The sequence below is a fragment of the Haemaphysalis longicornis genome, unplaced genomic scaffold, assembly GCF_048455015.1.
Source record: "Haemaphysalis longicornis isolate Haplotype H1 unplaced genomic scaffold, Haemaphysalis longicornis Haplotype H1 scaffold_7, whole genome shotgun sequence".
Lineage (NCBI taxonomy): Eukaryota > Metazoa > Arthropoda > Arachnida > Ixodida > Ixodidae > Haemaphysalis > Haemaphysalis longicornis.
The window spans coordinates 167,329,650-167,473,828 of record NW_027526422.1 but is presented as its reverse complement, the minus strand read 5'-3'; the positions used below and the strand labels follow the sequence as shown (position 1 = coordinate 167,473,828).

The 144,179-nt window shown below is 47.5% G+C and overlaps 1 protein-coding gene and 2 long non-coding RNA genes across 3 annotated transcripts; 1 reads left to right on the top strand and 2 right to left on the bottom strand.

The window, feature by feature from the left end:
• Nucleotides 1-45,179: 45,179 nt before the first annotated feature.
• Nucleotides 45,180-51,644, bottom strand: LOC144145452 (uncharacterized). The gene is made up of 3 exons (XR_013317500.1): nucleotides 51,575-51,644; nucleotides 47,773-47,932; nucleotides 45,180-45,307 (listed from the first exon to the last, which is right to left on the bottom strand). It is a non-coding gene; the product is annotated as an uncharacterized LOC144145452 (long non-coding RNA).
• A 441-nt stretch (nucleotides 51,645-52,085) lies between these two features.
• On the bottom strand, nucleotides 52,086-140,298 carry LOC144146649 (putative ATP-dependent DNA helicase HFM1). Its single transcript, XM_077678585.1, has 23 exons — nucleotides 140,116-140,298; nucleotides 137,335-137,489; nucleotides 135,032-135,100; nucleotides 130,518-130,646; nucleotides 119,363-119,400; nucleotides 117,917-118,064; nucleotides 116,566-116,692; nucleotides 115,133-115,380; nucleotides 113,596-113,643; nucleotides 107,747-107,936; nucleotides 98,826-98,873; nucleotides 92,695-92,778; nucleotides 89,182-89,273; nucleotides 86,174-86,280; nucleotides 84,931-84,978; nucleotides 82,908-83,005; nucleotides 80,120-80,257; nucleotides 68,022-68,107; nucleotides 61,588-61,671; nucleotides 58,320-58,486; nucleotides 54,878-54,975; nucleotides 54,008-54,129; nucleotides 52,086-52,187 (listed from the first exon to the last, which is right to left on the bottom strand). The coding sequence occupies exons 1-23, from the start codon at nucleotides 140,198-140,200 to the stop codon at nucleotides 52,086-52,088; spliced, it is 2,511 nt and encodes an 836-aa protein (XP_077534711.1). The 5' UTR covers nucleotides 140,201-140,298.
• On the top strand, nucleotides 71,344-78,028 carry LOC144147207 (uncharacterized). The gene is made up of 3 exons (XR_013317859.1): nucleotides 71,344-71,812; nucleotides 73,299-73,568; nucleotides 76,453-78,028. It is a non-coding gene; the product is annotated as an uncharacterized LOC144147207 (long non-coding RNA).
• Nucleotides 140,299-144,179: the final 3,881 nt, after the last annotated feature.

Here is a 144,179-nt window from a genome sequence, read left to right as displayed (position 1 = left end):
CGCATCGTTAACTCCTTTCTCGTATGCGCTCCCTGGTTTGGAACTTGAGTCCCATTTCGTGCAGCGGTAACAAGCTATCGCTCGAGCTACCTGCGCTGGCCTGCGCCACTTCGGGACCGTGGCCGCCGCCTGCGCAGCGGCCGTGCGGCTCGCTCAGTGCGTTTTTAGTCGTGTCCCCAGCGCGCTTTCGGGTCCAGTATAATAAAAAGCAATGATCGAATCGTTTGTTGCTCTAGAGCAGAAGCTCCAACCTGCGATAGCAACGGCTAGCCGGCGAGAAACGCCGTCAGTGTGGAAGCGGCCAGCACAAACTCGTGACGTGTTTGGATTTGTTTATTTACTCAACATCCAGGGAATGTCCATTACGTGAGGTCCTCCGCTAGCTGCCCGGTAGCGTTTTGCACACTTTAAAATAATTTTAAATATGTTCTAGGATGCATTTGCCGCTGATATTTTGCAGATTATGTATGTGTGTTCACACCAATCTACCTCCGACATTATCTCGCCTTCAAATTTTTGTGTCAGCACCCCTTTAATGGAAAGAAGTGGCATACATCGCAGGATAATATTTGTTGTCTTCACTCAGCCACCGGTTAGGAGCCTTTATTTCTGAGGCAAAATGCCTGTCTTTGTTCCGCCCAATCGAAGTATTCACTTCTCCGGAAAGTATGCCTCAGACGAGTATTACGGTGTATACAAACGAAAATGTAATCCGAAAACATCGCGCCAGCCACGGCTAGTTGCTTATGGGAAATAAAAAGAGCGAAGAGCGCCTTTTCCTGGAACGTTTTTACACATATATTACATTTTCGTTAATCGTACATCACTTTCCCTCTTTTACTTTCTGGGGTCCCTTAAGCCATGCTATTGGCCGAGTAGTACGCAAGCCATTTTGTACGCCCGCATTTGTGGCTGTGTAGAATCGATGCGTGAGCCACGTGTGAGAATGTCGCTGTTGCAAATTAGCATAATGTGGGAACAGAGGCCTACTCACCCGGCTACTGGTACCGAGGCGGACAAACAAGCGTAGGGTAATTAAAAATTTGCGCGAACTGTAAGCGCGAAGTGGGAACAATTGCTTCTGTTCATAAGTATGCGCCGCGCTTAAAATTACTCACGTTGTTCATCGATTTTATCTCGGATGAAAAACAGTGGCTTCATGGGGCACGCTCAATATGGTACAGGGCTCCCCCTGCCATCCGGACAACGACAAATTTTGGTTGCTCTACCTATTGTCTCCTCGCATGTGAAATATTGTTCTAAATGGCGCTAATGCCTTTCCAAACACGGCAGTCCTTTGTATGTAAAGCCCCCTCGGAAAAAAAGAAGGAACGAAAATACCATGTGTACGCTCTTTTAGTACCAAAGCGATTGAGCGTTAGGGATATTTACAAACCGGCTACGTGCGTCCACTTTCAAGTAAGCTCGCAATGTACGTAGGTGCGTTATTCGAAGCAACTAATTCGTGTGGGTTTTACGCTGTTCAAAGGTTTGCTCAAGAGTAATAATATTCGTAGGTTTTTCGCTCATATGCTTCGTTATCAGGCATTCATAGTGGTTTTTTTTTTTCTAGACGGAACTCTCAAAAAACGTGTCGATAGATTTCAGGCATGTATGCATTAGGGATGCGAAATGAAAGCATGCGAGTAAGATTCAACTATAAAAAATGATCATCTTGAATTAGTGAGCAAGGCCCGGGTGGAGGACAACCCAGCTCAAACAAGGAGATATGAATAGAGTTCAATTAGAAATGTAATGTGAATTTTTCAATACTGGTGGACATCATAGCACACAGAAATTTTAAGGAAAGATAAGGCTATGAGAAGGAAGATAACTGTGCGGTAGCATCAGATAAGAAATTCTGGTCTAACAGAGGCCATTCAGACAGCGCAAAATATGAGTAGTTGGAATTATTCTCGAGTGATACGTCCGGCATTGGATATACACGTGTTCATGATAATGCTAGGGAGGCTTGCGTAAAACAGAAATGGCAACGGGCTGCATGCGACGTTTTTCCAACACTTGTGAAGATAACGAATTATGTTATATTTGGATGTTGAATTTTGCCGCTCTAGAAAGACAACAGAAACTGTATTATAAAGGTGAGACAAACCGCGAAAACGTTTCGCGTATTGTCGTTTTTGTTTTTCAGATCTCCCCCACTCAAGACAAGGACAACCTTTGCACCTGCGAAGCGAATCTTGGAGAAAATAATCCGCAAGCCGAGGGTTTCAAGGTTGAAAACTATTTTTCATTATCGCATTCAGTCCGTTCTTTTGTTCGTTTATTGCCGACACTTTTCGGCTTGATCGGTAAAAATTGAACCGTGTCAGCAAAACCTATTCAGCCATAACTATGCTGCTCTTTAGCGTTGCATTTTGGTCCCACGTGATAATTGTTATACATGGCATTTATGGTTTTAATAACAATCATTCGGTATTTACTCATGGCCCCGTGCTCTGGCTGAAATCATGGAAGAGGCAGCACAGCGACCTCGTGTACATGAACTGCGGACATCGCTCGGAAAAGGCTGGGAATGAGCTCATGCGGAATTTTCCGTGGAAATATTCTCGCTTTACCCACCTAAACGACGCTTTCACTGGAGTAGTTTTGACCAACATCCATTTCAACACGAGAACAGTTCTAGTGGCGGGAACAGATGCTAACGTAAGCGATGAGTGTACTTCTGCGGTGTCGCAGGCCCGCCGTGGGTACCTCATCGATTCAGTTATTTTAAACTATGGAAACCACCACCAGTCCGGGCGAATTCAGAGTCTCGTTGCACATCGCGGAAATACTTCGGCTGGTACTGTAGTGTCATTTTCGCCGCAAATGGAGTCCGATTATCCAGAAGCTCCGACAATCGAGAGTGCACAAGGAGTCTCTGACAGATGCGCTTCCTTGGACATTGTACGCCCAGGAAAATGGAAGTCATCGCTCGGTGGCTCTAAAATACAGGTCGGCTGTATGTCCCGCATGAATTTTCAGGAACCCTCTTCAACCTGCCAACAAAAACAATATCAAGTCCTACTCAATGCACTGCACTCTTTCAACGCAACACTGACGTATAAAGTTTATTCTGATTACCGCTCTGTAGCAGACGATTTTAAAAATCGGCACATCGATATTCTAGTCGAGCGCACGGGGTTAGACGAGATAATTTTTCGCCAATACGCGTTCCCAACAGTAACCGCCTACAGACATGAAACTTTCTACACGTGGACGGGAGAGCAACAATACTCGTTTTTCTCCGCCGTCGGCCACTCTAAAGTTGTCATTGCATTCCTTCTCTCCGCCTTTGCGGTATCCTGGATGGTTTTATGCTTAGGAGAACTTTTAGAATTCGGTTGGAACTTTGATTTCAGCCTACTTATGGAGTTTGGGACAATCCTTGTTGGGTCGTTTTTGGCGACACCGGTAACCCTTTCACGCAACGTAGCTGGCAGTAAACGAAGTTGGATTAGAAAAACCCAACTGGCTGTGATAGTTGTTTGGCACTTGGGAATATTCCCACTGTCTTTTTATCTTCGCGGTGAACTGACCTCCCGACTGACGGTCAGAGTTCCTCCAAACCCCATTGACACTATTGAAGAACTTGAAGGGGCTTTGAATGCCGGTTCACTGACCACTTGCATGGTCAGAGGTAGCTCGCTTGAGTTTATTTTGAGCACCAGGCAGGAGTACCGCAACAAAACTCGCGGTCTTTACAGAAAACTTGCGATGACCTTACAGACTACAACCACCGGCGTTCCTTTTAAGCACTCTAATCCTCTGGAGTGCATTCGTTCTTGTGCTACCAAGTCAGGCTACGCTTGCATCACCTTGGCGTACCAAGACTGTCCCCAACACATTGCGACAGGCGGCTATGTTGAGTCCCGAGAAGCACTCAGACTGTTCCTTTCGTATCTCACAGTAAGAAAAGATTTTGCTCTGGCTAGAAGCTATGAAAGTCTAGAGGAAAGAATCTTCGAGACTGCGCTCAACCCCTACGCATTCAACAGCCGCAGACAATGCGACCGTGGTCTAATGGGCGGAAACATAGACATTAGAGGGCACCAAGATAGTTTGACACAAACTCCGCAGTTTTTGAGACTCTCTATGTTCTTCGCCATTTTCTCTGGTTCGCTTTTCTTTTCGAGCATTGTTTTCTCTGTAGAGGTTGCAATGGGATTCCGGCGTTAAACCGCAATGCATCCTTCAACGAACACATTTTTGCGGTAAGACAAAAGTATTATATTAAAAACTGCTGATTTAGAACAAAGCATTCCCAAAAATACAAGAATATTTGCTGCTCTCGTGTTTGAGTAGGCGTAAGAGCGCAACAGCCAGCGCCCAAAGTGGCACCAGCGTTGACGTCAGGGCTCTAGTCTAGGTACTTTACGTCGCAGACACAGTGAGCCGTCTACAGTCTAGAATGCTGAGTGTTTTTACGGTGTTGAGGTAATAATAATGTGGGCTGATATAGAGTACACAAACAGCAGTTTCCTCATTCAGCGTATCTATCTCAGTTCGGGGCATTTTTCTTGTCGAATGCGATTGATTGTGAAATCATGGCGGGCTTTGCAACTTCCCTGGTGGTTTCTTCGGGCCGCTTTTGTTTCGTAACCTCGGGGGCGTTGCTGTTTCTTCCCGCCATGGACACAAGTTAGAAAGGATGTCACATTGCGACTAGCACGCGGAAATGATTTGCCCGAGGGCATTGAGAAGGGCGATCGCAGGACAAACTTGCTTTAGCACAATGAATTCGGAAGCTACCTTGCCGTAAATAACCGCAAAAAAGACTAAGCGCACAGCTGCGTTCATTATGCGGAGTGGCCAAAATTATGTCATTCATGTGTGAGGCGACACCACGAAAGAAAGCCAAAATTAAAGCATTTGTTGTTGCCCGTTAACTCACTTAGTCCGGTACGTGCATGCATACAGTTTTTTTTTTTTTGTATACAGAGGAGAAACTCAACGATACATTGATTGAATTGCTTGAAAGCATGTTTGTTCGATTTTTTTGCGCTTGGGCGCTGCTATGTATAAGCGTTGGGTTGGTACGGGATTGGTAGGGAAGGGGAAAGTAAGAAAGGATAGTTGTGCCGTCATTTACTGCGTCAGCGACCAGGATGCGACGCTGTGGTCGCCTGGAGTCGTAGCCGTCGTAGTGTGTGGTGTCCTATGTGTCCTATGCGTCGCCACAAAGCTGATCACCAACGACTGGTGCTGCGGCGTCCACGAAAAAGCAGCAGAGCACGTCACAAGCTCGTAGCGTACCCAGCAGGAGCTTCAGGTGGCGGACAGGACCCGGACTGGAGAGATATGGGCCACGGTCCAACTCGCACGTTGTTGAGGGGATCACAGCATGTAGGTATCAGCGCATGTTAATACAGCAACCGATTCGGAAGTTTGCAGTCGCCGCCCCAAACCCATGCTTCAAATTTCACAGACGGCACATGCCTTACGGTTGATTTACTAGAAAAATATATTGAAATAACCTATTTTCGGATAGATGTGGAGTGCGTTCTGCAATATTAGCGGATTCACAAACCGCAGGTCGAAATTTGTGAAGGGGCATCATTCGGAACCTACCTTCGCCCACAATATTCTTTGCTCCCACCCTACCTCCTCCAGAGCACCCTACCTCCCTTTTGGTGGACTACAGGTCATTGAGGTTTTGCAACGCGAAGACAAACGAGGCCGCCCAACCTTAACACACTGTACGCCGAAGTCCCCCTCCTCACCTAGAGCAACTGCTCATCTCCCGTGATATCACCCACCCTCACAAGTTCTCACACAGCACCTTTTCACTTATTCACCCCCCCCCCTTATCCCCTCTAAAATACGCTGTCTGGAGAAAAATTCAGACAGACTCTCTCCTCAGTAGAGCTCCCTCGCCCACGTCTCACCACCTCTCTGTCCAACCCCGTTTGCTCACATTGTGTGGGCTACGGAAACACCTATCAGGCCATTTGGTACTGCTCCGCGCTGCTTCCACTTCCCCTACCCAACCCACCGACTACTGGCTGTCCACCCTTGCACTCGGACGCTCAGTCCAAGTGCGCCCTGGTCCACAGGGCAATATAGCAATCCTTAGCGTTTAAACCGTATCTACTAAGCCTGGCAAACAATAAAATGTTTTTCTCTCTTACATAACCTATTTCTGTTACATAACCGCACAAGCAGAAATTGCGGATATCCACCTTCAAACTGACCACAGAATGATTGTAAAGCGTACGGCGTATAGTAAGAATGATGGCTTGTTCACGTTATTGGTCGGCTCGTAAGGACTCCGGAGGCCTCTTCTATATTTCATGTATTCTAGGGAATAACCGAGAAGGCACCCCACCCTTTTCGTTTCGTTATACCTAAATTTCGCGTGTTGCGTGCCCCACTGTAGTTCTTACATAATTCGGCAAACTTATATCCTCACCACTTGACAGCTTTTCTACATGTTCCCGTTTCAACCTTTTTGGTTTTTTTTACTTGTTTTTCGTAGAATGTCTTGACTTACATCTTCGCCATGCCGCACCTGACTGTGATCACTCAACGTCTCTTCACTGTCGTTTCTGCGCTTCAAACTAGTTGCTGAGTGCCATATGATTGGCCGCTGAAGAATCCGCCAGTTGTGCTTGTATACTTGAAATGTGGGAGTAAAGATGGTCCTGTAGTTCGTTTCCCCGAAGTCCGGTGTCGATCAGGAACCCAATCGCCCGGGCTCCGGTTGATTTGGCAGGAGGCTGGCAGGAGGCTGGCAGGGCGATGGTGTTGAAGTTCTTGGAGATGGCGCTTGAATTGACGAACTCGAGGCGTTGGGGTTGATTAAGTGAAACGACGAGTTTTTATACAGCTATTTACAGTAGGAAAACTGGGTACATGAGTAGTGAAAAGAAAAACTTCAAACTTCAGCTAGACCCTAGCTCCGAGTGCGCACAAATCACTCGAGCTCCTCAACTTCGTCTAACTCTCCTATCCTCGGAGCGTACACAATCCGCTCGAGAAACGACGGCCGAGACTCTGTCTCGCCGCAAGATCCGTCTGTTTGCCCGGTACGGCGCTGCACCCTAAACCTCCGACGCGATCTTAACCTCTAACCTAGGGGCTCATAAGTCCCAACCTAGCTTCAACGGTCGAGACTCCTTGTCCCGCCGGGAACTGCCCAGCTCGGCGCTCAGACAAGAAAGATTTCCAATGGCCAAGTTCGGCCTTATAAAACCTCGAGATCACCCTCTCTCGGGAACACCCCTGTAGCGTTCGTACACGGGTAAGGGAGTGCCCAAATTCACGTAGACAGCTGTCACTCAGCACGCCACAGAATATGCAATGAGGTGCCGTCATCTTTGCGTCAACGGCACGCTCGCGACCCAGCGGTGCGACAGCGAAAGGCGGCGACAGTGCACAGTGCCGGCCGGGGCGCGTTAACAATGGTGTCTTGCGCGGCGCGCGCTTCGAGGCCGGTAATCCCACCACCTCCGCGCGTCACGCAGACGGTTCCCGGAATCGGGCGGCGCCGTCTGCTTTCTCAGTGGGGGATTATCCCTGTGGTATGCCGTGGGCCAGACAATCCGTCTCCCGTGCGCGCCGTGACGAATTGGCGACGTCTGCAGCGTAGAGTCTACAGTGCTGGGCCACCAGACAGAGTGGCGGGTTCTCACGCGCAGCCCGGGCGCCTGGCCGCTAATCTCATAAGTGGACCTTACAGTGGGGCTTTAACTTTTTCTATTACTTCATTTTGTCACTTTGTCCTTGTGTCATTTACAAGGTTTGAATATTGGCAGCCAAATTCACGATCAGTGATTGAGTTAGTAAAACCACATTTACAAAATCGCAATCATCCAACTATCATCCAAGGGTAGCATACCAGACGCGGGAAAATATATCACGTTCTTCAATCAAGCCACTTTCAAGCCGGAACAAATCCCGCATAACCGCATGGAAGGATTTTCCCTTCGACAGCTGTGCTACGCTGTATGGAACTTCACATCAAGTTCGGAATTGTTTTTTTCGTCCCTGCTAAGCGAATGTGTAGCGTTCTACGTGTGGCACATTCCACGAGCTTAGCTTTGCTTTCTTACCGCGCTAGCGGGAGCCAAAGCGTCCTTTAAAGCACTGCGAAGTATGTCGGCCGGAAAAAATATTGCATCCAAGTGCTACCTTTTGTTGCATCATTTTTGAACATTTCGCGTTGTGCGTGTTTATCGGTGTTCCCTCTTTACCCATGACGTTTTTGTGTACGCCGCTGGCACAAATGTTTAGATTATTTGTTGCTTCGATCCTGTCGACGTGTAGCTGCCTAACTCGGTGCAAAATAGGTTGGGTAAAGAATGTGCTCAGATGTGTGTAGTAACAAACATGTCACATCGATGGCTATAACGAGAGAGAAAAATGCTCGCAAATCCACCCTGTCAATGTGCTTGGAAAGCAAAGCTGTAAGGGGCACCCACAACGATTTGCTATGCGACGTCACTTAAATTCATTCGCGCGGCTCTACAAATCGTGAAACCAGAGACAAGTGAAACGCACTTAATCACACCCTTTATTACTTCAAAGAGATAATCTTTGCAAGGTTAAATCAATGCATGATTCATGAACGGTTTTTCGTTGAGTTGTATTGGGGAAAAAGCCCATGAGTGGAAACTTTTTTATACACTTAAACGGAGCTCAAAACCGGCGTTAGACGATCTCACTTCGTCGTCTCTGCCGCCACTGACAAAGGCGACGGAATCAGCTAGAGATGGAGGAGGAGAAGGAACAAATACTTTGATTCAGATTTCTGAACGGCCCAGAGGGCGGGCAAGGGGAGTGGTTCCTTCATCACTGGAGCCCATATGCATTCCGCGTGGCCTGTGTTCTGTCCATCAGCTGAAGCGGGGTAGGCAGAGAGAGCTGGACAGCAACATCTCCCATTGTTGTTTTTGGGTAGTTGACGGGAAGACAGGAGGGTGCTCAGGGCTAAAGTCTCGCACCCCCTCCTGTTATGTGGCGGAGTGTTTCTACATCTGACCAAAATTTACATTTAGCTTAGCAGCGATTCAGATGCATTGAGGGAAGACGCCTCAGATGGCACGAGCCGTAGGGTAGTTGTTCCGTGGCAAGTTCAGGATGACGCGGTGGTAGGTTCTTTCTCTTAAGGCGATAATGTTGGGTTATGTACCTGAATGGGACTAGCGGGTGACTGCCCTCGTGCAGCTCCATAGCATGGAGGGAGGAGCAAAAGCGCAGGCCTGTTGGTGGGCGCATTCGTTGCCCTCCATGAATAGGGAGTCTACATGCCGCCGTCTTTTAAACACGGCGGCATGTAGGCTCCCTATCCATGGAAGCGTGAGAAGGCGTCTAGATGAGCTTAAATGAGCCGGTTAGGCAGTGTTTTTTTAGCACACGCAGTGCAGCTCAGGACACCCACTCCGACTAGTAATTCTGCTAAGCTTGTTGGGAATCAGTGACTGTCTTCCGAGCCCATGGTTGAGTGAGAGCCAAGGCGATGGCTGCCACTTTTGCTGCCGTCATGTCTTGTGCGGCACATGCAAGGAGGTTGGTTCTGGTGGTAGCCACAATGATGGCGTACTGCTACCCTTGATGTTGTGAGGCGTCTGCGCAGATACCTGGATGATCCCTGCCGAGGGTGCTGCTGAGCGCTTGAGCCGTGCTTGTCGGCGACCCTCGGGGTGAGAGGGGTTCATATTTCTAGGTAAAGGGGGGAGCATCTTAGTTCTTGTCGCCAAGCGTCCGGGAGTACATCACGCGGAGTGACATTTCGTGCTGCCCGGCCAATCTGGTGAGGGATGCGGTGACCCAGTGCAGTTCTGCTCAATCGTAGCCTCTGGTTTGAAAGATGGCCCTCTATCAGCTTTGCCACCGCGTAGTGCAGCCTCTTCCTAAGCAACCTCTCCGTGGACGCAACCATGGGAAGATCAATTTTTCGCTTAACCGCCTTTATAATCATTATATAAAGCATCTTTATGTCCTCTGTGCAGAGAAGAAGATAGGGGATGATGTGAGTGATTCGCTAGAAGTCAAAAGCTAGCAATAATCGAAGGGTATTGGCTTCCTTGATACCTCGCTTCTTGGTGGCAACTCGCCTGATCATGTGTATGATTTGATTGATGCTGTGTTTGAGGCGCTTCAAGGATCGTCACTCTTAGTGTTGGAATGGAGATATAGGCCTTGGATTTTGATCATGGGGCTTTCAGTGATGGCCTGGCCATCAAGAAGTATTTGAGTGTCTTCCTTGGTGTGTCGTTTGGCGTGAGGGTGGATGACAAGGAGCTCTGATTTTCGAGGTGAACTCTGGAGGCCACAGGCTTTAGCATATTGGCTTACTAGAAGTGAGATTGCATGCGTTGGTGTGAGCTTTCTTTAATTTTCGTAAGTGCTAGCGCATGCTCAAGGTGCGCACACGGCCACTACACGTGCCTTGGGCGGAGCGCACAGCGGCGCGAGAGGTCGCGTGAAGCTAACACGTGGCATTCAACGATAACGCGGGGGTTAAACCCGCAGATGTTCTTGGTGAGTGGACCGCCTGGCTTCCACGTTTCCACGTGGGCTTGTAGCTTGGTCGGTAAGACAACGGGCTCACGTTCCGTTACTATATTAGTTCCAGGTTCGATTCCTTGTGGTACCTGTAACTTCTTTTATTTGCTAGCGGGAGTTTTCTGTTGACACCAACGGTCGCGAAAGAACCCTTGAGGGGTAGAGGCAAAAAACTTTGCTTTGAAACTCCTTCATTGTGAGAAGCATCATGCTACCAATCAAGTCGTCTTCAGAGCTCCCTTGTCAACCATGCTTTCGATGTGCGCATCATGAGCGGCTGCAGTGCACATTCCACACGCAATCTTCGCGTGACGCATCTGTTCTTGTCGGTATTACGTATCATTGAATCCACGTAGGATAGAAATAACGGTAATTTGGTCAACTTCCAGAATCAGAGTCTGCGCGAGACGGGATGCACATCTCACTTCTAATCTGGGGCTTTTTACAGCCAAGCTGTCTACCTTTACGGTATACCTTTACCTGTATACCCCTCAAACGGTTTCATCTCCGCGGGAAAAAAAACGCCAAGGCCAAAGACGCCGAGCGAATACGTCAGGACAATCAGGCATACAGCATAGGGCTCAGAGTTCGTTTGAGAAAACCACAAAACAAGCATCGAAACCGCATTATGGACTGTGATTGTGATTGTGTGGTTTAAAGCGCCGGCGCTTCACAGGCGATGAGGTGCGCCGTAGCGGAGGGCTCCGAATTAATTTTGACCACCTGGGGATCTGTAACGTGCGCCGATATCTCGAACACGCGGGCGTTTTTGCTTTTCGCCTTCACCAGAAAAGTGGCCGCGCCGGCCGGGAATTGAACCCGCGTCCCTGTGCTCAGCGCAGAACGCCCTAGCAACTGAGCCACCGCGGCGGGTGCACATTATGGATGATAAGGCGCCTGTGAACCATGGGACTCCCTCCACCCCCCATTTGTTCCTGGTAAAGATTATGTTTGCAGATTATCACTGAAGGCTAGGCAAGACTAGTGTCCCTAAATGAAGCAGTTCTTGCCCAAGACTCTGAGCGCATGCGTCAGGCTAGGCAGGATCCAGCATTTGCCGCCAGAGAAGCCGAGCGTAGTGACAGTAAATAAGATATTAGAGTACCGCCACTGAGGCATGCAACTTAGCAATGGCGGCCATTTCGGCGTTTATCCGTGTTATGAGATTACCGCACCTACGGGCCTCGCCGTTAACTTCAACCGGGTCTTTTGTTAACAACACTACCAAAGATGCAGCAAAACGCCATCTTTCGACACATTTATGCTGCTGAATTGCTGTTGCAGGAATTATATTTGATTCGCATCCGAAACGACGTCAGTCGCGCGCAGCCGCAGGGCAGGGGGGACGAGCTACGCCTATTAGAGTTGACCGAATAAAACGCATAACCAAAAAAATGGCGGCGCCCATGAACCGTCGCAGCGAAAATAACTGTCACGTAATTCGAACTACTGACCAGTGATGATGGCGGCGGCGCGGAAGAATAAGACAAGTGTGCCGATACTCTGTTTCTTTATCTAGTGACACTATAGCCGACCGCAAGCGAAGAGCCCGCCGAGACGACGAGAAACATTTCTTACCCTCCTCCATCACCATGTGTAGTGGTTTAGAGAAGCTTTGCTGGACATCCACTTTGGCAGGGCGGCATTGCGACCAGTTTTTTTTTCTTCGCACAGTCGACTGTCGATAGTTAGAAGTCGCTTAAGGGGTATTTTACGTCATTTGGAAGTGATGTTACGGTCGTGGCACTTTTCCATGCAATTCAATGGAAGAAATCGCTCTATTATACGAAGCTAAAACCACTGTTGTATGGAACGGCGTTCCAAGGAACGGCGTTCCTGTAACTAGTTCTTTTTTGGAGGAACGGAGGAATGCCACCGTTCAGATAAGGGTCGCTGGAACTGTAACGGTAACTCGTTAGGTTTTTGAAGGAATGGCAGGAACGGCGTTATTTCTGCGAACGTTACATCGCTATGAATTGGCTGTTTTTGATGCCAAGGCTCGAGTACAAAAATCCACAAGTCGTTACTGTGTTTCCCTGTCTATAAGCTGGCCAATTTGGCCGCCCTTCAGCGAAACAGTGCTTGCTCGAAGGTCAACGGCCGAAGAATAACCACGCAGCAGGCCTCTGCTCGTGCTTGCTCTCATGCCGGTTGAGCTTACCTCTTTGACGGGTGGATAGCACAGTTGTGAGAATGCCTTTCACCTTTCATCGCTTGTCCTAAGATGCCAGGATGCGTGTCTGGTCGATAGAATTGTTCCCTGCCGGGGAAAGGTCTCTAAGTCCGAGTGAAGGTGCAGGTACCTTGTGAAACCACCGTATATTGTCAGGGGTAATTACCGCATTTGTGCATGCGACTTGCGGGTGCGTTGTTGTCGAGGGAGTTGCTCTCACTCTGAGGTCATTCGAACGGTCACTGGGATTGCACGGTCACCGCGTCACCGGGAATATTTCGGGATGGCAGGTTTGGACCACTAAATGGAAAGCGCGAGCTCGTAGTCGCCGGTTTCTTAATCCCTAGGTTTAAGCTATCATGAATTCCAGACAGTTCTATACCAGGCAAGGGTACTAACGACATAAAAACAGAGCTGCCTGCGGTGACCGAACCACCCAACCCAGATTTAGCCACCTCGTCCGCGCCCGAGGATTTGTTTTCCTTTTGGGAGCAAGCCATTCCAGACGGGGCGCAGGATGAGCTGTCGCGGTACCTGCTCATACCAGTTGACTAGTGGCTGTCGCAGATGAACTACGAGGGACTGAACCAACTTTTCTTCAAGTACAACACGTCAGTGCCCTCAAGTTCTTCCGTGGAACGGCTCTTCAACATTGCCAACGAAGTGCTGACGAAAAAACGGGTTTGTCTGTGACTCCAACATAGAGATGCAACTCTTGCCGAGTTTAAACAAGGACTCCACCTTGGGGATTTCCCCTAAATCTGGTCGATTAAGGACTCTACAGCTGCGACGATGCATTCGGAAATTTTTTCCCACTAATTGTTTTTGTCGTTTTTCATTCATTCTACATTTTTTTCCTGTTCTGCCATATCCTGTAACTTTCTTATGTACTTAACTTTTTTCTGCGTGTAGAACCGAAGAATCTGTCGTTTCTGTACCACGGCACGTGATTTCTTGTTTTCCCATTACTTTTTTATTTATTTGTGGCTGTTTCTTCCACTTTATAGTGTCGCACTTTGCGTCCGACTATATTTTATAGTGTTTTTTGCGCCCGTGATTAGGCTCCGTGTTATGTCCTGTGCTTTTCCCTTATGCGTATTTATAACCACCGCAACTGATTCGTGCGTCGCGTCCGCATACCTGGCCATCTTTCGTTGTTTTCTTTATCTACTGCCCGGATTGTGTTCGGCATACTTTGTAATCCTTGTTCGTAGATTTCGTGTGTGACTACGCTGTCGGCTTTTATTTTTTCTTGTTATTGTCTTCCGACCTAAACTTAGATTGCCAACCTGGGGGTCATTACTCGTTCTGCTATGCTTTGTTACTCGCAAATTTGTGCTGTAGGATCCTCAAAGCTTCTGTTTTCTAACCCCCCTTACTATATTTCCTGCAAAGGTGCCTGTATGGTATTTTAAATAGGCTGTAATAATAAATCATCACTCATAAAAGACCTATGTATTGTTCTTTTCAATGCGGTTTCTAATGCAAGACATTAATTACGTTCCTGCATGAGTAACTGTATATTCACATATCTGAAGAGCAATAACCTTACTGCGGATTTATAAGACCCAAGTAGCAAGTGTCATATGTGTTGCACCTATCATAGACAAGCACCAAAATCTCAGTTAGACATGTCTGGAGTTTGTCCGGTGCTCCCTGAAAAAAGCGCTTACAACCGTTTCTTTGGATTATATTTGTCTCCAGATAAACTACTGCTGGCGGTGTTCATATTTCTATAATATACGCAGTTTGATTTGAGTTTTAAATTTCGCACTTTATTTCGCCTCAGGAGTCCGACACTACATTTTAATTTAAAAAATGATATGTAACGTAATGTTAACGACACGTTCCAATGTTCGAAGTGGAACTGGAACGCGTTCCTTTCGCAATAAAGGAACTTGTAAGAGGAACTCGTTTCAAAATTGGGAAGGAACGAGGAACGAGCTTCCGTTCCTGCTTCAGAGGAGCGTGTACAAAACTGGCTAAAACCCACCAAATCGATAATTAGAAATTGTTTCAAATAAAGAGCATTCAAGTTACCAGGTTTCGTCCTTCTTGTATCCGAAAAGCTGCCTGCGCTGCATGAAAAATGTGTTGCCACAAAATTTTTAACCTAACACCACTGCACGTTCTTTATCCGGTTGTGCAGGGTCGCCAGCTTTTTTTTTTCAAAGTTTCTTCAACTCGTGCTCGTTACAGAAAAGAATTGTGTAGAGCAGCGACGTCTGCGCATGTGTGTGTATGCAAAAACCGCTCTTTGGTGCCCGGTGTTTTCGGCACCTGTTGCAGAGTTGGCCACACACTTGATGGCCACATTGCTGATATATGATGAAGCTTCAGTATTCTTCAGTTGACGCGTTCTTCAGTGTCTAGCAGCAGGTCGTTTTAGGTAAAATGCCTGCCCGAAGCGCACCCGCATCTCCCCTCTTTATGCGCTGACATCTTGCGGCTGGAGACATTTCCATGGAGTCACATGACGCATCGCAACCAATGGCGACGTAAGGCCAGCGAATAACCACGTCCGCAGCGGAAAGAGTTTTTTCGCAGCGAACTTTGCTTTACGCCCCATGAACTACCTATACTTTCGCATAAAACTACTTCTATATGTGTAAGTCACTTCATTTTATTGATGCGTAATATTGCACGCACCGTGGAAGGGGCAAACTGACACCTCGGCTGAAAGACTAAAATGGGAAACATTTAGCGACTCTTAACATTTGTTGCGTGATATGTGCGAAAGCTCATGTGCTTGTGTATATCACAGTATGTGTGACGGCGCAGCCAATAGGTATTGAGGACGTGGTCTCGAGCTCTGGCCGGCCGCTGTCATCGTCATAGGCCACTCCTCTTGAGTGTGTATGTGGGAATTGGCGGTGGGTATGTAGACGTCCAAGCCTAATGACAACTAGTGAATCTGCCGTGACCTTAAGACGGCAGGTGTCATCGTGTCCGACTAATCTGCCTAAACGGGTATGTTGTTGCACCTACATTCAGCGCCAGTGTGAACTCCAACGATGAGCATAACGAAGCGCAAAACAACTTCACACGCGCTGCACGCGAAGCAGCGAGAACAGGTTGCCGGCGTTCAGCCTCTAAGCGCAAGTGGCCTGCAATGTCCTTGCATCGCGACCACGTATCATTGCGAATGAGGCTTAAAACCGTGTGCTGTTTTCTAGTTTTGGCATGTACATGTGTGCAGCGTATCCGCCTTTTTTGCGTACAACCAATTTCATCTGGATGGCGTTCGCCATCGTTATTTTTATGCCTGTGTAACTTTGTTGCTCTGAGTGCGTAGAATAATCTAGGCATGTTTGAAAGCTTTTTTTTCCTGAATGGTCTTCTCAGTGTTGGTGCTACTGCAAACTGTATAAGCAAGCTTCTTGTTGTTTTTAATGTTTCTCTTCTGGAAATAAACAATGGCGTGTTCATCGAGAATCCCTTCTGCTTCCTTGAAGTCTCCAACTGACTCCCAAATTACGTGTAAAACATTACCCATATTCACACAGCCGACGGTAGATAGGGTCCAAAGCAGCTGCCCTTGAGGAAAAGCTTTTAAAGGCAGCTATTTCGACATTATGTAGCTTTCGGTTATGTCATCTTTTGCGTCCGACGTATACCAATAGCCACATCGGCAGAAACTGCACTCGTGCGTGGGTCTCTATCGAAAGTTAAGACATTTATTGCGGCAATGTTTGCTACAATTGTGTAAATATTTTCGTCAGTTAGCATTCAATTGTCACTTTCAGAATACGTAAAGTTGTATTTGTCTCTCAGCAAAAACTCTTACGGTGTCATGTTACAACCGGCGGATCAAGAATGTTTGTAGTGAGTGCAGTAATGATGTAATTACGTGCGACCGCTGTGCGGTACGGCACGGTTCTGGACCTGGTGCACGCCCCCCATGGAACACTGTACCTGGGACCATGTGGCGTAAAGTGTACCCAGTCTGCCTGTCCCAGTAATTTGCATCCAAAGAGTTAGAAACTTAAGGAAAGGTAGCGACGCAGACAAGATGCCTCGGCAAAGAAGTCTCATAGGTGTCCTCAATATGCTTTCGCCTTCATAGCACCTAAGCGAACTTACGTCCACTGAGGAATTTGCGTGGTTTTAAAGACAACCGACTAAGTAAGGTACTATTGAAATGGAATATTTTCGCTAATATAGATTTTAGAGAAATTCGCTCAAGTGTTCTAAAGGCCTTGCAGTCCTTCCTCTGGCAACTTCAGTGCACCGTTTAGAAAATGGCGTCTTAACACGGTGGCTCCTGGTGCCCGTCGCTACAAGAAACATTTTCGGTTTGAAAAAGATCTTTGTTTGGTGTACGGGTTCAATGCTTAATTGCAATGTCCAGATGGCTTTACACGCTCTCGTAAATTGCTCTACTCACTAAAAAGACACGAGAACTCAGGAACTCCACGACCACTTCATTGTTTTGTTTTTGTCAAATTTACGCACACTACACGTGACTTCTCCGCCGTTATGTGGATACCGAGTCTGTCCATGGCCTTTAACTGCTCCACGCACTTCAGCAGCGTCGGTACCGGCTGAGAGGTAATGAGGTAAATATTTCAGGAGCTTTCGCAATATCTACACTGCATACTTGAAAATCTTTTTTGCTTGCCACATTACTAACAAACGAGGCTTGCAAAAAGAGAAGAGCTGTTGTTCCCACAAAGTGAGGTTATAAATATCCAACCTGGGAGCTGTCCATGGATACCGTCACATCTTGTGGAAGCTATTTGGGCTACCCAACTTATACCAGCAAAAGTTGTCTCGGCTATTAAAGACGATTGTCTTTCTTGGGCTACTTAAGCGCAAAAATTTTGGTCTGTCTGTCTGTCTGTCTGTCTGTCTGTCTGTCTGTCTGTCTGTCTGTCTGTCTGTCTGTCTGTCTGTCTGTCAGTCTGTAAGTATGTATGTATGTATGTATGTCGGTCTGTCTGTCTCTCAGTGGCTAAGGCGTTGCGCTGCTGAGCACGAGGTCGCGGGTTCGATTCCCGGCCGCGGCGACCGCTTTTCTGATGGAGGCGAAAAGCAAAAACGCCCGTGTGTACGAGATTTCGGCGCACGTTAAAGATCCCCAGGTGGTCAAAATTAATCCGGAGCCCTCGACTACGGCGCGCCTCATCGCCTGCGTTGCGTCGGCGCGTTAAACGCCACAATCAATCAATCAATCAATCTCTGTCTGTCTGTCTGTCTGTCTGTCTGTCTGTCTGTAACTCGATTCAGCCACCCAGCCAAAGCGAAACAATAGTTGTACAATAGATTTATATTGGCCGCGAGGCCCACCACTGGAGAGGCCGGCGCTGCGATCGTTTTGACGTCACTTGTAGGATCACCGTTCCTATCTTGCTGCGTAGTTGGCTTGCAGCGAGTGGCACTTCGCTTAGGACGCGCGTTCTAAAAGTATTTTCGTGTTAATTCCCATCGTTTGAAGTTAGTTTTCAGTGCGTCAAGCGCATGTCTCACCTGGTGGGGACTTTATAACCGTACCAACTGTGGTACATTACCCGCAAACAACTTCAGCGTAATGGTGTATGACGTATGCGACCGAAGCGTAAGCTGCGGCTTGTTTCCCCGAACAACAATGTGGACTACGACCATCGCGGAGTTAAGTTTCTAGGTTTCCCTTCTTTGCAATAAATGTATAAAACAGGAAATCATGAAGCGTTTACTGCTCGCAGAAACGCTCGGCACACGCGCCCGCCGTTCCTGCCCGCACGGCTGACGGAGCGGTTCGAACCGACGCAGGCCGCGGCAGCAACAACTCCTCGCCGCTTTTTAAAATCACGTAAGTCGTGGAAAAGAAGCTCCAGATTGGTGAAACTGGATGTTAATTAGGTGAAAAATTGTGCTAGTTAGTGTCATCTGCTGTGGTTTTCAAAGCAATGCTCAAATATGTGCCACGACTTGTCCCAACACCACCGGCCGGTTCACGCGCGGTGTGGCGAGTGGCCGAAGTGTGGCGATGCCTGCGCACAAGAATCGGCCCAAGGTCGTGGCAGGCGTCTTGATCATCGATCGCTTAAACGGCAATAACCGCGGATACAGAGTTCCACGGGGGAGAAGGGGGTGACAGTGCGGTGAAAAGTAGTGTTAGGGAGTGTCATTCGCAACTGTAGCAATAGCGGCGATGAAATATCTGCCGCGACGCTGAGCCTAAAGCTCCCAACATTCGATTACGTGCATCTTAAGCCGGCTGCGAGCTGTTGAAGAAGACCCTCTCGTCGCATGCGCGCGTGTTGCGTTTGCGTTTTCCTACCTTCTTGGGGGCCCCCAAGGCTGGGTCGCCTATTCAAACCCATTACCCCAAATCATTAACGACGTGTTTCGCCTCGTACACAGCCTCGCCTTCTGTGGGCAGTCGTGAGTTTCGAAATTGATAGTGGAGAAAGGCAGGCTCACTGTAAACAGACAAAATCCCTCGTTGCAATTATAAATTCCCATGCCGAGTTCCTAATGAAAACTAAATATGGTCATGTCCAAACCCGCTCCAAGGCATTGAAAACTCACGTTAATACCATTCATGCATTGCGGACAAGTTGTCGCGAGAAGTAAGCAAATCAGCCGTGCAGAGTACAGGCTACGGCAGTGTTCGTAAATCAAAGGCGGGCATTGTAGGGGAAATAGGCACTGCTTAAGCCAAAGTGTACGACATAGCGGCACGTTTAAGCATGTGCGGCGAAACAATCCAATCACCGTTCTCGCGTAATCATTCATTTACAAGGCAATGCGAGCAGTACGCGCGGTGAGATCACAAGTGAGCGACATGTTTCCGTCACTGTCACAAGGTGTTTCCGTGCACACAGTCTCGTACATGTCCCTTCACAAGTATTTCATAATGAATTTACAACGTACTTTTCACGGCATCAGTCGCATCATCCTTGGCGTTAGCTGGCTGCGTACGAGCTGTGGGTCGCGATGGTAGCAACTACCCCAACGCGGCGGCGTCGCAGGTAACAAGCGGAACCGCTGATTGCTTGCAGGGATTGTTCGGTCTGCAGACCACTTTTTGGGTAATTCGCATCAAATCCACAAGGAGCGGGCCAGACGGTGGCCACAACAAAAAAACACGCGGTCGCATACGCACAGGAAATGTGTTGTAGCAGACGACAACGCGACGCGGCGTCCTACAAATGACGTCACTTGTAGGTGGCGCCACGGTATGTCCTCGAGGCCAATACCCACAGCCAAATCTGAACGTGTAAGACCGGTGGTAATGTTCATACTTGTCAACATTGGTGAACAAGAACAAAACATTACGCAAATGTGAGGCAGAAAATCATTGAGTAAGTGTTACTAGCAGTGTTCGTTTATAAAATTTGTGGATGCATGATTTTTGCGATAGCAAATGAAATACTACATCAACTTTTAAAAAATTCACGGCGTCGCCTGCTGTCGCCCGCGCCACTATAGCTTCTGGCGGCATTTTAAGAAATCAAACAGTAACACTTACGACAGGTTCCACTGACAGGTTCCACGCTCCGCTTGGATCGCACGTGGAGAAGAACAACGTGGTTTTGTAAACGTTGAAGTAGGGCGCCTTGATTCGCGCGCAACTCCGCCGTACGGCAGCGCTGGAATCGAGGCACCCGGCCTGCAGCAGCGGAACACGGTAAATTCAAATTGACTTGAGCGAACCACCAGCGTGTTTACCTTGGGAGGAGCGTGACGGGAGAGGAGCAGCATAAGAGGTGAGCGGGAGAGCGAAAGGAGGCATTTACATGTTAAATTTCGACGAAAGACTATCACCTTTCTTCGATATTTGCAACAAAAGGAGCAGATAAGCCGCCAATTTTTGCGCTGGTTTTCGGACGTATCCGCGTGTACTCCATGGGGTACATGTTTACACGCACCCATGCTTGCTTATACGTAGTTGCCTGGGTGTGTTGTGTATGATGCCAGTGATCCCTGGTAGTGATAGCTCCCGGTTTTTCCTGTAATCGGCGCCTCCTAGACCAGCATCTTGCTGGCGCACAGGCAGATCAGGTGTCATGTCCCGGTTGCGTGTGTTGGTCATGTACGCCGGCAGACCAGGTTTATGGAGTAGTCTTGGGTGTACACTTTCTATGCACCGCTGAAGCTCACGCATCCACCATCTGCAGGGCTGCTGCCGCCGAGGCTATGTCGAGTGTAAACCCACCTCCTAAAGCCGGATGAAATGTTGTGACCGAGTGTAATCATGCAGTATCGGAAGCTGCCACAGTAACGTGAACTAGTGTGGACGTAAACTAACTTAAGGCAAGCAGCAGTTTTTTGCACTCTGCTTGTGGCCGCCACATCCAGCATGAAAAAATCAGCGTCACAGCTGCAACCCTGGCCAACACAAAAACACCACGGTATCGTGAGAAAGTGTTCAAAAAAATTACACCATCTTCCCGTTGGGAACCCTGATGAGGATGCGAAGCATCGTGGCGGTTCCGTGTGGTTCCATTGTGTTGCCGTTATGTTGAGTGATCTGGTTTTTACTAGCGCCAGGGGGAATTCCGCGTCCGGGTCCACACCGGTGGCAAAGGCACGCAAGTGCTGTTCTGTTACGGTGAGTAGGCGGTGATTCTCGAGGCGCCGAAACTCGTCCATCATGTTCTTGTCGATGTTGTCTCTGTGGTAGAATCGGTAGTCTCCGTCAGCTTTGGTGAGGTAAAGGTTGTTGACATTGGTGCACCGGCTGAGAGCAATGTACACGCCCTCCTCTTCGCAGCTTTGTTGTTGTTGTTGTTGTTGCGCCTTTTGGTATGTTGTTGATTGACCGATCCCCAATCAGGGGATCGGCCAATCAACAGAGGATGGTTAAAATGAATGGAATTCTTATCTAATCACGAGACGTTTAGGAAAGATAATTTAGACCGGTTTGAAAAATGTTTGGGAAAAAAGGAAAAAGAAAAAAAATCCTGAAAAATCAAAGCGAGGGTGACCAATCGCAATCATAAAGAGAATCGTTTTGAATTTTCAATGTAGCGCAGGAGGGCAGAGCATACATCCCGGCGGCAGAACCCAGTTTCGGATGCCCCGAACGATAGAATAGCCGGCACTATTAGGGATATCCCCAAACTGTAAAGCGGCACCTCCAGGGACTGACGTCTGAGTCGGGAAAAACGTCGGCATGTCAAAAGGTAGTGATCGACAGACTCGTCTTCGTTGCAATAGCTGCACAGAGCTGTTGGCGCCAGACGAGACCTGTGCAAATACCTATTTAACTTGGGTACTCGACAACGTAAGGCTGTAATAATCACCTCTAGGTTGCGTGAAGGGCACTATTCAGGTTTCCATGAGAATTTAAGATGATTAAAATCCCTTAATGATAATAAAACCGATTCTTGCTGTACTTGGAGTTTCAGCATCCTACGGTACCTAGCTGCTATTATTAAAGGTGTCGGCTCTACGACGTCTACTACAGGCCCAGAAAGTGCTACCCTTGCTAGAGAGTCGGCAGTCTCGTTGAATGTGATCCCTGCATGACCAGGAACCCAAAGAAGGTTTGTTTTCTCGTTCTTCTTCTTCAGCGGTTCCCCTACGGTAAGATGACGACGGTGGTTGAACGCGAACCTATCTCGTGATGGATTCTTTGGTTGGCCAATCCCTAGGGGCATCCTGCCACAATCAGCATCAGAGGCGCCGCGGAGGGAGCTGGTTGCGCTGCAAGGCACGTGGCGCTTCCCGCCACAGCTTTCCCACGGGATTCAGCATCCCCCTCTAAAGTTTTCAGTTCGTCGTTTCCGTTGACGTTCAGCTTCGCGTGCCTTCGTTGTATCAGTAGCTTCTTGACGTAGTTTGAATGAGTCAAGGACATAAGGCGCGTTCGTAGCACTTGCTCCTGTCTCGTATTTGTAGCGTAGTGGGAAGAGCACCGCGTACCTCCCGTTGCGACCAGAGAGTCGTGGGATCGAAACCGGGCTCCGCTAACTATTTCTTTTTTTATAGTGTAGTATCGCGGAGCTGTGGGTGTAAGGAGGAGAGTTCCGCATGCGCAGTGAGCGTGAGCGCAGTGAGCGCCGCCATCAACGACGCAGGACAGGGCGAGCCTAAGAAATGCTCCGCATTTAAAATCTGTCTGCACTTTTGGTACTTACACCACGCACTTTATTTAGGGTGCAACACTGGTTACCCTTTGCCGCATGCAAATAACTAGCCAGGGTATCTCGTTTCTAGGAACTCCCAACCTGCCGGGTCGTTTTAGCTGCGATTCTGCGAATAAATAGAACCTTCACTACCATGCCCGTGACATCCTAAGCATCACAAAAACCCAAAGAATAGACATTCGCGATAATTTTAATACAAGCTCGGTCACCGCCACAGACGCGTCAGTTCTGGGGTGAATATTTAAAATACGAAGAACAACTTTCGCGTTGATAAGTCATCGCCGTTTAAATTAACGACAATCTTTTAAACCATAAAAGCATCCTGCCGCAGAGAAGCAAGTCGCTGAGAAGTAAAAAGTTTGAGGGAGCCCTTCGATGTAAGGGCTTCAGAGATGCCAGTTTTCAGTAATTCGAGATGTCTTCGTCTTCTTCGCAGTTTGGTCGCTTCTAGACCCTCCCTTCGCTGAGTTTAATGTGGATCCTTTTTCAGACCCGCAAAATTAAGTGTTTTGAAACATCGAGCTCATTATGCTGTCTTCCACGTCGCGCCGTAACTCATTTTTACCCGGCCAAAAGCACTGCTGAGGAAAAGCGAGGAGCGTATGGTGGAAAATGTGATGCGCAACGGTAAACAGAAAGTGCAAAAACACGCGCCAGGTTTTGTGTGTGTGCGCGCGAAACCATCAAAGCATAGGTAGAATCGCGTTCCTAGGCATAGGAACGGGACACTTCCTTAATATTTTTCTAGGTGGGTAGTGTGGTAGTGGAGGTCCCAAGGAGCATGGTATCTGCGCAGCGTGCTTTTTGGTCCGCTGCATCGTTTTCTTCCGGGCCATCGTGTCCTGGTGTCCAAGTGATTCTTTTCACAACAGTGTTTTTTTTTAATGTGGGTTTATTGAGATACGATGCCGCCATTGGCATTGACTACGGAAATTTCAAGTTTCCAGTTCAAGATGACTGGGCTGGGAACTGATATGACGTCATAACCATATCTACATTGCGGTGGGTGTAATTTTTAAAATCCCACCCGCCCTTTCACAAGTTTGCCAAGTTTATGGGCATTCTTGTGGATAGTATCTTTTGCCAAGTTTTTCGAAATTCTTGTAGCTAACATGTGTAAGCAGGGAGAAATATAATTAGATGCCGACAACACGCGGTAACCTAAAAGACACGTAAAATAAGGCACAGGCGGATAAAAGTGGCGGCTAAGGGGTCTGCAGCCTTAGGCTCCAACTTGCACGAGCCCCATTTGGCCACATTAAAAAATTTATCATTTCTGCCTAAAGAAAATTGTAAGAAGCGCGAAAGCTAAAAGTGCGCCGAACCTTCGTTGAAACTTCATCTAATCGACCGTAAATCCTTCAAAGACTCAAATGGCAAACAAATAACGAACTTATGGGACGATTTTTCGCGCACTAAATAAACGTATCTACGTATGATCTAAACGTATACTGATACGTGGTTCATTAGATAAAGGTACAGTATTGTACTCTTTCTTCATGTTATGTGTTTTGTCTTATTGAGAACCATTCCTTCTTGGCGGTTTTTAAGTAACTGTTATGACACAATGGCAACCCGGTTCCGCGCACGTGCCGTGAGTCCAGAGATCTTATCCGAGCTTGTAGTTCGGAAATCTCTTATCTCTTTGTTGTTTCACAGAACGCCATCGGTCCCAATAAGAAGGCTTTTGCTTTAAAAATTTGTTGCGCGTGCTTGCTGCCCAAGTTGCCATCAAAAACCGGTGGCAGTGGCCTCAACGTCAACTTTTTGCATAAGTTCGAGCCCAAGGACATGGGTTCGATTCCCGGCAGGGCTTTTGCGATGAAAGCGAAAAACGAAAACACCTATGTGTTCGACATTTCGGTGCACGTAAAGATCCCCGGTTGGACAAAATTAATCCGGAACCACCAGCGACGGAGCGCCTCATCGCCTGTGTAGCGTCAGCCCGTTAAACCTCATAATTAGAGCCACTAGATGAGCGTAGCTTATTGAGTGGCTCTACTCATAATCAATCAACTTAACACAGAGGCTAACAGTGACGGGTGAGGACGAGCGCACAGCCCGCACATTGCGGTACGCTGGCGTTTCGCAACAAAAATACTTTGAGGCATACAAATATTTGACTGCTTTCTGGAGGACATTCTGAACTCTTTCCAAGAAACGTTCAATGTAAAACCTAAAGGGTTTGTAAAGACAAAATTCAAGTTTGGTTAATTAGGAAGACACTTGTGTCCCTGTATCGATGAAAGGCTACTTTGATCCTCTTACAATGGTACCAATTTTATTGCAAACTTTAAGAGAATAGTCGATTACCGGTGTATAGCCGACTAGCCCAAATGATGTATAGCCAACTAGCCCAAACCCAAGCCTTAATTAGATTCATTTCTTCTACACCGGGCACCGTTCCTCTGTTCGTTCTTCACAATCCTTTAATGTGCATCTGCCAGTTAGTTCGAGCGCTTGTACTGTCTTTTTTCCGTTCTTTCGTCCGCGTCCTTGCGCTGTTTGTTGAAATGATGCATAGCCAACTAGCCTTACCCAAGCCTTAATTCTAGTCGATAAAACATGCGAAGCGGTGCCCACTCCCCAGCCACTTTCGGGCTATTTCTCAATGACGTCATAATTTCTTTGTGCGATTGGCGGTGGCGGACCTACGCCACCACCAAAAACATTACTGCTACATTGTGGTTGGGTCTGTCGTTCTGTTTGATTGTATCACCGGAATGGTGACGGGTAGTTAACGCACTAATAACTATGTGTTTAGTATTGGTGCCCATTAGATCACTACTGTCTATACATCACTGTATCGTGAAATTTGAGCCTTTTTTAATCTTTCTTGCATCTTTGTTAAAGGACGTATTTCGTAGCTTAAATGTAGCCGAGTGAGTTACCAGAAGATCTTTTCAAAACTGAAAAAAAAATCTATTTTGTTTTCACGGCCTAGTAAGCAAAGTGTCATGCGGGATCCGATCTCTCTGTAGGTCAGTCCCTGCAAGAAATTTCAGTGTATAGAAGCTTCTCACTGAAGTTAATTGCAATGACAACCTTTTCAATAAAGATATTCGATCATTGGAAGCGTATTAGGGTTACCTCGAATTGACTGTTTTTGTTAAACTGGTCGATTTCTATCATTGGAGTTGCACTAGTTAGGAAAGAAGCGGGAGTCGCCAACAAATGGTTAGAGCAAAAAGATATTATACCGCATTTTCATATGCTTGCTTTCATTGATATTAAGTTATACTCAAATATTTATCCACCGAGCACTCCTTTTCAAAGCTGTTATTAAAATCTGCCTGCACTCCACTTTCGCAGAGACGAAGTTGGATTTTTAGGCCCGTTAATGACGAAAAAGGCGCGCTGAGAGCTTTTTTTTTTTCATGAAGCCATGTGTGAATTTGGCGGGTTTGAAAATCCGCAATATGCCGTTTCAAATGTTGTATATCTTCATTCTTTAGCTCAGTGCTATAGATTCTCCCATTGCTTGTGTTTGATCAATGTACACAAGGAAGTCTTCTTTGTTCCTATTTTGGCAAGAGTGATGAAACTTGAGTCAGGCTTTTCGGTATTGTATTGAGCGTAAAAATTGATTCAGAAGTGCCATCATTGTATGATTCGTATGGTTATATAAATGTTCAAGCGCTGCGACATTATATAAGGTATGTTGAATCTGATCAGTTTACAACTTCAAGTTTCATTGCTTAAAGGGGCCATGAAAACAAAACACAAGTTTGGTTTATTCAAAAGATTGCCTCGTTAGAATCATACTGACACCCCTTTTAACGCAAACTTCGCTTAAATAAGCTACATAATAAGAAAAAATGGAATGACCATGCGACCCACTAGCTCATTTCCCGCAACAGAACCTATGATATCATACCAACCAGCTCTGCGATTGGCGGAGGCCGGCAAAACCAAACGAAAATTGGGCACGGCTTATAATCGTGCAGCACAAGCTATTTAAGCTCAAATGTACCGCATATATCCATTTTAAAGAAATAAGAATGGTGGAGTAAACATCGAAGTTACGAAAATACACGTAAAGATAGAAGTACCAGAGAGCGATGTTGTTGGTACTGCCCCACGATCGGCCGTGGTACTGCGCACACTACGCTTGTTATAGCTGCACAGCAGTACGCTGCTTTCGGTTGTCTGACACGACACAGGCCGGTTGGCGCAAGCGACATCGTCTTACGTGATTCTTTTTGTCCCCATGTTTAACAAAAAGAGTGCTTTATACCGTAAAAAAAACAAGCCCGGTGCACATACGGTCAAAAACAAAGCAAAGACGCGCAAAGGCCAGTTACGGTATGGGGGCGCCATCTGGGAGGATTGACGGTAAACAAGGCTTTGTAGTCCTCTGAAAGCCTAGTACCGCATTCGGGTTCGCTTGAAGACTTTTTTTGTGACATAATCGCCAACGACCTCAAGAAACACATGATTTGGCGGGAGAATCAAACTGTTAACATCAATTGATTAATTCTTAGTGCTAAAGCATGGTTCGATGCCGGACAACCGTTAGGAGCACTATACAACACAAAATCTCACGAATAAAACAAACGTACTTTTTCTGCGTGGCCAATTTAAGAAAATGTTTGTTCTTCTCGATAAAAAAAAGTTACCATTCCTTTTTGAAGAAAGTTAAGAGAAGCGCAAAAGCTTTCTCACATCCAAAGTCCGTCACTGACCTTCGCTGAAAGGGCGTTCAAACAATCGTCAAACTTTCGAGGACTTAAAGCGCAAACGAAGAATGAACCGATGTGACGATTTCTCGCGCACCAATTAAACGGAGCTCGAACGATCTAAATGTGTGCCGATACGTGGTTTATGAGATAAATGCACTTTGGTATACTCCTTCATGATCGATGCGCGTACTCTCTGGTCGAGCACCGTTCCCTTTTCGCGATTTTTCAGTAACCGTTTTGGCACCATTGAAGCCCGGTTTCACACATGCGCAGTGTGTCCAGAGATCATATCGGAGCTTTTTGTGGCCATGTATTATTTTTTTCGACTGAACGTCATCGGTCCCACTAACAAAAGTTTCGCTTTAAAATGCTCTCTTCTGTTCTTTGGCCTGCGCTGCGCGTCGATGCGGCACACAAATTATTCATAAATTTCTGATGCACCGACGAATAACGCAGACCAACGTGTACGTCAGATAATAATCACTAAATTATATTAATATTGAAGCCAGCAAATTATTGTCTCGAAGGCAAAAAATTACGACTGAGCGCCAAGCATAAAATGTGAGCTCTGAAAACCCCAAGTCTTGAGCCAGTAATCATCATTAATATCACTGTCCTCGTCTTTAGGGCTCTAAGGACGCAGTTAGTTCAGGGCCCCTAAATTTCTTAATCCGGCACGAACTTTAGCTCTATCCTTCAGCATAACCTACCCGCATCGCCTACTTCCTCTACTGAGTAAGAACTTTTGAGCAAGCAGGTTATAAACAAATAAATATGCAAACCTTTGTCAAGTAAACGGTTTTCTCCATCCGCGATATCCTGCGAAGTATACGCGCATAGAGCTTTCGCACTAAATTTTGTAGCCATTGCTCTGCAACAGTTTTCTATAATTAATGCAACCTCTTCTTCCTCTAGGAAGTGATTATGGGAGAAACGACGCTACACTGGTTGCTTTCTTTACCTTTTTTGTAACATACCCATACGATCACCCCCTAGTTCTGAATTCCAGTAATAGCACTACCAGACTTCGAAAAAGAGATTTGTGCGATCTCCCAACAACTCCTCAACCAGGCTGTTATAGCCGACAAACCGCACAACAGAACTGCAGCAAGGCTGGAGTGACACAAAAAAACTCTTCTCCAGAATGGCACTAACTATTAGCAGCGGTAACATTCAAGTAGGATGGATAAAGCGCAAAAAATATCACCTTCATTCTCCTAGTGCGAAAAACGTTTCCATTAGGCTGTGTGAGCGAAGGCTGGCTTGGAAACAACCAGGAGCCGCTTCAAACCGGGCTGTCTGTCAATGCGCGATGTCGGGAAGGCGCTGTGTGAACGTCACAAAAAAAACGCTATTTTCTGGCAGGTATGAACTGCTCTTTCCGCGGTGCATTGCTTGCTCTTGAAGATAAGAAGAGCAGCGCGAATCCTCGAAGCCCATATGGACCGAGCTCGCGTTTTCAAAATGTCTTTAATTTGTACCCCGGCTACACGGGCGTTTTGATGGCCTTTGTACCGATTGTCATTTGACCCAAATGCCACCTTTAAACTGCTACACGGCATTGTTTTCAAAGGAAATTGCTTTAGATGCCACTGCAGTCACGGGTACACCAGCATTGCCTTTGAAGTAGCAGTAATGCAGTCCCTGACCAAGTCAAAAATTCGAAGACGTTTCATAAAACGCCGGGGTTAAGAAACATCGTCGTTTCTTTTTTACTTGGTCAATGACTGCATTACTGCTTCTTCATACAATACCTGATCAGGCGACTTTTCGTCGAAGCCTTGATTGCATCCACATTTGAGTTTCTCACAGGCCTTAGAAACGAGCACGTCCGTACTCTCGGGCGCAGTTTCTGCGCTCTGCATGTGCAAAAATAGTTAATTAAAGGTAAAAGTTGGCTTTCAAAACTATTTTTATTATTATTTCTAAACCTCCATTTAATAAAGAACTTTTTACTCACTACACCTGCGTAGAAAGAAAGAAGAAACCTATAAAAAACGCGGCCTACGGAAGCCATATTCCGCATTTCAAAGAGAAGCATTCGTTTCGAGTACCCCAACAGCCAGGACCTCGTAACACCTTGCATTTACACACAAATGCAGATATCCCGATAGTTACACCTGTAATAGTGATAATACCGTAATTGGAGATAATTGGAAGAACAGAATTATGAAGAAATAAAAAATAAGAGCATTGCAAAAAGTTACAAAAAATGACGAACCGTGTAGCGTCCTGCATTTACACAATAATGCAGATTCCGCGAAACTTCCACCTGCAATCGTTATAATAGCGTAAAATGGGATAACTAGGCACGAGACCATCTATGGAAAGCGTGTAGATGTCTCTTATACGGACGCTTGCACCTACCCCAACAAACAGCATCAAGTAGCTGTAGTCATCACCAAGACCACCCTCGTAGCTTCTGCAGCAATCGAGAAGTCGTCAACATGGATTGCCGAGGAGTTTGCCACCGCATTAGCCCTCATTCATACGAAGAACCCCTTCATCATTACAGATTCTCAAGTAGCATGCAGAAGCTTCCTAGCCGAAAGGGTAGCCCACTCAACTTTGAAACTACTGATCAGCATCAACCTGCCGGAAAGTCACCTTTATTTAGACTCCCGGGCATTCCTAATTGACGGGAAACAACTTTGCTCACCAGCAAGCCTGGGCCCTGTCCGTCCAGGCTACTGAGCTAGGATACCGCACCGTCCGTCCCTCTACTGAATTTTCAAGATATTACACAATATTACCGCTTCGAACGGCAGCACTTCCCTACTCCACATCCTAAACTCTCAAAAGAAAAAGAATCCCTACTTCGCCGACTGCAGAGAAATACATTCTTTCACCCAGTCCGCCCCCATCGTACGTTCCCAACTCAATTTCCGGCCGAATGCAAGTTCTGCTGACAACCCGGTACTCTTCCTCCCATCATATTAAAGTGTAAGCACAATCCCAACCTCCTACCTCTTCCATTCCCCCTTCCCACCCCTGGGGTGGGGCAAAACCTGATGAGTAGCAGCGATCTGGATGTCCAGACACTTTTGGCCTCCAGAGCAAAGGCTGCCTGCTCATCACATGGCTTCCTGGAATAGGGAACCACTCCCACTTTACCGGCTCAATAAAACGTTTTTAACTCATTCGCTCACTGGAACAAATTTTGAAGAGATAAAAAATAAGTAAAGTACAAAAAATTAGAGACAATGGCGAACCCTGTAAGAAGGTTCATTTCCGCAATAATTGAGATTTCCAGGAAGTCCCCCTGTAATCGTTGTAATAGCGTAAATGAAGATAATCGGGGGGACAAAAATTTGAAAAATAAAACACGAAAAATGTACAAAATTTGAAAAATGGCAAACCGTGTAACACCCTGCCTTTCCACAAAAATGCAGATATTGCGGAAGTTCTACCGATAATCGTTATAATACCGTGAATTGAGATAAATTGCCAAACAGTTTGTTTTGAACAACTAAAACCAAAAAAACGGACACTGGCGAACCATGTAACGCCCTGCATTGCCACAATGATGCATATTTCACGGTAGTTCCACTAGTAATCTTTATAGTAGCTATATGGGGATAACAAGTCGAACGAAATATTGAAAAACTAAAAACAAAAATAACGCAAAACTGCAAACCATGCGACACCCTGCATTTCCGGAGTAATGCATATTTCGCGGAGGTTCCACCGGTGATGATCCTAATAGCGTCATCATCATCATCGCCCTGTCTACGCCAACTGCAGGGAAAAAGCCTCTCCTATGGATCTCCGATCATCCCTGTCCTGTGCTACCTGCGACCAATTTATCCCCGCAAACTTCTTGATCTCATCTGCCCACCTAACTTTCGGCCGCCCCCTGCCACGATTGCCTTCTCTAGGGATCCACTCTGTTACCCTTAAAGGGACACTGAAGTGATATGTAAACATTGCGGGATTACTAGCGCAAATTGTAGTCCGGAGTCCCCAGGCCATGTTACGACCACTCTAGGCGCGTTTACGCGATTTTATTTAGTAGAAAAACTAATTCGAAAACGCTGTCCTCCTCTCTTCACGCTCGCCCATTTTCTGCGGCGTTTTCGTGTGACGTCAGGAGGGGATGAGCTGGCAATTGGCTGCGCCCCGGCTGCGCTACTGTACGGCTCCCCGGCCGACAGAGTCAGTCGGCCCAGCGTCTCGTCCGCCGGCCGCCGGCGGGTCGTCGCAATCAAGGAGGTTAAAAAAAAATAATTGCTTGGTCGCAATTCGTTCGCTTAGTTGAAACGAAGCCAGGACACGTTTGTGAATGGAAGAATGTGCCTTTCTTTACTTGGTTTGTTTGTACACTGTATCTAGCTCCAAGTCAAGGTCGCTTCACACAAGCGCTGCACATGCGACGCTTCGCTGACTGGTACGCCAGTAGGAAAATATAAGGCATCTTGAAGGCGGGAGAAGAGTCAGCGAAGTCAATATAGGTACTAAGGAAATAAAATCAACTGATATTTTTACCGTACAGCGTAAAACTAGGGCGCGGGAAGCACTTCTTTGCGCTGGGCGAACAAGCACAGCGGTCAGCAGCACGACTACGCATCTGCGAACGCTTTTCCGTCTACGAAATGCAATTGCTAGACGTGAGCTACTGTGGAAACTCAGGCGACGCTTACTGCACGATCGCAGTACAACAAATAGTCACCTAAGCGGCTTGAAATGCCAAAACTAAATAAAAGTGTAAACCGGTTGTACAATATATACCCTATATTAGCAAGGTATCCGCGTCGCGCTTCGTGGCCTAGCGGTTTGGGGCGCTAGGATTTCACAGCAAATGTTTTGCGAGTCACGAGTTCGAATCCCCGCGGGTACGTGCTTTTTTTTTTTTTTTTGTAAGTTAACTTTTTTGTTTTCCGCCCATGTTTTCTATATTGAGTTCACCTTTTTTGGGGCCGCAAGGTTCATGGCTACACGAACTAGTTCACAAAACGCGCGCAGGCTGGCACTGGCGCGCTAGCGAGTTCTCGTTGGCGTGCTGTTGCCATAAGCACCGACTGCTTGCAGGCAGTGGGCACAGGCCAGAATGAACAGACCCTTGGCCTGGTGCGAACACGCTTTTTACGATACAGGCATGAGGGAGGCAAGCTCCAAATATGGGGGAAAAGCGCATGACATTTGGGCGTCTGCGGGTACGCGGAGGGCGTTCATGCACTGCGTAGGTCTCGGCTTGAATGCTACGACTACAAGCCGTCCTGGGAGGCTTATCTTGTGCATTTTACAGCCGACAACATGGCAGAAGCGCGGTACGATGATTACTGAGATATTGAGAATGCCCATCCAACAAAGCCATTGGTTATGTTTTACAGAACCGAAACCGAAACCGAAACTTGTGTGATTGCTAACCTTGGGCATCGTCCAATCACGGCGCCCCTCCTCTCAACGTCACAGCCTTAGTTGGTGCGGCCGCCGCAAACCGCGCATGGTAGTTTTTCTTCTTTCGCGCTTTGTAAAATAATTACCGATTTGTCAACCGGACAAACGATGAAAAGTGTGCTAATTTGAGCCAGTCTACGCAGTGCAAGCAAAAACGGGAGCTTGATAAATTCACTTCAGTGTCCCTTTAATGACCAACGGTTATCTTGCCTTGGCATTACATATGCCCTGCCCACGTCCATTTCTTCTTCTTAATTTCCACTAATATGTCCTTCACACGCGTTTGTTCCCTGACCCACTCCGCTCTATTCTTGTCCCTTAATGTTACACCTATCATCTTCCGCTCCATTTCCCGCTGAGTCGTTCTCAATTTAAGTTGAACCTTCTTAGTGAGCCTCCAAGTTTCTGCCCCGTAGGTGAGTACCGGTAAGATGCAGCTGTCATGTACACTTTCCTTTTCAGGGACAATGATAGACTGCCATTCATTATCAGAGAATGCCAGCCCTAATGCACTCCACCCTATCCTCATCCTTCTAATTATCTCTCCCTCATTTTTAGAATCCGGGTCACTAGTTGGCCTAAGTAGACATATTCGCTTACCAGTTCCACTGCCTCGCCACCTATCTCAAACCGCTGTGCTTTCCCGAGGCTATTGGGCATTACTTTAGTTTTCGGCATATTATTTTGAGGCCCACGATTCTACTCTGCTTGTCTCAGTGTGGCAATCATGATTTGCAATTCGTCCCCGAGTTACTTACCAAGGCAACGTCATCAGATAATCTGAGGTTGCTGAGGTATTCTTCATTAACCCTTGCACCCACCTAATTCAATGTTCTGAATACGTCTTGTAAAAATGCTGTGAATAACATCGGAGAGATTGTGTCCCCTTGCCTGACGCCCTTCCATATAGGTATTGTACTGCTCTCCTCATGGAGGGCTTTAGTACCTGTGAACCCATTGTAGATATCCTGTAGTATTCTTGCGTCATGTTCGTCTACACCCTTATTCCGCAATGTCTGAATAAATGCCGGGATTTCGACCGAGTGAAATACTTTCTCATAATCTATGAAGGCTATATATATTTCGCTGTCTCCTGATTGATCGTGTGAATATGGTCTATTGTTGAATAGCCTTTACGAAACCCTGATTGTTCATAGAGTTGACTGTAATCTAAGGCGGCAGAAATTCTGTTGGTGACTACCTTGGTAAGTTCCTTGTAGACACCTGACAGTAAGCTGATCGGCGTGTAATTTTTTTAGTTCTTCATGTCACCTTATGGACAAGAATGATGTTCACGTTCTTCCAAGAGTCCGGTACACTCTTGGTCATTAGGCATTGCGTTTACAGGTTCGCCAGTTTTACTAGCACAATTTACCCGCCATCTTTCAAGGGGTCTGCTGTTATCTGATCTTCACCAGGTGCTTTGCCACCTTTCCTTTCTTTCAAAGCCTTCCTTACTTCTTCTGTCGTTACTGGTGGGATGTCTATCTCCTCTGAACTACTTCCTCGTTCGCTATTCTCCTGGATGTCGTGGCTACTGTACAGATCTCCATAGAACTCCTCGGCTACTATAACTATTATATCACTATTTGTGATGGAATTACCTTGCTTGCCTTTGAATGCATACACCTGATCTTTCCCCATGATCTTTCCCCTTCTGGCAGGTCACTGCTTTCCGGCTCCCTCCGTTTTTTATAGCATGCTCAATCCTCTCCATATTATACTTCCGTATGTCAGCTGTGTCGCACTTACTGATTAACTTCGAAAGCTCCGCTAGTTCTAGTCTGTCAGCTGTGGTGGGGACTGTCATGGTTTGCTGTTTCCTATAATAGCGCAAATGAATATCATTGGTCGAACATAATTTTGAAAAACCATAAAATAAGATAACATAAAAAATAGCGTAAATGACCAACTGTGTACCGCCCTTCATTTACAAAAAATGCAGATTTGGCGCGAGTAAAATCTGTGATCGCTGTAATAGCGTAAATTGAGATAATTGGTCCGACAGTATTTAGATAAAGCGAAAAATTTGACTGTAAAGAACTTACACTCAGCACAACCGGCGAAAGAATGCTGCGCATTAGTACATAATTCTCTGAATTTCTGCTGACTTTATGCATGTTGAGTGATGGTATGTTTGTTATATTCCAATTTATGATACACGAAGGTGTTTTGTGGCCCAGTTTGACTTTTAAATTAATATTTTTGTCAAACTACGAGAATGAAACTACATGCAGTAGTGGCGACGCCAAAGCATGGCGGATGAACGCAAAACATTGAACTGCCCCTGAGAATTGTGTACACCCGCAGTACTCCTTCGAATATCATAGGGTATTTGAAATTATGAAGGCCACTCATCTAAAGTGTCCTGTCAAACGCTCGTGTAGCATGTGTATAAAGACAATTTCGCTTACAAACGCTGTTTAAGTCTATTTCTAAGTCAGAATGACCACCATCAGGTCTACGTTGGCATCCTAATTCGTTCATTGCATTCATTCTAAAAAACGCGCCCTGTATAGCCCCGTATTTCGTGTGTATTCCGCGTTAGAGGCAACCACAACGGTAATCCCGTTAAAGAAAACAAAAAATCTTCCTTTTTCCCAATGTTTTTGGAATGGAAAGAGTACTAACCAAACTTTTCATCTTTGAAGCGCTCATGTGAGTGCCTTGGTGCTCCACAGAACATAGTGCTCCAGTAGTGGAATGCTGGTACCGCATAAAATGTAGCCCTGCTTTGATTATTGCTTGCCCCAGAAGTACCACGGAGGCGTATGCTCTACTCCTGGCATGCCAAACACCTGTTTCATTCAAGGCACGAAGCGGGTAAACAAAGAACGCAATAAAAGAAAGAAAATGAGCCTACTAATAAATCGAAGCTTTAGTGTTCTTACTGGTGGTGTCTGTAACGCGAATACGCCCTGCAGTAAAGCCAACTTTCTCTGACGATGATGATGATTGTAGGTGAAGTGTAGAAAAAAACTAAAGCAGTTCCACTCAACGTGAAAGCTGCCGGAAGTGCGGAGCGGTGTTTCGCCATAATGGGCAGCAGCGCCCTTGTCCGCTCACTGCTACCACCCAATGCGATTCAAATTTCCCGCCTTCGCAGTGCTCGCGCGCCCCCTGCCTGAAACAGCACCAGCGGGAGTTCTCTTCTTTTTGTCCTTGCTTTTCCTCCCGCACGTGCCGGCGTTGAACTGTCACTTTTTGCGCTTAGTAAGAACCACCACGACGGGCGTTCCGAACTAAATGAACGCGGGTGGTGCCGGTTAATTGCAATTGTTTTGTCTCAAATGTACCTGCAGTTTTCTTTGCGCTAAACAATGGTAAATGCATGGCAGTGAGGGTTGTCTACTACCCAACTCAGCCTCCTTTTTGTGTGTGTGTGTGTATATGTGTGTGTGTGTGTGTGTGCGTGTGCGTGCACGTGCGTGCGTGCGTGCGTATGGGTGGGGGGGGCCTAGTATACTTGGTGGTTGCGATGGTATCCAAGCCTGAAGCTGCAATTTCCTCGTGGGAACGAATATCTTCTCAAGAAAATTAGTACGGCACAATAAAACTTAGTGTTCGCTGCAAAAATTGTGGTTCATTCCTTTGTCAAAGAAATCGGCAAAACACGAAAGTGAAATGTGCAGCGAAACGTGCAGCTGAGCATGATTTGCGGTTCGGCTGCTGTCTTGTGGGTGTGCTTGGCGAGCGACGTCCTTCTGGCAGGTCACTTCGGCAAAGGTGTACTGGCGTCATTTCCATGACGGATATGACGTCAGGGAAATGTTGGGGTATCCCGGCATACAACATTTTTGTGTTAAAATATAACACCCGAAAACGAACAACCCTAAGTATAACGTACTCTTTAGTACTAAAAGTTGCTTCCCCGCAAGAAGACTCTGTGTGCAGGGGTGCACCCTTACAGGCCGCTTGCTTCGTTTGACTGGCGTCATTTCCGTGGCGGATGTGTCGTCAGTAAAATCTTGTTGTCACCCGAAATAAAACACTTTCGTGTTAAAAAGGCGACTAAAAGCAGTTCACCGGAAGATTCAAAGTTGCTGGCCATAGCCCTCGTATTGTTGATACGGATTCACAATACCACAGCGCAGTTGTCGTAGGAGGCACATTTATTCAGGCAGCTCATCAGCAGCCGGTTTCAAAATAAGCAAACTAGCGGCGCCTTCATGTAACGACAAAGAAGCATCAAGGAACATTTCACATTTGTGAAGAATCAGAAAAGGCCACTACAGCAGCTGTATTCTTTATCTCTGAAATTTGATAATAAATAAATAATACGTTTTCAACACATAAGTAGGTTGTTGAGAAGTCGAACATTTGGTCTCAAACATGGGCCGATGAAATCAGCACAGCTGCATTCAAATCAGCGCGCACCTTTCCAACCCTTCCAAGCAAAACAAATGAAATCAAGCAATGAAGAAACAACGAGCACAAAGCAAATTAGAGCAGCGACAGAAAACGAGGGAGAAAGTGTTGGTGGGAAAGCGGCCTGTAGGTTGAGTTCTGTTTCAGAACGGCGCCGGCTGTTCCAGGTGGGGAAAGTAGCGGCTTATTAGCATGGCGGCTATTGCGTCCACATGGTCGGTAGTGTCCCACTTCGTGTCGCGGGGTCTTGCTTGCGACGCCACCACAGGAACAGGATCCTCGAAACGTCTGCAAAATGCCAACAAAACCACGCATGCACAGGGTGCTACATCAATAAATGCCCGTCCTTAAACATTTTTTTTCTCAGCGAACCGCTTCTCTATTCATGCTCAAACTTTACACAAGGTCGCATTTTGTGGCATACTGTTTTAAGACCGAGAACAACAACGGCACTTTCCTGCTTATCTAGAAAACAAGCAAAACCGATCAGGAACCTCGTGGCCATCTCGGCGCTTTGGACTGCCGTTGTAGTGTGTCGCCACCTCTGGTATTCAAAAGCAAACAGATGATGCCAGTTGGCAGTAGGTTCATAGAGTGAATGGTTCATAGAGCCACAGCACTACCTTTCACTTCACCAACGATGATGATCGTGGGGGAAGCGAAAGGTGGTTGAAACGCCAAGCTTTCTCTGATCGGAAGCTAATGTCTTCAAAGTTGGAAGTGAAATTCCGAAATCCAAATCGTTACGCCCACACTTCACTCGAGGAACGCCAACTTACACAATGGGGTTCCACACAAATCCGCAAAGGCACATCAAGCGCTCTCAAGAAAGAAAAACGCTTTCCGTGATCGGAATCGAACCTGAGTCCCTCATGTTATGAAGTCGGCGTCTATCCCACTGCGCCATCCTGATTTTTTTTTTGTTTCTTTCGTTACTGCATGAAAAGCTGCACTTGTTACAGCCTACAAAAGCTATCAGTCATTCAAGGAGACGCACATCACGGCAGCTAAAATAAGCCGTTTGTCCACACTTCGGCAAGCAGACGCACGCGTCCAACAGATACAGCCAATCTGGTGGGTCACTTTGCGACGCATAAATGCTCCGCACCAACGCAGCCTGCTGCCGAAAAGTGGACTTCGCTGGGCGAGGGGGTTCCGCGTGCCTGTCAGTCATGCGGCACTTCCACAAGCTATACAATCCCATCACAACAAATATATCATAATGCACTCCAGTAGCATCCCGAAAAGGCAAGAACCGAGTTGTATAAGAGGTAATGTTCATATACTTTTTGCATAGCATCCTAGCAAAACACCGCATCCCGGCACAAAACAAAACAATGGTTTAAGGTTGATTACATAAGCGGCAATTGTCAGACCAACGAGTAGACATTCCTTGCTCGCGCAACCATGTTTTCACTGGGAGTGTTGATGTATTGAGCTTAAAGAAAAACATTTTTGCATTTGGCGGCAGACACATACGTTGTGACACGTTTCAAAACACTGTCCTTATGGTGGCCAATGTAAAGCTAGCGATAAATCAGCACTGGGAACCGACTTCCTGATAGAGTGTTCGTCAATGCCTTCCTGGAAAGGGTAAACCGGTATTACTAGAAAAACCTCGCAGTAAGAAAGTGAAAGGTGTCGACCACCTCCTTTAAAAAGCCCCATGGCGGCTTCGTACTAACTTCACCCCTAGGGACACGCAAAAAAGGTAAATGAGAACTTATTCGCTATTGAATAACATTTAGCAGCAGCGGGTGATGCGTAATTTTATTGAAGAAAAACCTAAATACTAGATGGTGTGCAAACCAATCTGTCAGCCGAGCAACCCCAGACACTAATGGAACAAACAAATTGTCCCTACGCATAGGTTCCCCTTGAGGCCCCCACACAAAGGTCGCCAAAACTCTGTGTAGAGCGTGTACTTTAGAACGCGCACAATTAAGTACTTGCAGCACGTAAACAAGCTATGCGACAAGGAAGGCATTACAAGCCTGCGCCCTCGCAAACACAGAAAGTTCTCGCCCCATCCATGCCTGCGAGGCTCACTTGACTTTTTGGAGTGCTAATGACCAATGCGGCCCGGTGTTTCGTATTTGGGGCAAAGGAACACCTACGTATTGAATTCCGTCCTTATCCCAAATAATGCCAGTAAATAAGGAGGGTTTAGCACCCCATTCACCATACCAAAATCCCCATGTTTTTTCCATAGTCACAGCCACTCCAGACGCGTCACAAAACTGCCTGGTCAGATTAAGGGCTTCTAAACGCTTTTTTTATCAACACAAAAAATAGGCAGTGTCATCCGCGTAAGCAAGGACTTTAACCTCGCACGATATTAAGGAAAAAGCCCGTACCCTTTGTCTCTGCTGAATTCTAAGGCACAGAGGTTCGAGGTATAAGGCAAACAACAAGGGTGAAAGGGGGCAGCTCTGCCTAGCAGACGACATAATCGCAACTGGCTTAGACAGATGCTGCTGTGAATATGTCTAACAGAACGGGAGCAAGGATAGCAGAGAACTTTTGATAAAACTCTCCACTCAAGCCATCTGCCCCAGGAGTCTTGTTATTCTTAAGGTCAGAGATGGCAGCCATAACTTTTACAAGCGTGATAGGGCTAGAAATCAGAGCGCACTCATCGTCTGTCAGCTTAGGCATACACGGTTGCAGCTTCTCGGATTTTGGACTTTGAGTTTGGCTTAGGTTGCATAGGAGAAAGCTTCGCATTTTAACCATCTTTTTCTAAAGAAAGGGGTTTAGATTTTTTTCCCGGGATATGACGACACTATCTCGTCTTTCAAAACGTACTCTCAGTGCTGGCAGGCGACTTTCTGCAGCGGCTTTCTGCGCCAGTTCATTAACCTACCTATCGTTTGGCAAGTCATTTCCGGCAGGATTGGAAACTCGCGGGCAGGACCGCACCACGGGGCTTTTTGGGAAACTGCAAGTATAGACATTTTCTTTTAGATTTTTCAACACGAGGGACCTTTTTCTAGACATTTTGCGCGCACTACATCCTTAGATTCTGCCAGCTCACACTGTATGGACCCCTGGCGGCCGTTTAGAAGCCAGCTGTTCAAACTAGCACCAAAGTTAAATTGCCAGCTCAATAAAAGGTCGGAAGTAATGGACAGAAACGGCGTCTTGCCTCTGCATGCCATCGTCATGGCAATTTCGGAAAAAAAATGGTAGAGGCGGCGGGCAATACTGCCAGATTTTCCAGCTTGGGCAATACTGTGAAAATCAGATTCAGCACATATTTATTTTTGTGTTGCCAAATATTTTTAAGAGAGTCAACATTTCAAGTGACCTCCTTTCGTATATTTCCCTCCGTAAGGCAGCATATTTTAAATGTAAAGTACCGATTGCGTTCAACGATGCACTGCTATCCAGCTCATTTTGTCTCATCCTCTTATCAGGACACAGGAAAATTTCCAAACCGGTTCGATGTTATGGAAGCCTAAAGGGTGTTTGCGAAAATAGTAGCATGTAATTACAGTTCCGCACTTTAATAATTATAGCGCCAACAAATTTAGAATAGAACTAGGTCGAGCACGGAGGTTTAACTGTGTTTATATATCCTGAATTACCACAGCAAAATGAATACTTACTAAAAAAATCATGAAACCGCCGCAAATTAGGAACAGTCATGAAAAATTGTAGATAGATGGTGTAGTCGAACAAAATGTGCATCCGTCTTTACTTCGATTATCACACCATGGCCTTTTGAACCCAGCGCAACGGGATATTGGCACCTGAAATACCCGCGACGGATGCTCCAGACCAATGCCCATGGCACACAGCTCACGTGACACGTATCTCCAATAGGAATGACACAAAAAGGCAAACGCCGATATATTAGTCGTATATTTGCACGGTCATCTGCCTCAGATCAATGCCAACGTATGGATACGTGGCGCATGTCAATGATCGCATTTTAGGGGATCGGGTTGCCGGCGTCTCATGACGCTGTCGTCTCATGTCGCATCATCATGTAGTCACGGTACTAAAAGACTGAGACACTCGTTTTCCACCTCCTTGCACTAGAACGTAACGCGTACTAAAAGATCACACCGGGGCACTCGTTTTCCAACGCCTCATGCTAGAACACTTCGTGCTTCAATGGCACGAGACACACAGCAACGCTGTGTACCTCTACCCCCCAATGGTTTCATCTCCGTGAGCAAAAATACCAAGACCGGCCGCTTTACTGATGGAGGCGAAAAGCAAAAACGCCCGTGTGTACGAGATTTCAGCGCACGTTAGAAATCCCCAAGTGGTCAAAATTAATCCAGAGCCCTCCACTACAACGCGCCTCATCACCTGCGTTGCGTCGGCGCGTTAAACCCTACAATCAATCAATCAAAAATACCAAGACGCCAAGAATACATTTATACACTGCATGCTTCGCCCCTTTCCAGGTTTCACGTTAGTGGAGATGGCCCGCGATTTGTTTATCATTTTAAGCGTACGACTTCGTACGTAGCAAATGAAATATTGTCCTTAAATCATTGCACTTGCGCAGGTACACGCCAACATCACGTCGTGTAACCTCAGCATGATCGACTGTGATTATTAAGCGAAGTTTGTATGGCTACGGTTCGGTGTATTTTGAACGTCTCCGTACAATAACTCCTGCGGATGTACGTATTTCCAGCGTGAGGCGTTCTATAACCCGGAGCATTGGAAATCGGATGTCCTGGCGTGTTTGCTATTAGAGAGTTTTAGCCGTCCGTCTGTTGCGTTGTTTACGTTGGTACCGTGTTCACTGGGACCCGACTGTGCATGCGCGCGCGGGAAGGGCGAGGAGACGCACCCCACCGGGACGAATGCGCGGGCATGGCAAGGGCCGGCCGTGAAACTAATCCACCCTACCGTGACGAATGCGCAAGTTCCCAGACTGGTCCCGGTAAACACGGTACCAACGTAAGAATCGGAGCATACGGACTGCTAAAACTCTCTATTAGCACACGGCTACCTTACACCAAAGCTACGTGCTGTGGGAAATATGATTTGGACATCAAGCTTGTACGTCACATCACTTGTATATGCGGCTTCAGTAGATTAGTCAGTAATAGGCATCATTGCTAAGATAAAAGCATAACTTAGACCTCAAATTTATACGTCTCATCAGTTGGAAATAAATGTTGAGTAGATTAGTTGTGGACAGGCACCATGTTCAAGATAGGTAGGGTAAAAAGAAAAGTGTGCGTATTTGCATGTGTCCTTCTTCCGAATGACCACCATCCATGCTAAACAGAAGAAAAAAATTATTCATACCTTCCCCAAAATTCTTTGTCACCTCTATGTAGTGAGCTAAAATTCTTCACTGGTCATCAACCTTCAAACAGTGGAACCGTTCACGAATTTTTCATTCCAACCGCTGATTTGGCGGCAAGCTATGACTTAGGTTTTAGATGAGGGGCATTAGAGGGAGAGTATCGATCATTTTTTGCAGTCAAACCTATCACCATGCACCACGAATTTTCATAGAAACAACGCCCCCCCCCCCCCCCCCCCCCGATTCTAGTGCTGTTACTTAGTAGCCATCTGAGCCATTACGCCTGCTTTCCGAATTCTGCAACAAAACCAATTGACCAGCAATGTGCAGAGGAGATGCAGCCATTACCAGAATATCGGCGAAGTCACTACACATTTTATAGAATTTATAGTGACTTCTGGGGATTTATCCGAAAGTTAAACCCAGTTCCACGCTGTCTGCGATCTAATGAAACAGCGGAGCTCTGGTTCTCCTATGTCGGCTGGAACGCCAACAGACGCTCGCCCGAGAACGGCAACGCCGTCGCTACGCAAATACTACGGCTCACGCAAAGAAATCGGCAACAAAACGTCAGTGGCATGAAGCTCCCTCCCCTAGCTGGAGGGACAGCAACCCGCCCCTGTGAGACCACTGCGCTCTCTATCGGTGGGTCTTCGAACCTTCTCCTACCCCTGCATGACAATGGCCTTCAGCAGACGGACGAACATGATCGGCCTATATAAGCTCCACTGCAAAAAGTGGGATAATAGAGGGAAGGCTAAGTTCAAGCCCATTTCTTTTACGTTGCGCGAGAAACAATGCCTCGACTCTAGTTTTTCTGTCACCCTTGCTCTCCCTCTTTAGTTTGGCCGATTACAGTCGGAATCAGCGAGAGTCGAATCCGTCTCTTTAGGATTCCGAGAAAATGCGGTAGCTATCTCGGCGTTTCGTTGGTCTTCGCCTCAGATAACGATCCTGTATGCGTCGCCATTTGTCACTTTAGGCGCACTGTGTATTCAGGTCATTTTTTATAACGCCTTGGCAACACAGCATGGCCACGTACCTGGCCGCAGCCGGAACTGGAGTGCTGGCGCTTGTGAAGTCACTCTTGGCGGGCTGATTCTGTGGTGAGCGACGTGCGCACGAGCTTTCTTGGCGTCTGAAACTGCACATAAAATCGGTGATTTTCGTTTACGTGAATTTTTATAACGGCTTGGCAGCACATCATGGACACGTACCTTGCCGCAGCCGGAACTGGCCTGCCGGCGCTTGTCAGGTCACTCTTGAAGGGCTGAGGCTGTGGTGAGCGACGTGCACACGAGCTTTCTTGGCGACTGGAACTGCACATAAAATAAGTGGTTTCAGTTTACTGTCCAAACTACATGCATTGATATTTCTGGCGGCGCACCAACCAAGCGCTTGCGACAAGTTCACGTTGCGCAGGCCATGAAAACAAAATACAACTTTTTTTTTGTTTAAAAGAACTAACCTTTGATAACTCATTGAGCTCCATTGCAGCCACAACAGATGTTTTGTAACCAGAATGAACGAAAGAAATACTTCAAAACTTTCCAGATTCGCGCTCCAGTGACGTCGTATGGCCGGGAGTAACATAATAAGGGCCGCACTAAAACTCAGTTCTCACTGCCTGAACTGCAAGTTAGCATGCAACTGCTGTAATAAGATGGGACTAGATGCCCTGTTACACTTTCCCCGTCATGTTTTCCAGTGGTGGCTTAGGTTCACGAGCAAAAATCGCACACAGAATATTCTGTGATGCCATGGGGAAATCTCCGAGAAGTGGCTTCATCCTTTTTTTTTTTAATATGTCGAATATTTGTTCGAAAGTTGCGATATCCGTGGCATTTTGCTATCGCGACAGAAACAGTGTTTTTTTTAGTGAATCAAACTTGTATTTGTCTAATGGCCCCTTTAACTTGAAACCATCCAGTTGGACTGGAAGCAAATGGGTCGCGCCCCCGCACCGAGATTTCGCCCTGCCTGAGCCTGCGGTCAAGGCCTCCATTCAATGTGAGGGGCATCTAACACCAAATTTCACAAGTGGGGCCGTCGCTGGAGAAATCAAAGCGTGCCATTGTCCGTCGTGGTTGTGAATCCTGTAGGATCACAAGCTTGTCACGCTCGATGAATTTCTAGTGCAGCGTTCGGTCGCTCTGCTGCTGACGTTCGCGACGAAGACCACCGCGTATCGCCATTAACCAAGGACATGGCGCTGTCGCGCAGTGCCGGGCGACCGCAGGACATCGAACAGTGGCGCTGTAAATGAACGAAGACTCTCTGTGTTCTCAACAGCGGAGCTGCTCTAGGGTTGGCCCTAATGAAAGTCTGTGCTTGTATCGTGTCACGCTCTCTGTGGAGTAGGTTCCTCCGCCGTGTAACAACTGGTAAAAATCTCAGCATCATTAACAAGAACATCATGACATGAGCGTTGTGCGATGCTCATGAAGCCTCGAAGTAACTTCTACAGAACATACATGGCACAGCTTCATATTCACAGTTATTAAACCAATGACACTCGTAAGCCAAGGCATTCCAGAACATTTCCCTGTAACGTCTCCGTTTTGGCCTTCTGCCTGGTATTATCACTGTTTCGGTCACTGCGTGTCGTATCGAACGGCTTAGCGCATCACTCGACAATGGCATCAAAAGTTCCAGACAGGACACAAAAGGAGTGATGTTTTACTTACCGGAGCTCTCCACGTGCCGCGATTTTCATTGTGTTGTCCTGCGGGCGAACACTTTCAACCGCTGCGTCCTCGACACTTTGCTTCTCCTCCGTTTCTTGTGGTACCAAGTCAGGAGGGGTATAGTGCCACTAAACACGTCATGAAAGATGCAAAAAGATCTTGTTAGGAGTTTTAATATGGGAAATGAACATCACTGTATGTGTGATGACGTGAAGTAATGTTACGCGTGTTCTTACTTTATTTCAGAGAAGCGGTATATGGCTAGAACCCCGGCTTTCTGTTCGGAGGCGACGATTTACTCACCACCGCCCTTCACCTCCTCCTCGCCACCACCTCTTTCACATGTTTTATACCCTCGCCGCCACCGATTTCTCTTTGACAAGTTGCGCAACCGGGTGGTAAGAGCACTAACGCTTTATCAACAACTTGCTATGTGACGGATGTGTGTCGTTCGCTTGGGGGAAGAGGAGCGGTAATTGGAGGACAGGCTTTCACAGAAGCGCGAATGGGTGCAACAACGACGCAAAGCCGCTGCCGCAAAACGTGTGCTATAGCCACCGCTGTCGCCACCTCAGGTTCCACCTTGTCGAGTAGCTAAGAATCCTTCCCGGATGAAGAACAACTCACCCGCCTAAACGCCAGCGGGAGCCAGTAATGGTAATATATAAATATCCTACAGCAAAATTCGCCATAGCCACAGCCTCTTGTGTGTTTACTTCTTCTAGGGCTTCTGAAGTGACATTTTGGGCGGTTTTGTTTGCGTCCAGTTTGAAGGGCTCTCGGAGTGATGTTTTGGCCGGCGTCTTTCCCGGCTAGCACGCGCGCAACACCGCTTGCTCCTTTATGCTGGATTTTGGTGGTGGGGTGGCGCTGGGGAGGGGCCGATCACGCGGAGGGAGATTTCACTTCACGCGCTCACAGTTGTCATATATATAATATATATATATATATATATATATATATATATATATATATATAGGAAACAAGAAAATTCAGAAACGTTTGCTTTTCTTTTGAAGCAGACCGGGTATGACAACCGTGAGCGCGTCAAACCTCCCTCCGCGTGACCGCGTGATATATATATATATAAAACGACGTAATTACGAATCCCTTCAAGAGGTTTCGTAATTACTCTGTTATAGTCCATTTCCATTCCTACCGAAAATATACATGCAAGGGAGGATGTACTCACCACCGAAACTCACAGCAGCCCGAGAAAACGAGAAAAATTCTGCAGGAATTCGGCGAATTATCTACTCATACATAGCATTCTTATGCCGCTGTCTTGAGTGTGAGTTTTTTCCAGCCATTTTTTTTTCTAAATCCTGTCAGACCAATTATCTCCATGTACGCAATTATAAAGATTACAGGCGAAACTTTCACGAAATCTGCATTATTGTGGAAATGTCATGCGGTATACGTTTTGACAGTTTCCATAATTTTTTTATATTTTTCTTATTCTTTAGCTTTTCGAAATTTCGCTTGAACAATTGTCTCCATTTACGTTATTTTAACGATTACATTTGGAACTTCCGCGAAATCAGCATTTTTTTTGGGAACGCAGGGCGTTACCAGCTCCTGGCTGTGGGGGTACTCAGCAAACAGTGCTCCGCATTTAAAACAAGCGAAAAACAACCAGCAAAGAATCGTTACATTATTTACGGTGAACGGATCATTGATCATCATTCGGCAGCACACTATCTGGCGGCTGACTTCGCAGAGAAAAAGTCTGATAAATTTTTGCCGCGCCTTCTTCAGGAGAATGATGGCGTTTTCAGATGCAGCCGCGATTTCGAGTCCGTCCTCGTCGCCGTCATCGTGAGCGTCAAGGAAGGGCGCAGCAGGTCTGCCGCATCCCGGTAGAGTGGCTAGAGGAAAATCCAGCCAGACGCCCTCCCGGGAGCCCCGGAGACGCGCACCCTCGCGCGTGTTGCCAGGCGCTTGCATCCATTTTAGCGCAATGCAGTTGGCGGCCTCTAGCTGGCGCATTTTCAATCACCGCATCCATGATGCGACGTAAAGCGCCGCGCGCTACAAAACGTGGTCTTGATGGGTACCAAAACGGTCCGAAAAATGCTAGTTCTCAAGCCAAGCACCTTGCCAAGCCATGCATACGCACTCAGGGAGATTGGCCGAAATTGCGGCGACCACCTGGCAGTTAAAAAACCAAGGAAATGTCGAGCGCTCGTGTGTGCGAGGCGACCGCCCAGCGCCCCTGGCGCACGTTTGCAAGCCAGGGCAACTGGCCAGGACAGGTAAAAAAAAAACTCCAGCGTGTGCCGTAATCGTGGCAACACTTGCTCAGAACGAGGAAGACACGTCATAGGGTACGCCCCTCCACGGGAATGTCTAACGATTGTCACTTCCAGAAAAAATAGAGAACGCTGACACAGCAACACTGATGGAGTAAAGCCCGTTGCGGCAGCGAAGAAGAAGCAAATCGGCTGCAATCGTGGACACAAACCGTCGTGATGGTCGTGAATGTGGCGTACCGCTTCGCTACCTTCAAGTCTTGCGCGTTAGAGTGAGCTTCCTTCATTTTTTATTTGGAAAGTCTAGAGACTACCGACGATGCAAAGGAGGAAAGACGTACGTGCGGCGAGGGCAGGTCATCGAAGTCATCAGCGCAGCCTGGTGCAGCCTCCGGCGTGCACCAGGAACTGGCGTAGTCGCCGTCGTCGTCGAAAGCATCATCCCAGGCAGCCTCGGCGTCGTCCTTCGTTTCGTCTTCCTGTTGTGGAGGATTGCGCAACCTGCGCCCATATAACCGCGATGATGAACCCCGGGATGGTAGCAAGGAAGTGTACAAGTCGTTATTCACTCACAGTGGCTCAGACAGTAGATTGATCTTATAGTCGGCGACCCCCACGTAGGAGGCCCCAAACCCAGACGCCGTAACGCTTTCATTCAAGTGCTTGAAAACAATCAGCTCAATGTAGTACCTCGATGAACCTCGAGTAACCGGATAGGATAGTATGTATTTTTCTTGAGGTGGGATCCGGGCGACTGAAGGGAGGTATCAGGGGTTGTGCGCGAGAGGGTAGTAGGTGGGGTCAAAGTGGAGAGTTGTGGGGCAAACTGGAGAGGGGGCAAGTTGAGGAGTCTCCGACTCTTCAACCGTTGGAGATGCGAGAGAGGTGAGGGAGAACACTTATCCTGTGCTCTTCCACCTTTTTCAACCACCTTGGCAACAAGAGCGTTAGTGATGTGATGCCGCGGCGGCGCTAGCTTGCATTATAACATTGATTTTCCGGTATTGGAGCTGTGATTGACGTGCACCAGTCTTGGAGAGCTCTGACTAATTTAAATCAGCGTATTATTTCCGCGTTGTACGCGACGAACCGGGACTGCACTTCGAAAATGCCTTTCTTGTCCTCGAATAAGTTAGCTAAGCAAAAGTCAAGGAGAGCAGTCGAAAACAGGTATCCCTCGGCCATTCAATGCGCCTGGCAATCTCCGATCAGCTTTAGCAACCATGCAGCTTTCATGTCTACTTTTCAAAAGTAATGGATAAAATGGGATAAAATTGGAGCGCTGTATACATTTGCGCACACGCTCATTATTAAGGCGCCATTCACGTTAAGCGAGCACTCAATTCGTCCCGAATCACGATCGGTCCTTCAGAATTTTCCAGTTAAAATATTTCTCCTATTCCTGCGCTCTAAACGAAGAGCTAAGAGTCAAATACAAACAAAAGCTGGTCACGAAAAATGATGTACAGTCTGTTGGCTTACAAATGCGTTTGGAATTTGAATAACTATGGATTACTGATTATACACGAACGATGTACGCCTCCCGTCGCTTAGCAGACACAATGTCACTCTGTTTATTTGTTTAAAACGTTTATTTCCACTAATTTGGGTTCAGTGGAAAGAGCTATATGCTTGTGGAAAGAGACGTAGAACCTTGGGTGCTTAATAAGCTATTAAAAAATAAATCGGGTCATTTTTGCCCGCTAAGATATCCTGCGAGCAGGCGAAAGTTCCTTGGGCTGTGGAGCTGCAAAGAAGTTCTAATGACCGCCTTAAAGCACCGGATACGTTACGCTCTGGACATCCGGTAACGTGCGCGCTAGTAGGTGCACTGCTGGGCTGCTGGTGAAGCCATGCCGGATACCTTTGCTTTAAAGAATACTTGCGGTCTGTCGCAAAGAATACTCGCTACCTGACTCAGACAATATGTCACGATTGCTATTCTTTATAGGGCCCACAATTTCTTTTCTACGAGTCGCTTACCTGGAGCCTTACATATTTTCATGAAATCCGTACAGGAACACCAATTTTGTAGTGCCGCTCTTGACATCAACGGTAAAAATGTCGATGAAAAAATGCCCATCAGTGATTAAAATGTCGACACCCAAATCGCTATACCGAAAAGCAACATGGAAGCAACGTCGCCTGTTTAATACGAAACGTAACGAAAAGATCCCCGTGAATGAGGCCTAAAATATGAAAACGCAACCTATTTTCTGCTGCCCTCAACCAGCTAAGGAAACCAGGAGGGTAGCTTCTGACAGGACGTGAGCAAATTCATCTTTAGCTGTGAATAGATGAATAGACATGGAGAAGTGCGACATTTGGTCTATCGACACTTTCGAACATCATGGTATGAGAACTTAATTCTGTGTAGCAGAGGCTTAAATGAATGTAACCACATTCTTTTAGCTAACTAAGGTGCACCATGAACGTTCGTAATGCCAATTCTAACTGGCATACATTTGTACGCCTTCATTCTTTCCCTGGGTAGGCGACAGAAAGAGAGAGAGAGAGAGCTCTTTATTAGAAGAAAGCAGAGAGGTCTTCTGGCGTGTATTCGCCTATATGCTACTTGGCGGGGATGGGGCGAAGATAATAAAGGCCCTAAAGGAAGCAGAGCGAAAGAGAGGGGGGAAAAGGAAGAGGCAAAAAATAAGTTAAGATGGAGTGTTCCGTGGGTTACGTAAAAGTCCAGGTGGTCTCACAGGATGACGATGTATAGATCTACATTGTTAATTGAGTTCTCAGATGTAGTTGAAAAACATCGTAAACTAGGAAACTGGTATTTCTCAGCCACAATTGCCGTATACTTGAGTACTTACGGGCCCTTGACATAAACCGAGATATATCTTATTTTGTTTCAGCATTACAGCTCCTGTACCTCCCCCACCCCTCCAGCCCGACGCTTGTACCATCTGGTCTGGGAATGCACTCAATCCCCAACCTTCTCACCCAATTCCCGTTTCATGTACGAGCAATGGGCCGCACTCCAGCGTCTCGGGCGGCCTAGCGACACCCTGATGCACGTAACTTTCCCGACGGGCCCCAACTCCATCCGGCGGGATGCATTCCGACTTCTCCTGGACTTCCTCGAGGAGACGAACCTCATACAACGGCTGTAGCCCCATTCCTGCCGGTCAGCCTTACGCACTCCTTATCTCTTTCTTTCTCTCTCCCTCCTTCTGTGTCTCGATTTGTTCTCACCTATCCCCTTTCATTCCCCTTCTCGCCCCGTTCCCCCAGACTGCGTTGTATGCTGGTGAACTCCAAATGAGTTCAAAATATCCCCAGTCCACTTCTTTTCCACTTTCTGTATCAATAAATCACTCATTCACTCACACTCCAGCTCGCACCTCTCCACCCAGCGCATGTTGAAAGAAAAGGAATGAGCAGCCAGCAAGGACCAGGGCATCACGGACAAGACGCCCTACACAGGGACAGTGGTGTCACCTTCACGCACCAATAAGCTCGTAATTAAAGATGCCTATTATCTCTCTCTCTCTCTCTCTCTCTCTCTCTCTCTCTCTCTCTCTCTCTCTCTCTCTCTCTCTCTCTCTCTATCTATCTATCTATCTATCTATCTATCTATCCATCCATCTATCCATCCATCTATCCATCTATCTATCCATCTATCTATCTATCTATCTATCTATCTATCTATCTATCTATCTATCTATCTATCTATCTATCTATCTATCTATCCATCTATCCATCTATCTATCTATCCATCTATCCATCTATCCATCTATCCATCTATCCATCTATCTATCTATCTATCTATCTATCTATCTATCTATCTATCTCGCTCTATCTATCTATCTATCTATCTATCTATCTATCTATCTATCTATCTCTCTCTCTCTCTCTCTCTCCCACTCTCTCACTCTCTCAAAAACAACAGGAACCGAATAAGGTTACCAGACGCGCGATTCGTAAAAAGCTCTTCCCCTGCTCTACGCAGACATACAACGCCCACAGAGGAAGGAATAATAAAAAAGAAGGAATAGAATTCGGTTACATTTTTTTTATATAAATAGGCCAGGGATGAAGACAAACTTGTGCTATTGCTCCGTTCTACGGTGCTCTATTTCCCACTGCCGTTTCCCATGTCACTACAAAGGTCGAAGCAGGTCAACTCACTCAGCATTTACGCACACTGCCTCGTCACCGCCAGTAGCAGATGTGAAATCAGGAGCGTTGCTTGCGTCGCCTAGGTGAAGAAAGAACATGTTAGCGTTTCGAGGAACACACGTTGCTTCGCATTGGAAGTACACTTTCAAACAGGGAAGCAACAGCTCACTGGTGGCGGAATGGCTGCTTTTAAGCGCAACAACACTGCCCAGTTTCAATTTCACTGTCCCTTCAATACCTGTGCCTGCTTGGAAAGAGATTCATTGATTCTGTACGGCAAAGCATATATAGAGTAGTCTGTGTAAAATGTACATATTTGCGAATGGCTGCCGAGGAAGTGTCACGAGAAAGCCCAGAGACAGCGCCGGTGCCGGAGTAGCTGAGTGTAGCGGGTGCTGGCGATCTCAAACAAAAAATGCTGGGATGCCTGGCGATCCCAAGCCCAGCTTTGTATGGTCTGTGATCGAATATTTTTATACCCGCGATAGAACGTTTGCTTTTCAAAAGCAGTTTCACAATTTCAAAAAATGTCCGACTCACTGGTTCCCGCCACCCGAGGTGAAGCTCCAGGGGCATTTTTCTTGAGCTTCGGTGCTGGCATAGTCGAAACCCAGTCGATCTTCTGAAAGTGATTTTTTTTCGGCAACGAGAGAAGTGATGACAGCAGATCCTGTTATTGTGTGTTCCGCTAGTCGCTGCCAAATTGTAACGTAAGAGATGTCGCAAATGAACACGTTCACTTTATGTGTAGAAAATATGCCACTGCAACTCCACTGCATTCCGTAGTGCCAAGAGCCAAGGCGCTAGTTGGATATCACTTACCTGTACGATTATGATGGTGTTGTGGAGCTACTTTTATCGCATGTCATATATTCTAATAATAAACTGCGCGCATTATCGAAAGCTTTATTGATTTCAGCTATCATTTCTTCTTCATGGGCACACACCCTTCACTTCAGTGATTAAGAGGTGTTCCACACCATCACTAACCACCATCCTTCCACACTGGAGTAGGCAGAGGCCCATATATGGACAATATATATGGCCCATATGATCACATGTAACAGCCCCAGAACGCCCCAACAGAACATTTGTTTCTTCATGACTGATTAGCCCATGTGCCCTCGTGGCTCACTCATGGGCTATCGCCTTGTCACTCTGCTTGCTGAAAACAGATTAACTGTAACCCATTCAGCTTATTTGTCTTTGAAAATAAAATTATATCACGCTTCTTTCCTTCACTACCGTGGCAATGGCTATTGGTAGCACAGGATGTGGGGTGCATAGTATGCGTGATAGGACGGGAGTAGTTTAACGAATTGCTTAGCAGCCATTTTTAGTGTGCGAAGAGCGCGTGAGACATTTGCGATTGGTTGCTTTGCCGGCGCCATAGCAAAATACGTCGGGGACGTCACATTGTGAGAATACGTCGTTTAATCACGTTCAAGAACACGGCGGCATTTTCGCTTGCAGCCAAGCTGCGGATTTTTATGCAGACGACTATCTTGTCTCTCTCGGACAGACAGCGCGGCGTCTCTGCACACGGAGGACTGTTTGCAGCCACAGAAGCAGGTGGCTGCTGGAGAGAAGAGCTTGCGCACTTCGTTGAGCAATACTGCCCTTGCTCGTTGTGAGCTCTGGAGTTAATAAAGAGGCATTTGAAATAAGTAGCTTGTCTTCCGTTTTTATAAAGGGCAAACTGTAAGCACAATACAAGCTTTTAAACATAATCACCTTTGAAGTTTGAACGCTTCTAGTAAAGCTCTTGCCACCAGAACACTCTTCTCAACTTTACGAATTGAAGTGCATTGCTTTGCGCTGCTGAGCACGAGGTCACGGGTTCGATTCCCGGCCACGGCGGCCGCTTTTCTGATGGAGGCGAAAAGCGAAAGCGGCCGTGCGTTCGGGATTTCGGCGCACGTTAAAGATGCCCAGGTTGACGGTCAATTTAATCCGGAGCCCTCCACTACGGCGCGCCTCATCGCCTGCGTTGCGTCGGCGCGTTAAACCCTACAATCAATCAATCAATCAACGAAGTGCATTGCTCCTTGCGTTCGTAGTTAATTCTGAATCACCCGTGCCAACACATGATGCGCTAAAAAAGTCATCGAACGTCATTAATACTACAGAAAGATGCCCTAAGCCCCGTTCATTATATTGCAAACATTTCAGCATGAAACAGTTGGCAATTAGCCTATAGCAGTTGTAAACTAGCTTCCTTTTGCACCATGTTTGGTCACAACAATACCTTTAAACCGGAGTAGCTTGGTGTTCACATCATCAAAACGTTTCGGTTCCTATACGGGTTTCCCCCAAGACCCCGCTTCCTACTTGAATTTTGTTTGTCCCCCCCAATACATCCCATTGCTGGACACTGAAGCCAGTACTTTTGCAACGTCAGAGGGTACGTAGCAGTGTGAAGAGATAGTAAACATTCCTTACGTTTCCATACTGGGCATCACCCAGCTTCGTGGCCTTTGCAGGGGGCGCCTTCCACGGCGAGGGAAGCGTGATCTTCGCTCCGGCGTAGCGCGGCTCAAAGCTGCGGCGCACATCCACTCCCACTACATTGAGCACACGGTGAAATTCATCAGAGGTGATCATATCTGCTAGCCGCAGCTGTGCCGTACATGCCGGGAATTCGTAGGCATTCGTAGTCCGCGGTCCCTAAACTGTCAGCAGGGACTAGTACGTGTACTCTAGTGTGCTATATTTCATGTGAACCATTACTCTGCTATGTTATGCTGTTCTGTGCAGTAATATGCTGCTCTGTGTTGTACTGTAACAGGCACATTACCCTGATGTATACTTCCACAAGCAACTCCAAGCTAAGAAACATCACTGATGTTCTGTAATCCAACTATTTGCACCACACTTGATAGCCCTGACCTCTCCAGGCCCGCCGTGCCTTGGCGAAGCCAGTGCAAGAGACTGGATCCGGCTGCGGTGAGCGCGGAAGTTGGCGAATGTATCAAAGCAGTTCACCCTACAAGTTCTATCCACACGACAGTTGAGGCAAAGGCAACAAATTTCAAAGCTAATGTTTGATGTTTCCTCACAATCTGGCACATGCCCTTTTGTCTGCAAGGAAAAATACTGAACAGCATGCGCGAAGCGACAAGGTTTTGGATAAATGCGCTTACATGAATAGGCGGAGTCACTAATTGGTAGTGTTTCAGCCGGATGGCAGCTGCTGTTCGTAATGATATCCTTTCTGCACTAGTACGGTAAACGTGGAGTTGCTGTTCCTAACAGCGGATAAACAGCCTGTGGTTGTCTCGGTGACGTTGACGCCCTATGTTTCCGACCTACCGTGCCTGCTGCTGATGAGACAGACGGTGATGCCGTCGCCCGAGCCGGCCCTGCGCAGCACTATGCGCCGTGTCCAGCCGCTCGACAGATGAGTTCCGCTGCAGCGTCACAGAAGATACAGTTATGGCAGAAGCATCATCATCAACACGTCTTCTTCCGCCGGAACAATACCTATCTGTTCAAAACTGCCCTTTTATCTTCCTACCTGCTTATCAGCGTTATCTGGCACACTCTCGACATTGCTCCTCAACAAGCTGAACTGCGATCTAGCTGTAAAAGCTTTGTTGGTAAGTATAGCCATTTTTTTCGCCTTCAAAGCCTGTGAGCAGACTACGTGCCCCAGTGAATTTTTTATTATAATTACACATTTTTTCTATGACTTTCACGCCGACATAGATTTTGTGTCTAGATACCTGTGTTGACTCAATTCTCTTCCCCATAAATTGACCCCCCCTCCCACTTGTGTATTCATGGAAACCCCGTGCCTTCATATTCCGTCATTACGAGGAACGCACTATAGAACAACTGTTTCTCCACCGCTAGCAGCGTGCGGAGTAGGGCTGTGGTAACACACTCGGCTTTTACTCTGGAGACCCCCGTTCAATTCCATTACGCGCTTAAGTTATTTTTGTTTACTCTAGACAGCGGTGACCATTTTCTGCACCGATCAACAAAACCAAAACCGGTTTTTAACCGGAACGTTAAGGCTTTCACCTTTAAAACACCTCTTTACTGCCTTGTATGGACGCCGGAACACAATGACTTAAGTCAGCAAGCCCATGCTGTTGATCGAGCGTATACCCACCGAGCACCGCATCAGTCCGACCAATAAGTCCCGCAACCCATCTCATCGCAGTACCGCCAAATCCTACAGCTCTACCGTCTCTCCCATCCGATGCTCCCACCTCCACACAAAAAACTAAGCGTAGTAAAAGCCACCATCTGACGACGTCTACAAACTTACACGAACTCGCCCATAAGCCTATTACACGCCATCTGCCTGGGCCAGGTCCCATGAAACAAATGCCCTCACTGCCTCGACGAATATGGATCTCTTTACCACATCACATGGGCCTGCCGAAACACCCAATTCGTCCCTCCGATTCCCAGTCCGACCCCTGAGCAACGGAACGACCTGAACGACCAGCTTATGCTGATAACCAGGGCTCGAGCAACGGCGCAAGACCCCGGTGCCTTGGGCTGAGGGATCCACCACCTCATGAAGCGAACAAACTTTTGCTCTATTGCAATAAAAGTTGTTCCCTCTGCTCTGGCGATGCGCGCATGCGGCCATTTCACAAGCACACTCAAAGAAAGCTGACTGTTCGCCCGCATCGCTTATAGGCAATCCGTGTTCACGAGGCTCCGCTTGCGGCTCCTCTGTGAAGCAGACGCTTTTTACGAGCCAAGAACATATGCGCAGCTGCCGAATGAGCCCCATTACGTCCGGCTATTAGAGAGCCTCCCGTTTTTGACGATCCGCTCCGCTCCCGGTCGGCCGCTCAGAGCGAAGCGTCAGCAGCAGAGTGCATTTTGCTGAGCGATTATCAGGGTTCTCTCGATAGAAAAGCATGGGCGTAGGGTGTCTAGATTTTGCTCCTCGCACGGGCCAGGAGGAACATCCCGGCACCCTACATTCGCACCGCACGCCGTCTGGGTCTGCCAGCGAAAGCTACCCCCACAGGGCAAAAAATTGTCTGTCGCTGAAAGGGTACGGAACGTGCTTATTGTCGCGTTTTACCTTTCTATGAAATCTAGTCACTGCACCGATATCAAGGTTATTACTCATTTGAAAGCGCATGCCTAGCAGCTTGCCCACTCATCGGATAAGCGTGGTAGATGCTTCTGTTATTTTAACAACTGTAAGCACCCGTAATTCTGTACCTCCTCATCCAAAATAATTATGTCAGAAAATAATATTTCTTAAGCATTAGTTACTGTGAATCTACACCGCTGACGAACATTTAAATCCTTGCGTGTCTATAGCATATTATTGAGTCCTCAAGGGAGGCAATGGTAGCAGAGAAGATAACCAGTGGCTAATGATGGTTGCGCGCTTATTGGTTAACAAACGAGGGGAACAGCGCAAAGCCAGCGATACACAAGGACAAAGAAAAGGAAGGATAACCGCCAACACTTTTTTATTCCTCTTGAGTGTAGTTCACTTTGCGTGTTCTCGTCTTTGTTAACCGTGAGCCCACTTGCCCAAGCTCATTGGCCAGTCCGTAGCTCTTGTGATAGATGCCTCGACACCCACTATAGGGTACAGCTGAACGAAGTCTAACCAGAAAAGAAAAGGCTGCCTATCTGCTCCCTTCGGTGCAAATGTTGCAGTGCGAGGATAGTCATTTTCCGCCCCTGCAGCGTAACTGCCCCCCCCCCTTTTCCTCCGCCCACCTACAAGCTCTTCTCTTCCCGTCTCGCTCCTCCCATAGTAAACTCACTGGACGTTTGCCCAATTCAATTTTCCCGCGTTCAAACTGCTCGCACGCCATTTTCGTGAACATTCTGTTACGGTTGGGCTTTGTGTGCCGCCTGAGTTCCAGGCTCGAGGACGAACTATAGTTTAATTTTTAGGTTAAAACATCACTTTTAGCGCTTTAATTCCTTTACAATCACAAAAATCAAGCCTACATTTTTTTAACTAAAACAAATCTATCTAGTACCAGTTATGTATTGATGCTCTTGTCTAAAATATGCCCGAGCCTCTAAGGTACCTCACCCCTAAAAATGCTGCCCGTAGTCAGAATCGAACCTGGGCCCATCGCGTTATGAAACCGGCATCTACCCAATTGAGTTATCATCGCATCCCGGGCGCACAGCCTTTCCTTTGAATTCGTAGACCCGGCAGTGAGCAGTGGGAGGCCGCATTGATCAGCTCTCTTCCCGAGATTACAGCTGCTGTCATCCAACTGGCAGAGGACGCCGCCAGGGACCATGGGTTCCTGACCGCCGTCTGATGGCACGAAGACCCCGGATATTAGTCGGACATTAGTCGAAGGCGCGGTGTATTAGTCTTAAAAGGGATGACAATAAAGTCGGTTCTCTCTCTCTCTCTCTCTCTAGAGCGGGCGTTGGCTTTGTACTTGACCGCGGAATCCAGCGCGTACTAAAGTAATCCACTCTGTGAAATGTGGCCCGCTTCGGACGAAACGATCTGCGCTTGCCAGTCATAGAGGTCTTCAGGCGGCAAGTTAGGAAACCCACGCGAGGTGCGACAGCCGGGTCTCCGAACTCTTCCGTTTCTCCAGCCTTACTTAACTAGTGCAACCAGCGCCTATTTTTTTATACACTTTTTGTGGAAGAATTCTTTACTTTCGGCCAGGGGGTTGATTCGAGGGGCGGACAGGCAGACAGACAGGCAGGCAGGCCGACCAAGTTTTGCCTTTAGGCACACCGAGAACAAAGGTCGCGTTTAATACCCGCGATGAGCGTGACTCACGGTATTCGCTGGTGGAAGAGCAGCTTGTCGTCGGCGTCTCCCAACAACAGGTGCACGAGAGCTGTGTCAAGCGACTGAGGCGCCCTCTCGCTGCCGTCGCTCGCCGCCACGTGAGGGCGTGCCCGGACCGACAACACCAGAGTCACCTGGTCCCCGCGGCACGACTCCTGCATCGCGGACGGCGGCCAGGGCGTTGCTTGTGCTTCGTGTATTCAGACGTTTGAAACATCCGCATGCTCCGATTCCAGGTTTTCGTCGCCGTAAGATTGAACCTTTAACAGTGTTTATGGCGGAGAGCTCTAAATTTAAGCGATTCTTAGCGCTCTATGCATAAAACACCGCAGTCCAAAACGCTGCTCGTCACCTCACTCCACAGAGATTCTGCTCCACAAGATCCGTTCGCATTGACCAGGTAAAGATGTACATATTCAAGCCCTTTTAACATTTGAAGCAGGCATACGGCGGATGTAGCCCGTCATCATCCCCGTTGGAGAAACGCACTTGTCGACGCTGATGATACCATGACATAATGAAGGATGAGCGCGAAATTGACAAATAGCCTAGGTGGTATACGTTCATTATGAATGTATACCAACTAGCCCAGTTCTGGACAATTTTGCATGACATCACGGCATCCCGCTTTGTCTGTAAGTTCTTGCGTACACGCACTTGCAAACCTGTTGGCTGTAGAATTTGTGAAACTGTCACGTGAGGCAAAAGGGTGGATCGACTACGGTGGAGAAGCATTTAAGTGTTGCTGTAGTTTGCATGGTTATGGGTACTCCGCCGGGGGTCTTCTGCCGGGATGCTATACAACTCCCGACAGGGCGTAGCGGGGCAGTAACCCTTGCTCCAGGGTTCCAATGGGCACTGCTTCCTTGCGTGCGCGTTCAACCAGACTGGTGTAATCTTTCCAGCGGTTTCTGGCCAGCAGTGCCTCCCATGTCTCCGCGTTAAGTTTTCATATTTTGGGGACAGCCGTTGGGTGTTGGCATCCCCGGGCGGTCTGGTGAAGTTTGGGCTTTTCATAGCACCATGGAGATGCGTATGCATATCGGGTCAGGTACATTTTCCTAAGTTCCTAAGTGCGTTTAGTGCCAGTATGCAGCTGTCTCGAGTCAGTGTCTTCTACCCTCGTCAGGGATTCGCGTGGCGGAGGGCATCTTTTTCTGATACCTTGGTAATATGCCGGTGTGGATGAATGACCCCTGAGAACTGGCGTGGGTTCTTCGAGGTCGGAATCTTCGTGTTCTCCTTCTGTAGTATAGTCTCGAGCTACCCTTTCGGCCTCATAGTTAAAAATGACATTTGTGTGGCCTATTCGAAGACACAAAACGAACATAGCCAAATTGTAAGTCTTGCACTTCCGGCTTGCCGTGCAGGATCTAGCAATTTGTTTCCTTTGCTTAGATCTGACTGTCGTACAAGAACGAAAGTTTTCTTAGAGTTCAGTGAAGTGAAGGGCCAGTGCCGTACGATGGCCAATCCGCCGGACCAATGGCGTAACTAGGGGGGAAAGAATCAGTTCGGACAAAACGGTAGCAATGGCTTAAACAAATAGCCGCCCATAAGCCCTGGCCAATCCCCCTCTGTGGGTACCAGCCACTACAGTAGGGAGAAGAAGACGATACCGGTGACCTGTAGTTTCTCCCTTTAAAAGACCTATTTCCTGGCCAACCCCCTAAGTGGGCAAGAGCCATCTGACTGGTACCACCACCACCGCCTCACAGTGTAAGCCCGGGACCGTCGCCGATGCTGGCGTCCGAGACATGTCAACGAGAGGACCACCACCCGTCGCGGCGTAGGCCCGACGATTGCCTGTGACGCTGCCGGAGGAAGTCGGAGTATGTCCGACAAGTGAGCGGCGTTCTGCTCACGCAGAGCGCGCACAGCGAGGCCTAGTTTCAGCTTATAGGCCTAAGCTCTTTCCTCCCGCCGCTAGCCATCGATCACCATCACGTTCCTCGCCGTGAGGCCGTCATCCCAGTGTGGAGATTCTCTGCCTACCCAGCTGATCAGCCCCGCGAACAGAGTGTCACCGGCCATCGACCAACCGGAGCTGCAGCCCACCTCTGCCCTTCTGAACCACCCCCTATGACGGCGCAAACTGGCGTAGGATCCCGTTTTCCTTTCTACCCTAACATTTTCATTATTCCATGTGCGTTTATGTACGCAGTCTTTTGATTAATAATTATTTATCGTCACTATCGCCATCTGGTTTTTTTTTTTTAATATATATCGAGTGAGTGCGCTGCAACCATGACTTCGGGCTCGTGACTCTCCCTGCGCTCCGGCCCATCACTCCTTGATAACAGTCAGATCTGCTGCTTAAAAATAAACAGCAAACTTAGGAGAGCATTTTGTGGCGCAAGTGTTAGGGATGTAAATAAATAAGTGATCAATAACACAGAGCAAACCATTTAGGCTCGTAACAGGGGCACTGTAGTTAGGCAGACAATTATAAATCGATAGAGCAGATAGCGGTCATTACAGATTCAGAGGAGATCTCTCGGAGGGCTCATAAAGAAATGCGAACCATACACAATCCCGTAAGAATATTCCTCCTCGCGAGGTCGTCAATTTGCCTTATCTCAAGGCAACTAACCGGGCGTAGTTTAGATAGCGGTAGTTTATTTCTGTCAGCTTCAAGGGCTCCAGTATTTTGTATGATCACGCACGAAGAGCATCGGTGTTCACTGCAAAAGCAAACATCGCTTCCAAACTAGGAATCAAAGTGTTCTAGCTTAGCATACCGGAATGAAATGGTGAAGCATTTTTTGCCGTCAAATCGTTATTCAGAATGTTTTCAAGTACAGCATTCAAACGAGAGTTACGACTCTCCTCCGTCGCTGTTTGATTCAGTACCCGCTTCATAGCGATTATTTTATTTTATTTTTTTATCATTTCATTTTTATCTCTGCGACATTGGATGGAAATTTCACGCCAAAGCGCTTATTTGGTATCCCCGCAACCTCTTCTGGTGAATCGTATGGTATTGGCCATTTCTGCCTGCCTGCGTGTCCTGGATGCTGGCAAGAAATTGCCGAAATGTGCCACTTCTCTCATCAAGTTTTCGCTTAGTTAGGCCCGAGAGCACTAGCTGACTCCAGCAGCGAGCAAACAGTGCATCTTTGCACGAATAGCTTGGAAGAATTGCACGAATAGCTTGGAAGGCTTGAATCGTACTACGTAAGAAAACAAAATGGGTGTTTAAAAGGTGACCACTATGAGTCCACCACAACAGGACACTATGCTGGCAATGACGTACTTGGGTCACATCCAACACGTGCTTCGGTATGCGTCTCGCTGCAAGAACGACACGCGATCCGAACGGTGGGCGGCGATTCGAGACCTGCGAGGAATCATCAGAGAAAAATAAACACACAACACAATCTTTTCCCTCATATATTGTTCTATACTTTCAGGTCTTTGTACGCCGACTTATTCATGCAAAAATAATTGCGGTGAACAAGAAGTAAGGACAAAGAAAAAATTGCGCCCGCCTCCCCGCGATGGGGAACCCTGTGTGCGACGCATCGTGGGGTTCACTTGGTGTTTCCGTTGGACTGATTCTGAAATCGCGTGAAACGTGTCGGGAACGCGTATGATTATTATGTTTTATGATTATTACTATGTTTTATTGGCCAATCTTGGTCAATCTCTCTAAGTAGTATGCTTGGGGCTTCGCTGTCGCAACGACCTTTATTTACTCCATCATTGTTGCTGTAAGTGGGAGCTTCTTTTCTTTTATTGCAAGTGTTAATCATTGCCCCATCATGCGTTGTATCAGTAGCATCTTGACGTAGTTTGAATGAGTCAAGGATATAAGGCGCGTTCGTAGCATTTGATTCTGTCGCGTTTTTGTGGCGCAGTGGGAAGAGCACCATGTACCCGCGTTGCGCCCACAGGGTCGTGGTATCGGAACCGGCGCCGCTAACTAGTAGGGGGAGGGCGGACGACAACAACGCCGACGACGCTGCATGGACAAGGCGAGTGAATGAGATGCAGTCGCATCTAAAAAATGGCTCCAATCCACACTGTGAAGCTTGCTGACTGCGAAGCAGTAAACGACACCCACAACGATTACCGATGCGACGTCACCCGAATTCGCACACGTGGCTCTGCAAAGCGGGATTCCAGAGACGACCGAACGCAGCAGTGACGGCAGAAAGAAAGCGGAGAAGAGCGTCTAGCGAAGGACGAGAAGGCGCGCGGCACACGCCGGCGTCATCTCTCTCACTGCCCCTCCTCCCCCCTCACTCTTGTTTTATGCGTGGCCGCCAAGGAGCGCTCTCCCCACCCTCCCCCTCCACAGACGCTGTCCAGTTCGCCGCTAATCCAAACCCCACGTGAACGCCGTTATCACACATTATGCAGTTTGAACTTCACACGATGTGGTAGACCGGCCGCTGTGCTCGTTGAATGCACCGTCTGTCTCCCTGTCTCCTCTTCTGGGCGTAGCTGAGTCGCTATGACGACGGGCTGTTGCTCCGTTACTCTATTCGGGTTCGGTTCGATTTTTGGCGGTGTCAGTCATTTCTTTTATTTGTTCGCGGCAGCTTCCTGCAAACGCCGACGGTCGCGACAGAACCCTTGGCGGGTATAGTGCTTCGCATTAAAAAGCGACACCACGAGCGTTACCCTGTAACAAGATATATTTAGAAAAAGACCCACGTAGATCCGTGCATTCCAGCACTTTCCCCTAGAATACACGGCACATGCATGCAATTATAATCGTCTTGGGAAACCCTATTCTTTTGGGGGACGGGTACACATAGGATGCGCGGACGCAACCCGCTGGAAGGAAGCCTGTTTATAATCCCGACATTTATTATTGCAGCAGTCAATCTTTCCCTGTTATTGCCAAACGTAACACATTTGTCAAACCATACGTCACATGCATTCTTTACTTTACCACAGTGTTCAGAAAACCGGTCATCGATACATCGGCCAGTCTCCCCATTATACCGTTTACCATAAGTGAGGGGAATCTTGTGCATAACGCTTTCTGCGCACTTTATGTAGTTGCTTTCGTGCTTGTTTTAATTTATGGGCTGTTCACGAGCCGATGCTACTTGCAGACTACAAGGCGTGCCGTAGTGGAGGAGTCGGGATTACTTTTGACAAGCTATGGAGCATTAACGTACGCAAAAATTTTGACGCACGGGAGTTTTTGGTTTTCGCCTTTACAAAAGCGAGCGCCGCTCCCGCAATCGAACCCGCGTACTTGAGATCAGTAGCACAAAGCCTTATTCCTTGAGCCTCCGCGGCGGGTATGCGTGTGTACGTGCTTTTTTTTTAAGCCCATACATGGTTAAACAGCATCCGTGGAGATAACTTCATGTCGGAGTTAGGCGCCAAGCCTTTGCATCCTGGCAGAAAAATATTCGTCCCCTGGAAGAACTCGATAGTCACTACATTTAGCTGCACCTCCCCTTCGCAAGCTTTCATCAGAGGTCTTGTCTCATTCCTAACTGCGTCCTTATTTAAAGCGCCGCAAAAGTCCCCGAAAAAATTCTGGTAACTTAGCACCCCCTATGATGTAATGAATGCGATAGCATCAGTTATGACCTGCGGAACGGACATGCGGGCACTGTGTGCAGCGCAACGTTTCACAGCTCCTCTTGACGTATACGGGTCAGAGTCCATTGCCGAATGCACCGCGCTGATGAAACTCGCAGATCACGTATCGCGTGGAAGGCAGCGCGTTCATTCAATGCACGGCAATGACGTGGTAGGTCACTGCAACGTGGTGCCTACTGTTTCGCGTGTCCAGTGTTACGCATGTGTCCTCCCATTATCATCATCTTTTCCTTTTCCTTTGCGACGTTTTTTTTTTTTTTTTTCTGCCCTCGGTTACTACGGCTGAGAGGTTTAGCCGGTAGCCAATCTCACTTACTGGCCCTGCATATGCGCTACTACCCTGATGTGATTACCATGCTGAAATTTCCCAGAGTACATTTACCAACGCACTTTCCCAAGTCGAAGGCCCAAACCCTCTCCCTGCGTTAACTTTCAGTCACCTAGAATTCTACATCTGTGGTGTACCAGCAACAAATAAAACAATCTGGTGGTCCAAGGATTCCGTTCTCAAGTCGCATTCCGGAGGACCCTGGATCAAATCCCACCCAATGGGAAATTTACATACTTTTCTTTCAACTCAATAGACTACTTTGTTCACAAGCGACAAATGTGACGTCTTTTCAAGCATTCATTGAACTGCTTCTTTATCTCTTAAGCCTTTCCTTGGCAAGGGCCTAGGCGAACTTGTGCACCATCCGTCGGCCGTTTCGTGTGCCATGGACGCCCATTTTTTTTGGCCAACCTAGTTAATATTACTTTCGCCTTAAAAAACAAGCGATTGATATTAGGGGGAAGTCCTATCCTCGTGTGTTTCGCGGTCCGGGTGCGAGCCTTACGCCCAAATATTGCAACGCCGCTGGTGACAACTATTCAAAACGGAATCTTTTGCTCACACTACGTGGGGATGAAAACGAACAGGTAACACGAAGTCCAGCAGACACTAGCAACAGGTTTTTAACAGCAAAGATGTTTAGCCAATCGTGTTTTTTCATGTCCGCAGTTAAAAATACCAAGAAAATGTCGAGCACACCCACTTAGGGAGATTTTCCAGGAATGCCGAGTATACCCACAAAGACAAAACGAGCACACCGACTTAGAGAGACTGGCAGAGATTCGGCTAAAATAAACTTCACTGTTCGCCGTAATCGTGACAACACTTGCTCGTGCTGAGAGAGACTTCAGCGTTCTCAGTTTTCGCGGCAACATTGGCGCGGAACGAGAAAGACATATACGCCCCTGCAAAGTGATTTCCAATGACTATTACTTCCAAAAAAATGAAGAAAGCTCACACTTATAGCAACAATGATGGAGTAAAGGTCGTTGGGGCAGCGAAGAAGGCAATCGGCTGCAATCGTGGACGTAAACCGCAGTGATTGTCCTGAAGGTTGCGTACAGCGCCCCTCCACGGTGATGTCCAATAATTATCACTTCCAAAATAAAATGAAGGAAGGTCACACTTATAGCAACAATGTTGGAATAAATGCCGTTTCCGCAGCGAAGAAGCAAATCGGCTGCAAAAGGGGACCTAAAGAGACACTGAAGTGATTTGTAAACATTGCGGGATAACTAGCGCAAATTGTAGTCCTGAGTACATGGACCATGTTTCGGCAACTCTGAGTGCGTTTACGCGAATTTATTTAGTAGAAAAATCAATTCGAAAATGCTGTCCTCCTATCTGCATCCTCGCCCATTCTCTTTGGCGTTTTCGTGTAACGTCAAGAGGAAAGGACTTGGCTTGACCGCGCTACTGCACGGCTCCCCGACCTTCCGACAGAGTCATTCGGCCCAGCGTTTAGCCCGCCGGCTGCCGACGGGTCGTCGCTATTCGTTCGCTCAGTTGAAACTAAGCCACGACACGTTTGTGAATGGAAGAATATGCCTTTCTTTACTTTGTTAGTTTGTACACTATATCAAGCTCCAAGTCCAGGTCGCTTCACACAAGCGCTGCATAAGCGCACATGCGACGCTTCTCTGTCTGGTACGCTAGTAGGAAAATCTAAGGCCATTTGAACGCGGGAGAAAAGTCAGCGAAGTCAATATAGGTAATAAGGAAATAAAATTAACTGAAACTTTTACCCGTACAGCGTAAAACTTGGGAGCAGGAAGCACTTTTTTGCGCTGGGTGAACAAGCACAGCGGTCAGCAGCACGACCACGCATCTGCGAACTCTTTTCCGTCTGAGAAATGCAATTGCTAGACGTGAGATATTGTAGAAATTTTGGGGACGCTTACTGCACGAGCGCTATACAACAAATAGTCACGTAAACTGCATGAAATGCTCAAAATAAAAGTGCAAACTGGTTATTCATTATATACATTATATTTCCGGTGGCGGCAGCGCTCGCCCGTGGCCGAACGGTCTGGAGCGCTAGGTATGTTATTTTGCAAGTCGCAAGTTCGAATCCCCGAAGCTACATTCTATTGTTTCTTTTGTAAGTGGACTTTTTTCGCTTTCGGTCGATGTTTTCAATACTAAGTTCACCATTTTTGGCAATAACGTTCACTGCTCCACGAACGATGCTCGCATAACGCGCGCAGACTGATGGAGCGCTAGCGAGTTCTCGTTGGCGTGCTGTTGCCATAAGCACCGACTGCGTGCGGGCAGTGGGCACAGGCCAGGCTCAGTAGACCCTTGGCCTGATGCGAACGCGCTTTTTACGATACAAGAATGAGTGAGGCAAGCTCCAAACATGGGAGAAAAGCGTATGGCATTTGAGCGTCTGCGTTCACTCGCAGGGCGTTCATCCACTGCGTAGGCCTCAGCCAGTGATTGGTACGATTCCAAGCCGTCCTGGGAGGCTTATTATAGGCATTTTACGGTCGACAACATGGCAGAAGCGCGGTATAACGATCATTGACATATCGAGAATGCCCATCCAACGACAACTTCTGATGTCAAGCGTGTTGTTTTACAGAACCAAAGCCTGAACTTGTTCGAATACTAGTCGTGGACATCGTCCAATCGCGGTGCACCTCCTCCCGACGTCACAGCCTTTAGTTGGTGCGGCCACCGCAGACCGCGCAGGGTAGTTTTTCTTCTTTCGGGATTTACAAAAAAAAATTACCGACTTATCAACCGGACAAACGATGAAAAGTGTGTTAATTTCAGCCACTCTACGCAGTGCAAGCAAAAATGGGAGCTTGACAAATTCACTTCAGTGTCCCTTTAAACCGCGCGATGGTCGTGAAGGTTGCGTACAGCTTCGCTAACTTCAAGTCTTATGGGTTAGGGTAAGGTTCCTTTTTTCTACCACTCCACATATATACCCTCAAGAACAATCCCTTACTCGGAACATTGCTGGCGCTAGGCGGGACAAGGACGACGAATTACACACAACTGGAGCGCACCAGTTGTGTGTAATTCGTCGTCCTTGTCCCGCCTAGCGCCAGCAATGTTCCGAGTAAGAAACCAACTAGCCCCATTTCAAGCTCTGGTTAACAATCCCTTGAATTGTGCGAACTACCGCAGGGGCGCCCGCATTCCAACAAAACACAAAAAGCCACAACAACCCTACAATCACAATACACTATCACCAACTGCTCAGCAACTCAATTTCTGTGTCAGGCAGACAAAAATTTCTTTTCCGGCTCATGCGGAATTCAAGATATTGTTTTTGAGGATATATCTGTGGGGTTCCAGAAGCAAATACCAGATGCTAGTATGCGCTAGTCTTCGTGCCACCTGATTTATTTTGTCACCCCCGTATAGTGTCCGCAAACGTTTTCGCTATAAACTTAAACCAAGTATCCCGATTGATTGATTGATTGATTGATTGATTGATTGATTGATTGATTGATTGATTGATTGATTGATTGATTGATTGATTGATTGATTGTGGGGTTTAACGCGCCGACGCAACGCAGGCGATGAGGCGCGCCGTAGTGGAGGGCTCCGGATTAATTTTGACCACCTGGGGATCTTTATCGTGCGCCGAAATCTCGTACACACGGGCGTTTCAGCTTTTCGCCTCCATCATAAAAGCGGCCGCCGCGGCCGGGAATCGAACCCGCGACCTCGTGCTCAGCAGCGCAACGCCTTAGCCACTGAGCCACCGCGGCGGGTTAAACCAAGTATCCCGTCTTTCTGTGTTATGAAGACAACTGCTCTGACCAACCCACCAGCTCGATCTCCCTCGGGTCTGCGTTGGCCAGCTTCTCCACGGTGGTGAGGCCCGCACGAACCAGGCTGCTGGACAGCGCTGGGCCTGCGAGGAGACGGGCACAACTCACTCCCCAGTCGCTGCTTGGAAGATTATCGGAGCTGTCCCTCGGAAAACAGCAAATTAGTCCGTGTCATTCCTTTCGGCTTTTGCGACTGGGTCTCGAACTTCTACCGGATAGCACGGAAATTATTCCAACGTTCGCTATACAGCAGGATTCTCAATGATACCTCGACCGTAAGCATTTTCGGCCGCCCCTGTCCATCGATGTATAGAACAAGAATTCGCTTTCCCGTACAAGTATCATGTCACACTACTGTGTGACTCGGCATTGACCCCCTTCGATGTGAACGATTGCAATTAATCCTCTAAAGGGTATCTGTAACATTGATCGCTCTCCAAGCATCCGCTCAATTCCCACTGTCTCCTATTAATTTCGGAATTACCTAAATCTGCCTGTGACGACACGTCTTTGGGTTGTGAGTCCTTGAAGAATGACACCATGTGCACCCTTGTTTTCTATGTGTCGCCACGAACACTGTTGTCTGATACCAGCCATCAGACTGCCGCGGTCTACTCTGTTCAGTACATCTAAGATATACACACTAAACTTTTTAACACCCTTAAAGGTGCTAAAAGGGTGCACTCAACATTTTGCACCCTTTTTGCACCTTTTAAGGACTAAAACATTGCTCCGGCACCCAATCATGAAGGTGCCACATATTAAGGGGTGTAAATCTTAACATTTTTACACCCTTTAAGGTGCAAGGAGGGTGTACTGAACATTTTGCACCCTTTTTGCACCTTTCAAGCACCCAAATATTGCTCGGGCACCCCACCTCGAGGGTGCCAAAATTCAGGGGTGTAATCAACAGTTTCATAGGGTGCTACGACCGTTAAAGGGGTGCTAAAAAGTATTTCTTCTCGATTGGGGTGTTACCACGGCACCTTATCGTTAGGGTGCCTAAAAAAACGGTGTGTGAATGCAAGCATGCAAAATTGCACGAAAACAGGCTGAATGTTTAAACCGCACATTGCACTATTTCACCGCCCGTTGAGAGAATAAATATGAACTCTCCACATAGACCAGGGGAAAGGCTCTAAAATTGCTGTTCGTAAATTGAACAAAACGTGCTGAATGTTCAAATTCCACTCTGCACTAATCTACTGCTTCGAGTGTATCACAAGGTTCGTTTCGATGTCTGGGTGCACGGGCAGGAAAGGCTAGAAGATGCCTCTTGTAGTCCTATCAATAAAACTTACGCGAGGCATCGGTGTCCTCAACGAAATCGAATTTACCTAAGAATTTGTTCCCGTATTATTATGCCCCGGGCAAAAATTCCAACAAGACTTTCTTGTTGGGCTCACAGCACGCCTGTGGGGCCAATACGAAGTTCTGTCGGCACTCTATCGTTCCAATAGCCTAGTCTTCCAACAGGGAGTTTAACCTTGATGGCGTTTGTGGGGCCAATAAGAAGCTCTGTCGGCACTCTATCGTCCCAACAGCGTAGTCTTCCAACAGGGAGTTTAACCGTGATGGCATTTACCGGCTCGCCAACACGATAAGTCAACGCCAACAGACGCCTCGTTCGTAATCAGCGGCGCGAGCGCGCCATCAGACAGAACCGACAGACGCCCTGAAGGTGGTTTTTAGGGCCTAAACAGCAGCGTCTATGTCTGGCATAGACGCTAGACGTCAACGTTTGTGTTCTGAATTTTCCCTTCAGTAAGTAACAGTCAGACGGACGATAACATAACTATGTGAAGATATGCTTTGGCTCATACCACGGCAAGCGCAATCGTTTGTGGCTGCAGCCTCGGTTGCTCTTCGTCCACAACAAACTGAATCGGCTGTACAGCTTTCTTCGAGGGCGTGTATGCAGGGGTTCTATCTTCCTTTTTTGCGCAGGCCGACGGGGGCGGTCGTGTAAAATCATTTTCGCTCGTCGCTGCCGTAGGGTTGCCACCTTCCTGGTTTTGGACCGGCCAGACCGGTTTTTTAAACAGCGGGCCGGTTGCCGGTCCATATCTAAAACCAGCCGTCATCAGCCGGTTTTTTGGCTTTTGTGCCGTGATTATGCCCGTTTTGGCGTTTTATAAGCGTCAATTCAACAACTAAGGCGATAAATACGTGTCGACGACAAGCTGCGCAAAGACACGCGAGCAGAGAAAATACGCGGGCGAGCGCGCTGCCTCAGATGGAGGGGGACCTAAGGGAAGAAAAAAATAACGAAATTCTACCGCCGCGGTCAGCAATTGCAGTTACTTTTCAGTGAAGCACATGCAGAGCGATTAACCAAGCTCTCAATCACTTTCAGTACAAACGTTATGTTGATTTCTCTCTAAGAAAACACTACAATAAATGGCACTGCATGTTAAAAAACATGGCGTCTTTTTTCAACACAATCCCCCCTCCCCCCCCCCCCCCTTCCCGGAAGGCCCGTTTTTTTTTTCGGGGAAAGGTTGTAACCCTACGCTGCTGTTCTGCCTACCTGCTTGCTGTACCTATTACGTCGCCGTCACCGCAAATCCCCACTTGTTAAAAACTCAGAGGTTTTCGCACTGTTAGCAGTCGTTTTACACGATGGGTTTGATGCGCCTGACATGCCAGGAGTGACATCGCTTGTAGTATTAGAGCGACGTTGCTTGTCTGCAAGACGGTGCCGGTCAAACAAGCGTTATCAACGCCATAATTCTAACGGCACATTCCATTTATTTCGTGGCTGCCGTGGCTTGCGCAGAAAAGGTCGGGTTGACTGCGATAGCTTTTCTTGAGTCAAATAATGGAGCTTTGGCTCAATCGCTTGCAGCGCTAGCAATGCGGCCTCGTCTGCAAGACCGGTGCGTGAGAAACAAGCGTTAGGACAGCCAGAATTTCAAAAATGCAGCATAAACTAGACCATCGTTAAAGGAGGCGATGACTAGACACAAGCAACAATATTCGTTGACAACTTACGTAAGTATAGAGTTGTTTTAGGCGCATCGAATACCGCCCGCCGACATAGTTGTTTGTTAACGCGTCCGTTTACTGTTTTGTAGGTCAATGGTTCGATTCCTCGTCGAACGTTTTTTTTTTTTTTTTTTTTTTTTTTTTACGTGAGGGTTTTATTAGCTCCTTTTTTAACGACCAGGGTAAGCACCTGTTCCTTGCTTTCTATCACGCCGACATTTACCGCCCTCTTCCAAAACCCAAAGTAGCTCGTTTTCTCGCACGTTCTCTCTTGAGAAGCCCGCCGTGAAAACAAAACCAAAACAAACGTCAAACCTCTTTACAATATCAGTATATATGTCAATTACTTTATGTGTATTCACTTTTTGTGTTTAAAAACCTTAAATTTAAGTTATAAACACATTTCAGACTTTGAAAGCAGAAAGATAATTACCAACATTACAGTAGTAACACAATTTTCGTCAAACATAGAGATGCTGCATTTGAAGTCTGGCAACTATCTCTCACTTTTGTGTGTGTTTTTTTATGGCGTTTTGTGCCGAGTGGTTGGTGGCGTGATTTAATCTGTTTTATCTATTTCAAGCTTAAATCATAGTTATAGAAGCTTTATGGGTGATGTCTACCCTTCTAACCTACGCGTGTGTTGAACATGGGGACCCCGGAAGAACGATCATCGCCGGATAAAATACTGCGCGTCAAAAGTGGATGACATTGCATCAGAACAAAGCGTGTTCGTGTGTCCGCGAGATGAAGACGACAGTGAAGGAGAATTTTACGTTGGAAACATCGTTTTTGCTCGGGTAAGTACGCATTTTTTATTATTCTGTATTTGGTTGGAACGAGTTCTGGTGTTTATGGGTCAGTAATTCGCTAGACCCCCATCTCGTTTGCTCTGAGAGCCTACGTGAGTTAGTATACTTGTTTGGCGCCCAGTCCACCGTTTCCGCAGAAGTCAGCATCAATTTACGCTGAAGCTAGACCTTGGCTACGATGCTCGCGCTATGGTACACGGCTGCTAATAATTTCACATCACGCAAGGCTCTTTAACACCGGGGCGTTTGTTTATGTGTCTCTCAAACAGTGCCTTTGCGGTTGCAGATCGCAGTCGCAATTTCGCGTGAGTGGCACAACGCTGTGATTAGTCCTCCCTCGTGAATACCCGCGGTATACCACGAAATAACATGAACAGGAGGTTCCCTGGAAGTGCATGTGAAAACGCGTACACGTGATTCCATGGCTGGCGTCTCTCCCCCCCCCCCCTTCACGAATTTCGTGCAGTGCGCTTCGCAGCTATTGCGCTCGCGAGACCGGCGACCGTACGCCTCGCGGTCTTCGGGCCGCGATATGTGTGCTGTTCTCGTGAAGCTCGACAACAGCGAAATTGCCGTACTCGCTCGCCAACGCGCCCCGACAGCATACGCGTCGACCGGGTGCTGACGGAGTTGTGCTGGAAGAAAAGCAGGCAAGAGATGAGGGCGCACGAGGTGTAGTTAAACATGAGAATTTACAAAGTGCAAGGTGGAGAAAATAGTATGCAAGGGCCGGAAACGGTGAGAGTGTTCGGGCCGCGCGCCAGCGAGCGAGTGGGGTAATTTACGTTGCCGAGTTTCACGAGTCCGGCACGAATATGACGACGCCCGTCTGAGAGTTCATAGAGGTATAGAATTCACATACGTGCAAATTGAAGGTGAAATGCGCGCATGTGGCCTCGCAGGGAGTTAGCATAGTCTCGGGGTAGTGGGGGAGATTTCACAACGCCTACGAGGCGCCTGCCGATTCTGTCAGAGTAGCTCTCGGGAAGTCTGGGGCTTGATATCAGAGGCATATGTATTGTTTAAATTAGTGCAGAAAATTGAGCCAATTCGCAAGTTCTCATTTTCGCAAAACCGCAGGCCATACAGAGACTAACAAGAAAGCTGTAGGCACTCACTCAACTCGATTTATATTGGAGAATTGAACGTGCAGATACAAGTCAGACATTGAAATGGAGGAGCCTCAACTATCACACACCAGTTCCGATTGAAAGCAAGGGATACAGATGAGCTGCTAGCATGCGTTCCATGCAAATTAGCTCAGTAGCTAGCTTTGCATATATATACATTCTAATAAATACATTCTTACTGTGACCTAAATTTCACTTGGGGTGTTCCGGGAATGTTCTTATTAGTGCCTTGGAGGTTACTGTCTTTAAACGATTAAAAATCTACTTGATGTAAGCATTCGTGCTTTGTGTGTGCTCTTGTATTTCAACAAGTGTCAGCACACTCACAGATTATGCACCTGCAGGTGCTGCTGCTGGCTGTCCTGGGTCAGCTGCCTTCCAGTCCAGTTTCAAAGGCTTTGCCAGGGCCTCCCTTGGCCAACCGACACTGCACCTGCTGTACCCAAGTACTGCCTGGCCTTTCGTTGGTGCTCCGTACGCTTTGCCGCCAGGAATGGTCATTCATCCATCATCTGGCCGCTTGGACCACCCGTTCAGAAGTCAGCGCATTTGCTCGACACATCGGTCCAGGCACTGCTGCCATATCGGTGCACCCACCGATTATGTATTTTCAGGTTAGTTATTGCATGTTGTGGAACTTGCCATGATGTATACCTGTTAGCAGTGCTATGGCCTCTGATTATTTGAAACATTTTCATGAAGCAGTGCTGTGCGTATGGAGCGTGTCATTGCTTAGCAGAGATATTGAAGAGAATCTGGGGCTGACGACTAAAGGGCAAGAAGAGAAATTGAACTGACTTTGAAGCAAGTATTCGTATGTAATCAAGCCAAGCAAACATTTAGGATCTTTCGATATGGTTTTAAACTTGCAATACAAACTGGTCTAGTTCAGATCATACTGGTAATAATCACACTATACCGAAAAGTACATCCCGTAGTCTGTAGAATTCTGACAGCGCTTTTTTCGCAGTCTCTCATGACAGGCACTAATCTCAACGGTTGGAAGATAGTCGAGGTAGCACCAGTCTTTAAATCAGGAGACGGTACTTCACCATTAAATTTCCCTAACAAGCACCATATGCAAGGTCAGGAAACATTTCATCCACTCTCAGGTCGCTAATTATTTATAAAATCACAATATCACATTCGAGTATCACCACGGTTTTCACAAGGGTTACTTGAGAAACACAACTTTCAGGATTTGTTCACGATCTACATTGATCCATTGACACAGGCTTACAAACTGCGGTAGTTTTTCTCAATTTTTCTAAAGCATTCAATCGCATTGCACACCACAGACTACTTCTCAAACTTCACCCTAATGTCCTCACTTGAGCAAAAGATTTTCATTCTTCTCAAATGCACTTTACTTCTAATAACTATATACTTCTTTTGCTCGTGCCACTTTGTTGTCCCCCCAGGCAGGTTGCTTGGTCTATCTTCCATGTTGCATATCCTCCCATGTAGGTCTATTTGCAGATGATGTTGTAATTTATCACACAATTTCTTTCAACTACTACCGTCAATGCTTTCAATCTGATCTTAACACAATTAACTCCTGGTGCTGCAAATGGGTAATGTCGCTTATCTCTAAAACAAAGTGCATGACTTTAACGGTGGCAAGTCTCGGATTGTAAATACTTACTTCATTAACAACAGCCTGATTACCTCTTGAGACAAAGGTGTTTTGGTAGGCCGGTAGGGGAGGGGGGATTGCATGGTGGATTTCAAAAGGTACATCGATTGGGAAAATAAGACGTGTGATTAATATTTTCATTTGCACTCCAAAACTCGCTTTATTTCATATGTTTAACCCACTGCCGTGGCTAGGGTGGTGTGCTGTGGAGGCGAATGTCGGTTAGATACCGCTTGGTGTAGCCGCTTTTCAGATGGAGGCAACACGTAAAGACGCCCGTGTTTGGAGATTTCGATGCGCACAAAAATACCCAGATGGTCAAAATTAATGCGAAGCCTTCCCCTACAGTGCTCCCCATATCCCAAGTGTAGCTTTGGCGTGTTATACCAGCGTTTTTTTTTTCATGTTTTTGGTATAGTACCAGCTGCTGTAGCAGGTGCAACTTAAAGGTAAAATTATACATAATGTTTCCAAGAGCTAAATATAAAGGCCATATTGAAGTGCGTTTATGGGTCTATCTCATAGCAGTAGTGAAAGGTTATATACTCTGGTGCAGGTTAAGAACGCCAATGGCTCATGTGGTGTAGTCCAGTGTTTGACGGAATGCCGTGTAGGCAGGTAAAAGCATTATTGCAGTGATGAAACGTAGGTCACTGACCAAGTCAAGAAAGCCATTTAACGGTTTGTTGCTTGTTCATGGTGAGCATGTGTCGTGGAAAACGAAGCTATATATTGGGCATTACGCGGCGCAATGAGTTTGCATAGATATGGTGCATATTGCCATCCATTATGTTGATAATGTTGGGCGTCGTCTGAACGATGAGGGACTCGAGCAGTAATCGAGAAGATAGATTGCACTCAGTTGTCAGTAATTTTGTCTTGTTCCAGTCGACCACGTGTCCCGTCCTCTCACGGTGCTCTGCCAGTGGACTTGTTTTTGCATGGCCCTTGTTCACTTCGTTCCAGTGCTGCATTAATCTTCTGTGCAGATTGCCCGTTTCGCCAATGTACACTGATTTGCATTCAGCGCATGGAATCTAATAAACAATACCCGGAAGCTTGGAGCGTGAGAGGGGGTCTCTCACGCTGACAATGTCAGAACGCAGCTTGCTAGTGGGCACATGCACAATGTATGCACTGCGTGTCTTGAAAATGTATGCGAGAGTTTCACCGATGTGTGGGACGTAGGTAATTGCTGCACGTTTTGATGCAGTCGTTGTCCTGAATATAATGCCTAAAGCATTATATTCAGAAAGAAGCGAAGAGGGCGACTAGCAAGAATCCACATTGACATTAGCAGGCAGAAGCGTCCACAAGGCCTGTGTCAAAACGTGCTGCAATTCTCGTCCTACACATCAATCAAACTTTCGCACGCATTTTCAAGAAACACATTGTGCACATCGTGCAGGTGCCCACTAGCAAGCTATGTTCTGACATTGTCAGCGTGAAAGACCCCCTCTCACGCTTCAAGCTTCCAGGTGTTGTTTATGTTTTGAACGAAAAAAGGGCCATTTAAAGGTGACACCTCCTTCCTTGCCGATTTCTGATGCCTGATTGTTCCGTTTGTGGGGATACGTTTAGCAGATTGCTCACATGTCTAACCTGTATTTGTGCTTGAGCAGTCAAACGCTGATGTTAGCAGTGAAGTAGGTGAAAATTGTACTTTGATTGTAGTTGTGTGCAGATTACCTACATTGTGTTAATTCGTAAAAAAGCAAAATTGAGGTAACCCTGCTAACTGTTCCGCATTGCAGCATTTTATTATGCGAACGTTAAGGAGTTCAGCTGCTTGTTAAAGGTGAAATAAACAGTGGTACAAAAAGAAGAGCATCTACTAAACAGAAATATCTTCACAATCGCAGGATGCCAACGGTCCGCCTACCAACTTGTGTCCTGCATCGTTTCTGCTGGCTGGAGCGGTTCATGGAGCATTTTCCAGCTTCTCAAAGTTTGGTCAAGCGCTCCTCCAAGTGAAAGATGCCGCAGAGGGATCTTTTGTTTTAATGCCACAATTTCACGTGCTCAGCAGCAAATTTACTCGTAAGGCTTTTTAAATATTCATCACCCAAGAGGGCATGTTACCTTCGTCTTCGGTGGAATGTGTCTGCACTCGGGTTATTTGTGACAGAAACAAGTGGACCACGTCATGAGAGTCATTGAGGCCTTGTTGATTGTGCATGCTTCTGAAATGACATTTTCATTAAGCTGAATACTTTCCACATATTACGATTTGTGAACAAATTATGGTAAAAGTCATGATTAGTTGTACTACACTGCAGGAAGGAAATCCCAACATACGTTTTAAGCACCTCTGATATTTCAGATCGTTGGCTGGTGAGCAATAAAACAAAACTGAAATTTTTTTAAAGTAAAATCAAATATTCGTTGTCACCAGTGCATGACCATAGTAAAAGCTATCTAGTCACCAAATTTAGAATTAGACACGAAATGCCAAGAAAAATAGGGAAATAAACTAGACAGCTGGCTACAATAAACCAATTCGTAAAATTCCTCAATGTCTATCAAGTGATGATTCAGGCGGGTTAGTTAAGATGTCAGTGGGTTTACACACCCAACTTGCAGGGAAGCACATGAGCTCCCAATATTAACATGTTTTTAGTGAAGACCGTCTTCCTTCATTAAGCTGCTTTGCACATTGATGCCAGTCTGATAAATGTCCTGAATTTTTGTTATGATCAATCTTTGTATGGGAACCATATATTTTTATATGATGTCGCTGTGTATTTCTGAAACTGTATCTAGTCACTAATTCCAATTTGTCGTGGTCAGGTTTTTTCAACTAATTCGTAGCTTTTTTAACAATTATGGTATATTTTGTGCGCCTAAAGGAATGCCTCATTGCATGTTTAGCCTATGTAGTGTTGAAAGCGGACATTTTGCTTCAAAGTGGAATGTCGGGCTAGCAACAAGGTACTTCGCGTGCTGCTCACTTTCATTCATGCCATTATTTTTTATATTATCATTTAAAATTAAAAGCCAACCAATTTGCTGTCGTTTTAATTTTGTCACCTACTTTATACTTTCTTTTTTTTCAACTTTGTGTAAGGATTGACTATCCATATTTTTATGATACCAAGGCGTTGGACTGGGCTAGCTGGTACATGTTTGAATGGATGAAAAACCATAGGAAAACCCAGGACACAGAAGAGAACGACGGGACAAACTTGTGCCGTCATTCTGTTTTAACTGTTTCCTGTGTTTACCACTGGTTTTTTATGCATTCAAACATTTTTTATGAGTTTGTTGAACAGTGATTAGTTTAGGTGTGTTCAAACAATTGTTGGCTGCGAAGGCTCCCTGTAGCATTTGTATAAGTGCTCTCTGCTTTTTTTTTTGAGCCAATACCCCACCACCAGTCTTCATGAGGTGGTCTTTTGTAGAAATAAGTTGAAATAAATATTTGTTTGCATTGCTTTACATGTTTTGAAAGAATTTCTTGTTCATTCTTGTTTCATTCAACCCATTTTCAGAATCCTGCTTAAGGCATTTCCTCTGTTATTTTTTTTTCAGAACCAGGAAGGGTGCTCATCCTCGGTTCTTGCTGAAGCAGCAGTATCCATACTTCACACGTGAGCTCTGAACACACAGTAATTATGGTATGAAACATTCTACCAGTATAAGCCTGCTTTGTAGACGTCATTGTAGATGTGAAAGCTCTTGACAGTGTAGTCCAATGTCTGGTGTAACGGGCAATGTCTACAACTTGTAAAAATTAATTTTGTGGCTATAATGTTTGTGATTATTTTAAAATGCACGTCAACTACTATTTAGAATCGCTGTCTAAATTGGCAGCCATTTTCCTGGTGGATACAGAAAGTGAAAAGGCGCATGTGTAGAGATTTCAGTGCACCTTAAATGTCCCAAATTTGCTAAAGCAAATCCAAAGCCCTCCTTGTGGTGCACTTCATATCCCACGTACAGCTTTGCGTAAAAACAGCTAAAAATTTATGATCAATTTAAACTTATTTTGATGTTTTTAAATGCAAATATTCTCAGTTTAAGCTGCCATATTTAGAGTAAAATATTTTGTAACAATTATATAGCTACCAAAGGTTCACAGAAAAGCTTTTTGCTTTTGGTTGTGCACCTTCTTATCAAAAGAAAAATGTTGTTAAGAAAGGCAGAAGAAACCCAACTATGGAAATTAGCAAACCCTAAAGCTGCGGATAGAATGAATGTTTTGTAGAGAATCTTTTGCTGATTTCAGTTCTAGTCAACTCTAAAAAAGTCTATCGACGTAGAATGCTTACCGTGAGGCACCTCGTAATACTAGCCAAAACTAATGGGCCCTGGCTGTTGGCTTTTCATTTGCAACAGTGACAAATGACCCCACATCCACTGGCAGGGACATAATGCAAGGCACCATGTACAAGCTAGCCTCATGATAAAATAATGTTTTCTGAACAATGGCATTACATTTCAACCATGGGCTTCACCAGGGAACTTGTATGCATTGTTCTGTGATGTTTGCAGTTCTTGTTATTGCTATGTCGGGTCATTTAGTCTAAAGGTATGTTTATAAAACTCCAAATACCACCAAACCTTGCAAGTGCTGTACCATATGAATATTTTTCCGTAAAGCAAAAAGAATAATGCAAACGAAAATAAATGGCTTAGGTACCCAACTTTTATAAGTAGATTATGAGCCGCAGTACGGAGGGAACTATATTATGAGCCGCATTACGGAGGAAACTATACATTTTGCATTTGGTCTTCCTTGATATTGAACCTTCCTGCTCAGCTCAAGAATAAGGCACTAAACATTGCAGGTAGCTACCTTGATTGGAAGTTTGATGCAATACTAAGAAGCCAAGGGTTTTAAGGTTCAAGGAAGTTTTGTGTGGTTGAAGTGTTGCACACCTAATTGCTTTCACTGCACAGCATGGTTAGGCTCTGCAGTGAATCTCGAAGGATGTGTACTGCAGTTCGGCAAAGTGAATATATAATTGGTTTTTTACGAAGTTTTGGGTAATCAACTACCTCTAAAGTTATAAGTGTACTGAGATGTGGCTCCTGACTTTTTAAATTGATGTTTTAACAATCGGTGACACAAGTTCAAGGAAATTATCAGCTGATGTTGAGCTTCAATGGAATGTCTCACAGAACCGAGCTTGGAAAGCACGAATGTTTCATACCATAATCGTGTGTGATATTGTGCAATATGTGGTCTCACACCTGCTGCACCTGTGAACCGAGGATGACGCACCCGTTTTGTACCCCTTTAGGTGGGTGCTTTTGCAGAAGATGCTCCTACAGATTGGGGTGCTAAGTAGCACCCTAGGATACTTTTAGGCGGAAAAGGGTGTTTATAAGGCACCTGTCTTCTGGGGTGCTTCACAGAGGGTGCTCCTGCGGCGACAAAATCCAAGCACCCTAAAGGGCGTAAAATATTCAGTTTTTAGGGTGCTCCTGCGGCGACAAGCTGAAGCACCCTTTTGGGCGTAAAAATTTTTAGTGTGTACGGCCCCAAAATTGCGCAGCTACATCTGTCCTGGACGTTGCGCTCACCGATATGGTCAATCTGTCTTGCCACATGCAGTGAATCCTCCCAGAGCCTGGCCTGAAGGCACTTGAACAGGGTGACCGCGCTCAGCAGAGTTGTGAAGGAGCACGACGCGCCCTGCAGAAGCAGCAGAGAGAGCAGACCTGCGCGTACGCAGAATATAGCAGGAAAATTAAATACGTCACGCGCACTTGAGTTATCTATCGGTGATAGTGAAAAAAGGACTTAAACACAGCCAGTTATATTCGTGCCAGACATTGCTAGCAGGAACTTCCAAATTCAGCGAATAGCGGTCGAAGGCTTTACATGGACTGGTACCCGCCGCGGTGGCTCAGTGGCTAAGGCGTTGGGCTGTTGAGCACGAGGTCGCGGGTTCGATTCCCGGCCGCGGCGGCCGCTTTTCTGATGGAGGCGAAAAGCAAAAACGCCCGTGTGTACGAGATTTCGGCGCACGATAAAGATCCCCAGGTGGTCAAAATTAATCCGGAGCCCTCCACTACGGCGCGCCTCATCGCCTGCGTTGCGTCGGCGCGTTAAACCCCACAATCAATCAATCAATACAGGGACTGGTTGTTACTCACTATAGCAACCCAGCCCCTTCAGAAATTTAAGAAGCGCGCAGCCATTCAAACGACCTGTCCACGCTGTCCTGTTAGCTGAATTGCAAACGAAATAAAAATGCCGATTAACACTGATTTCTCTCTGCATAAGTTTTTTGCTTTTGGAACCTATACGCCGCAAGCGGAATGTGCGCCCCAAATGTTAGACATCTAGACCGAGTGGCAATCATTTCATACAAACCAGTTTTATTCATTTCACCTTATTAAATGAGAAATTTCTGCGAGCTTATAATTTCTCTTTAGAGATTTTTACGGGCGACTTTTAGGATTTTGGATTAGAAAACATTTAATGAGCATAAAAGTGGGTGGCTTTCTCAGTCCAGACAGCCGCGAGCTAGCGCAGCTGCTTGGGCCCGAGTGATGAGGCGTTCTTGGTCCTCGCACCGTGAGCTGGCCAGCTCGCGCTCCCACTGCTCAGGTGATGGGGAAGGGAGGGGGTTTGGCACGTAGGGGAATTCTCACACCAGGTGGTAGGTAGTGTATGGGACGGAGCAAGAAGGGCAGTTGTGGGGGTAAGTGGAGGGAGAGATGTAGTGGAGTATCGTGGTGTTGTAGAATGTGTTGGTCTGCAGTCGACGCCAAATGCGTCGACTGCAGACCAACACATTCTACATAGGTGCAAAAATTAATTCCAAAAATTTACAGCCTTTGAATTTTGTGACAGGGACTTGTGACATGCTTAAAACTAGTTACTCACCACAGAAAATGTTAGTTAGCGTATACTTGTTTGTACGTTTGTGGAAGTAATCTCTAGACGAAAAAACCAATTACATATACTACTGGTTATGTATATGCAATAACATTTTTCAAAATGATGCTCTTCTTCGACCTCCTGAGTGTAAAATTACCAAAAATCATGAAATTTGCCGTTAGGCATTCGCGTGCTTCATATTTACGTACAAAAAAAAGGTAATATTACGGGCCTAGAAAACGTAAAATAATTTGTGTCTATTTACCTTTATCAGAATAAGCAAATTTTTATTCCTAGAAATATTCTGCTAAATTCTTGCCATTAATCCTTTTGCAAAAAAAAAACAATCAAGAATTTTACAGGCCTTATAGGCATTCAGGGATTGGAGAAGACGCGCTGCAGGCAGATGCTAGTCATCCGAACTAGGCATGGTAGTCCTAAGAATTCCGAAATACTTTTATACACATACGTAGGAATATTTTTGGGCAGAAAAAGTAATTTATTAACTTAATGCCTAAATGGTATTTACAAATTAAAACAAATCTCTTTAGCCAGTTATTTATGTCCCCTCCTTACAGGATATTTTTAAAAATCCTATAGCGAAATTTCAGGCTTATTTTGTCATCATCATCATCAGTCTGGTTGTGCCCACTGTGGGACGAAGGCCTCGGCCAAAGATCTTTGGCCACGTCTATGGATTGCTTGCTGAGTTCCACCCTTTAGCCCCGAATTTCCGTAGTTCACCTCTCCATCGAGTCCTTGGCCGACCCCTATTGCGTTTACGGTCTAATGGCAACCACTCCATTAAACGGGTGGTCCTCCTGTTGTCCATCATGCCCATGAGTCCGGCCCGTGCCCGTTTTATTCGCTTAATTTTTACGTATGTTTAACAGGCTTATGTATGGCCAATATTTAGGCGAAAAGCCAATTCGATACATTCACGAGCCTAAGAGAGCCAATTTACTTCTTTTTGTGCTGCGCTGTAACAATAGAGTGGCCCTCTATGAAGGACTGATTTTTACGAATTTTTGAGCATTTTTTTACTAAATTGCCTGTCAGAGCATGAACTGCGCTAATTGTATTGAATTCAACCAATGTTAAATTATAGTGCGGCATTTCGCGGTCAATTTTAGGCCTGTAAAATATCTTTTTCATCGTATTTCGATTGTCTGAAAGACAATTTCCCGCAAACGCGTAGGATATTTTTATCCTAAATTATTTCACAGCTCAAAAGCAGCCATGCGTGTATTTGGAAGCATTCTGGAGCAAAATTCGTTACGCAGTTGCAACTTCGGAGAGGAAGCGCAAATTTGACACTTGTTTAAACAAAAGCAGCGAATCAAACGCTACAACTTATTTTTTTCGTAAATGTTTAACACAGTCTTCAAACTTAGGACACCAATACTAGTTTGTTTCTTAAACAAAACTTCTTTTGTCTGAATAGCATGTTTCAAAGCTTAATAACAAGCATGCACTACTCACTCCTGGAGAGCCTGAGCGCCACCACCGTGATTCTGGGCAGGTCTTGGGCCAGCGACGGATCCGCCACAGTCATGCTGCCCAGCATAGCCTGCAGGAGACTGCGCGCGGTAGACGCGAGTACGCGCAGCAATTATAGCAATTTTTGTCATAAAAGGCATTATTGCTTATGCCGTCATATCAAGACTGCCAGAGACAGAAAGTTCTTAGAAGGTGCCGAACGATACTCCCAGGTGACTGCATGCACACTGTTTAGCCTGAACACTATCTTGATTTACTTTTGCTGTTCCCTAACCACTTATGGCAAGAGCTCCCTAAACACTACCTCACTTCCACAACTTCTTTTTTTTTCGTGCACGCTGCTTGAAACCTCTCCAGGGTAAAGGCTATCCCCCTGGCGCATCCCATTCCAATCTCACAGAGCCACAGCAGAGACAACACTGTGGAGACTCCAAACAAACACACTGATGTGTGCAATCAGGCTCACCACTTTTACTCGACCAAATTCGCGAACCCCAAGTGCAAGTTCTGCGGCGCCTACAGAACCGTGGAGCAGATGGTCTGGCTCTGCAGTCGCACCCCATGCCTCCCACTCGCCCCTCTCCCGGTTGCGTATTTGCAAACGCTTCGCTGCGCAAAGCACCCAAGTGACATGTCCGTTCGCGCGATGCAAAGCGGTGCTTAAATGTCGTCATTGGCGGTGCTCCAAGCCTAAAGCGACCTAAAACATATCAAATCACTATTATTAACAAAAACAGCACGTAGATTTGTCTTCCGGGAAAAAAAATATTTAGAAGAAAAAAAAGGTAAACAATGAAAAAAAAGCTAACAAATAGACCTGCTGGGACTCGAACCCAAGCCGTCAACGCTCACTACTCTACATCGAGGCCACAGAGCCCGAATGGTGGGCTCGCTTTAGCAGGTGCTTAAAGGAATAGCGCGCGCAGTGACGCCACGCATGTCACGTGGGTGTTCTGCGCAGCGAAGCGTTTGGAAACACGCCTCCCCGGTTGCTAAGCCCGGCTTTCATCGTTCCTTGATTTCAGGGCAGCCCAAAAAGCCGGCACCGAAACAACCCGCCACAACCAGCACCATTCGCTTCCCCTACCGCCTCGCTGCTGGGGGCTGGAAGCTTATCCTGGACAGCCCTTCGCTCGAGGACCAGCTCCCGTTGGTCGGCAGAGCAGAGGCAGCGTCCACAGCAGACGGATTCCCCTCAGCCGGAGTACTGGCCTCCTCTCCCCATCTATTTCCTTTCTAAGCGCCAATGCACCGCCGCCACCCCTGAGGCGAAACCCTCTAACTGGAGTGTTACGTAAGTAAGGCTGATGAAAATTTGAATCGGACTATTTATTGTCTTGACAAGGCTTCGCATGCCAGCCTGGCGGTTAGGGCGGGCCAGTTTACGTGCGGAAATGTAGCGTATAGTTACGGGCTCTTAGCACTGTTCCCCATAACTCGAGCGGTGCCGGTAGCTAACCTCTAGCCGCGCTCCTAATGGTAGCCACACTCTTAATGCGGATCCAGCGAGACACCACCTCAGCACTTCTTTTTAGATTCAACTTAGGCCATCCGGACCGTGTTCCATTGTAATACCGCACAAAATAACGTACATCTATTATACAAAAGTTAAGTTGCCGAGAACAAAACAAGCGCTCGCAGAGTGCTACAGCTCATCCTTTGCCTAGGGCATTACGAAGACAACCATGCTAATCGCAGCCAATGCCGACAGATGTTGTAGCTGCACTGCTGTCCTTGATGTTTGTACTCTTCGGAGATTGTAACATGGTAAATTATTCCCGTTTCCCGGTGACCCATCAACGTGCAGTGCCCTATCGGGCGTGCTGGATACAGTCTGCAAGACCAAATTGGCAATACGTTCTATGATTAAAAAGCGCTCTTGCTGCTGAGGCGTCGGGCGGCGTAAGGTACCTTTATATTTCCTGCCGTGTGACGTTGCAAGTGCAAGGAGGGACTCCCGTCACTTATTCAGCAGGTATCGTCGCGATCAATAAAAGGAACTTACCAGTTGACCTTCATTTCGGTGGTTTTCACTCTCCCATTCAGAGGAAACCTGTAATGACGACGCAGAAAAGTTTCACCCGAACACGCATCACAGAATAGAGGCCGATTAACACCCAAGCCATAAGAGTTAACAGCGTCATCATCATCATCGACAACCTGTCTGCGCCCACTGCAAGGCAAAGGCCTCTCCCTGGACTCCACCTATCCCGGTCCTGTGCTAAGTGCGACCAATTTATCCCCGCAAACTTCTTGATATCATGTGCCCTCTTGACTTTCTGCCGCCCCCCTGCCACGCTTGCCTTTTCTAGGGATCCACTCTGTTACCCTTAATGCCCAACGGTGGTTATCTTGGCTTCGCATTACAAGCCCTGCCCACGCCCATTTCTTCTTAACAGCATACCTCCAGACCAGAATAAAAGAGCCACCTCGCCCCTACCGCTTAAGCATAGGATAACTGTGCCGTAGGCTGTGTCTTCAACGGTCTTGTCGTCTGTACTGTTATAGTAACGGCCGCACATTGAAAGAGTGCCCTGAGGGCCATTATTTTACTGCGTGTCAGTTTTAACGGGCCAGCGGAGACAAAGTACACATAGTTCAATATGAAAGCACTACCTTGGTAACTCACTCAGCTCTACTCCAGCCATAAAAGACGCTTATTAACCGACAAAACGCAATACTAAAAAACTGTCACATTTGGCGCCACATTGATGCAATATGGGCATCAGGGACGGAATATAGGCCAGCACTAAAGCATTCGAGTGATACTCTCAAACGGAACTATATATCTACAAGCTCCCCTACAATCACCCAGTCATGTTTCTTTGTAGCGACTTTGATCGGCGGCCACCAATCGCGCAAACAAGATCCTGTGGCGTCATAAAGAAATCACCAGAGAGTGGCTGGGGAGTCGCCTCTGTTTCAAATGTTTTTCTCAGTATATCCACTGCTTGTTTAAAGTTTACGATGACAGTGATGTCATTGTTATCCGGATAAAGCAGTATTTGTAATGAACCGATCTTGTACTTTGTCTTTATAGAACCTTTAAAAACTAAGACAAGGCTGGCGTAAGCCTCTGCATTCGACGGTCTTGTCATCACCTATGCTTGCACACAAACGTCCGTACCTCGGAAAAGTGCAGTGAAGGCCATAAATTTTACTGTGCCAGTTTTAGGGATCGGGGCAGCCGCTTTCACGAATCGTTCGGTGAAGAGTGCAAGGGCGAGTTCGGTTTCCCATGCGCTTACCGTATTCCGGGCTTCCTCCGGCTACCGTTGAGGGCGTTCAGCGTCGCCTTCTCGTTGTTCCGGATCTGCATGTCGGCAAACTCGGAGCAGCAGCTCAGCGCCCACAGCTGCAAATAGGGTACGGCACCTATATGTATACGGAACACGGAATTCTTTCACTTCCTTTATGGCCTTACTGGCTGATCCGTTTGCTTATGCATTCAAATTCATACTGGGAGACTCCGGGAGACTGGTAGTGTTACAGAGGAGACTTCCACTGACGATCATCGTAGACCAAGGAGAGCTTTCGTGCGCCCGATCACGATTTGATCTCTTTGCTACTAAGATTGATTGCTGTAACAATTCATTCGCAAGCGGTAAATTACTCCGTGTTCAAGCAGCTTTGCTAACGAAACAAATTTACAACTCAATTGCCTAATGTTCGCTTGCGCCGTACAAACCAGCGCTGGTGATATCTGCACACAAACCTTCCTGCCCAAACTTCTTCAATGCTTGTGCGATTGGGAGTAGCAGAGCTTCCTGAAAGGATATTTTTCCTTTACAATTGTCAAACTAGTTCGAGCTGCATGTCAGTTGGTTTCAGCGGCAGGCAAACAACAAATCACAGTGGCGGACGTAATCTGCTTCTCTCCAAGCGACTCTCACCTCTTATTATTGCACCTCATAAAAAAATAGCAGTCCCGAAAACATTGCAACGACAATTTAGAAATGCTTTGCCATTTCGCCACAGCGTTATCTAGCAAGTGCAAGCATCGAAAAATAATTCACTACAATCATGAGGGTCAATAATATTATCCCAAGTGTCATCAATCATAGAAAAAGCAATTTTGTCACTTAATTTCTGAATCCTGTGTGCGGCTGTGCGCTTTTTGTTTTGCAGATTGCCTTCTAATACACCTCTACATAGCGAATCGACAAAGTTTGTCTGCGCTCATTGAAATTTTATGTTCATGTATTTTTTTTCTTTTTCGTGTAACTGACATGCATTGTTTTTTTTTTCATTTTCGGTTTTTTGCGTATTGCCCTCATGAAGACCTGCAGCCGAGCGAAGCATTTTAACGTTGTCTTTCGTTGATTTAATCCCAATTTAATGTAATGTCCTTCATAGCAGCATTATCCACCCCTGAAGTGTAAATTAGTTCAAAGCGAGCGATAAGAGATGAGACTACACATGGATTTGTAAGCACCTGTGATCCGTGATCACTGGTAACCAACGGGTTTAAACTATCACCGCTTTCAATAGGTTTAAAAGAACTCAATTTTTGGCCACGTGTTCCCAGAGTATAATCTCACTAAAAAAAGATGTACAACTCAAAACTAGCAAGTTGAGCTCAACTGAAAGAAAAAAAACTGGCCTTTTTTTTTCTAGTTATTTGAATGCATCGAATTTCGGTATTTAACGCGCTGAAGCTACATCCGGGTTATGAGGCGCTTCCTAGTGGAGGGCTCCGCATTAACTTTGACAACCTTCACAGATCTTTAACTTGAGCCAAAATCTCTGCACACGGCCCGGGCGTTTTTGCTTTCATCCTCTACCGCGGCAAAGATCAAATGCGCGTCCTTGGGCTCAACAGCACAACGCCTTAGTCACTGAGTCAACGCGGCGGTTAGTCATTTGAAAGTAAGCAAAATGTTCTCCAACTGCAGTTGAGTCTCACTTCTATGCCGAAGAACAACCTTAAAATTTGAGTCAAAATATGTACAAACGCGCAACTTGATTTTGGCAAGTTTGTCCGCCTTACAGCTTTCGCGTTTTCCTTAAACGGAATAAATGTTTGGTTCAATACAAGCGAGTTGTTCGGTCGTTTTCAGAACGTTCACGGTATTTGAAGAGTTACTAGTGTATGTTTACGTGTAATGCTTAGCTGGTATAAAACACTGTATATACCTGAATAAGCACATGCTAATACCACCCAGAGCCTCGCCTGTGCTTGCGCCAATATGATGCGGCACCCACACAGACATCTTATCCATTTTTGTTGCTCCTCACAACGAGTGTACTTAGCGTAATCACCCGCTCCCGCATATTCAAACTGTCTGGGCTCCTAGACAAGAATCCCTGGAGGGTAATGAGGCACCTCGCACTGCTGCACGCGCCTTCATAACCCCCGGCATTTTCTGAAAAGGGCACTGACCTTGGCCAGGCGCCACAGCCTATCTTGTGATGCTACTATGACATCCTACACCATTACCACCTCTCACGCCGTACACTACGCGTTCGACCGCAATCGCGCTTTACGCCGCATACAAACATTTTCCCCACTTTGCGCCATGGTTGAAGCGCTAAACAATAGACGGACACAATAAAGATGACAGGATAATACCTGTCCTCTTATCTTTCTTGTGCCCGTTTATTTTTTAACGCTTCAACCATGTCGCAATGTTCATACCAACTCACCCAGCAGCAAGTTCTTCTTTCGCACTTTCCCCCACAGAGCACGCATCCACCTCACGTTTCCAGCTCAGTATTATTCAGCACGCGCCAGCCGCCTTGTACAGTATAGCCCATTTATAGCGAACCCGGCTTTAACAAAATTGCTGCTATAACGAACAAATATTCGTTTCCCGTTACCATTACTATACATAGATTTTGTGCCCAGATATAACGAAAAGCGGATATAACGCACTGATTTAAGTTTCCCGATGTCTTCGTTATAAGCAGGCTCGACTGTAACACATACCTTGTACCACCATAACACCCCATTCTTTCCCTACCATCCTTCCCGAGCCCTTCTACGGTGGAAGGGCTCACTGGCCATCCCCTGGCTGGAGAACCAGAGGGCTCTGGTCTTTGGAACCCGGACAGCGGCCAAGACCCAAGGGTTCCTGGACTGAGGCATCCCACCCACCGGAGAAACAGCTCCAACCACCATGCCATTTGGTCAATGAAGCGTGTTTCTCTCAAACAACGTTTAGTCACTAACTGGTTCAGTGCATTGTTATGCCGTTCTGTTCTGAGACAAACGGTATTCGCCAGGACCGCCGAGGAGCAGCGCTGCGAGACGCACCAGGTCGGCGATGGACAGTTTCACTTGGAGCTCCGAAAACCGCTGCATGGTGTCCAGGGAGATGCACTGTCGCGCCATCAGCTGGCCCGCACCTAAAAGGTGGTGTGTTATCGCCAAATGGCATGACGGCACCATGCTTCGAGCGCGGACATGATTAGAGAAAATTGCGCAAACGACAGGGCAGCCAGAACTTGCGTTATTTAATCTGAAAATGGGCTAATTTAAACCAGGGTCGTGCGCGACTACTAAGCGATGGCTTCCCACCCGAGTCAGAAGAAGCAGATCTGCAGCGAGTAGGAACAAACCATTCCTTTCTTTAAACAGATAAACGAACACGCCTTAAGCAACGGTCTGTAAAAACTAGTGTAATGATCTGAACTGATTTTCCTCGTGATTGCTGCGGCTCTTCTACGAGAAGTCATGTGAAGCTTGCGAGTGCTGAGTGAACTTGAACACGAACAATGAGCTTCTTATGTGAACTTGTAAATGTCTGAGGTACTTTACCTTCGCCCCTTCAATTAGTGAAGTTTCCTGTTCATGTCTGACTAACCGGCCACTCCGACTGCTTTGGCGTAGAAACGCTTCCCACGTACCGTGCGAAATTACGCACGCCTCCAGTAAGACCTAGTTACAAGCCGCTTAATGCAAGTTACAGCTGAGGAAGTTTCGAAGAAACATAAAGAAAAAATGCGCTGAGGGGCGGGGGACACAGCAAGACAACGGGACACACTTCGAAGAAACAATAATCTGTAGATTGACCCCGAGTGTGATAAAAAAACTTTCCTTCATGTCTGTAGAATCAAGTGCCGAGGATACAAATATACCACTCGCTGCAGCAACGGTTGTTTTTCCACGCATGACGTGCTAGAAAATGCCAGGCAATCACCTGAAGGCGATGAGGCAAATAATACAAGCTTTTGAAACACGGCTATGATATTGTAACAAGTGTCCAATGTTTCATACGCTACGTAGTCAAGCTGCCAGCTCCTCCTTAAAAAATCCGGATTGGGCATAAGGCGTGTGTTCTTATGGTGTTATTCGCAGGAGGCAGATTGCCACTAGATGTGCTATTTTGGGCAAATCCCCCGGAAGTAAAAGTTTCATGTGTGCATGGGCTTTAATCTGTGGCAGCAACAGCGTCAGGTTCGGGTGGAATGTTCATTTTTGTGGCTCTCGGCAATGCGCGGTGCAGGGGTGAGACAGCTGCGCATTTTGCGCAGTTTTGATACAAAAGTGTTTTCCTGCGCCAGGCTGCTCCAAAAGCTCGAAAATTGCAATAATTGCGCCAAACTGCGCCAGAACAGTCTGTGAGCCAAGGATTTTAACGCTCCCGTCAGTTTCAGTGGGGGAAAAGCTTACTAACGGCAAAATTATCCTCCACCCCCAAGGTGATGCTGTTTGTAAAGGTTTAATTTATTAATCATGCAATAAAAAACCCATAAAATTGTCCCCGAGATCAGTTTTTTCGAAAATCGCAATATCAGGTTGCACATGTTATATTCTGTGCATTTTAAAGTTTTCCCATCGAAAACCATTGCAAACTCCTGTAGAAAAAATACTTGCGTACTGAGGCGGCAAACCACTCATGCAAGTTGATGAAAAAAAATGGCAATTTCCGGAGCCCCGTATCTGTCGAACACGACCGGCTTTAGACGGTCGTGCTCCAGAACGACATTACTGGGCGCCGCCATCTTGGTGTGGAGAAGATTACAAAACATGGCCGCCCGGCGAAGCCGTTGCTCGTGGTTCACGCCGATTTCTACCATGGTTTTCGTAATAGGGGTGGCTGCATTTACATTTAGTCGTTTGATCTGTTGCGGGTAGTTGCGCGACTCCAAAGACGGGAATTCATCAAAAACAACGCGGCGCCCGCGAATTCGTCGTGTTTCGGCCTTGAGTGTGAGGCGCAGTGCGCGTGCTTGAAGTGATATTTTGGACTCTTCGCGGTGTTATAAAATGCTTAGTTATTGCTGCCTTTGACAGCGAGCTTGCGAGCGGCGGGAATGGGATGATCGACTGCAAAAGTGGCGGCGCAGGCTACATCGCCGCAAAATGTGCAAGCAGTGTCCGGTAACGGGATGGACTATTATTGCACGCTATTGAGAATGGTTCATCTGAAGTCAACTTTAATGCCAAATGGAAGGTGGCTAAACATACCAACGTTATTCATATTAAGTTTGGAGTGAATGTGCATCTTGGGGATTGAAATGGGAGGGCTGGTGGGGTGCGGCGACTGTCACCTCGCTTTGCGCAACTCTTGCCGTGGCTTTACGCTTGTGTTTAAAGCCGAGTCTGGGATTACAAAAATAATAATCTCGGCATTCACATAACAAAAAGGCCATATGATTGCTTAGTTTTTCAATTTGATATTTTCAACGGCACCCACGCTATCTAGGCATAGAGCCTAAGAATTTAAAAATAGTTTGCGAAGAGGTATTGCATTTCATACCTTGTGATACTGTGGTACAAAAAACTTTATTGAAAGGCTGTTTCAGTGTTATGTACGCTCAAAACCGATTAAAAAGTGCACTCCCCCACCCCCCGAGTTGCCAGAAATTTGATTTTTTAGGCTCCTAAGGTGACGGAATAAATGTCGTTCTTCAGCTCCAAATCAAGGTTCTTCTGCTCCAAAATCGAGATTTCGCTGCTCCAGAAACTGCTCCCAAATCTGATTCAGCTGTCTCACCCCTGGCGGTGACCTTCACCGAGCTGCGCTGCAGGGTTCCAAGGCTTAATTTATATCTGTTCAGATCAGAACGTTCACCTACAGAACTATGTGTGCGGTGCCAGGTCCCCGAAACAATCGAACATTTTTTTCTCGACTGTCGCCGTTTCTCAACAGCTAGACAACTGTTTTTGAAGGACCCGATTGAGCGGATGGGGTTGACTTTATCGATAACACTTATATTATCTATTGGCGCATCAAAGTTGGGGTTTGCAAAAAGGGATATCTATAATTGCATTCAAAATTTTCTTTCTGCTTCAGGTCGTTTGAATTGCTTAAGGGTGCTGATTAATGGGTAATTCGGGTTTCATTCACAACTAAGTTTCCTTTTACAGCCTCTTTCCGGAAATAAGTATTTTTAAGTCCCCTCGTATTTAACCGGTTTAGCCCTGGCCAATCCCCCCTTGTGGGTACGTGCCAAAATATTTGAGGACATCATCATCATCATCATCTTTGTGGTTCTGGTATTTCCATTTCCGGTGAAATCTTCGCCATTAGGAGTTTTCCTTCCATCTCAGAAGCCTTAGTGTCGAAGTGCTGGTAATTCCGCCGTTACTGTTCCTATGAATCGGTGCATTATTGAGCTCATGTATGATTCTTACAACTGATCCTTTTAAGTGTTGCACTGCTGAGTTCATATACGATTCTTGTCATGTATTCTTAGCACTCTTCATTCAACCGATCTACGACGATCTGCTTCACTAATAGAAAGTCGCGAAGAATTCACTGTTCTGAAGTAAAATCACATTGCATGCAGCGAGTGCGCTCAAGGCGGAGAGAAGACTCACTCGTAGGAAGCAGGCGGCCAGTGTCACGGTCCAGGTTGACGAGACCAGCAGCTGACAGCGCCTCCACCGCCTGACGGCAGAGACCTGCAGCGTGCAAAGCAGTCTGCTAAGTACGGCGCCTGCGCAGCAGGTGCTACTCCATGTCGGTTCTTCGAATAAAGTAAACCATTCTAATAAAAAAATCGGTTTGTTTCAATACCCGCTTTATTCGAACTTTTTTCACCCTTTATCACCCACACTCTAGTGCATATGAAGTAAATAATTACCAGTTTTAACAAAATTCCGCTTATAATGAAATCAGTTTTTGGTCCCAAGCACCAGTCCGCTCGTACCGTGGCCGCGAAGCAGGTTCTATTGCAGGCCACCACTTCAAAACCTGCAAGCCATTCTTATAACGAAATCAGCCTATTTGAACACCCGCTTTACTGGCACTTTTTCATCCTTTTATGACCCGCACTCTAGTGCATACGGAGTACATAATGCCAGCTTCCCACGAAGTATCGCTTATAACGAAGTTAGTTTCTTGCCACAAGGGCTCCGTTATAACAAAGTTTACTGTAGTCACGAACCCAGACGACAACCATCAAATACCCCGGCGCACGCGCCGCACAAGCACATGTACAGGTCCAACACCCAAAACTGTGTTCAGAAAGCTTTCCCACGAGACCCACAGGAGTGATATAAAAAGAAACTCGTACGCTGCTACTTCAGGGCTACTACGACAACCGACATCACAACAAAGATGACAGCAGGAGCTGCAAACACGTAGTCTTAGTTTATGGCGATTATTAGTCAAGCTCTGGAGTACAATCGATTAATAGCCCGATAATTTTTCTCCAACACATCTGCCATCTCCTCTTCTCTCAAACTTTTTTGCTCTTCTGGCCTTCCTGTAGCTCAACTTGAGTATGTTGGAGCCATCGAATCGATCGAAAGTAACGACAGCTTGTATTTCCAAGCTTGAACATCCCAACCACTAAGAACATGAGAACCCTGCGGAATGCCCGAGGCGTTCAGCGCTTCTTAGGAGCAATAGAGAGAAATCATTTCTTCGCGCATAAACAACTACCTTCAAGACCAAAGAGGCTGCTCACATTTCCCTACCCCCTCACCTTTAAGTTCAATGACTACAACTGCTACTGTGGGGCGAATCAGAACGTTGTGCCTGTTCGCGACCGGCTAAACACTCGTGGCGAGTGAACACGAGGGCATTAAAGGTACGAAAACTTGAAGAATTCTCGCACACCTGAGCCCTCCTCGTGATGTAGTGAATGCGCAAGGTGTTTAATTTTGTAAACAACATGATGCCATCGTGTTCGCCACCATGTTACACATCTTCTGACTATGTAGGTAGTTCAGAGTCCATCGCCGGACACACCGGGCTAATGAAATTTGTAAAACAAATGTTTTTTTTTTTTTTTCGCAAATGTGCCTTCATGCTACGCACCGTGACGCGTGTCTCTCCAATGAGAGGACGCGGAAATGTGTCCTCTCGTTAGCATCATCATCCTTTTCACTTTGCGACGTTTTCTTCCTCTTACGCTCACCATGACCGAGAGGATCGGGCAGTCACCCTTGTTAGCCCTGAATATGCGCTATTAGCGGGAACTCGCGTCACTACTCAACTAATGGCCACTTCTGTGATTACCAGCTTCATATAAACCCCGCTAAAACCAGCTTTATGGTCTTTCACTCACATCAAAGGCAGCTTCCTTCAACTCCCTCCGTTTTTCTTCGTAATCACTGCATAACCGCATCTAGATCAGCTGTATTTCTGGGAATTACATTAGACCCCCATTTGAAATTCAATCTGCATGTTAAATCCCTCACTAAGAAAGTATGCTTTGGTATCCGTGTCTTGTTGCGATCACGTTTTAATTTCCCTGTTCACATACTTCGTTTGCTTTACTTTGCCTTCGTTCACAGCCACATTTCATATTGCATTTCATCATGGGGAAACACTTACGACGCGCATCTATCTGGGATTGTCCACTTACAAAACCAAGCTATTCGCGTAATCAGCTTCAGCACTTACAGGGCACCTACATTTTCCATTTACAACAGCTTGAAAATCCTTCCGCTCAGACACTTAGTGCTAAGCAAGTTAGGACTACTGATCTATCGCCTTCGCTCTCATGTCATCGTCATTGACGGCTTTCCCCACGATCACTTCACGAACTCTAACATTACCAGATTTTCTGAACATCATAACTTCCTCCTTCCAAAAGCACGCACCAATTACGGCAAACAAACAGTTCTGTTTTCAGGAATTGCATTCTGGAACACAATACCGGTTGAAATTAAATTGTCTCGTTCCCTAATTTCTTTTCACTGTAGATTAAAAAGCTTTTTCTTTCAGAGCTATTCGGATCTCGGCACTTAACGCATCAGTGTGTTGTACACCGCCTAAACAACTCGCACAACAAATCCTGTACCATGCCTTTTCTTTCTGTGCTATGTTTTCGCTTTCTATTGTATAATTTTATTGCACTACCGCAATCGAATGCTGCTTCACCTTTGGGAATTTTGCACCATATAACGTTGTTACAGGAGGTCCCCCCGACAGTGTTTCACTCTGGGACCTCCTTCTGTATGTATCCATTATTGTATTTCAATGTAACAACTATATTTTTTCAATAAACCTTCAAACCTTCTACCATGCTCAATTTTATGCTGTAGGCCTCATTAAATGCCTTTAACAAACGTTCCTTAACCAAACGCCACAACCCGTTCACCGGGTACACCATTTTCTAAGAATTGTCGAGTTTGGTAGTCCTGGAGTTCCGTGCTCGCCCCGCACCCCAGAGGATTCTTGCAAACCCCAGCCCCTTGCAAAAAATACCGCATGGCTTTTCCGCTCAATTAGTTACTTCGTTTATATATGAGCACCCCTATGAAATCTAGTATTGTTCCAGGCATTCATTACCCTGTTTTTATTTTTTAAAGGGGTCATGCAGACAAAACACAGGTTTGGTTCATTCGAAAGATTGCCTAGTTAGAATTGTACTGACACCACTTTTAACCAACACTTCGCTCGGATAAGCTAAATAATTAGGAAAAAAAGGGAATGGCCGTGCGACCCACTAGCCCATTTCCCGCAACAAAACCTATGTATGATATATGCCCAGCCGTGCGATTGGCTGAGGCCGGCAAAAGCAAACGCAAATTAGGCAGGGCTTATATGTTTGCCCAGCGAACTATTTGCGCTTAAATGTATGGCAGGTTATTTTTATAGCGGTAAGAATGGGTGGGGGGAGGTAAACAATGAAGGTTGCGAAAATACACGTAAACATAGAGTACCGATGCGCACTGCTGTTGGTACTGGGCGCACTGTGCTTGTATAGCTGCACAGCAGTCCAACGCTTTAGAGTTGCCTTACACGACACTGGCCGATTGGTGTAAGCGACGTTGTCTTACGTGATCCTGTTTGTCGAGCATACCCCATGTTTCACGAAACGATCACTTTCTACCGTAACAAAAACAAGCCAGGTGCAAATACGGTCAAAAACAAAGCAACGGCGGACAACGGTCCGTGTCTGAGTATGGGAGCGCCATCTGGGAGGACTGACGGTTAGCAAGGCTGCAGGGTCTAATGACGCACTGGAAGTCCATTTGAATACCCACCCTTGTGACTTCATGGCATACGTCACGAAAACCAACGATTTTGCGGAGAATCAATATTTTAACCTAAATTGATTCATTTCTCAGTGAATACGGCATCGTTTACCTCCGGACAAGCGCCGGGGGCACTATGAAACACGAAATCTTTCGAATAAAACAAACTTATATTTTGTCTGCATGGCCCCTTTAAGCATTCGCCCATTTTGTGTGTCATGCAATTGAGATTTTCGCCTAACATAAGTAACCGATCCTTTTACGGTAATAACAGCACAGAACCGCGAGGTAACGAATTCGTCCTGTATAGCTATGGTCCCGCGTATTTTGTGGTTTATCTTTGTTGAATTTCGGAGGGGGGGGGGGTTGTGTTCACTTGTCCTCTTTACGAGTGATGTTTGTGTTACCTGACGGGAATGTCGGGCCGAAATCGGTGTTCATTGGAGCTAGTATTGTGAAACGATTATAACTTTCGTAGATTATTTAACGCAAATGGCATCACACAGCTTTGTTTAGAATATATAATCAGTGTACATCGAGCATGCCAATTACAAACAAAACTGATCCGGCTCTTTTAGAATCATACAGTAGCACCTCAACCTATGTTCGAAAAAAGAACAAAATGCAGATTGTTAACGATTTGTATTCCACAGCTACGCGGTCTTTGCGGATGAAAACGCCTGATAGAAAACACACGTCTTACGTTCACTCTTTCGATAAGGATGGGAAGGAAGTAAATATCAGCTTTGCCCCAAACCTGGCATCACTTGTTCTACGCGCTTCAAAATCTGCCAAAGACCAACTACGCAATAAAGCTTGTACATGTAATATTCTAAGAGACCCTTGTTCTAAGGTGAGAGTCCTGCGAAGCTAAAGGTAAAAACAACACACTGAAATATTTTTTTTTCTGCTTTCGTAAGTAAGTAGTGTGAACATAGGGACGTTATTTCAGACATTAATGCCTGTACGCAACATCACACTCATTACATGCACTGTAAACACCAGGGGGTGTATTTCCCGCTGTTACTCATATCCGTGCACCCATCGGTATTATCATCTATAAATGATCGTCATCATCCCCTCGCCGCGACTGCTGAGGAAAGTCTGAGCTCGGCGACCGCAAAAAGGTCGTGTCAAAACTCCGTCTCTCAATAGTGCCTCCTTGCCCTCCTCCGCTTCCAAAGTGTGCCCGTGAAACATTGCTTAATTTCTGTGAACATAGGGATTTTCCTCTTGAAAGACCTCCTGAATTTGAGGTTCCCCCCATTTTTCGCGATTCTGAAAATACCCCGTCTAGGGCTAATGTTCGGTTTTGGTGTACCAAAAACACAAAACTTTGTTCACAAGAGCGCATGGAGTGACAAAGGGAACTCGGCGACGGCACAGGAAGGGGAACAAGGAAACCATGGCGAACGATACGAGGTCAATAAAAAGTAAAGTAAGACCCTTAAAGTGTTTGTTGCTACTGTACTTCAGTTCAAAACCTACACAAATCCTTCCTCGGACATTCAACAATGGGCGCTGTGGGTTAACAGTTGCGAGGCCTGGAACATCTACCGCCACAGACAGCCCAAAAAAAACACAAATCCCCTTCACTTGCTAGCTGCCTAAATGACTGTATAATCTCTTTGAAGCATTTACACCTATATTGTCATCGATCATCATTAACCTGCTATTTCCAGCCATCTTCACTGATGTCCTGAGGCCAACCTTCAGTGACTGTCATCATCGTCATCATGTCCCGTGCTTCATGAAGACATTTCCGGGCTCTTTTTCTTGACTCCTTCCGCTTTCTGTCACAATAAACAGACCTATAGATAGCCCACTCTCTCTTGCCTTCCGTTCGAGTCACGTCCCTGAAAGTCTATGGATATCACAGGCCACACCTTTCGTAGACTGAACCGCCGTCTTCATTGAAGTGCCACAGAATGTATCTTTCGCCGCAAGGTCAGCGAAGCAACGATTGTTCTGTGGGCACCTAAGTTCGAAGACAGTGTGATGATGCGCCGCGCAAGGTTGACGAAACCTGAAGCTGACCAGAAGAGCTTGGGTCAAAGTTACGCGGTAAGGACAGACCAACCACCTCAAGTGCGTTGTGCGATGTCGAAAAGCTAGAATCTGCCCAAGATATCGGCCATGATTGCAGCATTCCTTCAGCACTGTCCCGATTTCCTTGCCTATAGGCTTGTCTCCAAGGCATTACGTTTTGCTTGACGCGTAGTGGTTACTGGCTAGGGCATGTGCGCACATATGGTGATGCTACTGGCTCCGAACCAGACTACCGCGGATCCTTTTAAGAAGGCCATCACTTGGTTCAGAGGCACTGATAATATCTGTTAAACTGGGCCAGTGGATTGCATGCAGAGCTAAGAATAGTTCATCTAAGTTGGACAGGCTATCGGGAGGTCACTGCCGAGACACCATGAGTACCAGGGCCTTGGCAGCCATGTCGGATCACTCATTACTTCGAAAAGTAAGAGAGTTTCTGAAACGGGAAACGAAGCGCCTTGACTTACCATGCAGCGCTTCTTCGGCGTCTCTCTCCGTGACGACTCCGGCAATCCCTGCGCAGTCCAGATTTCTCTTTAGTGCCACAAATTTTCCTCAAGTAAAAAATATCCGTACATGTTGCGAAAACGCCGCGTGCCTTCCTTACGAAGCTAGGTTACCAGGAGGCTTCATTTGAGGTGGATTCCTCTGGGCTGTAGTGCCACAAGCCATGCACTGGGCTTGTTTGTTTACGTATGTTTTGTTTTCACCGCCCGGCTCCCCCGCGCTGTGCTATCTGTGTGTCAAGTCAACGCCGCCTGTATAAACATTGCCTAACGAGTCGCCCGCTTTCCAATGGGAGCGGTAGGGACGCTTAGTTCAGGCACTCATCCGGTATGTGGCGCGCGCCGGCGGACGTTCACTGCTCGCGAGTTGCGAACACTGCACCCACTTCCACAGCGTGAGTCTGTCATCTTGCCTGGAAGGCGTCGAAGCGCCGCCTGGGAAACACTAGACAAACTGTCAACAATTTTGCATAGTTTCCGGGAAGCGGCGCTGGCTGGCGGACATGAAAGCACGTAGGAAGGCTACGGAGCGGGAAAGGGTAGGAGAGAACAGCAGGAGAGTGGCTGTTTGGCCATTTTTCGCTCACGCGTTAGGCAATGATTATACAGGCGGCGTTGACCAATTGAAGCGCGGGTTCCATTCTTCATTTTTCTATGCCACACGTGCTATCTCCTTTGATAGGGAGAGTGTTTAGAGCTAACGTCCCCAGCCTTGAATAATTTTCGTTTATCTACAGTGTTCTGGATGTAATTCGATGGTTAAAGAAACATTCGCGCCGAAAGATAAGTGACCGCAGGGCAGACGCCACGTTATACGATTCGCCGACACTCGCCTGCGCACGTCACTTTAATTACTGCTGCTTCATCGCCTTTGTATTCTCTGAGTTGCCAGGAGAGCGCAAGTTCGCAATAAACTTGCTTTTACTTCAAGACAGCTGTGTCGTCTTTGGCTGCGTGACAATAGCGAGCGTGCTCAGTTCAGGTCTACCTCACAGAAAAACCTCTTCATGTGCACCTCCGACATGTGACAAGACATTAGTGTCAACCAGTGTCGAATGTCTGCAAGGACCGGGCAAACTCCAGCTACTCCCGAAGTATCTCATTTGGCGCAACAATATTTGATGGCCTCCAGATTTGCAGCCGCCAAAATTTCAGAAGTGCCTCTACGGGTTGTACCTGATCTACACCTGCGATTATCGATTACTGGAATAGGTAAAAAATCCCCCATGTCGCTTTTGGGCTTAAGGCAACCTGCGCTATTTTACATCGATGAAATGTATGGGGGTGCGTCGTGTGTATTTGTTGACGGCTCGGTCACTGAGCCTTCGTCGGCAGCGGCAATGGCCATGTCTGTGAAGGAAAAAAACACATCTTTTCGCGGGGGGAAATCATGGGGTGATGCGACGCATCTGGGCGGTGCTCGTTACGGTTGCGCCGACCATCGCGGTAGCAGACCTGTTAGTCTCCATTCAAATCATCGTTGGTCATCGGATGTCATCGGAGCGGCGGCGGTGGAGCGACTGAGCGGAGCGGCGCAGTTATCCCGTTTATATGTACCGCCCGTTAACGGTTAGGGGAATGAGAGAGAGTAGCGCATGCGCATGTGTTAACCGAGCGCTAACGCGCGCTGACGCACAGCTGTCATGGCGAGGGGAGCGAGCGCTAACGCAAGATGGCGCTGCGGTGAGAGCGGCGTTACTGCGCAGCTGGCGTGGCGAGAAGAATGGGGGAGAGGCGTGCGGATGGACGCCGGATGCATGCATGGGGGGACAAGGCAAGTTAAAGAGATGTGTCGCATCTAAAAGAACTGACGATTGCTATACTCCCTAATGCGAAATTTGTGCGCAGAGCGTACTACGGTCTTCTCGACTACGGCGCATATCTGCTGCGTCTCAGGTAGTGATCGCATTATCAGCCAGTGCACGGCGGCGAGCGCTACTCGGCTGTTATCTCGCAGAGCGTTACCGCCGCCGGCGAGCATGTTGTTGCAAGTCGTGTTTGAACCTCCCGCGCAAATTTCACGTGGTTCAGATGAGCCACGAACGGAGGAGGGGCGCCTGGCGAAAGTGTGATGGGAAGGGCGCACCGCGGCGGCAACGCATGGTGAGAACGTGAGGGGGAGGCAGTGAGAGAGATTCCGCCATGGCAGCACGTGCCACCTTGCTCCTAACACTCTCGCCACACTTTCCTCCGCCGTTTTAGATGCGAAGGCATCTCATTCACTCACCTTGTCCCTGCATCCGGCGTCGTCGTCGGCGTCCACCCCTCCCCCATTCTCCTCGCCGCGTGAGCTGCGCTCTCCGCCGCTCACCCCCTCTCCTCTCTGATAACGAACACTCTCTCGCGAGGGGCATTGGATTGGATTCGATTGGATTGGCTTGGATTGACTTGGCTTGACTTGGATTGGATGGGATGGGATGAGATTGGATTGGATTGGATTGGATTGGATTAAAGTGGATTGTGTTGGATTGTGGTGCGTCATAGCCGCGGCAGACGCACTGGCGCCGGCGCATCCCCTCACAGTTATGCGCGCTATAAGACGCGGTGCCTGCGCCGCTCCGCTCCATCGTTCCAGCGCCGTTCCTCCGCTGTCCAACGCTGCAACGTGAACCCCCTATGCGTCGCATCTACACAGGGGTTCCCTCGAGGTGAGGTGGGAGTTTTTTCTTTCTGTCTTCGCATCTTCGGTTACAGCTCCATCGCCGTTGCCAAAGCACAGTAGCGGCTGCCAAAGTGCAGCGCACGAATAATTCAGCGTTGCACAATTGCTCACGGAACGCCGCCAACCGCACCAAAACTGGTCGGTTTACGAGAAGCGTTCCGCACATTTTTAGATGCGACTGCATCTCATTCAATCGCCTTGTCCCTACATCCGGTGTCGGCGTTGTTGTCAGCGTCCGCCCCTCCCCCATTCTCCTCGCCGCGTGAGCTGCGCTCTCCGCCGCTCACCCCCCTCTCCTCTCCTATAGCGAACACTCTCTCGCGAGGGGCATTGGATTGGATTCGATTGGATTGGCTTGGATTGACTTGACTTGGATTGGATTGGATTGGATTGGATGGGATGGGATGAGATTGGATTGGATTGAATTGGATTAAAGCGGATTGTGTTGGATTGTGGTGCGTCATAGCCGCGGCAGACGCACTGGCGCCGGCGCATCCCCTCACAGTTATGTGCGCTATAAAACGCGGTGCCTGCGCCGCTCCGCTCCATCGTTCCAGCGCCGTTCCTCCGCTGTCCAACGCTGCAACGGGAACCCCCTATGCGTCGCATCTACACAGGGGTGTAGATGCGAGGGGAGGTGGGAGTTTTTCTTGTGAAAGGCCGTAGTAGTGGACTATTTTTGGGACGGCAAATCAGCGCTACAGGTATAAAGGTACCCTTTGAAGCGCATATGACCAGATGACCACTGATGTGGCCAATCTATTCAAAGGGCTGTGCGAAAAGGGCCACACGATGGTGGTTCAGTTCATACCAAGTCACTGTGGCCTCGCGGAAAACGGGCTTTCGGATGCAGAATCACGGCACGCGCACCACGCTGGAACTACAGAGATTAGAGAGAAATTCCATTAGGCCATCACAGACGGCCATGACATGATATTCCTGTGGCTTGTCACTGCGGAGTCACCGGCAGCGTATTGGCGGATGAAGCTGCCCGTACAGGCTAGGAGACTAAACCCATCATCCTGTTTCCACTCTCATGGACCGATGCCGCGAGGACACTTCGATATTTTTCACGTAGGATTACTATGAAGCTGAACACGCTGGACTTTTCGAATCCCCGTTTCTATATTGAAGATCCCCTTCTTCAGCTCCGTCTTCCGTACGGACTCTCGACCCCGGTTGACTTTGCTTTGTCAACTTTGGTTGGCAGTGACCTTCACGAAAGGCTACTCCTTCCTCATCTGGATGGCCACCAGTGCCCACTGTGACGCCTGTGGGGCGGAAGAGACAATCGAGCATGGTCTGTGTCGCTGCCCCAGATACTCATCGAAGAAAGCGTGCTTTCCACTGGGCTGAGCCGATTGGACAATCGACCATTTCCACTAGAGACTACCTAAGGTCACCGATCTCTACCGTCGGCTTCGCAAAAGCCGACGAAAGCCCTTCCGTGTTTCCTGATCGATGCGAACTTGCATGAACGGCTGAAATGACTAAAACGGGACTAGAGTGTGCGCCTTCCCACTCCTATCTCTTCCTCTTCTCCCACCCTTTCTTTTATCCCCTGAACACCCCTCCCCCAGTGCAGGGTAGCAAACCGGGCTACACACCTGTTTAACCTCCCGGCCTTTGCGGCCTTTTTCTCTTCCTTCCTTCCTTCTTGCGTGTACCTTTCACAAGAGAAGGTACCAACGCAATACTTTACCAAACACGTAAACAATCTGTCGCCTTGCATTCGTCTGACCTACAGAATCGAAACTAACGGCTTCACTGGCTCGATCCAGAGCAAAAGTTATGGCTCGCCCAAGCTCCTCGACTTTGCAGAAGTCAAGAGACCTTGCTCCACAGGCGGCGGCTTAAAGCAGCATTGACCCGAAAGTAGCTGCACGAAATCGGATGCGATGACAGCTTCGACTGCCTTCTGTGCGGAAACTATTCACCAGTGGATTAGTGTTTGCCCAAAATACACTAGTGAGTGAAAGGACCTTTAGACACTCGCCCTTGGACAATCGCCCTCTGTCCGAACAAAAGAGTTTGGACACGTAGGCTTACACAAGAAACTAGAATCGTGCCATCAAAACGCTGCTAATATGACTCAGGGAATCCCCTTATTCTCGGCTCTAGGTTTCGAAACTTCACAAAATTCGGAACAATTTCTCATATTTTGTTATACTTTCTCATGTAGACGATACTACGATGTGAATCGGACTGTGATAGTGTATTACTGCGCCCCGTTTCATGCTGTACGTGCCTTAAATGTACACAGTTCATTGTTCGCTCACTGTCATTTCTCATACCCTCTATTTTCATTTCTTCCTCTCTTTGTCATCGCTATCCTTGCCCCAGTAGGAAGTAGCAGGCGTAAGGACAGTCTCTAAGGCCGACCTCTTCTCCTTTAAATATACTTTTACTCTCTCTCTCTCTCTCTCTCTCTCTCTCTCTCTAAAGAGAAAGCTAATAAAACGGCTTTGAGTTTCATTGAGTGAGTGAGTGAGTGAGTGAGTGAGTGATACCCCTGTCAATCGTGCCTATTTAAGTCTTAGGCAGAGTGCACTCGGGCTCCCCGAATGACACTTTGGCTGTGCGCCGCTAAACCACGAAATAAAGTGCCCTTCGCCCTGATGTCAGTGACGATAGTTGGCCTAAAAATACCACAAAATTACTTGAAATTCCACCTCTTTGTCGCATGAGAAACAATGTAAACGCTTTATTGTGTTTGCATCGTTCAACACTGCAATCGGCGTCTCTCACAAGTCCACAAAAAAACGCCGTTGGGACTGTGATTGAAGACCGGCGGTCATAATTTCGTTGCTATACGCTTCGCAGCGAATCGCAGCAGCATTATTGTGGAGGGAAAATTATCAGAGAGCGTGGATTGTAACCGAAAAGACTGAAACACGAACACAACCTCACCAGGCGGCTCTGGCACGTCATTGGGCGAGGGAATATTTTCTTTCTCGCCACTGCTTCTCCTTTCGTAAAAATAAATCAACAATATATCCTTAACTAACTTTTTGCATAATTTATAGGCATCTAAACGCTCGTTCTTTTATGTCATTTTTCCCGATTTTAAGACCCCTGTGGCCGAAACAACTCCCTCGGCGATCCCGCCCGGGTAAATCTTAAAGTGCGTTCGGTGGTAAGTGTCATTTGCGTTTGCTGTTTATCTGCACCCGAATGGCACTTCAGCCGAGTGCACTCAGTACACTTAAAGTGACACTGAAGTGATTTGGAAACATAGCGATATTACTAGCACAAATTGTGGTCCGGAGTCTATAGGCCATGTTTCGCCCACTCTGAGTGCGTTTCCGCGAATTCATTTTGTAGAAAAATTAATTCGAAAATGTTGTCCTCCACTCTGCATCATCGTCCATTTTCAGTGGCGTTTTCGTGTAACTTCAGGAGATGACTTGGCCTGACTCCACGGCTCGCCGACCTTCCGACAGAGTCAGTCGGCCCAGCGTTTAGTCCGCCGGCCGACGATGGGCAGTCGCAATTCGTTCGCTCAGTTGAAACTAAGCCACGACACGATTGTGAATGGAAGAATGTGCGTTTTTTTACTTCGTTAAGCGGAAACCACATGGAGCTATTTTTGCGAGCGACGCGACGAGCAATGCGACGGGGATCCGCAATCGCTTGTCCAAATCGCTCGCTGAGGCAGCCACGTGAGAGCGATCGCGCGAGTGACGCGACGAGCGATCCTAATATTTCCGCACAGTGCCCAACACGATTATCGAAGTACACACTGCCGCAAGGTTTTTTATGTGCGCATTTGGCACAAAAACTGGAAATAAACGTATTTCAGTGAGCAGAGGGTCGTACTTTTCTAGGATACACTGTGCCGCCGCTCTCCCCTTCCCCTCGTTCTCTCCCTAAGCCGGAAGTTGCGCCCCTCAAGGCTCCCCTATTGGCTAGACGCTCAGGCCACTTCCGGGAGGTGAGCGACTTTTTCTGGTGACCCAGAACCGAGCGATTCGATGAGCGATTTGTCCCGCGGCGAAAAGTGGTTCGTCGCTGGTCGCGTCGCTCCCCAAAGCGCTTGCAAAATCGCTCCATGTGGTTAGCGCTTTATATTGTACACTGTATCAAGCTCCAAGTGCAGGTTGCTCCATACAAGCACTGCTGAAGCGCACATGCGACGCTTCGCTGACTGTACCCTAGTAGAAAAATCAAAGGCCTCTCGAAGGCGGGAGAAGAGCCAGCGAACGCAATATAAGTACTACTAAGGAAATAATATCAACTTAAACTTTTACCCTACGGCGTAAAACTAGGGAGCAGGAAGCACTTCTTCGCGCTGGGTGGACAAGCACAGCGGTCAGAAGCGCGACCACACATCTGCGAACGCTTTTCCGTCTAAGAAATGCCATTGCTAGATGTGAGATATTATAGAAATTTGGGTGGATGCTTACTGCACGAGCCCTATACAACAAATAGTCACCTAAGCTGCTTTAAATGCTAAAACTAAATAAAAGGGTAAACTGATTATACATTATATACCTTATATTTCCAACGCCGGCAGCGCTGGCCTTCAGGAGTGCCTTTATGAATTGCACAACGCCTTTATGAAGTGCACAAGTTGCAGACGCTCGATTTGGAATGGCTACCTCTACTAGAAGAACTGTGTACGTTTAATGTTTATTTCAAGTTTTTCCACCAGCCGAAGTTCGACCGACGGTTTTTGATCTATCCGTGACGTGTTGTGTGGGAAAAAAGGTAATGAATAAAAAAAAGGCAGCGCTGGACCAGTGGTCTGGAGCGCTACGTATGTTATTTTGCGAGTCGCAAGTTCGAATCCCCGAGAGTACGCCTTTTTATATTTTTTTGTAAGTTGATTTCTTCGTTTTCGGTCAATGTTTTTTATACTGGATTTACCATTTCTGGGCCGTAACGTTCACTGCTCTGCGGACGAGTTCGCAGAACGCGCGCCGACCGACACTGACGCGCTAGCGAGTTCTCGTTGGCGTGTTGTTGCCATAAGCATCGACTGCTGCGGGAAGTGGGCACAGGCCAGAATCAGCAGACTATTGGCTTGGAGCGAACACGCTTTTTACGATACAGGCATGAGTGAGGCAAGCTGCAAAGATGGGGGGAAATCGCATGTCATTTGAGCGTCTGCGGTGACGCGGAGGACGTTCATCCACTGCGTAGGCCCCGGCTAGTGATTGCTGCGATTCCATGCGGTCCTGGGAGGCTTATATTAGGCATTTTACAGGCGACAAGATGGCAGAAGCGCGGTATGACGATTATTGACATATCGAGAATGCCCATCCAACGATAATGTCGGATGTCAAGCATGTTGTTTTACAGAACGGAAACCGTAACTTATTTGAATACTAGTCTTGGACATCGTCCAATCACGGTGCACCTCCTCCCGACGTCACGGCCTTTAGTTGGTGCGGCCGCCGCAGACCACCCAGGTAGTTTTTCTTCTTTCTGGCTTTATAAGGTAGCTACCGACTTATCCACCGGATAATAAATGAAAAGTGTGTTAATTTGAGCCAGTCTGCGCACTGCAAGCAAAAGCGGGAGATTGACAAATTCACTTCAGTGTCCCTTTAAATAGGCACGTTTGACAGGGCTATGAATGAGTGAGTGTGCGAGTTAGTGAGTGTGGGCGAGTGTGTCAGTGCGAGTTAGTGAGTGTGCGAGTGCATAAATTAGTGAGTGTGCGGTTGTTGAGTTAGTGTGCGAGTGAGTGAGTGAGAGAGTGAGTGAGTGAGAGTGGGATGGTGAGTGTGCGAGTGAGTGGGTGTGCGAACGGGTGAATGAGTGATTATGCGAGTGAGTGAGAGAGTGAGTGAGTGAGAGTTGGTGTGTGAGAGTGCAAGTAAGTGGGGCTCTTCAATTTACACTCTCGGACTCACCGCGGATAGTCAGCGGGTAGTCCGAGGAATCCCCGAAGCCATAGGGATGCATGGGAAAATCGAATGCTGGACTGCTTTTCGGGGAGTCCGCGGTGAGTCCGAGACTGTAAATCGAAGAGCCTCAGTGTGTGTGCGAGTGAGTGAGTACGCGAGTGAGTGATTGTCCGAGTGAGTGAATGGGTGAGTGTGTGCATGTGGGAGTGCATGAGAGAGAGAGTGAGTGTGCGAGTGAGTGAGTGAATGTGCGAGCGAGACGAGGAGCAATGTTAGTGAGGAGACGGATGGACGTCTACAGGCGTTTCTGCCCGGGCTTCCCTTAAAAACACCCGACTCCTTTCAGAGCGTCTGATAGCACGTACCGTAGTGTCCAGGGTTGCGCAGCAGGCGCACGTAGAAGAATGTGGCCCTGGCCCAGGCCACGCATCCGTACAGATCGGCGCGGAGCAGCGACTTCAGGGACAGCTCGGCGTTCAGGTGCTCGGCGAGGCTGGGGCACAGGAGGTTGCTCTCCAGGACAGTGCGGCCCTGGCACTGAGCGTCGTAGTGCGCCTGCGCAGTAGGGTATACACAACGTTGAAGTTGCTACCCATGTCTGTTTTACATTTACAACCCAGCGTGCCCTCCTCCTCGCAGTTACAATGCACAGCGTATTGGCGGCGGTTACGGGTTCTCCGTACAGCCCACCGCCACCAAGTCACGTGAAATTGTACACCGGAACAAAGGGAAAGCTTTAGTGAACCGAAAACACGCTTGCGCTGTCAGGTTGTCTTGCCAATTGGGCAAGTACCCCTGAAGTCTTTGTAGCGTGCAATAAAGATTTTACCATGGTTGGTCTTAGTTTTACTTCCGTATTTTTATCTGCCCCTGTCGGGGATAAGAATGTAGGTGGAAGTTTTTTGCGACCTTTCACTTGATTTACCCTCTACATTTCGACCTCTTACTCGGGGTTTCTATCCCTCTATCGCGTATACCGGTTTTCCGCCCTCCCTATTACGTGCGCTGCCCAACTCCACTAGTTTCTCAAAGTAAGCGATTGAGTTTAGTCCGCATTACTTAAGTCCCTAATCAGTGACAATGTAGTCGCTGCACTAAGCAGCGACAGGGTGCGTTTGCGAATGTACATATTAATGGCAGCAAACAAACTAACCATGGATTCATGGCTAGTGTAAATGCTGATTCTGATATGTGCGTTACTTTTCACGTTTATGACCAAAGAAGTTCCCAATTTCATGTTCTTTAAACCCCAGCTTTATTTCCACAGTTTCTCGGAAATTTCTCTCTGCACTTGGACGAAGCCCAAAACCACCGCGGTACGCTGCCCAACAAGCCAGCGATAGATAGCGCGTTGATAGCCTCTCGATAACAACCTCCCGGTGCAAAGGGTGAAGAGAGTGATAGGAAAGCCGAAGGGGCAGAGCTGTAGAAGCCAAAGATTAGCAGGAACCCAGTTGTGATAATGGGATGGCAAATGACATGTACAGAGGACGCGATGAAGAATCGCCAATGAACCCAGAAGGGGCTCCGAAGGCGTGCCGACTACATGTGGTATATATATACACGGTGCGGGATGCCAAGTGGCCAGGGGCTTGGTTGCTGCAAACCGGGAACTTTTGACGCCAGGGTAAGGTAAGGAAGTTTCCTGTGGTTGATTTGAACGCTCAGTTAGCCCATGCAGGCCGCGAGATATGTTCGTACGTGACAGTGTAGACTTCAGCGATCGCCTGATAGAGCGGTTAGGAGCGCTGCCAGCAGCTTTTTTTCAATTGAGTTCCAAATATTCTCGAAGGCGGAATTCACAACGAGGGAATGCAACAACCCTTTAGAACTGATGAGCAAGCTATGAAAAGCATTCGAAGGCGTAGAGTGAGCTATATACTCACGCACGGCGTGAAAAGCTCAATGAAGATGTTCAATTAAAGTTCGGGAAAGAGGTAACAGGTGTGTACGCTCTCGCGGAAACTCATCTGCGACATTTGGAGGTGGAGCTACACGTTTTTTTACGTCTCTGCCTGAAATGGGTGCAACCGGATGGCGCTGCCAGTAGTGCTTGGGTCCTGTGCACGCTCATCGGGAGTGGAGAGAATTGGGAAATGAAGTAGCGCTGTGAGGAGCCTTTATCGGCCAGCCGTGCAATGGGCGTGATGTAGCTCGCCTCTTGAAAGCAAATGAGGTTAAAAGGCAAAATGAAGGAATTTGTAGATTACCGCAGATGATATAAAGCAGTTAGAAACAAATAAGGCGAGATGACATTGGAGGGAGATATAGAGGCCAGCAAGGACGGTCAATGACTTGGGAACCGTTCCAATCTGTGTGTCCACACTGATTGAAACAGATAGTGCTGGACATGCGCAAGGAGCGGAATCTTGTGGTAAGTTAACCGGAACCATAAATGTGACGAAGCGGCAACGTGGGATTACAGTAATAAACAACAAGCGTTGGTTTGCGATTATAGTCCATGATGCTTGAACTTTAAGACCTTCTAAGCTGCCTTCATGCCTTCGCGTTTTCCCATAAGCACGTCTATCAGTTCATTCTGAATAATGTGCTTGACCTGTAACGCGTTTTCAAGGAATTGTATAGTGCCTCCTTTACTCCTGCGGTTTTCGTGTGTAAGCCCTACTGGACGCGGTCCCATAGCGGACGATTTCACCAAAAGTTGGTTTGGTGTGCGAAGAGTGCGGTGGTGGACGCCAGAGTCGTCGTTAACGAAACGGCGACCAACCTGTCGTGTTAGCTTTATGATGTCCGTGAGATCAACGATAACTGCATACTCCGCCTGTTGAATAAAACAATGCATGCAACTACGGTCGCCAAGAAAATTCACTAGGTAGCATAACAGAGATCCAAGATGCATTTTAGACTGTAAGCCTTTTTTTCACGAATTCTCTTTGCACGCTTTATTTGCTCCAAAATTTTACAACAGCTGTGTTCTCAACTGCGCCTATTTCTGAAGAAGCCGCCCACACTGTTGTATTCGAAGGCCCTGTTACTGCTGTTACCCAGTGTGACTCTTCCATGGGATACCCGCCGCGGTGGCTCAGTGGCTAAGGCGTTGGGCTGCTGAGCACGAGGTCGCGGGTTCGATTCCCGGCCGCGGCGGCCGCTTTTCTGATGGAGGCGAAAAACAAAAACGCCCGTGTGTACGAGATTTCGGCGCACGTTAAAGATCCCCAGGTGGTCAAAATTAATCCGGAGCCCTCCACTACGGCGCGCCTCATCGCCTGCGTTGCGTCGGCGCGTTAAACGCTACAATCAAATCATCTTCCATGGGATGCTAGCATAACATGCCGGGAAACATTAGCGATGGCTGTCCAGTATACTATATTGCAAAAGATAATTTGGTGCTGGTGTGTACGATGTAAACATGAGCAGACATGACTAAGAAGCCCGAAGAGTGGTTCACGAACGATATTCAAGCAAGGTTTACAGCAATCTCTATACGGGGTAGTTATCGTAACTTTGAGATGGCCTCGCGTTGATGAGGCGAAAGTGTTAAATACTATTTGTTATCGTTGGTGCGCGTTAGTCTTCAGTTTTGCGCCCAACACTGTGGAGAGTTAAATAGTGGATACCCGCTTCGCGGCACGCACGCCTGAAAGGAGCCGCTGGTCTCTTCGCTCGGCGACTAGATTCGTCTCCACGTCACGGGTCACGTGGAAAGACTGCCCTCCGATGGGGCGGCCGGACGGGGAATTCCGTCAGCGCAAGAATACAGGGAGACGCGCCGGAGGGACTTGGTTTGTAAACGGCTGCGACAGCAGAGGGAACTATCTCTTTCCTCCTAGGCTCGACACAACATCGTCCACCATCGGCGACGGAGCCGAAGTCATAACATGTAATTACTTGCTAAGTCTCCAAAAAATGGTTTAAAAGAGCAGCTTTGCTTTTATACAATTACAGTTTTCGCTATCGTTGAAGTGAGACTATATTACCGCCACAGCTTGAACAACTTCATTTGTGCTTGAGCTGCTAAATTAGAAAGGAAGCCCGCAAGTCAAACGCACACTGTGACTTAGCTTTGACTACAACCTGTACTCTATTACCTAAGTTTCTGCCTCTTTTATGGAATTCTATAGCTTACTGGTACAGGTGCGCGAACACTTTTTTAGTGTTATTGGTTCGGTCTTTATTAATTTGTAATTTTAATAATGGGAAGCATAGTTTGGTTTAGCTGACAAGCTTCGGGTGGACCAGCAGTTCCAGCAGACCGGAGTGTTCGATATGCCCGGTATCAGAGCGTAAGACTGAGCACCCGCCGCGGTGGCTCAGTGGCTAAGGCATTGTGCAGCTCAGGGGCGCGGGTCCGATTCCCTGTCGCGGTGGCCGCTTTTCTGATGGAGGCGAAAAGAGAAAACGCCCGTGTGTTCGAGTTTTCGGTGCACGCTAAACATCCCTGCAGGCGGTCAAAATTAATCCGGAGCCCTCCACTACGGCGTGCCTCATCACCTGTGTAGCGGCGGTGCGTTGAACCCCACAATTCATCAAACAAAATCAGTATAAGACCGAGCCGGGCTTTCGGTAAAATGTGGGCCATCACAGTTCTCAAAGTTCTTGAAACAAGTGTTAGTATATCACAAATGACTTTTAGAATCAGACTCCAGCAGGGGATGGTGAATATTATAGTTTAGTAGCAAACTTCGGTTCAGATACTCAAGTTATGGCCCAGCTCTCACGGACACGTAGCAGCTGTTGTAGGCAGAGCCTTTGCGTCCGTCTGCTGTGGGTCGTGCGTCACGCAGAGGTCGGAGCAGGCTGTTAATAGAGAGTTTTAGCAGTCCGTCTGTTCCGTCTGTACGTAGTTACCGTGTTTACCGGGACCCGACCGCGCCTGCGGGCGCGAAAGGGCGAGGAGGAACGGCGAGGGCGCGCACACCACCGTGACGAATGCGCGGACATGGCGAAGGCCGGCCGCAGAACTAATCCCCCTACCGCGACGAATGCACAAGCGCCCAGACGAGTACCGGTCAACACGGTAACTACGTACATGACGGAACAGACGGACTGCTAAAACTATCTAATATTAAACCCGCGTTATTAAGCCGGCGTCTATCCGATTGCTCCATTTCTACATGGTCAAAACTCAGTCCAAACTCAGACGAGAGCCAAAGAATTCGTCACGAGAAAGCTTCGCGTTCAACCATCGTCGCAGTTAGACGGAGGGGTGCATGATTTTTTAAATGGCTGCGTCTAATCTCACGGCAGCCTTGATAATTACCTCCGGCAAATTCTCGCGGCAGTTTTCATAAAAAGCTGGCTGGCCTAAAATTTGCTGAATGATATTACGGCCCAACGTACCCTAACATAACATGACCTCACCAAACCTAGCGTAATGTAACCTAACCGAACGCGTCATAACTTATCCAAATCCAGCCCAACTGCCTCAAAACCCGCCGCGGTGGCTCAGTGGCTAAGGCGTTGCGCTGTTTAGCACGAGGTCGCGGGTTCGATTCCCGGCCGTGGCGGCCGCTTAAAACGCCCGTGAGTACGAGATTTCGGCGCACGTTAAAGATCCCCACGCGGTCAAAATTAATCCGGAGCCCTCCGCTAGGGCGCGCCTCATCGCCTGCGTTGTACCGGTGCGTTAAACCCCACAATCAATCAATCCAACTGCCACAAACCTAATCTAACCCTTCCCAACGACACAGAACACAACCTATATTAAACTTAATTCTACCCATTCTACAAGTCATGTGCGTCGATCTCTTGATATAGTAAAAACCAAAGTAAAAGAAGTATTGACAAAATCACGACGACCGAAGTATTCTGAAAGCTAAAAAAAGAAACATCGCAATATCGTATTCCAACCTGAGCCCCCTCATTTAAAACCAAGTACTATACCATAGCGCTACAGAGGCCGCTGAAAACGCTGCTTTGTAGGATATCCTATAGAATCTCCGCGTAGCGTGCTTAGCCAATCAATAAGGGGCGACTGCCGTGAGAAATTTCTTATGTAATTCTCACGGTTTCCGGGATGATAGACACTACCTTTTTTAAATAAGTGCTAACAGAAACGTTTCTGCGTGTCTAGAAGCACCGGCTTATATTTAGAAAAAGGGTTGAAAATTAACTCTGATTCCTTTACCGCCTGGTATGTCAGAACCGGAAGAACGTGCATAAATCGTTTCCTCCGGCCCAATCGACAGCCTAATGCGTCCGCGCTTCCTTAGCGCCATATTGTCGACGATTACCATTCTGTACGTGAACTCACCTTCAGTTCTGCCTTGGTCATAATGACGGCCGTCCCACACGTGTCGAACTGCACAGGAAGAGAGGAAGAAAACGGTTGCGTCTTTGGCCATTGCGCCGAATGGGCCGAAATGCGCTTACCCGTGACGTTTGTCGTGATCGCTTCATTCCCACCAAGAAAGCGACTGCGCAAAATAAGCGGTCGGGCAGCCCGATCACAACACGCTACTCCACTCCCGCAATGGAGAACATGGAAAACGCACGTACTCTCATTTATCTTCGCAGTTCCAGCTAACAGAGCAGGTTAAGCCGAAAAGCGCCCATCATAACTTCCCCCGGAACGTGACTGGCGCCTGCACATTTCCCAGCAACTCGGGTAATGAATGTATTATTTTAATGTTTTTTTTTTGTCTACGTTAGAATACAACCTAAGGTCTTCCTTCCGTGTTTACTAAAGCATCGTGCATAGTTTACCCTGAACTTCTGTTCTACTTTCTCCGTGAAAGTATGGGCCCAGTTCATCATCGTTGCTTGCGTTCAAACATGTTTTCGTGCTGCGATGCGTTTATTCGACATTGACGCTCTATTGAAGACTATATATTCTTCCTTGGCTACCTAAAAGCTAAAATATTTGGTCCGGCCGTCCATCCGTCCGCCCATCCGTCATTCGACGACTCAACAACCGGACATAAAACAGTTTGAAGAGAGAGAGAGAGAGAGAGAGAGAGAGAGAGAGAGAGAGAGAGAGAGAGAGAGAATGCTCTTTAATGTGAACTGGTGAGGTCAGCCCTGCTAGGGACAAGGCTTGCTACACCAGATGGGGGGTGACTACGTTGATGAGTGGTGCATATCAGACATCAGGGTTACAGTAGGAAGAAGACAAACATGAAGCGTTAAAAAAATGAAAAAAAAGGACAAGAAAAACAAGAGATTGCTGCTAACAGAGTCCGGACAAAAAAATACAATTGAAATGAAAATCGTTAATGGAAACGCTCAAACAAAATGAAAAGTAAACGACGGGAAAAAAAGTAACAACACCAACCCAAGAAAAATAAATAGATGAACGCCACAGTGCGAAAGAGAAGATATCGTGACACACTTGCTCTGTCTCTGATCTAGAGAGATTTGTCCAGTTCAGTCTCTCGTAGGAACTGGAGCAGTACTTTTGTACCTAAGGTACTGTCAGCACTATTGGCCCAAGGCCCAAGAAAATGAAAAAGTTCGAGGCTGCCTCCATGACGTACACGAGAGAGGGAGCTCGCTGCAGTTTTTCGCGCAGCAGCGTATCGACGGCAGACGCAGAGCAAGTGATTTACAGTCTCGCGCACACCGCAAGTCCGGCACAGGGGGGAATCTTCCCAACCAATCTTAAACTTAAAACTCCGAGTAAACGCCACATTCAGGCGCAGTCGGTGCAGAACTCCTTTCAACAAGTTTGAAGAGAGCTTTAACACGACATATGTGCGGGGAAAAGCGTTGCAAACTGCTAAAACAGCTCCCACTGCTCACACCTGTCCACACTATTCAGCGCAGTTCTGTAAAGGAAAGTGTTAACATACCTGCGGCCTTCCGGCCCTGCCGACCATCTGCTCGAGCACCAGGTCCGGGTAAGGCTCGGAGCGTCCTCCGTATGTGGTGGTTCCCCGCACGACCACCAGGTGCGCGGGCAGGTTCACGCCCACGGCCAGGGTGCTCGTGCTGACCAGCGCGCGCAGCGCCCCCGAGCGGAACAGCGACTCCAGCGCCATCCGGTCGCCGACGTCGAGGCCCGCGTGGTGCCAGCCCACGCACGCGCGCTGCACCATCTCTGCACCAGGGCGAACCAGTGTTCACCGTCATAAATAACGAGGAAGAGGTTACCGGGACAGCCGCAGCTGAGAATTGATTGCCCAATTTCGCGAATTCAACATATCCTTATTTCCCGCACTAAGCTGTTGGTTAGCACGTTTATGCACTCGGTTTTACAAAGTGGACTATTTAATCTGGCTTTGCAGTGCATTTCGACACGCCAGTACGGAAAAGAACAGGCAACAGAATAACGCGAGGAGAATTTCCGAAGCCTAGTAGCACTCCATATCCAAGAGATACTTTTCATATGACAGACACGGCACCGCTATCTCTCAGTGCAGCCGCGGACGCGTGCATTACTCTGCGGAAGGGGGGGGGGGGGGGCGGGGGGGGGGCTTTTTGCGCTTAACATGCATCCCTATCGCCCACCACAGACACTGTGGAGCACATAGCGTCCTCCTTCCCCCAAAGAACAGTTGAGTAATCTCCGCAAGAATTTTGTTCAGGAGGTTACCTATAAAGCGCGCAATAAATTACAGATTGGTAAGCCCCCTGTAAAGCTCGGATGCAAGACCTGGGAATTCTTACAGCGTGATCGACGAACTGCCGCCCATGTTCGTGCCCACAGCCAATAGATGACTTTTTGTAGACTGCAGGGATGCTGTCTTTTGTAGACCTTTTGCAACCGAGAATACAGCTTCCCCCCCCCCCCCTTAACCGTATGTAGGGGGGGGGGGGGAGCTGTTCTGACCTACTCGTTTTCAAGTCGTTGTGATCACTGTAGAGCCATGAGCTCAATTCGGCTGCAAGAAAGCGACAGCGAGAGCTCAGCCGGGAATCAGCAAACATATAAATCTGGCGGTTGCCGGTCTTGGACACGTGAAGAAGTCGCTACAAATTAGGCAACAAACTTCTATGCTGGTGCGTAGCTTAAGATGAAAGAACGAAGGTGAGTTTGGCTTGATGAGTGCTGTGGGGGGGCCGACACGCCCAGCAAAAACGGGCTCAGGGAGACAAGTGTACTCGGGTGGAGCACGTAGATGAACACGCAGGGATATTGAATAGGAACTGGTCTGACGTAGTAAAGTCGTTTCGCAGCTAACTACTGTTGTCGTACAATACAAACTAACAACCAAAGGTGGTTATATGACGGTGACGTCGTAACACCGGCCAACGAAAGAGGATTAGGAGAGGGCCGACGCACCTCGCAGCTTCGCGTCCTTGATTCCGGAGGCCACAGAGAACAGCTGGGCCGTGGGCGGTCGCCGCAAGCCTCCCGATGTTGCCAGGATGGTGGCCGCCTGAACAGCGCCTTTCCGCGTAGAGCAGAACTGCGCACGAGCCGAAAGCATCGCAAAATCAATAAAGGCATCTTCGACGTGCCTGTCCAGAGCAGTTCCCAGCAGTTCGTGGGCATCCCAGGACTGGCCCCGCAGTAGACACTGCGAGTGATCGAATAATTCGGAGCTCCTCTGGGGCAATTCCGGCCAGTCCAAAATGGCAAATCAAGGAAATCTAAAATTGCGCTGTATAACTTTCAAGCTGACTCTGTAGATGGCCCAGCTAATTAATCCAACTCGTGAAGTACTAGGCACATCCTTCATAACGAGCAAAAAAAAAACCATGCCGTGGTCTAAAGGTAGCACCGCAAAGTGGCGCCAAACAGAGGCGCGTCGCGTAATCAGCGCCTCCGGCGCGACCTTTGCCCACTACAGCCCTTCTAGCAGTGTCCGGCCCGTTCCGAGGCGTCGATGTTAGAGCCAATGGATATTTTAGTCAATGCGACGCCAAAGTGCGCCTAGCAGTGTTCCGCGCCATCGACGCGACACCCGTGTCGGCGTTGTGCCCACCGCTACCACACACTGCGCACCGCGTCCACATCCGTTAGCGAGCGCTAGGAAGTCAGCCTGATCTCTAGTACTACAGAAGCACCTACAATTATCATTCGTTCAATTATCGCCACAACATTTATTCGGTCTATTCCGGGAACGTAATGAGTAGTAGTAGTAGTAGACATTTTAATGTGGAACAGGGCGACCAGGAATGCGAAAAACGGAATTCCGCCGCTCAGATTCCCGAGAAAGAATATGGAAGTTCGATCTCGTATTGCCGCTTTATGGAAATGGAGAAGTCTGTCCTGTGGTGCTTAATTTTTTTCAAGACGCTTGGCCTCACTGCATGCATACCCTAGCTTGTACTACATACGCACGCTGCTCTTCGGGAGTCCTGTAACCACACGTGGCCTCCCCATCGCGACGCGTACTCCACCATTACCCCACTAGGTTCTTGCTACACTGCCGCATAGGCTCGTTGGGAACCTGCCATTGTTTTCTCCGACGCAGCCCAATCCACCATCGCGGAGTGCGCGCAACACTGACAACGGGGTTTCATACGCGATGCGATGGGAGTTTTTGCCCACGGACGCGAAAATGCTACCGGACCTTAGCCATGCGCAGCTTCGCTGTAAAACAGAATCTCTGCAGAATGAACCGTACTGCGTCTCAAGAGACAGTATACAGGAGGATGTAGCTGGTAGCCCCGGTCTTTGTGCTCACCACGAGCGCGGGCTTCCCCGCGGAGTAGGCCTCGATGATGGAGGCCAGCTTGTAGGAGAGCGCCATGTCGAAGCGGAAGTCGCTGGTCTGGCACGGGTAGCCCAGCACCACGCGCTTGAGGGGCACCGGCCGGGCGCTGGCCGGGAACCTGAGGGAACGATCCACGTTTACGCAGCCACCGCGGAAGACGAGGGGATTCGACGTCCAGCAGTGACAGCGTGTCGCCGTGTACCGTCGTGACAAAGCGCGGCACGAAACGAATACCGCCTCAAAGGGTCAGACAACCGGTTTTTGTGGAATTCATGTCCTCTAGCTGATATGAAAGCCACTGGTTTATATACTGGTGTGGCCGCGAGAGATTTCTAAATAAACACGCTGAAATAATTGCGATTCGGCACTAAACTTTTCGAAGTCTGAAAGGTTGCCTCATGTAGTGTGCAACCGTAACACTACCGTAATTACCCGAACAACTCCGTCAGTTTCAACGCGTGATTCAAAACAGCATAACGGGGCAGGAAAGGCTGCACATTATCCTTGTTTTAGCCGGGGACAAGTTTTTAAATACATTTTTTTTTCATCTCACGTGAAGTTAAAAGTATGTTGAAACACTAATTAGTGTCATGGTTGCCAGTGTTCCTTTCGGCAGCATATTCAAGGCTAAATTCCGCTTTCAAATGTTCTATCGGGGGAACTGGCTCGGCTCAACGTGTTTTTAGTGATGCCCTTTTTATTTGGGATGCAGAGCGTACACACAGAAAAATCCGTTCTCTGTCCCTTTAAACGTACGATTCAGCGTACAGCAGAAACGCTCGTTATAACCAAAGACAGAAAGGTGACTTCGTTATAAGCGGTACTTTGTTAAAAGCGGGGATTACTTGCTTGCCATGCACTGCAATAAGTTTAGGGCATTTTTAAAGGGACTCTGCAAGACTTTTGTCGACTTTTTCTACATCATAAATGCTTCCAGAAAGTAGTTAAAAAGACGCACTTATTACGTTGAATAATGGGTCACAAAGTAACTTAGCTAAAAATTACTGCTCTATGGCCAACTGTTATATAACTTAGAAACTTGATCAAAATATTTTTTTTTTCTTTTCCCCGGTCTTCACGTTCCTTGAGCACTCGAATTGCGTCATTACAGCGGTGTAGCGGCTATTGGCTGACTTTCTATACAGTTGCAGCATTAAACGCAGTCGATGGCCACTTTAAGGAAAATGCCTCCAAACCAAAGCAGAAACGGAGGGCGCACAGCTTCGACGAACAAATCTCGCAGTGTCGCTCCGGGCTGTCGATTACTGTAGCTTTCGCAGTGCTTCCAGACGCGAAGGAAAGAGTGAAAGCGTTCACCGGCAGTGCTGAAAAGTCTAATATAAGCGTTACGTGTTCAAACAAGCACGCAGGCATCGAAATGGAGGACACAAGCGGCATCCGCGGTGTTGTACTCACGAGTGGTGCTTCGCCTCGGGGCCCAGCCACGCGGCCAGCTGCGAACGCAAACAAACTGAATTAGAATGCCGCACACGTTTCGCTCAACATTGTTTTTGAAAAAATGCGGCAGTTTCTTTTTTACCCGAGCAAGACTTCGAGCGCATGCATTGCCAAAATTAGACTTGACGAGCAAGAAAGCGAGCAAGCTAACAAGTAATTTTGTTCTGTGCGCGGGTACTTTGTACCAGACTTTACAGTAATTAAATTACTTTTTGCTGTAATGAGTAATGTAATGAATTACTTTTGAATGTTGGTAATTTAGTAATGTAATAAATTACTTCAGGCCAGTAATTTCATAGAAATTACTCACTATTTTCCTTATTACTTTTGACTACGATATAGCCTGTCCGCTTCTCTTATGGCATTAAAAAATGACCAAGAAAAGTTGACCAAGTAGAGTTTCAATGCCCAGAGAGTGTCTGGGCATTGGAACCCTACGAACGCAAAGAAAACAACGCTTCGATGACAGCTCTGGCTGCGTTCTCGTGCCTCTTCGTTCCCTTTTCATGCGTTTCAAAGTCATTTCAAAGTAATTGTATTACTTTTGAAAAGTAGTAGCAATGTAATGTCGTTACTTCCAGCCACCTGTAATTTCTAATGTAATTTAATTGAATTTTAGAAAATTTTAGGAAAGTAATGAGTAATGTAATTTAATTACTTTTTAGAAGTAATTTTGCCATCTCCGCTTTGTACGAAATAACTGTGCTCGCAATGGCTGCCATGAATACTTTTTTTACTGCGTGTGTGCTCATTTCTGACGTCACCCCCAATTAACGGGCATTTGCAACGCCTTTTTCTCTCGACTAAAAAAAAGAGCGCATAAATCGGCAGACACAAAGCTTACAACAGTCTTCCGCCTATGTACAAGTCGACCGATCGAGTCTAACAGCTCACCGATATTCGTCGAAAAGTCGGACATTTTGTCTGCTATTTGACCAGTCTGCAAGATTATCGCGACGGATCTGGGGAAAAAATAGACGCGTATTCGCTCGCATCGCCGCGATGTCATCGAGAAAGGTCAACCACTACCCTGGCACGCAAACACCTTCCCTTCTGTTCTCTCCTCACGCTCTTCGCATGATTAATGCAATTAAGTCGTTTTTTAAAGATGATAGTCTTTCTTGGGCTACCTACACCCAGAAATTTTGGTCTGTATGTCTGTCTGTCTGTATGTTTGTCTTGAAAGGATAAATTTATTATCAAAAAACCCTGGTATCAATGATACAACGTAACAACCAGAAACAATTAAACAAGTGCAGCGCCAGTTGCTACAAAACTAATAGAGCGCAAAAGCTGCCAGTTACAGACACTTGCAGAAACACATTAACAGTTTCAAGTTGATTGTAGACAAAAGATTAACATACAAACAATTTAGAGTTGCTTACAACCAAAAGATTAACATGCGAGGAAAACAATTATACAAAAACATTCGCTTCAAGAATGCAGCAATATACAAAACAGGGTTGGTTTTATGTCACAACGGGTACTGTACCTCACTAACACTCAATTCTAACACCAAAATCAATTGTTACAACGAAAATCCCTAAGGACACAAGTCTGGAAAACTGGCATGAATAATAACCCTTTTGTTCGAAACCTCAATAAACCGGGTAGACCAATGTCGCAGAAACTCTTCCTCACCCAAAAGGGCCAACTCGCCTTCCAAAAAGGTCACGAGGTGTTGTCTGAAGAAGGAAAGCAAGGGCCACTGCATACGTAGCTTGCGATTCTGTGCTACGGCCCTGCAACGATTACGCCATAGTATATAATCGCCAATCACTACGAATAGTTTGCCAAGGGGAGTGCCAGGGCACTGTTCTCTCAGTTGATACCGTGCAAGCCCCAAACTTGGAGCGGCACGGTGTATGATGCGCCAAAAGCAACGCGCAACAGTGCAGCTTGAGAACGTGTGAGCCGTGGATTCTGGTTGACCGCAGTTGGGACAGGAAGAGTTCTGTGTTACTCCCCAGCGAAATAATCTATCTTTTGTGGGAAGAATTCGCCACGCTTTTTGCCACTGGATGTTTTTGGCGTCCTCTGGCAGCCTACCTGAAGTCAGCCGTAACCAGGGGAAATCTGGTGGATCCACACGTCTGCCCGATCTCGCAGTAACTATTTTTTCACACAGCCTGGCAGGTTGTTCATTCACAAAATCGAGATCAGCATCCAGTGCACGAATTTCCTTAGCTAAAGTAATGACGGCCTTGAACAGTCTTGGCGGGAAAGCTGCACTGGGGTGCAGGTTTCTGGCCATAGTTGGACAAAGAACCCGTCTAGAAGGACCGAGAAAGTATAGGATCAAAGGTCTGCCCGGAGCTTCTACTTCACTGAGAAGTGAAGAGACGACTCTAAGGGCCAACAACTGGCTCATGAGGTCGATGCAATGGAGACCATAACCCCCCGAGCGGCGTGGGAGGCGCAGGGCATCTCTCGCTAAACGCTCCGTGCTTCCATCCCAAAAGAAAGAAAAAATGTCGCGGGACACTTTGTGCGTAACAGGATTGGGAGGCAGCATAATCCTGGAGACAAAAAAGAATTTAGCAAGAAAAACGCATTTAATCAGATACGATTTCTCCGAAAAGGAGAAGCTGAAAGACCTAGCCCGGGCAACATTCTTTTGAATATCCTCAACTAACTCGGGCCACATGTCTGGAGAAACACCTTCTTCGGTAAATCTGATGCCGAGAATCATCAGGTCTCGAACTATTTTTAAGTTATGAATGGGGGCGAGTGTAGCGTTTCCCAGAGGGAGGACAGCACTTTTTGTGAAATTTAACTCGGCACCTGAAAGTCGAGCATAAGACTCGAAGTCCCCTAAAACAGCCGTGAGGCTATCAGTGTCCCGGATAAAAATAGTGACGTCATCTGCGTACGCAGATACTTTAACCGAGCCTTGTCCGGGCAGGGGGAGACCCCTAATTTGGGGGTTATCAACGAGTTTTCTGATGAAGGGGTCTAGACATAAGACAAACACAAGCGGCGACAAGGGGCATCCTTGTCTGACACCTCTATAAATTGCAATTTCCCCCTGTAGCACACCATTAATGTCCAGGTCACTGGATAAATTATCATACAATTCTCGGAGAAGCTGAACAAATTCAGAGGGAAACCCATATGCCTGAAATATGGCAAGCAAGTATGAATGATTGACCCTATCAAATGCCTGTCTTTGGTCTAAAGAGACACACAGGCCTGCAATACCAGTTTGGTGCGTATAGGCAAGTACGTCTCGGGTTAGGCTAAGTGCCGAAAAAATATTTCTGTATGGGACCGAGCCAACCTGTTGGAGTGAGAGGAGGTCCGGCCAAAGAGCTTTAATTCTGGATACCAAAAGGGAAGTTAAAATCTTGTAGTCCGAATTCAAAACGGTTATTGGTCTGTAAGAACTCGGGAGAGAGGGGTCTTTTCCTTCTTTCAAAAGTAAGATTAGACGGCCTCTCTTAAACGAGTTTGGAAGCCGCTGATCTGCTAGGATTGAATTTATAAGTTGCACTAAGGAAGAGCCTAATTCTGCCCAGCAACGCTTGTAGAATTCCGTTGGCAAACCGTCCGGACCAGGCGCCGATCCGGTTTTCATTTCTCTTCTGTGACTCGATTTCATTTCTGTGACTCGATTCAGCCACCCGGCCAAAGTGAAACAGAAGCTGCACAATAGTCTTGTATACTCGCAGCCAAATGTAAACGTTAGGTCCGGTGTAATGTTTATACTTGTCAACATTGCTGAACAAGAACAAGGCATTACGCAAATATAAGACAACAAATTATTACGTAAATGATAATTCCAGTGTGCTTTTATAAAAAATCATAGATGCTTGATTTTTGCGAAATAAAAGACTGCATCCACTGGCGCAAAAAAAAATCCACTCCGCCGTAGCCTGCTGTCGCCCGCGCCACTATAGCTTCTGGCGGCATTTTAAGAATTCAAGCGGCAACAGTTACAAAAGGTTCCACTAGATAGGTTCCACGGTCTGCTTTGATGGCACGTGGAGTAGGGCAACGTGGTTCTATAAACGTTGAAGTAGGGCGCCTCGATTCACGTGCGTCGCCGCCGTACTGCAGCGCTGGCATCGAGGCACCCGACTTGGAGGAATGGAGCGCAGTAAATTAAAATCGACTTGAGCAAACCTTTAGCGTGTTTACCTTGGGAGGAGCGCGACGCAACAGGAACATCATGAGAGGTGAGCGGGACAGCGAAGGGAGGCATTTTACTTGGCGAATGTCGACAAAGACTATCGCCTTTAGTCGACATTTGTAACGAAAGGAGCAGATACACGGCCCATTTTTTTTCGAATCAATGTCTAGGCGTTCGCACCACTGTGTTGGGACCTTTTAGATGCGACGCTGAGAGCATCTCTTGTCGGCGGCCCTGTCCTTCCTGCGTGCGTCCGTTGTTGTTGTCCGCAGCCACTAACACTCTCTCGCGAGGGGCATTGAATTGGATTCGATTCGATTGGCTTGGCTAGGATTGGATTGGATTTGGATTGGATTAAAGTGGATTGTGTTGGATTGTGTTGCGTCATAGCCGCGGCAGACGCACTGGCGCCGGCGCGTGCCCAGGTGAGAGCGAACACTCTCTCTCTCAACATTTGCGGGTGTGCGGCCCAGCGCGCTCTCACTCCGCCGGTGGGCGGCGCTGCGCGCGGTGCTGCGCATGTGCAGTACCAACACCACCTAGACTTTCAAGGCCTGCGGAGTGCCGCCGTGACGTCACAGGGCAGGGGCGGCCGCGCGCCGCCCGCAGAGCACGGAGCTGGAGGCACTGAACAGGTTTAGTGCCGTGTCGCTTCGAAAATTGTGCGGTCGTAGTATTTTGTTTCTGTGCGTGTGCTTGGACATGACCCCGTAGTTTGCCGACCATGTAACGCCAAGTTGTGTTGTTTGAGTAAACATATTGGTGGCCACAAAAATCGTTTGAACTGTTGCTCGAGAATTCTTACTTGCCTAACCATTAACCAAGCTAACTTTAAATCGACGAGAAAATAGCAGAATTCTCATTGATTACATTGTAGTGTATACATGGGATATAAATGTGCTGTACTTGCAACTAACTGTAACGTTGTTTAGCTACAGCAGCAAACGAGGAGCAATTAGATAGTTTTGAAGTGAAGTTATAAGCACAAAACATTAACACACTTGAAGAACACGAGCTCGGTTTGGATAGTTTTTGAGCAGTACAATGCAATACATGCTAAATGACTCAACGTAAAGCTAAATTTGTATTTTACCTGTTCTTAATTTAAATACGTTCTTTTTGTCACGTACGAACAGCATCATTACGAATATTTTGTTGTAACATGCACACCATATTCAAGTTCACTGACATGTGCCAAAAAGCGCTGTGAGAGCGTAATGCGAAGCAGGACCGAAAAATAGGATTAATATATGACTAACCGGCTGATCATTCCTGGACGCCACGGTAAGGATAATGAAAAAGGATCGATGGTGCACGGAGGTGCCTGCAGCCGATTCATGTAAAAAGAATGAGTTTGTAAGAAAAAAATTCACATCAATAACGACTTTTAATTTTTCAAAATATATTTTAACAACAGTCCTTCACACACTACGCTGAAATTCGAAGGGGTCGGGACTATTCATTTTACTTTGCAGGTAACCATGCGACCATGTTGAACTATTGCGCTTATTCTAAATTTCAGGGCGTGTTGCTCCGCATTCATATAAAAGTATTACCACAAAATTACTTGATTTTTTAGGAACCAGTTCACGTCAATCCTGAGCAATTTACTTTTTGCTACCGGGCGTAAAGTGTTTATTGGGAAATTAATACGTCTAGATTAGTGAAACGTGTTATTTGGATTGTCTTTGTGACTTTTCGGCAAGCAACCTTTTTTTTTTTTTTTTTGCAGCGGAACATCCTAATGATTCCAGCTCCCTTTTAAAAGCATGCAGATCGATCACAACAAACGCATTTATGGTGGCTCTAAACGGATTTATTCCACTAAATGAGCACCAGTGCTGCTGTGAACACAGTGACTCACTTGCTCAACGTTTGAAGCTTTCTTTCTTTTGTTTTTGCACTAGCGTCCGCGATCTTGTCATTCAGTCGGCAGCAGAAGTTCTTAAGCAGGATGTTTGTACTGCACCACAGCACATGCTTCAGCAGGAGCTCACTCGTGTGGCCATCGTCACAAGCATCGAAGTCGGAGCACTCTTCGTCGGCTAGCAACTCCGCAGTGAGGTCAGTCGCTACCTGGCGCTGGTTGGGCATACTCAAAAACTGCTCCTGCATCTTCGAGAGTTGCTCAACGACAGCGTAGTTGTAGGTTGCAGCGTTCACTGCGAACATGGTAGGGTGCACAAGTCCTCCGCGGTCCATTTCTCTCACAAGCTCGTAGTGCTTTTCGTTCACAGAAACTCTTATCTCCTTATTCAGCGTCAGGAGGGCCCTACATTTTTCGCACTTGAGCTTCTTCAATGTGGCATATACGGCGTATCCTGCCACATATACCAGGACGGGAATGACGTCTCTGATTTTCTGCAACGTTTCTTCAGTCACCACTACGTTGCAGAGAGGGACCGGTCTGCTTGTGTCCTTATCCAAGTCGTCCCACTTCTCATCTTTGTCAACAATACTTCCGGTCGATCGGCCAGCCGATGGAAGCGTACTTTGAAGGCGCAGTTTGTTTTCGCATTCGTACACCTGCCTTATAGAGACGTGGTACTGTCCTCCAGCGAGCTGCCTGTACTTGCCGAAGCGGTCTTCGAGGCCATCCGTCTGAATTTTTCCCAGGAGAACGTAGGACAAGTTGAGTTCGTTGAAGCAGTATCGGGCGACCTCTATGAGTCCACTGGTTGTTTGGTGAAGAGCACCATGTGTCTCTGCTGTTAGCTTGCCGCTGTCGTAGCTCTTGGTCCTAGCTTTCCACTCGTCCAGCCAGTCCAAAACCTTGTAGAGGAAGTGCACTTTGGGATCATCCATTGAGAACAATGGTTCTTGGAAGTTGTCCCGAAGCATCTGTCCTTTGTGTGGCGTTTTGACGTTTACAATCTTCCACCATTTCACCACGATGTCAATAAAGGTAGAGGTGCCCTCAACATGGCCTAGACTGTGCTTTTGTGCTATGGCTCGAAGAGCTGGGGACAATGTGTCATTGAATATCTGCAGTGCTAGCTTCACGTTTTGTCTTTCGGTGGCTGAAGGAAAAAGGCTTTTTCGAGACAACGTGTACGCAAACCTCAGCAGTTGTCCGAGTTCAAGATCATAAGCCTCTCTTAAGGTTTCAAACGATGCTGACAACATGCGGCCTTTTCCTTCTATGTCGAATTCCGGAAAGGAAAAACATCGCTGGTGGTTTTTCTGGTTTATCCAGTTATTCCGGATACATTTGAGCAGGTGCACTGTGTCTAGCACGTGGAAAAGTGGCCTTTGAGGATCACATGGGTGGGGATAAACAAAGTCCGATGTACCAGCGGTTGCACACGACGCGGATGTCTTGAACTTTGCCATTGCCTTTCCGTTCACTTTGTTGTTGTCAGTTACAACGCATATTATCTTGTAACCAATTTTCTCAAGGCCACAGATGACGTCCCTCAGCAAAGTGTGCAAAAACTCTCCATCAGCTCCACGTACGGGTACGATGTGGGCAACCTCCTTGAATTTGCCAGCAAGGCTTTGAACCATAAAGACAAGCGCACTGTTTGCTGGTTCCTTGGAATTGTGGGCAGCACCGGTGATGTTACCACCTTTATAGTCAAAAAAAGGTTTAATGTGAATCTCGTCCACCATCAGTACTGCAGTGCGTTGGAAATCATCCAGATCAGATACTTTTGTTCTCATGTACCTGAGGAATGTGGCATCTTGGTGCTCTAACTGGGGATTCATTCCATACGACGAACATATGGACCTAATAGTCCCAGGGTGCGGCAGAGTAACATTTCCATAGCTGCGGATGTATTTATAGGCGTGGGGTGATATGGTAAAGAGCAGGCAGCAAAATACCATAAATTCAGCTGAATAACGCCGCCTCATCTTATTCGCCAGCAGCAGTTTGAACTGTTCACACAGGAACTGGATGGCATGGGCCTTTTCCTCTGGTTGTGTGTCCGACAGAGTGTTCAGCAGGGAAGAAATGGTTTCAAGCATTTCTTTGTCTGAGTTTTCTGAAGGGGAATCAAGGCTGCTATTCCACTTCTCGACGCCGTCCAAAAATTCCTTTAGAGCCCGCTTGCTGTCTGCGACAGGGGGAACCGACAAGCTGGTGCCCAATTTTGTCATCTTTCTCTTCATAAAATGGAACACAATTCCAAGGTCGCCTTGTACAGTCACTGAACATTTAATACACGGGGCTCCCTCTTCATCGATGTGCAGCAAAATTAGGTGGTCATTTTTTTCAATGACGTCCCAGAATGCACTCCGTTCGCACCGAATGTAATCTGTTAGGTCTTTCAGATTGAGAACTCTGTCCGCGTCCTCTTCGCTGTGAAAAGCCTCAACTGATTCTGCTATAGCCTTCTGCATGGCCGCCGCTTCCAGTCGTATTCGCTTACTATCTGGGCTCTCCCGAGTAGCGTGCTCGGATGACAGGTAGGCCGGACAGTCCGGTAACCTGGTCGGAACTGCCCCCGGGCGAAGGCGCGGCTTTGGCAGAGGCGCAGTCACTGTACGTCCTGTGGCACCATCGACGTAAGAAGTGCTGTACAGAATGTCTTCGGGTGCGAAGTGGTGCGCACATACCTGAGAAAGAATATTACCTTCGAATCAGTAACAACCCTTTCAGCAAGGTTACGCTATGCGTTAGGTAGACTGTATTTAACTCTTTCGTTGTGCGATAATGTGTGCAATGCTACACCTTTGCAGTCGCGGGAAAAACAATATTCTAGACGCTAAGGAGTTACTCACCCTGGAGTTCTGTGTGGGCTGAAAGTCCTCTCGGCGGATCGCACGTATCCATTTGCGGCGACACTCGTCATCTTGCGGGAACCGAAATACCGGCACTTTACACTCTGGTGTGTAATTTCCGCGACACCGCGGAACTGAACACTTGCTCGGCATGAGAAATTTAGTGAGGCACCATCCCGGCAGAATGACAATTGACAGGCACGAAAGGAAGCGTGTTCACGATCATGCGCGCAGTACCATGCACGTGGGCGCAGTGAGGAAAAAAAAAGCTGACTGAGAACACGGCAGTTTCAGCATACAGGCGCTGCCGAAAATAGTGCGGGGTAGGTATCATTCAACCCCCGTCGAACTTGCTTGTAAATAAAGGCTGAAACTTATAAACATAATTTTACGTTATCTTTGTCACAATTTACCGAACAATCTGTTCTCATTCTACCGCAAAATATACATCGATATTTGTTGTCACTGCGCGAACTGACACAAACACGGGCATGCTGTGTGGCACTACTTGAATCTATTTACTCTGAAGGAAACTTGTTGTGAGGGGTGGCTATGAAAATTCTGGTAAGTGGTGGTTAGTGAACCCTGCCGCTCAGCCACCACAAAGGATAAGCCGGGAAGTTATGCTGAGTGGGCGCGCCTTTTCTTTTCGTCCCCTTCTCGTTGGGCTTTTGTGGGCCACATCGGGAGGCAATTACCGGGTCTCGCGACAATGGCCGTCTTTCTGCTCCTGCACGGGGGGGGGCAGTGGAAGGGGTGGCAGGGCCCCCGAAAGGCTTGCAGGCGACGCTAGCAGAAAAGTATTTGGGCTTTGCAGGGAAGACGACCTTGTGCTTTGCCAAGAAGCCGACTTTTTCAATCAGCCCCCGCCCGCCCCAGCCCGATGACGTAGGCCGCGTCGCGCAAAAGAGAATTTCGGCTTTATAGTCTAGGTGGTGTTGGCAGTACTCTCTCCCTCCGCGGTCTCCTCTCCTTCGGGCGCGCTGCGCATATAACCGGTGTGCCGCTCTCCGGCGGCCTTTCGGTCGACGGTTGCTCTCCGTTGCGCTTGAGCCCCCCTCAGCATCGCATCACACCAGGGTTCCCGCGAGGGGAGGTGGGCGTAATTTTGTTCCTTTTGTACTTGGACTGGCTTGAGATCCTTTTGGCTTTTATCTCAACCTTCTTAGACGCCGTCATTAACGCGTTGGTTTTTGTCTTGTTTTCTTTTTCTATCATGAAAATCAATCCACAGTGCGTTTTTAAAACAACACTGGCGCTCTCGGTTATGTGCTTACATTTTGCGTTCAATATGCATTGAGTTTCTTTTGCACTGAATAATGTGGACATGTATGCGCCACGACCACAGCTTTAGTCGTTCGGAAGAGCCTTGACCATGTATACTTCGTGTTGAATCATTCTTGCAAATGTTTTTGGTCGGGCGGCTGAATCGATACAGACAGCCAGACCGAAATATGCGCGCTTATGTACCCAAGAAGGACTGTTGTCTTTAAAAAATCCTAGGACGCTTAATTAAGCTACGCCTTTAAGCGTGGAATGCGATAGTGTTATCGTAATCGGTCAGGAAGATGACTTCGTGTACTGCGCCCGCCACAAATATATGGAAGAGTATACGTAACACGTGTCACCGTCATCCTCACCAGCCTATCTACGCCCACTGAAGGGCTCCAATTACCCCTGTCCGGAGCTAACTGCGACCAATTTATCCCCGCAAACTTCTTGATCTCGTCTGCCCGTCTAACTTTCTGCCGCACCCTGCCACGCTTGCCTTCTCTAGGTATCCACTCTGTTGTCCTTAATGACGGACGGTTATGCTGCCTTCGCATTACATGCCCTGCCCACGCACATTTCTTCTTTATTTCTACTAATATGTTCTTAACACGCGTTTCTTCCCTGACCCACTCCGCTCTCTTCTTGTATCCTGTATCACGTGTATCAGAAGAGAGAGAGAGAGAGAGAGAGAAGGCACTTCATTGCCCTCAGGACATAGAGAACGCACCCTGCGGCGGTATTACCACACCCAAGCGCCGTCTTCATCGTGCCCCCTCAGCGCCCACGAGTGGCCGTAACTTTAGGCTCCTGCTTCACCTCTATCTGGTGGGGCACCGCCTTACAACCTTTGGTGTTTGAGTCGGTGCCGCAAGGTTGCGCGGCGAGATTTTGCGGTCACAGTCAACACCACCGACGACGCCGGCTTGTCCGCGCCACGGGGCCCTTAGCGCTGCGAGTTAAAAGCACCACGAGCAGCCCACTCACGTCACGGGCGTTCTCCACGCAGCCGCAGACGCCGACGACACGCAGCTTGGCTCCCTCGCTCTGCATCTTCGCCCGCGTGAGAACCACCTCGAGGACGGCGCCGCGGCCGGCGTCCGACACCATTTGCATCTGCGTGCCGGCAATAATGCGGCAGTGTATGTCGATGCTGAAGGGTTACATGCTCATATCAAGCGCTGTAGTGACCAATAAAGCTCAAGTATGGGCAGAATTTTCGAACTTCGTCGTCCCGGGAGAAGCCATTTTATCGGTGGGCTGTGGTCGCGGACCTACAAAATCGACGCAATCAAAAGATGGACTTGTAACATCACGTAAGCAACTGAGCCCGCAACATTTTTGTTCTTATAAAAATTTTAAGACTGCAACAGTCAAAGATTATATACTCCTCTGCGCAGATGTTCACACCTGCACACATAGCTCACATAGTCTTTCATTCTTTCTGTTCTGTTGAGTGCATGTTACATGTTTTCCCCCTCCGATTACCGAGTATTAAATTACAGTAATCCCTCGTTAACTCGAAATAGTAAAAACCGGGAAAAATTTCGAGATAAGCGGTATTTCGAGTTAAGCAAAACGCCGAAACTGTTTGCCCAGGTCACTGTAAAAGAAAAGCCAGTGCTGCCAGGAAAAGCTCCACTGCACGAGAGAGCTGCCGTAGTAAAGGCACAAGAATTCGCAGGTAAAAAGATTAACCGCCCACAAAAGACAGTTAACCGAATCTGACAGGCGTTCTACCAGGACAATCGTTTGGAGGAGGCGCCGCATCAAAGGAGACCGAGGAAGACAACTCAAGTAGAGGATGCCCTAATCATTGCTGCCGCCGTCGAGGATCCTTTTACAACAGCGACGAAAATCAAAGAGGAGTTCGGGCTGTGCATCAGCGTTTCTGCCATCAGGCGTCGTCTTAACGCGTCCGGGCTAAAAAGCTATGTGGCAGCAAGAAAGCCGCCCTTGACATCAGCGCATCGGCAGAAGCGGCTAGAGTTTGCAAGCGACCACGAAAACTGGACCACGGATGAGTGGCAACAGGTCATCTTCAGCGATGAATCTACGTTCACATCATGCTGGGACCAGCGACCTCGTGTTTGGAGGGTCCCCTGTTCACGGTAAGGACATTGCATCGGTGCGTAGATTATTACTTAATAACTGCGTTTCGTCGGTTCTGTTGCAGCTTCGAGGCGGGCAACATTCGCAACGTAGCAGCAAGCGGTCGAGTCTCCGTGAACGTCTGGGGCGCCATAACCTACGACGGTCTCGGTCCCCTCCATCGGATTCCTGGACGCCTAACGGCAGATGTTTAAAATGACATCATTAATACCATATTGCTTCCTTTCGCTGTAAACGGCCCATTCCCGGACGGCTGTTTTTATTTTCAACACGATGGTTGCCCTGTCCACACATCATCATCAGTGCCGGATAACCTAAATAACAGTGGTGTTGCGCAGCTTAAGTGGCCCCCAAAAAGCCCCGACATGAACATAATAGAGAATGTTTGAGGAATAATGAAGGCTAACTTGGCTCAATGCCACGCTGACAACGTTAATGCAGACGCACTTTGGGTGGCAGTGGAAGCAGAATGGAATCGGCTCCGACAGGACCCCGACTTGGTGCCTTCATTATACGCTTCTCTGCCGCGCAGAGTTGAGCAGCTGAAGCAAAACATAGGTGGTCCGACCAAGTTTTGAGAGTTACACCGTAATGTTCTATATTGTTATCCCTTAATTCAAGTCCAATTCCTTACCGTATCAGTATTATGCAGGAGATACAAATGTTTGTTTTTATTTTGTTCGTTTTTTCCGCTTGTATTTCCCGGACATGCTCGCCAATAAATGGAATGGCAAGTAAACAGTTGTGCCTTTTTATCTCCCCTTCGTGCTGTCCCGCCGTGCGGTAGGCCACATGCGTGCACGAGTCTGATTGTCTGTTGTAAGATACGACAATATAGATGTGGCTGCGTGCGCTATAAAAAAGTCGTACGGCTATTGTTTTGTTCCTAAACGGAGATATGTTGAACTTGTTGGTCACTCTTCTGTTCGGTACCTGGCCAACAAGTTCTACGCAAACTAAAAAACATCCCCCTCGCGAGGGGCACGATCAAATGCACAGCATTTCCGAGGGGGTGCGCCGGCAAGTCGTATGGATTACGTATTGGTTGTTGGTTTTCTTGTTACACGCTGCACGTCATCAAATTTGCGGTGGGCTACAGCGGGGCGTCCCGGCAGCACGAGACGCGACCAGCGCTGCTGGTCTCTCGATCATAGTCTCGATCGCGGGACCTGTGTCGCCATCTTGCGGAGGCGCGTGACAACTTATGGCGGGTCTCTCGATCATAGTCTCGATCGCGGAACCTGTGTCGCCATCTTGCGGAGGCGCGTGACAACTTATGGCGCTTTCGAAACAAACCATAAATGAGTGAAGGATATAAGGCGCTATCGGTGCATCGAAATCCGTGTTGGTTGCGTGGCTCAATCGGTAGTGCGCCCGGCACTTGCCGTTCCGCCCGCGGCGTCATGGGTTCGAATCCGGGCGATATTCTTGGTCGATATTCGGAACCGTCCGTTGCACAGACCACTCACTATTTAGCGAAACTGAACTCAAGATGCGTCGCGTGCAGATCGCGGGGAAAACTAAGAATACCAGCTCGCACATGCAAGGGCTAGGTTGCGTACTGACGGGCGCACGCTGCACACGCCGCCCCAGCGCGCATAAGCCACGCGCAGGTGCGCACACGTGATCACTCCCACAGTTGCTTGACAAGGCGGGTAGGAAACGGCTGCGTCCGCGGGAATTTCAAATTCACCCATCACGACCGCGTTCGGCATTATAAGAGCTAAGCGTTTGCACGGAGCCCTCGTTTCCTGTTGGGAGTGGACTTTGCCTTCTGCCCTCCCGGTCAAGATTTCGAGATATCCGCTGTCCCCTCCGAAAAACGTTTCGAGATAAAAGGGGGCAAATACATAGCACCTATGGTAAGTTAATGAACAGCGAAAAAAAATTTTGACTTAACCGAGATTTCGAGATATGCGAGTTCGAGTTAAGGAGGGTTTACTGTACATCCTTTCGATTCTGTAACGCTTGGAGGAGCCATCCCGTCCTCTAATTGACGATAAGGTCTCCTATAAATCGACACTTCTCTGGAGCTCTTGTTTCGACCCAGTCTGCCCTTTTTATAGTTGTCTTGGCCTCAAATAAGTTATCAAAAATAGTTATATTGCCTACAAATTAACGCAAAACAAGAATTCAGGTTTTGATTTTTCCCATTTTTCTCTCATGTTACGCGAAGCAAGATGTCATAAATCGTAAGCGAAGCTGTGGTGTTACTGTGCGTTCGTCGTTGCATGCATGTTTGTGTATGTACCTACACCACACACCCTGTAAAGCAGGAAGGATTGCGCTTACATAGTTCGTCAAGCGAGTATAAGTGAGCGTGCTTGATGGGGCCATGACGACAAAATACAAGCTTAATTCATTAAAAAGACTGCTTTGTCGCGATAACAATGATACTAATTTTACCGCAAACTTCGCACTAATAATTGACATATTAAAGAAAACGTGTGTAGCAGTGGCAACTCCCTAGCCAGTTTCCGGCAACTTTTCAGTGACGTCACAGAATCTTGTTGGTGTGATTGGCGGCCGCCAAGCTAATTACCCATCGCTAAAACGCATGCCTGGACGATGCAGTGGGGCATCTAGTTCCGTTTCTTCGCAAAATTTGAATGTTAACGTGCGGTTAACACGCTGATAAACATGTTTCTAGTGCTCACCCGTATTACGTCGCTCCTGCCCATAATAAGTCACTGTAGCGCGAAATTTGAAAGTTTTTGAACACTTCTTGCGTTTTTACAGTCAAAAAGCGCCTTTCGCGGCAGGGTTGGAGGTGGACAAGGTACTGAAGCGCGGTTCTTTCAAATTGAACAAAGTTGTATTTTGTTTTCATCATCATCGACATCATCCTATCTACACCCACTGCAGGGCAAAGGCCTTTCCCATGGATCTCCATTTATCTCGGTCCTGTGCTAACTGTGACCAATTCATCCCCGCAAACTTCTTGGTCTCATCTGCCCATCTAACTTTCTGCCGCCGCGTGCAGCGCTTGCCTTCCCTAGGGATCCACTCGGTTACCCTTAATGACCGACGGTTATGCTGCCTTCGCATTACATGCTCTGACAACGTCCATTTCTTCTTCTTAATTTCTACTAACACGTCCTTAACACGCGTTTGTTCCCTGACTCTTCTTGTCCCCTAATGGTACACCTTTCGTCCTCCGTTCCATCGCTCGGCTGAGTCGTCCTCAATTTAAGTTGAACCCTTTTAGTGAGCCTCCAAGTTTCTGCCCCTTCATGGCTCCTCAAGGTGTCTTCCAGACAGCCCTCAGCCTTGATACGCGGATTCGTTTAGGGCAATGGGCCGCTACCACAATGTGCACCTTCCATATAGTATCGCTGCCACCGTGCCAAGGCTAGCTCCAATGCAGTGAACGCGTGCGCAGTCCTCACCTCGTCCACCAGCACCAACTCGGGGCGCAATTCTGCAGGGAAGCGCCGTGTGGCTCCGTCCCATTTCTCCTGCAAAAAAAAAAAGTCAACGAAGGCCAAAGAGGAGACGCTGTTGTCGGAGTGCAGACCATGTCTGCACCGTTTGTCTTGTAGGCACTTTTTTTTTTACAGTAGAATTCAATCTGTGGTCTTCGGCCTTGTAGGTTGATTACGTTTGTGCCTCCCTGAAAACGTTGGAGAGCGAAGAAATAAATAGTCGAAGACTTCCCCATCTGCCATGCTGCCTGTACGTTATTTTTTTGTACAGTCGGTAAAACTCATTGTCTATAACAGCGATCTCAACTTCAACTAACTGCATTAGAAAACTGCCGAAACATACTCTTTACAAAGATGTAGGAGACAAGGAAGTGTCCTAGAATTCAGAACGCCGCAGTAGTTTTGTTCAAATACCACTTTGGGAAAGGCAGGATAAGGCTTACAGTACGAAAGACGTGTCATACTTAAGCGCTTTGCCGGCTGTACGTACACTGAAGTATCAAGAATGTTTTACTTCAGTGTGTAGAGCAAAAATAATTTACTTCAAGCGCAGCCCCTTGGCCAAAAGATGCACATAGTCGCTATATACGCCCGTAGGCCGTATCTGAAGTTGAAGTTGAAGTTTATTTCACCACAACGATACACCGTGGTTTGCACAAAATAGAAACAATTGTGGCATGGAAAGTGGGAAAAAAGCTGCGCTATAGCAGCTTGACTAGCCCCACCTCCCATTTGTACAAGGCAACAGAAACAACGGCACACCAAACCCCATACGGTACTCACGTATGAAAGAAAAGAAAACATTCTAGTGGTTCTTTTTCAAGTACAAAATAAATGCACACTTGGGTGTTCACAAGCACGTAAAATAAAATCACAAGCACATAAAATCTCCACAGAATTTCATGAGCTATGCTTTTCGGGTGCTATTACAGGCGGTATCCGACGATACCGTATTTCCGCCAACATGACTGTGCACGCGCAGTACAAAAGATATGACTCGGCGTGCGAAGAACGGTCGATCGATCTACGGTCGACAGGTTAGACGATGTACTTGATTACAAAATTAAAGGGCGATGCGTTATATGTCCCTTGTATGTGCGTAAGCGTGGGTACACCTCGTTGCCCTGCACCACGAGACGTGGACTAAAACTCGCAAAGCGTGCGCGCGCCGTCACGCACACCCGCATACCGTGGCCTCCGCTATCAGCTCTGTCGCCGTGCCGTTGCTGATCGCGGAGGCCGGGCACGAACGTGCACACAAACAGCCGCGCACCGAGGCACGCACAGGAGCTCCGTCGCACTGTCCCACTGCGCAGACGCAGTGCCTCTATGACATAACACGTCCTCTTTCTTTAATGCTGCCTGCAGTATCGTTCGTCTCTCCTCCGATCGGCGATCGCCTCGCCCAAACTTGAAACACGTGTGACACAGATTTTTCCGATTCAAGCCTCCTATGCTTGCCCATAAGAATTCGACGAACAGGTCGACAGCGACAGCCGAATCACGTTCGCGCAATTAATGCGCGCGAAACGACCGAGGGTGTGCCCCTGTAGTCATGAAAAAGCGGGTAGGATGAAGAATTATATGAAGTAACAGAACGATCCGGCATATAGTTGACAGCGATCCATGGTTACGATAGCGCAAAAACGAACGAGGACTAAGAAGAAAACACATGAACGAGCGCACTCGTCCTTGTTCTTGTGCTCGTCCTTGCTCTCGTCCTTGTGTTTTCTTCTTAGTCCTCGTTCGTTTTTGCGCTATCGTAACCATGGAAAAAGTTATATGAGCTTAATAATATAAGGCGCGCCTAGTGCCGGAGGTGAGGGCCAGTTCCCCCCGTTCAACTGGCGATCGCTGACCTCACAGGGCTCCCATTCGTTGAAAACGACATGGTGTGGTTGCGGGATTGTAAGCGCGAACTTTATCATTGTCGCCCCCGTCTGCACATTGTGGTGCACCTTCTACTTCTTCAGCATGTGAGTAGGGGATAAGGATCTCTTCTGTGTTGGTCGCAGCATCGCTGTGGGCCTTCAAAGTCCAAGCAGCCTCAAATATGACAAACGATGTCGCATTAATCATGTCATGTCAACTTCACAATCTAGAAAAGTAGGGATTTTGACAAAAGCGACAATGTCTCAGGATTTTGCCGTACCTCACGCTCGTCCTAAGGAGAGCCATAGCATTCACTTCAAAGAACTTCGAGTGGTGTGTAGCCAGAGCGGCTACGCCGGTAGCGCGTACTCGAGCGCGCCGTCAGTGATACGCACCGGCGTGGTGAGCAGCAGCTGCGCGCCGACCAGCGCCTCGCGGTCGTGCTCGTCGTCCGTGTCGCCCGTGTACTCGGCACAGCGGACGCCCAGGCCGGCCAGCTTGGTACGCCAGTCGGACAGCCGCTCGCGGCACAGAGCCTTCAGCGGGGCCACTGCGACAGGAGGAGGAGGACAGGCGCTGCTACGAAGCTGGAGACACTGTAGCCACCGTGAGCCCCTACTTCCTCCGTGCTGAAAACTGAAAAACGGGCCTCGGCGGAACGGGTGTTCAGCAAAATGTCTCTGCACTCCTCCGTATAACTGTTTTTTTAAAGCGAAGCTATATATGACTATTCTCGGACACAACCAACACCACCTATTTGGTACAGCTTAAGAAGGGCAACGGAAGTTGCCGCTGTACTTCAACACCGTAACCGGATGTTACTCCGCGCGGATCAAGTAGGACGCTACTGGGAATATTTTGAACATGGCACGAGCCATTTCCGTGATTCTTCGAATTTAATATGCTTATACACGACTGCAGCGACGACAAACAAACTACATGAGAAAAGGCAGATGATATCACGGATTCACAGCAATCTCCTTCCAAAATGCGCGCTCCCGCTGAAATACGGGTCCGTCGCTTAGGCGGAGTGATACCGTACATGAGCTATTGCAGTTCTTAACTGGTTCCCGAGTATCAGCGAAATTGAAATCCAGTGGTCCTGTGTACGACAAAAACTCCTGTGGCGCAACCCCATGCGCATGCGCAAGAAGAACCAGGTTGGAGAGGAGTTGGGAGTAGGGGGAGAGGGTCTTGCTGGGTTTATAGACAACGTAGCTACACTCTCAAGTCTATTGTTACTGGTAAGTGGGAACGCCCCATCGGAGAGAGCGGAAAAGAGTCTCTGTCGAAGCAGAGCGCGCGCAGCGAGCTGCTTCGTGGAGCACAGCTCAGGCGACAACGTTGAGGCCCGCTTTTGCAGCGCGGAGGGAGAAAACCAGCAGCCGGGACACTGTTCCTTTTATTGGTAGACGGCGGGTGTGAAGTATAGCGGAGCAGGGTTTAACCTACGCAGGAGTTACTTAAGTACTCGGAAATGGGGAAGTGTCTGGAAACGTCCATAATTATGTGCTGACGGCCGCTTCGCTTGTGTATTCACTAAAGGGGAAAGGAGCAGCTCCTAGTATTCGCCCGTGTGCAAGCGGTAGTTGCCAGCAGCCCAGACGCGGCATCGTGGAAACCCCATTGGAATTCAACAAAAAAAATTTACCTTGGTAGTTTGTTGCACTGACAAAGGCATTAACTCTAACTCATGAGTTCCGCAAGCCTTCCATTGAGATCGCCGGGTTACGCGTGCGTTTCACCGAATCACGTCACTTCGTGACAGCCTTTGGGAAACAGCAGTCAGCAGAGCCTCGGAGGTGCCGTCCTGGTGCCACGTACGAGACTAAAACACGTACGGCCAAAAGGCAATCTGATAAGCATGAAACGCTATTCGGAAATCACTTCAAACCGCTCTTGTAATAACCAAAGAGGCGGCTAACTGTGCCTTTTGGATGCCGGGTGTCTTCTTTTCTTTGTTCCAAAAGAACAACCTCACCTTTGTAAACTGAATAAGCCTCGCCACAAGGAAGGCAAAATATGCGACCTAAACCTCCGATTCGTCACTATCATCAGCAGGAGCACCAGCAACTTATTTCGTGTCCACTGCAGGATGAAGGCCTGTCCCACAAACTTCTAACTACTGTTATTGTGCGCTGTCCAAATCCATTCTTTGCCACCAAATTTCCTATCGCACCCTATCGCATCCCAGCACTCAGTTATCGGTCTTCCTCCACTTTAAGCTCTGCTTACAGTTAGCAATTGGTTGCCACTTCCTCGCATTACATGCCCAATCCTACTCCAATGTAGCTTCGTTAATTTGGACTATGGGTCTAGCAATCGATTTTTCCCCCTCCCCCGAATCATGTACCATTAAATGGCATATAGGTCGCCTCAGTGGAACTACCATTTAACACTGCAATTCACCCTATTAGAAGGCGCATGGTCGCAAGGCCCCACAATCTGCGGTGCAATGACCCAGCCTGGGCCTGCGAATTTCTATGACATACTGAAGTGGCATATGATGTCGGTACGGGAAAGGACGTCACCGCATTAGCTGATGAGTCGTGATAAGCGGTTAGTCCGGAACCATAGCGAGGCACCAGGCCCCCAACACCCTTCCAGCCGTCGTTCAATCCACAGATCCCCGTGAACACCTGCATGTCATTGAGACGTGTTGGAACCGAGAAACGGCTATGCCGTCTGAGATGTGATACCGCATACCTTCATATGCATCCACCAAGTCCTCGATGCATACTTACGGATCCCTCGAAACTCAAAATAACATTGCAGTAAGTACCAGGTGCTGCCGTATGTACTGGTCGACGAGTCAGCCCCCACTTCAACGGATGTCTTCAACCGCCGTATCGTGTTGTTGCGTGGCGGAGATGCTACTACGATCCGGAATCAACTCGGAGGCAGATTCTTCGCGGCAGGAGAATTCCCTTGTAATTAGATTACTCTCGTTTCCAAGTTATGACGTCACGCACTCCTGAATTTACTACGCGCCCGGAAACTTAGCAAGGCTACAGTTTACCCAGATGGAGCTATCATGCTTTCATTGGTTCCGGAATTTCGTTTTGCAACTTGTGTTCCGCGCCTCTCCGGGCTTGAACGCGTTGTCCGGCAGACAGGCTCGCCTGCCATGCTGAGCACCTGTGAACTAAATGTACTATACTCTTTTGTGCACGTACCGTAGACAGCCCTTGTCCCCTGTGGGGTCTGCGCCAGCTCTCCGCGCTCGGCGGCCGTCGCCGTGAGGAAGCGCACCAGGGCCATCTCCAGGATGGCCGTCTTGCCCGAGCCCGTTGGGGCGCTCACCACCACGGGCACGTCGCTGTGCAGAACCTGCGGGGTGTGGAGGGAGAGGGAGAGAGAGAGAGAGAGAGAGAGAGAGAGAGAGAGAGAGAGAGAGAGAGAGAGAGAGAGAGAGAGAGAGAGAGAGAGAGAGAGAGAGAGACAAAACCTTTAAGGGCAGAGCACTTTAGGGGCCCGGCTTGCCGTCGTAGCTCGTCCGCGGTCGCGCTACCCAGCCACCGCAGTCACTCGGCGTCACGCACCCAAACAGGGACTTCGAAAAAGATACTCGCTTGTCCCTCGACTCAGCCTTCCTGCCAAGGAGTAAGAGGATACTTGAACAAGAGGCCCACCGAGAAAGACTCAGCTCAGTTTTTAGAGCTCGTACGTGCGCACTACGGTGACTAACTAATTTTTTTCCTTGCTGTTGCTTTTGTTGTTTTGTTTTGTTTTTGTTCCTCTTCTTTAACTGTTATATAACGCCATGCATTTGCTGCCCGTATTCATGGTTTGCGTTTTGTTGCGGTTGCCAGGTTGTATTTGTATCTTATTGTACTGCTTTTTTGTTGTTGTTCTTTTCGCACCATGTTGTATTGCCACCCCCCCCCCTATGTAATACCATCTTCTAGAAGGCCTTTTAGGGGTAACCAGAACAAATAAATATACGCGGAACCGTTAAAAACTTCTGGAACCGCTGGCACTGGGCATACATGTCCCCATTATTTAGCGCGAAGGAAACTGCGGGTACATTTGAGTCAAAACATACCCACTTAACCCGCAGTCCCCGCGTCTATTTAGTTTCGCACCATGTTATATTAGGGTTGCTCATTTAGGGTTGCTCATTTAGGGTTGATCAAGTTAGGGTTGCTCATTTAGTTGTTTCTTATTATTGTATGTGGCCGCCGCGAAGAAAACGAAGACGCCGCCCACCTGCGACACAATTTGTTGCAATAATTGTAGTCTGGGCTAGCGCATGTAAAACTCATCTGTTGCCTATACTCCATGTACAATATGCGGCACTTCGCGAAATGGCGCATAAAGGTTCCACCACGTGCTGAAAGTAAGCAAGCACAGAAATGACAAAACTCCCTCTCGTACTATTTCAGGCAGAACACGAAACAAAAGGTAAAGAAATTAAGATGCGAGCTTTCCCAGGAGAAGGCGCGCGTGCACAGCGAAGGCGGGAAAATCTAACTGCGCTGAACAAACCTCTGTTCACTATCGCAATTTAAAAAATAATTCATCAAGAGAAGAGTAAGTCAGAGAGGGGAAGATCGTGAGGGGTGGTAGCAGTGAGAGGATAACGGCGCTGCAGCCCATTATGGCGAATCACTGCTCTGCATTGCCGACAGCTTTCACGTTGACTGGAACTGCTCTATTTTTTTTTTTTTTTGTTTAGCATTAGGTACAGGGTGGTCCCTTATTTCAGGAATCCATGCACCGTGTTGGCTGTACTGGCCGTCTCAACCAGCAGAAGTTGTCCCTGAGGTATATGGGGAGCTTGACAGCAGTACCTCCCACTGCCCAGGGGGTGGGGAAAGAGGTGGTAGGGCTGGGTTTTGGTCGCACTCCCATAAAGCCCGCTTGAGGGTGACTGGCTGGTTGAAAAATCTTCACTGGGCGTCGAATTGTGTAGGGAACAACAGGTGCATCCTGATTGGAGGTGGAGATGTGTTATAGGAGCAGGCGCCGGGGAGGAAAGCAGCGAGTAAATGTCATCCAGGTTCCCTGGGGTGTTCAGACTGCGGACACTTGTAAATCAGGGTGGCGTTATGCATCCAGCGCCACTCCTAGCGTATTGACTTAAATTTACCATGCCGATAGCAGCGGTAGTTTTAATGCGCAAGCATTCTTTGCCGTGTACCCTAGGGCATCAACATTGTAATTCCTTCCATCTGCACAAAAATGCATTACAGTCTAGTCCACTTATAACAATATCCAAGTGCCAAGAAAATCCCATCGTTATAACCGATAATCGTTATAAGCGGGTCGAGAAAAAAAAAGCCACAAGAGAGATCAAAACATTTTATTAGCATGCAAGTGAGGTAGTGCAACTACTCGTTTGCAGAAAAGCTACAGTCAGTCAGCTTTGACTGCTTCACGCGAAGCTGAGGCACATCTTTTTCGAGAGCATCTAATTGCTCCACATAGCTGAGCGGGAGGTCCTTCGCGAAAATGAAGTCCCGTAGGGACTGTATCATTCGTTGGGCCTCGTGCGATGACGGTACCTGGGTAGGCTGCTCAGCCGCGTCGTCGTCATCGTCGCTCTCACCGCTGTCCGCTGCACCACGCACACTCGCAACGATCGCCTCATCACTGAGGCACTCGGACGCTTCCACACCATCGTCGGCATGGAGAAAATCGTCGAGACCCGACGCGTCTTTGTGAAGCGCCGACCATAACTGTGGCACCCCTTCATCGTCGGGTGCTTCCGTGGCCTCCCCTGGGATCGCTTCCTCCTCGCCTGCTTCCTCCTCGTGACGCATTTTCGCATTTTCGGCGCGCGCGGTAAGCGGATTCAATCGCTATATCCGATATCGCGGCTCGGGAGCATCGTAATAAGCGGGTTATTTTACCATAGAAAGCATACAAAATTGGACGGTGCAATCGTTGTCCACGTTATATCCGATATATTGTTATAGGCGGTATCGTTATAAGTGGATTCGACGGAATTGGAGGCGTTTATGGTTACAATAGCCTAAATGTAGATTACTTGGCGAAGAAAGAATTCAAGGAGGATAAAATTAAAAAAAAAAAAGATCTGAATGGATTAACGAAATCGCTACGGCCTATCTGTCACCGGTCTCCCCCAATTAAGGCAAAAATAAACGGGTAATCAATTAAGCACAGACATGACAAAAAGTACCAACCGTGTAACGCCTTCTACTTGCACAAAAATGCATATTTGGCGACGCTATAATTATCTGCACCAGAATGCGTAATTGGCGAAGTTAATATTACCAATAATAATACTAGTGTAGATGCAGATCTTTGCTATAACAAAAAAAGAACGAAGCGAATATAACCCCGCGAGAATAAAAACGACGAAAAGTGGCCCAATTTGAATACTCCTAGCTAAATTTAACTGTAAAAACTCGAAATAAGGAGATGCGGCTTAAACATCAGCGGACTTCACGATACTTCTGTAGAATATTTTGTAGCACATATTTCAAGGGTTCAGTGTTGAAATCGCGAGGGGCAGCCGCTTTCACGCTTTGGGCGTTTTCCGTCTTACAGACCATGTATGCTGGGGACTAAGGTGTTATTCATCTCTATCCGTTAACCTTTACTTCCTTACATTTAGGTGTACTCTTTTCGTTATGCAACCCAACACACAGCTGGCTGTTGCAGGCAGCCATTATGGCTCATAACACGAGCTTGGACCAGGCAAGAAGGTAACGGGCCAGTAAGGCTTGGCAACCAAAGTCGACACACACTGCTTGGTGTTGTCACAGAAGTTATACACAGAAGGAGAGCTAAAGCCTACTTTTCTTCCCTCTGCGTGTTGCCAAAAACGTGCCCCAAAGGAAACGGCTCTGTGCTCTCAAAAACGGGTTACAAGTGAGAGACGTCGAATTCGTTCGGGAGCGAAGTTTTTGCGGAACCCGTTCCGTTCAAGCCTGTTTTTAAAGCACACAGATGGAGGGAAAAAATCTGATGGGCGGAGAAGAGGCAGTACTCACGTCATCAAGCACACGTGACTGGATCCGGTTGAACAGGGGGAAGCCGCTGAAGAGGCACCTGTACGGGGCCGCTGTGATGGCCAGGGGGGTCAGGGAGGGGAATTCGGAACTAGGCCTTTTACGCTACTACGGGCTGCCCTGGTTGCATGGTGTGAGAGGAACGCTGCACGGACCTGCGTGCTCCTTGTAACACCGTTAGTATCATGCGGTTGACCTCCCACACAAGCCCGTTATTCGTCATTGACGTGAAACTACTAGGGGCGTTGAGGGGCGACTGG

What these genes read in the sequence shown, in the direction of transcription:
- LOC144146649 (XM_077678585.1), bottom strand. Translation starts at nt 140,200, where the DNA reads ATGGCCCTGGTGCGCTTCCTCACGGCGACGGCCGCCGAGCGCGGAGAG. An exon ending in CCCGAGGCGAAGCACCACTC is followed by an intron (nt 118,065 to 119,362) that starts GTGAGTACAACA and finishes TCGTTCCCTCAG; the next exon opens with GTTCCCGGCCAGCGCCCGGC. An exon ending in TGGCCGCCTGCTTCCTACGA is followed by an intron (nt 89,274 to 92,694) that starts GTGAGTCTTCTC and finishes ACCACCTTTTAG; the next exon opens with GTGCGGGCCAGCTGATGGCG.